General features: G+C 45.8%; 3 protein-coding genes and 1 long non-coding RNA gene across 7 annotated transcripts in view; 1 reads left to right on the top strand and 3 right to left on the bottom strand.

The window, feature by feature from the left end:
* Positions 1-35,007: 35,007 nt before the first annotated feature.
* l(3)76BDm (trafficking protein particle complex subunit 8 homolog l(3)76BDm) lies at positions 35,008-95,245 on the bottom strand. 2 transcript variants are annotated; one of them, XM_089580887.1, is made up of 27 exons: positions 94,120-95,245; positions 91,911-92,117; positions 89,089-89,178; positions 88,252-88,417; positions 85,641-85,791; positions 81,955-82,033; positions 80,548-80,651; positions 79,800-79,958; positions 78,929-79,035; positions 76,434-76,584; positions 74,776-74,879; positions 73,503-73,779; positions 72,692-72,877; positions 66,921-67,146; positions 65,523-65,656; positions 62,957-63,031; positions 60,434-60,676; positions 52,276-52,646; positions 50,643-50,787; positions 50,444-50,540; positions 48,832-48,900; positions 48,662-48,714; positions 47,880-48,041; positions 46,564-46,665; positions 40,640-40,764; positions 37,251-37,331; positions 35,008-36,888 (listed from the first exon to the last, which is right to left on the bottom strand). In XM_089580887.1, the coding sequence occupies exons 1-27, from the start codon at positions 94,274-94,276 to the stop codon at positions 36,621-36,623; spliced, it is 4,089 nt and encodes a 1,362-aa protein (XP_089437013.1). In that variant the 5' UTR covers positions 94,277-95,245; the 3' UTR covers positions 35,008-36,620. The 2 variants fall into 2 exon arrangements, with proteins under 2 accessions (XP_089437013.1, XP_089437014.1); XM_089580888.1 differs by having other exon boundaries at positions 81,955-82,030.
* A 2,813-nt stretch (positions 95,246-98,058) lies between these two features.
* LOC149351519 (uncharacterized) overlaps positions 98,059-122,615 on the bottom strand; it is a 45,520-nt gene continuing 20,963 nt past the window's right edge. Inside the window, exon 4 of the long non-coding RNA XR_016290612.1 lies at positions 98,059-98,124. This is a non-coding gene — a long non-coding RNA (uncharacterized LOC149351519). The remainder of the gene's footprint in view (positions 98,125-122,615) is intronic.
* LOC149351521 (uncharacterized) lies at positions 107,341-108,888 on the bottom strand. The gene has a single exon (XM_089580881.1). The coding sequence runs from the start codon at positions 108,646-108,648 to the stop codon at positions 107,968-107,970; it is 681 nt and encodes a 226-aa protein (XP_089437007.1). The 5' UTR covers positions 108,649-108,888; the 3' UTR covers positions 107,341-107,967.
* The window catches only part of LOC149351520 (ribonuclease P protein subunit p40-like), a 16,024-nt gene continuing 13,961 nt past the window's right edge, over positions 120,553-122,615 (top strand). The window contains exons 1-3 of one of the 3 annotated variants that reach the window (XM_089580883.1): positions 120,553-120,876; positions 121,503-121,644; position 122,615. The exon at position 122,615 is cut by the window's right edge and continues 68 nt beyond it. In XM_089580883.1, the coding sequence (XP_089437009.1) occupies positions 120,763-120,876; positions 121,503-121,644; position 122,615 (257 nt within the window). In that variant the 5' untranslated portion in view covers positions 120,553-120,762. Of the gene's footprint in view, positions 120,953-121,502; positions 121,645-122,614 lie in introns of all 3 variants that reach the window. The other 2 variants (XM_089580882.1, XM_089580884.1) reach the window with 2 other exon arrangements.

The raw sequence follows: 122,615 nt of genomic DNA, 5'->3' as shown, positions 1-122,615 counted from the left end.
CTACTGTACAAACAAACCGGAATCTCGGATGTTGACAGCCTGTTACAATGAGCGCGAATGAGGTCCGTGGAATCGAGCTGTAGCCTGTCCGAAACCGAAACCTTTGTCGCGGTCTTACATTGACCTTACGGGACATGTGACGGTGCTGCGCAAATGCACGATAAATCTAACAGAACCCAAATTTTGCACTACTTGAGCCTCCTCAAAGCAATTTTAATGCGAAACATTATATGTCCCATTAGCACAAAAGCCGGCGTCCGTCGTCGTCAATGGCACAAAATTGCTCAGTGACGCCACCATGCCCTCGCATGACGTCAGCAGTGGACCGTAAGATAGTGACGTCTACAGCAAAGAAGAAAAATAAAATCTCTTCCGAAGGTGCGGGGGAAGTGAAGCAAGGACCGTCATTGCGAGGCGAGCACGCAACCCATATATAGCCACAGAACCGCGTTACTACTCGGTGAATGAAGCTGCATGCGCTTCCTTATACGACTGTATGCTAATAAGCAGGTGTGTAATTAGAAAGGAAGGAAACTTTAATGAACCTCGCAACAGCTCACGATGAGACAACGCTTTCGCATTCAAGACACGTAAGCCGTCTTATGTAGCCTCCGTACTTTTTTTCTTTGTATATTTGCCGTGTTCATCTGGGACAATGTTAAATGGCATCGTCGCCGAAAGCAGATGTGCAAAACGAGCGCGCACCGTGTGCTAATAGTAGGCGGTAGAGGGCTGGAAAGCGAAACGGGACGGGGTTAGATTTCATCGGTCATCTATCCCGTCACCCATCGGGAGAACGAACCAGACATACGCTTCTGAACATTAGGATGGTAGCCTCAGCCCCCTCGCATTCACCGCGGTTCTTGGTGGCTTGAATAATATTTTGGCGCAGCTTTAGCGCCATTTCGTCAAAAGCCACCAGTTTGTAACAGCATATGTAGCAGGATTAATGCAATGGCGCAGGTTGGCGCAAGTTGCACAGCATTCCCACCAATGGCAATGAGTAATGCAGTGCATTACTGCGAGGAGCATATGTTAGCCAGCTGGTAACTTAAACTTGATCGGAAAATAGTGCCAAAGTACGAGGGCAACGCTCGCCATTTCCGGTCATTGAACGGCGTGCGAACCTTGCGTGGCCTAAGCATGTCTGGCGTACGCGCCAACAGCGGCCCTAGCCCCTGCAAAGGGATTGAGGAAAGCAAATAAATGAACGCATTCTGCTCCCATTATTCACCAATACAATACTGTGCCCGGCAGTAGTGCTCAAATACTTTGATCCCTCGTTGACTGACAAGCGCAAACACTGTGGCGGGGTGGCTGACACCTACCGCATGGTGTGAGCTTGCCAGCGCAACTCAGCTCTCTCTCTCCCCCCCCCAACCCCCCCCCCCCCAAAAAAAAAAAAAGTAACAGAGAGGAATGGGAGGCGGCCCTGCCAACACCCTGGCCCTGCTTGGTTGCTCTGACCTCCAGGCCCAAAAGGCCGTGGTCAAGAGGGCTAAGCTGGCGGCTTCGACCAATGGGGTCCCGGAATGAAGACTCCAACCATTGTGGGGCTCTTCAAAAGAACCTCATCTCTTTTTCTTTTTGAGTGAATAAAGGCTTTTCACCACCACCACCCGCGCTTTCCGGAACGAGTCTTCGAGCTGACTGCAGCTACACCACACCTGCTCACTTCACGGCGTGAAATACGTCGGCACGATCACGCCAGCAACTCCATAGCGTTTTCTGGCGACAAAGCACAGCACGTACGCCTCGAAGGTGTCCGCGGAGCCACTGCTGCCACTCCAAGTGGCGAACATGGCTGCGGCAGTGCGGGAGAGGGTCCGAAATCGCGTCTTCTCCAACTTCTGCGATTTGTGGACGAGGTTACTGCAGAAATGCGTGCGCCTTTCCTCTCCTCATAGTAGTATTCTCCTGGCAAGGCTATGAAGGCTTGGCACGACAGTCACAAGCGCCTGTCCTCTGAATCGGACGCTCGGGCGAGTATGTCTGACATCGACGAAAAATCGAACGGACAAGAGCGACACAATCAGAGGCTGTAAGGGTCACCAGTTGAGCGATTTGTTTTTCACTGCAAGGAATGGTGCTCAGCGCAAGAAGACGCGGACTAAGAGACGTGTATTGGTCTACTGTCCTCTTCTTATCCCGCGTCTGCTTGCGCTAAGCACCATGCTTTTAGCAATTAAAAGTGCACAGTGTGTGCTGAACCTCTTCCTACCTCGATCCGCTCGTAAACTAAACGCAAAGGTGCCTCTGCGCTCTGAGTTGTCGGTGAACTTTGAAGGGATGGTCGAAATCATTCCGGAGCCCTCCACTACGGCGCTTCTCTCTTTCTTCTCTCCTTCCCACCTTCATCCCTTCCCTCGCGGCGCGGTTGAGGTCTCCGCCTAGAAGTCAGACAGTTACGACGCGCCATTTCCTTTCTTCAAAAACCATTTTTTTTTTTAATTTAAGCGCGACCGAGCTCAAATTGCTACCATGCGTTTCCTCTTCGCATCAACTTTCACTGTTCGCAACGCTAAGCGCGACCGACAGCTCCACGCGTTTTCCAACCTTGCTCCACGAACGGATTCGCTGTCGCTTTCTACGAGCTTTTGCTTAAATTCGCATTACAGAGGTAACCGGCTTGTCGGCTTTACATAGATAGCTGCATGTACGTCGTTCTGCGAAATCGTGTCGTCGTTGTCCGCACATGCCACACTCTCTTTCATACAACCTGCACAGCCACACCATTTAAAGTCAACCCGGGCAGTAACACTGCTTACTCCAACACTCTCAACGCCACTCACATCCGCCTTATATAATATGTACAGTTTAGGGATGAATGAGTGACATGCGTGACGCACTGGTGATGCACGCGTATACCATACACCCAAGCCCCATACAAATGCAGTCACTGAACACTCAGTCAGGCATCAGCATTTTTCACCACCCCAGCACCCTTCCATCTACTTCTCGCTATGGCAGGAGTGGGCAAAGAAAAGGAACAAGATATACATATCAAAGTAAAACATACAACGATATGCACAAATGAGCATATTTATACAAATGAAATACAGTGCACAAAGAGAAATGTAAATAACCAAGAAAGTTGCAACTCCATGGCCATCAGACACGATGTGCGCCGATTATGCGTCTAGGATGGCGGATGCAAAACTTAGGGATGGAGATGAGTGAATGGACCCAGGTAATGAATTCGTCTTTGATGGAGCGGGGTGGTGGTGGTAGTAGTTTATTTAGAAATAAAAAGTGAAGCAAAAGAGTGTTGCCGGCCGCGGCAATTGCTATCTAATATCTTAAAAAGGGAAAGGGAGAGGATAGTGAGGAGAAGTATAGAGGGGAGCGACAGCAAGAAAGGACAGGGGAGAGCTTTGTACACTATTTACAAAATACAAAAGTAATCAAGTTCGCGCCGCTCGCGCGCTAATGTCCAAGCAATGTCCGAAAATAAGTGCGCGCGAGCGGCCATTGCGCACAATCACTTACAAATAAAAAATTGGAGGCTTATCAAGGTTAAGCCCAGTGGATGCGAAGCATGTTAAGCAGCTGCCTCAGTGTGGATGGGGCTAAGTAACGGAGACGTGGTTTTAGGTTAATCGTCGTACTTTATCTTTGCAGCCCGACAAACACACTCTTATGGTCCGTAAATGCATGACTCTTGGTTTGCACGTCACTTATTCTGTATTGTCTTTGAGCATTTCTACACAACACCAAGTCTAAACTGTTTACCCACTGAGTCGTGGACTTTGGCTGTAGTTCACACAAGCCGAGGGCATATCTTTCTTCGACGGCCTGCAGAAATGTCCTGTCTCTCGCCGGGTGGGGCGCCCGGCCGCGTATACCGTCCGAGGTAGCACCCACGGAGCGTTCGTGTCACGCATGCACTACCTGGCGAAGAGCAAGCGGGAAGTCAAGCCCACCTGCTCGATGAACGCACAGAGGCTCACCATTGTTCTGTCACGGGTGCGCGCACTGCCGCGCGGCCACAGGAGCGCCTCGAGACTGCAGTCCGGGATGATTCCCAGCGCCCTGTAGGCCGCGAGCATCTCGCGACGCGGCACTGCAGAAGCGGTACAGCGAAGTAGCATGTGCTCGAATGTCTCCACTGCGCCGCTGTCAGCGCACGCGTCGCTCGGCGAAGTCCGTGGCGCGCCCGTCTTTCCCCGGGCCACACGCAGCCGACGCGCACTCGGATGATCATCGCCCGCTGGAGGCGCGACAGTGAGCGCGCGCCGACGAGAGAAATGCGCTCTCCTCGCGCGATGCGAGGGTCCAGGTGTTGCTGACGGAGGTGGTCGTGGATCACCGCACGCACGTCTTCCAGGGCGAGCGGTTCGTCGCTGGGAGGAAGCTGATGTGCGGCGGTGGCGAGCTCGTCGGCTTGCTCGTTGCCGCGGATGCCGCAGTGGCCGGGCACCCACTGCACGCGAATACTGCATCTGCGCTCCGCGAGGCGCTCAATGCGCTCGCGTAACGCGCACAGCAACGGGGTGCCACGGCCGGGAGTCTGCAGGCGGCTAAGGGCGGCACGGGAATCACACAGCAGAGCACACCTGGGTGGCGGCGGAGTAAGGGTGAGCACCAGGTCCAAGCCCAGGCGAAGACCCAGTAGCTCCGCCGTGGTCGAAGAGCCCAGGTAAGCCACTCTTTGCTGGCGGTGCAGCTGCAGGGCGGGGATGGTGGCCGCTGCGGCGAGCGAGCAGTTTTCGCTCACCACGGAGCCGTCAGTGAACACAAGCAGATGGTCGCGCAGTTGCTCGTAGATGACGGCTCCGGCTAGCTGCTGCACCGCACATAGTGGTGTGCTGCGTTTTCCCGCGATGCCGACGATCTCTCGCTGTACCTCCTTCGTGAGGGGCCAGGGGGAGCAGAGGCCGTAGGGGGGCGTGGCGCTGGTCATATTCCTGCACTGCCGCGCCCATTCTTGAGCGCGGGTATTGACGAAGGCGCTGCAGGAGTTCCCCGCCGTCTGGTGCGCGGTGAAGGAGGTCGATGTGGTGCAGCGAGCGCTGCGTGGCCTGTAGCTGCAGCGGCCACGCGCCCGCCTCGGCCAGTGTCGCCTCTCATTGCGAGTTTCCGGGTAGACCGAGGCAGGTCCGCAGCGCTTTGCGATGCTGCACCTCCAGTGCCTTCCATGATGGTTTGCGCACCGTGACGAGGGGCAGCGCGTAGAGTATCGCCCCTAAGGCTGCGGCGTTGTAGAGGCGCAGCGCAGCCTGCTGAGAAATCCCCTGGCCCCAGGCGGTGAGCTTGTGCACGGCGGCTGTAGTCCTCTTCATCTGCTGGCAGGCTCTGGTCGCCGCGGGGCGAAAGGAGAGGCGCTGGTCGATTTCCAGGCCGAGGTACCGCACGGAGCTCTTCCACGGCAGCGGCGTCCCAGCCAACGTCAGCGGCGCCAGGCGGGCGCATCTGCGAGCTCCGCAGGCCATGGCTGCAGACTTCTCCGCGCAAAGCGCCAGGCCGAGGCCCCGCAACCGGTCGCCGATAGCGTCAAGGGACCCCTGGAGGCAGTCTCTCACGCGGGAAGCCTCGCCCGGAGGTCCCAGCACCATAGAGCGATGTCGTCCGCGTATATGGAGATGTACACGCGGTGCCAGTTGCCTGTGGGCAGACAGCCCAGCACCGCCGACATCGCCACATTGAACAGGAACGGGGACGCGGCACGCCTAGATCCACCGGGCGGGGCTGTGAGAGGGCCGCTCCCACGCGCACGCGAATAGAGCGCGCGTTGAGGAACCCCTGCACATAACGCAACAGACGACCGGCCACGCCCGCCTCTTCCAGCCTCGCGAGGATTACCGCACGGTGGACGTTGTCAAACGCACTCGACACGTCGAGCAGCAAGAGCAGTGCTACCTGCCGCGCCGCCACGGCGTGCTCGAGTGCGGAGACAACGTCGCGCGCGATTGAATCTGCCGCGCAGCGCATCCCGCGAAACCCTGTCTGACGCTCGTCGAACAAGTCCGCCTCCGCGGCCCGCGCATGCAGGCGTTGGAGCGCCATATGCTCCATCAGCATATTAGCACGTGCGTATTACGGTATCAAGTTTAGTTCCTTATGTCTTCTCGTTGCTGATTCTGGCTCAGAGAAGAACCGAATTCAATGCAAGAATTTTAATGATTCAATGCGACAACGTAAAAATAGCGGAGATAAGTTCAAGGAAGGAAGTGCGGAAGGGGCTGAAAAGTCGCAATCATTACTATGACATATAAAATGTACCGCTTTTTTTCTGTATTACTTCCAATTCGTTAGTCTCTAACATGGGTTCCAAACTACAGGTGTGTAATCAAGAAGAGAGATTTATATATCCGTAACTTAGTGTTTTTTGCAAAACTGGTTAACGTGCGGTGTAGGTAACCTAATTTGCTTCATTACATGTGTAATCAATGTGATTAGACCGTGACATGGTATGCGTAAAAAAAAATGACAATATACTTGAACTCAGAAACCTTATCTAAGCCAGGGTCATTGAAAGAGTAACTAAAAATGGAGGGGGGAGATTGGTTACAGAAGACATCAGGACTGTTTTATCAAAATTAATCATTCGGCAGGTTTCGTTCGCATCAACTGCAAAACCCAGCAAAAGACTCTTGGAGGCGATGATCATTAAAACCAATACTAACTTAATAAAAACGCAGTCGTCAGCATAAAGACGAATGTTAGAAGAAATGTTCTGTGGCAAACGACTTACGTATACTTAAAAAAAAAAAGCGCCACAAGAACGGAGCCGTGGGACACTCCCGACGTCACATCAATAGCAGTAGACTTAGCCGAACTGTAGGAAATGAATTGGGAGCGAAATAAGGGAAATATTGAAATCCAGTTAACTAAATGAGGATTCTTTAGTACAGCATTAAGCTTAGCAAGAAGTTCCGAATGTAATACGGTGTCAAGTGCTATTCAAAAGTCTATAAAAATGGCATCAACCTGCTTGCCAACATCAAGGTCAAGTTTGGTTTGTGGGGTTTAACGTCCCAAAGCGACTCAAGCTGAGGGAAGCCGTATAGTGGAGGGCTCCATATATTTTCAACCACGTGGGGTTTTTTAACGTGCAGTGGCATCGCACAATACACGAGCCTCTAGAATTTCGCCTCTATCGAAATGCGACCGCCGCTGCCGGGATCGAACCCACGTGTTTCGTGTCAGCAGCCGAGCGCCATAACCACTGAGCCACTGCGGCGGCATCAAGGTTAAGTGAAATGTCATGCGTGAATTTAGCCAATTGGGTTACAGTGTTAAAACCGCACCTAAACACGTGTTGTACGTTGTGCACAAAGTATTTGATTCAATAAAAAGCATGATGTGTTTATGAATGACGTGTTTCAGCATTCTGCATGACTGTGATGTCAAGAAAATTAGCCTATAACTCGACAAACACTGCTGTAAGGGATCGGTAGTGTACGCGGGGTCATCGGAACGCGGGTGGGGGCGCTCAAAGCGAAGCGTCTCCTTTCTTGGAACGCGGCCGCTCGCGAACGCGCCGGGAACTACGGGTGTCCCCCCGCCCCGCGTTACCGATTCGCGCACGTGCTGGCAAGAATGTGTATTTGTTTGTTTTTATTTTTATTTTGTGGTAGAGAGGGTGGTTTACCTGGTAGAAGCCGGAGGGCTGGCCATGCCCTTGAAGAGCCAATCATGTTAAGAGGGCAACATGATTGGAAGCTACCAAATGTGGGCCGGGCCTTTAGGGCTTTAAAACCGGGCCCCGGAGCCGGAAGCGGGGTTCTGCGCTAAGGTGAGATGCTATGCATCTTCGGCTATGCCGAGTAGGGGCCTCCTCTAGTATTAGCCAGTTCCACCTTTTTGTTGTTGTTTGTTCTTTTGCTGCTTAATATGTCTCTAGTGCGCCTAAACTTGTATATGCAATGTAAATATGTGTACATAAACCTCAGTTATTCCCTTTATCCCTGCGTGTCAACTCATCGCGAGAGTGTCTCTGACGGGGCACCCCTGGTGCGAAGGAACGCTTCAGTCTTCAAGTTAAACCAACCGTCTCTGGCGGGGCACCTCTGGTGCGAGGAACGAAGATAGAGAACCTGTGAACTTTACTGGCGCAGTCGACAGGATCCTGCGGCCATCGGAAGACTGTGCAGGAAGAAGATTGAAGGCAGGGAGAAAGGCGACGACAAGGCAACAGGTTAGCGTTCGAGAACGGACCTGCAGGGAGAGACAGCGGCAAGGACCACGGCAGTAGTCCAGCGACGCGAGACTGCGTCCGGTCAAGGAAAGCAGCGCGTCGAGAACTCGACGGTCACCGGCGGGTCGCAGCAAGTGACGACAGCGGGCACAGGACCAGCGGCGTGCGACAGCTCATCGCAGCGTCCGGTGAAAGTGGCGGTGGACTGCGACGCCAAGGAGCTGGCAATGCGGATCGACGCATCGAAACTGTGAGTTTCCTTCGTCGCATTGTTCACGTCCCTGTGCATGTGTTCGAGCCGGTAGGACAGTTGAGGGTACAGACGGCGGTATGGAGGGTTATCCATGCCGGCCCTCACTCGATGTGAGCTACCGAATGGAATTGGCGAAGGCGCGCTTAGCTTATTTTCAGGCTGAGCTTGCAAAAGTGAATGGAGGAAAGGCGCCGCTGTGCGAGGAAAGACCTCAGGATGTTAAGTGCGTCTTGGAGGTATTAGAAGCAAAGCGCCAGCAGCTAGCGCTGGAGCTCGCTGAGCTCAAGGAGTCTAGGAGAGCTAGTGAACTAGCGAGGGACAACTACTCCGAGTCCCGAGAGGAGAGGCCACCTGTGCTGGAAGGTAAAGCCTTATGCTTGTCAAGCACAGGTCAAGAAAACAGCCAGGCAGAAGTACAAAGTGAGCCAGATTTCTGCGAAGCTGGAATCGCAGTTGAAGAAAATATCGTGACGGAACGCAGCGTCGCGGTATCAGAGGCGGTGAACGCGCACTCCGACGATCCAGCTGCACAGGTTAGCTCAACCCCAAATGAGACCAGGGACGAGGACGCGAGTTCAGGAATAAAAACTCGGTCTCGGGCAAGCTGCGAAAAAGAGCAGTGGGTTCAGCAGGAAACGGTCAGTGAAGACAGACGCCAGATCGGCGAGCGAGTGAAAGGAGGAAGTCTAGCGTTGCCGCAGCGGCACACCGTGTCGGGCATAGGGCATAAAGTGTCCCGTAGCGCTATTGATGCCAGGAACCTTCCATCCGAGGCAAAGAACGAAGGTTGGCCTGATGGGCCGACGGGACCGAGCGCCGCGCAGTTGCTGAACGCACCCGACGTGTGTCCCACCAGGTCCTTCGAGGACAAGGAGATGCGTGGCGACTTGCCACAAGGCAAGTTAGGGTCAAGCAACTGCCAGGGAGCTCATGCAGCCTCAGACTATACCACGAAGCCGGCAAGCGCCGATCAAGCACGGAGCGGCAATTTCAAGGTTTGCCCGTGCAGTAAAGGTACAAATGGCTCCAAGCGAGGCAGAGTAGCTGGAGGCAGGTGCATGGCTTTCACGCTGAAAGTCGACGCGAGGAACAGTATGTTCCGTGCTAGAGGTCGGCATATCAAGTGTAGCAAGACTGACCGTACTGGTATATTTGGACGGGCCAGGGGCTATGCTCTTTACGCAGCATGCGTGTCGTACTGGCGCGCCGGAGAGACAGTGCTCTCAAGTGCGTCGCATGGTCAGAGATTTTCACCTATCGATGACCAGGACGTTTTTGATCCTGGAGGGCACCATCTTTTCAGTTCACGCCCCGTTGTGGCGCCAGCCTAATGAGTGAGTTACCGTTTAGGCGTTAATTGTGTTGACTGACAACACGTGGTGGCTCGAATGCACGCAGGGACACTCGGTGCGACTAAGGAGGCTCACGTGGACATTGGGCGAGTGCTGTGAACGCTCCAGTCGCGAGTGTCTGTGTCTATGTGTGCTCATTCGCGAGCAGGACGACGGTGTGCATGCAGGTGAACTGGGTACAGCCTATCAACTTGGACTCCGTTTTACGGAGAGAGAGAGAGAGAGAGAGAGACTCTTTAATGAAGAGCAGAGAATTTAGCCGGCGCTTAAAAATCGCTGGCATGCTACTCTGCGTAGGGAGGGGAATTTGGGAGATAAAGACAGAAGGAGAGCAGAGTGGAAGAGGTAAAAAAAACGAAGATAAAATGCGGCCATGAAATGGGTACTAAGGATGCAATGGCGAGAATTGATGTAACCTATGGAGTGATGGAGTGCATAGTCCGTCAAATGGGCTGACGAAGTTCACTGCATGAAGAATGCATGAAGGTGACGTGCAAGTGAGTTTAAAGCTTATCAAGATGTCCAATGTCTTTTAAATATGTGAATATAAAAGTCATTGCAAGTCTCTGTTGCCTAAGGCAGGCTAAGGGACCTAAAACTTTGTCCATTGTAAGGGGCACTGAGCAGAGCTTCTGCATGCAATGTTCATAGTACGCACGCTCGTTGGCATATGCAGGGCACTCAAGCAAGATATGCTCCACAGTTTCTATCGCGGCACAGTTGTCACAGTGCGGACTGTCCATTTGTCTAAAACGGTATCGTAAGCCGTTTGTATATGCAGCATTAAGACGAAGTCGATGATAAAGTGTTTCCAGATGTCGAGGAATTCTGGGTGAGTCTTGATCTAAGATGTGGGTCGATTGAGTGAAGAAATTGGTACTGATATGTCGGCAAACTCCAAAGCCGATACACTTCTTCGGAAGCAAAACTTTTGGCCACCTGGGACGCATCAGATTTCGTAAAAAAAGTTCTAATGTATCTCCGATGTTGGTGGCCCTTACGGGCCGCTTCATCTGCTTTTTCATTAGCCTGAATGCCACAGTGAGCAGGTACCCACTGAAATGTTATGCAGTGGCCTGCGGCAATAGCTAAATGATGTAGATATCCGATGTCCAGGGAAACTGGCTGGTGATTCGTTTTCTTCAGCAGGTTGGCCAGGATCTGAAGAGATGCTTTCGAATCGGTGAAGATAACCCAACGGTCGGCGGTTCGGCGCAGGATGTAAGAAACAGCTTCCTTAATGCCGTGAAGCTCAGCTGTCGTAGAGGATGTCCTCCGCTGCAGCCGGTAAGAAAGGGCATGGCCTATTGAGGGCACATAAAGGCCACATGAAGAGGTTTCTTTAGTAGTTGAACCATCGGTGAAGATATGGGTGTGCTGCCTATATTCCTCCGTTAAGTAGGCGAGAGTAGTTTGCAGAAGAGCTGCCTGTGGCATGCGGCTCTTTGCATTCACACCTGGAACAAACTTCTTCACCTTTAGAGGAGAGAGTGTCCATGGAGGAAAGGTCAGAGGTAGTAGTTTCTGTGGCTGATTAATAGTAGGGATGGGCAGGAGCTGCACTGCCTGGCCAAAGCTAGAGATGCTGTGAGTTAGGTGGACACGGTGCAGGAAGTGCTTCTTCCCTTGAAGAACATGGCGGAGATGGGTACGCATAGTTTCCTGGGCGGCAATCACCTCTAGCGGGAGACATCCTGCCTCCGCTACTGTTCCTGATGCAGAGGAACCCTTTGGGAGGCCAAGGCATATTCGCAGGCAGTTGTTCCGTGCGGCAACGAGAGACTTATTGCTTGATGTAGATAATCTTTGAAACACTGGTAGACAGTAGCGCAAGGTTCCTTCAACGTAGGCTTTTTCAAGCAGAAGCATTGATCGGCAGTTGCTACCCCACCTTGTTCCCGCCATGAACCTAAACACTTGCGATGCTGCAGTGATCCTCTCGCGGAGTTTTTTGATCTGAGGTGTCCATGACAGATTATAGTCGATTACAACACCCAGGAATCGCTGAGATTGTACATATGGTAGCGATCGACCGCCTATAGGAGCAGCGGATATCGGGTCATCGTTTTTCTTGTAAACGCCATTGCAACACTCTTTTCCGGCGAGAGACGAAGACCTCTGGAAGCCAGGTACATCGAAATGTGCAATAGCGCTCTCTGTAGACGTTGCTGGGTGATATAGCGCGAACGTGATGCGGTCCAGATGCAGATATCATCAGCATAAATTGTTATACGGACCCCTCGCGGAAGGTTTCTTCTTATGTGTATAAGGGCAATATTGAACAGGAGAGGGCTGAGCACCGCTCCCTGTGGCACGCCCCTCTCTACTGCGTGAAAGCGTGTTGGACCGTTTGGAGTGGTCATAAAAATTTGCCGTTCTTTCAAATAATGCCCAATCCATTTGTATAGCTTTCCTCCAAGGCCAAGACTGGCAAAGGCGGCGAGTATTGCATGGTGAAAGACAGAGTCAAAGGCGGCCTTGATGTCTAGGAAAACGGCTGTCGGGATGTACCCAGCATGAAGGTACTCCTCAATTGATGAGACGAGGGAGATGATATTGTCAGTCGCAGACCTGTTTTGACGGAACCCGTTCATTTCTTGGGGGAACTCATTTCGGCTTTCTAGGAACCAAGTTATGCGTTTGCAGATCATGCGCTCCATGAGCTTACCTACGCAGCTCAGTAGGGCAATGGGCCGGAATGATGCGTAGCTTGTTGGCTGCTTACAGGGTTTCAAAACAGGCACAATTTTCGACAGCTACCATTCCGTGGGGACCTCACCAGTCATCCAGGAAGAATTGTAATACTCCAGGAGTCGAAGACGGGAGGTGTGGGGTAGCTTTGCAATGGCTTCATAGGTCACTTCATCATGACCCGGAGACGTGTGGCTATTTGTCTCCGCGATAGCTGTGGATAGTTCTTCCATTGTGAAAGGCAGGTCTAACGCTGGCACTGCCGCCTTTGGGATGCCTGATTGACCATTTGCGGAGAGTGTCGAATGCCCTGACCCTGCCGACAGTAGCCTGCAGTATTCTTCTGAGACTTCTTTTATAGATTTTTGTTCGTGAAGGGAGAGTGCAGCGAAGGGGTGGAGTTGTTGAGGTGGCGTGCGCATACCTCTAACTATCCGCCAAATATTGGTTACTGGTTGGCGCACATATCCAGCGTAGAACAAAAGTCACGCCACTTTTGCCGACTGAGTTTATCCATATAGCGTCGAATGTGACGTTGTGCCCGTCGGCATGCACGTAGGTCATCGAGGCTTTTTGTGCGCAGAGCTTTCTTTTCAGCTCGCCGGCGTATAGCGCAGAGCCTTTGAAATGTGTCATCATTTGAAGGTAGGCTATCATTTTTAGTTGTAATTTGTGTACTCGCTCTCAGGCAATACGCCATTGTTGATGCTAATTCCTCATTGCGAGTTGCCGCAGTAATTCCTCTGCTTACAGCGCCCTTGTATGCGTCCCAGTCTGTAGATTTTGTAAGGAATTTCTTTGGGTTCCTCTGCGCATGGAAAGCCGATATGAGGATTGGGTAATGGTCGCTTCCGCGTGTCTCCAAATCAGTGCACCAGCCAAAGTTGTGGGCGAATGAACTTGTGACAAATGTCAAGTCGATGCTGCTGGTAGTCGTCGGGCCTCGGAGGTAGGTGATGCTGCCATCATTTAATGGCTGAACCGAATGCTTGGAGAGAAGTTTTGCAAGCTTGGCACCTCGGGCACATGTATGTGAGCTGCCCCAAATTTCATTATGAGCATTGAAGTCCCCGCAAATAATATGCGGTGAGGGCGTCCTTGCTATCAAATTATCAAGTCTCATAGCATCAAATGGCGTGCCTGGCTCAAGATATACTCCAATCAGAGTGTACTGTTGTCCGGCAATAACTGTAACAGCGCACACGTATTCATTGTCGCTGTGAGGCGGGACATCAACCGATGAGGCCGGGATATCCTTGCGAAAGCCTATCAGCAATCTGCTGACGTTATCTGGTCGTTGTGAATGATGGAAATAGTATCCGTGGAGTCGGAAAGTTTCCTCGACGCGTGATTCACAGATGACTATGAAGGGGAAGCGGTACGCTCGCACGAGCTGTCGGAAATCTGAGAGTTTAGAGCGTAGCCCGCGAGCGTTCCACTGGAAAATGGTGCATGTACGAAAGATGTTGTGGATTGTCAGCTGCGGCGAAGTTCTCGCTGTGGAAGCCATGATTACTGAAGTGTGGTATTACGCCCCTGCGGAGCGTAGGAGAGCGACACCAACGGCTCCATTGCAAGGACAGCTTCTACTTCTGGGAGTCCTCCTGACGAGGGGTTTGCACGGATAAGAGCCTTGATGGCTGCAAACAGCATCGGAATGAGTAGGCTTGTGATATCTTGTTCAGAGTTTCCGGTTTGCTGCTTGTCGCTGATCTTCCTGTCATGTTGTGGCGCCTTAGGCTCAGAGCGAGCGACGCTGTTTGTCGGGTCTTGTGCAGTGCGCTGCAGCAGCTTTGATGAAGGAGAAGAACCAACGGACTTCCCACGCTTCTTTTTTACTGCATCAGCGTAGGTCTTGTCAGGTGCTTTCCCACGCTGTGTTGACTGATTCTCGGAAAGAGCTGCCGTAGTCGTGAAAATCACGTCGGGGTTAGGTGGTGGTTCATGGCGCTTAGGGGGTTTCCCTTGTGTTTGCTCTGCCGTGCGAGCAACTGTGGCTGCTTTCTTTTTATAACACCCTCCGTAGGAAGCAGGGTGAGGGCCACCGCAGTTAGCGCATTTAGGTTGTGCTCTCGAAGTGCATTCTTTGTGCGAGTGGGGGCCAGCACACACTTTGCAGCGCACGGGGCCGTTACAATGTCTTGATATGTGGCCATGCCTCTGACATTTATAGCACTGAGTTGCTGCTCCGACGTATTCAGTTATAGGGTAACTACAGAACCCAAGCGTTACTCTTTTTGGTAGCGGCGCATCTTTTGCGAATTCCAGTATAACTGCGCGACGGCGTACCTCTTTGATCTTTCCACCATCCTCAGGAGTGTAGGCGGTGAGCCTCCTTGCTGAAAGGACACCTTGGTCACGTAGATATTCCTTCAGATCTTCGTCTGTGTAGGTGACAGGTACATCTTGTATTTTGCCATAGCTTGCCATGTAAGAGTATGGGACTCGGGCCTCTACGGCCACTCCAGCCAGCTTAGTTACCGTGAGCAGACGGTTGGCGGCGGGCAGCGTCGATACTGTAACCATCAGGCTTCCATCCTTGTGAATGCGATGGCTGAGGACTTTTTCTTGTGCCGATGCTACAACCGCCGAAGCCACAGTGTTGGGGTTGGCTTTCCATAGGCTTCCTCCTTCCTCGGTGGGCCTGAAGACTACAGGAACACCGGTAGCTCTCTTTTTCTTGTACGAGACAACTGTGAACGATGCTTGGTCTATGTCCTCTGGATGATCGGTCAGAGGCTCGTTGCTTGCTTGGTCGTCACGCAGCCTCTTGTTTGCCGGGCCCTGGTCTGTAGCCGCAACTACAGGGGCCGCTGGACCCGCCGCTGCCGCTGCTGCCATCAGTGCAGCATGGAGTTCAGCTGGTGGTGATGTTCCGTGTCGGCGTTGATACTTCGCACAGCGCCGAGGAGGCCGCTTGACGTGCTTTTGCCGGCGGCCAGGGACCCCCAGGTCGTCGCACGTCGAGAACACACGCCACAAAAAAAGTGAAAAACCTCTGAAGTGAGAAAATAAAGCCGAAAATTACGGACCGGTGTCAGACAGCCGGCCCACCGTGTGTATTTGTGCAATTTGCTTATGTTGTGTTGGTGCCCGTGTGCATTTTTTGCTTTTGGTTTTGTTGATGCCAGTGCTGGTGTAGCTGCGGGATGTCACCCACAGGTGGTTTTGTGACCCGTACCGATCCCTTCTTTGTTGTAATTCTAAAAGTGGCATTTGAGCCCTTTGTAGAATCTTGGGAAGGGCGTGTATGGGATCGGTAGTGTACGCGGGGTCATCGGAACGCGGGTGGGGGCGCTCAAAGCGAAGCGTCTCCTTTCTTGGAACGCGGCCGCTCGCGAACGCGCCGGGAACTACGGGTGTCCCCCCGCCCCGCGTTACCGATTCGCGCACGTGCTGGCAAGAATGTGTATTTGTTTGTTTTTATTTTTATTTTGTGGTAGAGAGGGTGGTTTACCTGGTAGAAGCCGGAGGGCTGGCCATGCCCTTGAAGAGCCAATCATGTTAAGAGGGCAACATGATTGGAAGCTACCAAATGTGGGCCGGGCCTTTAGGGCTTTAAAACCGGGCCCCGGAGCCGGAAGCGGGGTTCTGCGCTAAGGTGAGATGCTATGCATCTTCGGCTATGCCGAGTAGGGGCCTCCTCTAGTATTAGCCAGTTCCACCTTTTTGTTGTTGTTTGTTCTTTTGCTGCTTAATATGTCTCTAGTGCGCCTAAACTTGTATATGCAATGTAAATATGTGTACATAAACCTCAGTTATTCCCTTTATCCCTGCGTGTCAACTCATCGCGAGAGCGCCTCTGACGGGGCACCCCTGGTGCGAAGGAACGCTTCAGTCTTCAAGTTAAACCAACCGTCTCTGGCGGGGCACCTCTGGTGCGAGGAACGAAGATAGAGAACCTGTGAACTTTACTACTGCTTATCGCGGGATTTAAAAAGAGGGAGCACTTTGGCTAACTTCCACGAAGAAGGAACAGCGGCAGATGATGAGGACTTTTTGAAATGACCGTCAGATATTTCGATGACCACAAGGAATAATAAACCAGGAAACCATTGTGCATATCCGTCCAGACCGGTGCATTTTTAGCATCCAAGTTTAATATAAAGTTGAGAATATCTTCACTATTTATCTCAACATCTCCGATTGCTTGAGAATTTATATGGGTACGTGGCGCGATGAAGTTTTTATCAGTAACACACGGACTGAAAATAGTTGAAAGCATATGATAACACCGCCGGGTCGCTGATGGCACCATTACCTATTCTGAACGAAGTAGTGAAGCACCTAGAAATAAGATAGAAGACAAAAATTTTGAAATGCAGGTAAAGACAAAAAAAAACCCTTAGCCGTATGCAACTTAAGGTGAAGTTCTACCTTTGCTTTGAAAAATACAGTTATGGGATCGTTGCTCCTTTAGAACTCCTCAGCCTACGAATGTGGCGAGACAAATGAAAAATCGAGTAATCCAATGGAATCCAATGGAATCGAGTAATTCAAGGAATGTTACAATTTCTTTCCTTAGTCTTAATGAGAACAAATCTTACATGGATTGAAGAGATGCTCAAAGTAATTAACAAGGAAGTTAATGTCCTGGCTGTCTCAGGTTGCACAAAACGTATCAAAATGTTCAGCTAAAGCATCAGTAATGGAGTTGTCATCACACGAGTAATGTCAGGAAAACTAGTAAATTTATACGGTTATTTAGAAATTGGACAAGAGAGCGAATCTAAAACGCCTTTATGGTCGGAAAGCCCATCAGTAACCTCCCAAGAGAAGTTTTTTCGGCTAGATTAGCGCTTAGAAAAACTAAGTCAAGAACGGAATTCAACCTGGTTGCACCAGAAACAACCTGAGTTAGTCCAAAGGACAAAGAAATAAATGTTGATTAGTTCTTTACAAATTGCTATGTCACGTCCGATTGCATACAGTGATGGCCAGTGCATACCAGTATGCGTTGAAGTCTCCCATGCAGATGAATCTGGGTGACGCAACGTTGATATCATCCATAAAATTTGAAACAGGGACCCTGTTTCAGGAGAAGGCAGAATTCAAAAACGCAGATCCGACCAAATAAGCAGAGCCATACCGCCACCAACGCCGCAATTCCTGTCTAAGCGCAGGGCAACAGAACCGACCAGTTGGTGTGAACTCAGCCATAAATACCACTATGCAGCCATGTCTCCGCTATGCTAATCAATTGACGGGGGGGGGGGGGGATGAATAGAAATAAGACAATAAATGAGCAAACTTTTTAACGTTACTGCAAGCGTTAATATTCAAAACAACAAGGTTATAAAAACGGACAGAACGAGGTCAAGGAGTGGATGATGCGGAAGTAGAAGACCCGGGCTCAGAAGAAACAAGTTGATTAGATGCCTCTACTAATGAGTTTGAACTGTCATCCTAGTTTTAGCGAACCTAGCCAATAAAAGTATTACATCTTAATTACACAACCACTGAAGAGAAATTGATGCGTCCTAGACTTTTTCGACCGTGCGTCGCGCCCATTCCGTGCACCCACACCCCCACAACCGATGACTGTTTACTGCATCCGGCTACCCCCAGCACACGCAGCAAAAGAAATACACTAAAGCTCAAGCGCGCTAATGCGAGTGTACACCCTGTTACGACGCAACTTGAGACCCGCGTTGATCACGGTGGCGGATTCAACAGCGGAAATTTCGAAAGGTCGTTTGACCCCACGATGACCCCACCGAAAACGATGACTGGCTGGGAAGTGACCGATGAAGCTCTTCCCACACTCGGCTCGGGGTGAACGACCTTCCCTTTGGATTCCCCACAAGAAGCGACCGTCGATGGACAGACGACAGCGAAGGGATTCACCACGTCTGAGAGAAACCGGAACGAATCGGAGGAAGCCGGCGCAGATGCTACCGCGGCGCCAGCATGCCTACGCCACACCTGTGTTCGATAGACACGTGCTGCTCGCAGTAATGTTGCACCGCAGTGCGAAAAAGCCACAGACTTGCGTTTCCTCCTCGCCAAATTCCCACGTGTGGACTCTGCACCAGGTGCCTCCGTTTGCTGTGTTGTGTTGTGCCGATCTGTGCGTCGTGTTGAATTGCCACCTGGTGAAGGGGTGGAGCCTTAGGGTATTTAACCAGCGCCCTAAGGGAGAACGAACGCTCTGGGACTTGGGTAAAAGGCTCATCCAGACGCTCAACGCGATGAACTCTTAATTTTTGACTCTTTGCTCTTTTCTTCTTTATGTAAATAATTAAGTGTCTTAAAAAAAAGTGCCATTAAACCTGCTTGTTTTCGTATCCCCAACTTTCGAAGCTTCAGACCGTTTCCTCCTCCCGGACGAGCCCCAGGGAGACGCAACTGGCCACGCTACCCGAGATATGACAACTGGTGGCAGCGGTGGGATGCTGCTACACGACCCGTAATAACCCTAAGCACGAATTAGCCTATATGGGTATAAAAAGGGAGTAAGTCCCTTTAGGGGCAGGGTATACGCTGACCATATGTTCCGGACTAAGGCTTTCGATCACTAAATGTACGGAGTGCTTACTCTTGACAACGGAAGCGTATTCCTACTGCAAAGCATATTAATTTGATGCAGTCATTAATGAGAGGAGGTTTTTAAACGCGGCGCCGTAGATATAGAGGTTAGCAAATATCGAAGGTTGAAACCTCGGTTAAAATCTTCGTAACTGCTGGAACTTCGCATGTTTTGAAGAGGGAATTTGTTTCCCTTGCCAGCAGTAAGTATTCCATATTATTAGTGATGGAAATATGCCCCAGGGCTTGGGAAACACACCCTGCCCACTAGAGGAAGTTCGCTAGAAGACAGGTTACTCCCTTTTAACTTTTATAAAGGCTATTTCAGGTTCAGAGTGTAGAAGCATAAGTGACATCGGCCACCCGTACACAGAGTTAGTCAACACTCGACTGGCATCAGCGTTTCGCGGTACCACGAGAATTAACGTCGGTGAATTTTTTTTCCTGAAACGTCACCCTAAAGCCCGAACCAAGCTGCGCTTGGCCAGCGTCGCGTCAGTGTCATCGCCGGCAGGAAAGGGCGACCAAATGCATGTACGAACTGGCGTCTCCGGACTTAGCTATGAAGAGATCGTCAACATGTAAGACCCATACCACATGTACGTAGTACACTTCCAATTTGCGAGGCCTATGACGGAGGCGGTTTGTGCATGCGCACTGGAGGAAACGCGAGCAGGTGCGAGCGGGGCGCAGGGGTTTCCCTCAGGCGTAAAACAGTCGATGGACGTGCTTCCGGCACAGGACAGGTCCGCGCTGACCGCTGCTGTCACACCTGACGGAGGCGCGAGCCAGCACGAGGCCCAATGCCCCCTCCGACGCAAGTGTCTCTGGGGCGTGGGCGTTAGGTGCAAGACGGGAAGTGGACACCAAGATCGCAGCTCTTGAGCCAGTCCTCCCAGCGGGAAATACGGTCGCGGAGAAAGTAAACCATGGGCAGAGTGTGAACGTGTGACGCGTTTGAAAGTGTTTGAGGGCTGTTGAAAAAAAAGACATTACAATTTTTCCAAAACTGCCTGAAAAAGTTACGCTTACTCGCAGAAGCTTATCATTTCAAGAACACCAAATCATAACATCTCGACATGGTTTTCGCAGGTACTGGAGTACTGAATTTCCGGCAAACCGCAGATGCCCAGCAAAAGGCCTGGCCTCTTTGGACAACGCAATGAACGTGAAAAATGGTCTCTGGAGTTTTGCCGAGACAACAGTGGGGTGATTTCTCATCCAATCTTCTGGAGGTAGGGCGTCGTACATGCGGCGTCAAGCAATTTTCGCCGGAATAGGGTTTAAACGGAAATTCGCGCGCAGCCTGCAAATACGATGCCGGAGTGGCTTGCGCATTTCCACGCCTTGTACGACAGCGATGACAGCTTGTTCACGTGTGCCAACGCGACAGCCCCGACTTGTTCATACGTGTTCCTTTAATAATATATCCCTACTGAGGGCCGTTGTTGGCTATAGCAAGACAATTTCCCCCACTAGTTGGTCGCGCGTTATAAGCCTGAAACAAGACATCATTACTTGAAGCGCTGGCACAATATCATCATCAGCAGCAGCAGTAGCCTCACTTCACTCACTGGTAGGCAAAGGCCTCTCCCATGTCTCCCCAATTAACCCTGTCCTTTGCCTACTGTGGCCACCGTATCCCCGCAAAAACCTAACTTTCTGCCGCCCCCTGCTACGCTTGCCTTCTCTTGGAATCCACTCCGTTACCCTTAAGGTCCAGCGGTTATCTAGCCTTCGCATTACATGCTCTTCCCAAGCTCTTTTCTTCCTCTTGATCTCGACTAGAATGTCATTAACCCGCGTTCGTTTCCTCACCACTCTGCCCGCTTCCGGTCTCTAAACGTTACACCTATCATTTTTATTCCCATAGCTCGCTGCTTTGTCCTTTACTTAAGCAGAACACTTTTCGTTAGGCTTCACGGTTCTGCCCCACAGGTGAGTACCGGTAAGGTACAACTGTTGTATACTATTCTCTTGAAGATATTGGTGAACTGCCATTCACGATCTAAGAGAACCTGCCATATGAGCTCCATCCCATTCTAATTCTTCTAGTTATTTCCCTCTCATGATCCCGATCAGCGGTCACTACCTGCCCCAAGAATACGTATTCCCTTACCACTTCCGGCACCTCGCGACCAATTGTGAACTACTGTTCCCTTGCGAGGCTGGTGAACATTACTGTGGTTTTCTGCATGTTAATTTTTAGACCCGCCGTTCTGCTCTGCGTGTCTAACTCATTGATCATGCTTTGCAGTTCATCTTCTGAGTGACTTAGCAAGGCAATGTCATCAGCGAATCGTAAATTACTTAGGTATTATCCATAAACTCTCATCCCCAACTGTTCCCGATTCAGGCCTCGGAATACCTCTTGTAAACAGGCGGTGAGATCGTGTCTCTTGACTGACACCCTTCCTTATTGGAATTTTATTGCTTACTTTATGGAAGTCTGCAGTATACCTGTGCAGTCGTTACAGATATCTTCCAGTATTTTTCACATGACTCTTTTACACCCTGATTCCGCAATTGCTGCATGCCTGCTGAGGTTTCCACTGAGTCAAATGCTTCCACGTAATCACTGAATGTCATATGGTTATATTCTGCGCATCTCTCTATCACTTGATTGATAGTGTGAATACGGTCTATTGTCGAGCATCCTTTACGAAAGCCTGCCTGATCATTTGGTTGATTGTAGTCTGAGGGTGTCCTGATTATATTAGCGATTACTTTAGTAAATACGTTGTTTACCCTGTGTATTCTGTTTTCAATGGCCTACGGACACGTGAAAAGTGATTTCTCTTTCGTCTCTGGCCCTTCCATCTATCCCTCCGTTCCCCTTCCCACGTGTAGGGTAGCATACTGGGCGTAGCCTAGTTAACCTCCCTGCCTTTCCGTTCATCTCTCTCTCTCTTGTAGGCAAAGGGCAGTAAGCTGATCGGTCTAATTTTTCAAGTCCTTGACGTCTCCTTTTTTTATGAATTAACATAATGTTGGCGTTCTTCCAAGCATTTGGTACGCTCGAGGTCATAAGGCATTGCGTATATATATGGTGGATAGTTTTTCTAGCCCACTCTCCCCTCCGTCCTTCAACAGATTTGCTGTTACCCTCACCAGCTAATCCTCACCAGCTGTTTTCCCCCTTTACATTGTTCATAACGCTTTCTTTATTTCCTCTTTTGTTACTGACTGGATGTCCCATTGCTGTGGGCTACTGGCTCTCTCATTAAAGTTCCAATTCATCTGGTGTGGAAGACATCGTAGGCAACCTTGAGGAATCGCCGTTCAAGGGCGCTATCACAGCTGCCACTGAAAGAGCCCTTGCCAACAACCAATATAGAAAAAGAATATTATCTGTGCCGCCATACGTAAAAGCAACATGTGATAGCGTCAGCTGCTTTAGGCCAGCAGAAGCGACATCCCGTAACCATACACTATGGCACTTTATAATTGAATGTGGCGTGAAGTCGATAGGCATTAAGTGGTGCTCCATTACAACGGATTTTGAGCAGGCAAGCCCTGGATGCACACTACAGGCACTGGTGAAAGGGTGATGGCCATGCCTGGCTAGTTACAGATGAACTAAGCGGTTTCTGGCGAAAGTAGGCTTGTGCTGGACTAGCGCGGGCATCGTAAATTGTGCTCATTGTCTAGATACAGTAGGGATGGCCCAAACACCTCCTCAGTGTGCGAGCACCTTCAAAAGTACATTTAATGCAGCCTTATTGCTGAGAAGGAAGGTGCACTGTATCGAAAGTAATTACAAAAGGCACCTGATGCTACTGAGGCAGAAAGAGTAGCAGTGTATGTTATGTTAACCTGCCAGTCACGGTGCCACCTGTGTAACGTGGCAAAGATGGCATATGCGCAGACCTCTGCTACCAGCAGAAAAAAATGGCGTCCTCTTTTCTACCGGGTTCATTGTGCCAACAGTGGTGTATGAGACTGCTATAGCACTTCTACATTTCTTTGATCAGACACAAGGGAACCTTCAAAAAAAAAAAAACTTACAGGGGTTCAACGCAGCTGAACCTAATGTCGAACGATAGCTCCGGTGATATGACACAACGCTGGTTTCAATGTTTTATTATTACCATGCCCGGCCGGGAGCTTTGGCTGTGTGCGACCGGGCGTTGCATCGAACACAGCCAGCATTCCAACGCATCAAAGTGCACGGGCGTTCTGTGCAGAACCCACTTTCATGCCCTGCATGCGATGTCAGCGCACGTTGAAGATCCCCAGGTGGCCGAAATTATTCCGGAGACCTCCACTGCGGAACCTTTCTTCCTTTATTCTTTCATTCCCTCCTTTATCCCTTCCCTTACGGCGCGGTTCGGGTGTCCACCGAGATGTGAGACAGTTTCTGCGTCATTTCATTTCCTCAAAACCAATTTTCATTTTCACGCGACGCGGCGGCCGCGTTTCGATGGAGGATGATGATGAAAACTTTATTTATAACAAGGGAGTTTTGGACACGTCGGTCCTTGGGCCCCCGCACGGCCCCACTGCACTCAAACGTTCATGTCCCGGAGGCTCATGACGCTGGCAGCACGGCCGGTGGCGATGGCTTGCTTGGCCGGGTCCTCGGAGCGCAGTAGGGTCTCCCAAGCCTCCCATGAGGTAAGGTGCTCCAGGCCCCGCGGGGGAGAATCCGCCGGGCAGAGGAAAAGAATATGGTCTAGGGTGGCTTTGGGGTGGTGGCAGAGGGTACAGGAAGGGTTCGTGTGGACTGGGTGATATCGCGAGCGTATATAAGGGGAGGGCAAAGTGCGTGTTTGGAGCCGCCTCCAAAGTGTCTGATGGTAATTGTCGAGGGAAGGATGAGGTGGGGGGTAGAGCCGACGCTCGGCTTTGTAGGCCTGCGTCATTTCACTGAATGAGTGCATGCGCTCCCGCGAGAACCCCAGGTCGGAGGCCGCCGGTGCCCGGTTGAGAGAAGCTCGGACTAAAGCGTTGGCGGCCTCGTTTCCGGGATTCCCGGAGTGGGCAGGCACCCATATCAGCTCCACATGGCGGGGCGGGTGCGCGGCGAGGGAGTCCAGTATGCGAAATGCAGGGACGTGAACTCTCCCGCGAGCAAAATTTAGTATGGCAGTTTTGGAATCTGACAGTATATATCGGGCCTCCGTGCGGGTGATGGCCAGGGCAATGGCGGCCTCTTCGGCCTCCTCCGAAGTGGCAGTAGGGGTTATGTGAAGTGTGGCAATGGGTTGGAGGGAGGGGTTCGTGATGGCGACAACCGCGTCCTCGCCCGTGCATGCGGCATCCACCCAAACGGCATACGGTTCCGTGCCATAGTATTTGTGGAGTGCCCGTGCGCGAGCTCTGCGGCGGGGTTCGTGGTAGGTGGGATGCATGTTTTTGGGGGGAGGTTTAATAAATAAATCGTGGTGAATGAGGCGGGGTACCTGGAGCTGTGTGGGATCGGTAACTGGTAGGCGTATACCGAGGGTGTGTAGGATGTGTCTCCCGGTGGTGGTTCTCGCGAGACGTATGTATTGTGTCTGTCGGTGGGCCTCAATAAGCTCCCCTATCGTATTGTGCAGGCCTAGTTGAAAGAGTTTTTCGGTTGAGGTATTTTGGGGTAGGTGTAATGCTGTCTTAAATGCTGTTCGAATCATGGCATCCAGGGTGGAGATTTCCCTAGCCTGGAGTTTCAGGTAGGGGAGCGTGAAGATAAAGCGGCTGAGGACGAAGGCATGAATGAGACGACATAGGTCATGCTCCTTCATGCCCCGGTGGTGTGCAGAAACGCGGCGGATTAGGTGTGATATCGACACAGTTGTCTGCTTGAGTTTCTGTATGGTGAGTTTGTTTTTCCCGTTGTTCTGGATGTGGAGGCCAAGTACCCGGAGAGTGTTTACCTCCGGGATGGGCCGGTTTTCCAGTGTCACGGTGATGGGGGCTGTGGGACAGTTTCGTGTTGTGGGGCGGATTATGAGGAGCTCCGACTTCTCCGGTGAGCAGGAGAGTCCGATACTCCGCGCATGCGTTTGGGTGAGGATAGCCGCGGACTGTAGGGTGTTCTCTATGTCTCCATCACTGCCATGGGTGGTCCATAGCGTGATATCATCGGCATAGAGTGTATGCCGAAGGTGAGGGATGGAGGCGAAACGCAAAATGGTGTGGCTCAACTCGGCTGAGCCAGGTATACGGAGCGAAAGGCAATCGAGCCAGTGACCGATGTCGACACGGAGACGTTGGCAGAATCCGTTGCCTTTTTCCGCTTGAAATACTCTTGTTGCCTGTGCCGCTGCTTCTCCAGACGTACCTCCCGTTCTTCACTGGCTTCATCAACTAGACTTGTCGCTTTGACTTGTCTCTAGTCAACGCGGCTTCTTTGCTCTCTGTCATAGGGTTCGCTAGAAGCAGCCCGGCGCCTCCAATGCTCAATCGAACAACTCGTCCCGGTGACTGGTTCTGGCTCCATATGTCTGCGGTGTCTAGGCTAGTCTAGGCGGCGATCGCTGGCCTTTATTCAGCAAGAGCGAATCACGTGCTTGGTCACGTGACACAAATGGCGATAGCGAGCGGAGCGGCGGAATGAGCGGTAACAGCTACTACAAGTCACGGGGTATCATGTTACAGCCACACCTCCGGCGAGCCACCAGTTAGAGGTCAAATCCGGGCCTGATTTGACCTTCAGCTTTGCATGCGAGAAGTGGAGCTTTTCGGTCCAATAAAACTTCTATTGAAGGGGCACTCAAGCGCTCCCTATTACTTCTCCAGTCCTCGGCATTGCCAGCGTGCTTCAAGGCAGTTGCTTTAGGTGCAGCCAATGAATAGACGCAGACCATAGCTGCACATGCAGTGCCCTGAAAGGGGCTCTAATAAAGTTGCTGTATGCCTGTGATGTTAAGGATGCCGATTCTTGAATAACCTCCAGCAAGAATTTTTTTTTTTGTGCACTTAGTAGCAGCTGAGTTATCTGTAGTCAAAATTTGAATTTGAGCACCTTCGCGCCTTTCCTCCCCCTCTTGTCGCGTTTTGCACGCTAAAAGGTCGGCGCTCCTCCGCCGGCCCCACCTCCAGGGGCGAATCTTCCTGACCCGCCGGAGCTACGCCGCTTATTAGCCGCGGTCATGGTAGTTGCCTTGCGTCTGAGAGAATGTGGTATGCACTGACGCACAGCCGCGCCGCCATGACTGAGGTGCTCGTAGTAGACGAACTCCTTTTCTTTGCGTGTCGCATTCAGACTGCCGTTTGGAAACCGTGTGCATCGGAGATTCGGCCGGTAGTCGCTGTGCGATAGCCGCACGTAACTACGCCGTGAACGAACGCCATTTCTATTGGGCAGCTGCGCTTGTTAGCGCTGCTCAAGCCTGTCGGGGAAACAGGCGCAGCGACGAAAGTTGGTCGCAGCACTGCAGAAACATGGAGGATTATAACTGGCATATAAATGGCACATCAAAAACTAATTTAAACTAAGAATGTTAGGCACCCTTTTAAAAATTTTGGCACAGCTGCTTAAATGTTACCCTTTATTAAGTTCCTTCTAGATGTAGTTTGCTATTAATAAACATGCAATTATCACTGTAGCAATTCACTATACAAAACTCTGCTAACAATTGGCACCTTAACCTCTTCACAGTTAAATATACCAGCCTTTCATTTTCTTCGTCGATTAACGAGAACACGCTAATTATGAAGTGACTAACAATTTTCATAAATATGTCCGAAGTACTTATCTGGCGCGGGCACGGTGAACCCCTTCAAAAGCTTTTCAGCTATTTCATTCTTGCAAAGACCTGTGCTTGGAAAAAAAGCTAAACTTGTACAAAAAATCCTAATACAAACAATTAATACAGGGCACTTCAGCAAATGCTGCCAGTAATATTCAGGAAAAAAGACATAAAACGGCTTTCGGGGCCTAGTATAATACCAGTGGTGGTGAGTCAGAAAACATAACTAATAAGCTGATTGACTAAATTCACAAAGTTAACCTTTTACAGCTAGGCACCTGGTTGTAGATTTTTAGCTAGCTATTAGCAGCAACCATATCAGCTTTTAGGATTAAAAAAAAATGTATGCTTGACACTGTGGCGCAGCAAATTTTGCGACCCCGGCGCGCCAAACCAAAACGGCGTCGACATCCACCGAGCTAGCCGCTCCGCCCGGGACTGGACGTGCTCCGCGGAGTGACGTGCGCTAGTGGATGTGGTTTTGGTTTGAGGCGCTGCGATAGCTGAAATTGGTCGCACCACAGCAGTCGAATATAACAGCGTTTTCGAACTTCTAAAAGATATGGCTATACACTGGAAACTAATTAATATATTTATAAAAATTGGCCGTGGCTTAGCTAAGGTTAAGCCTGGATATCTCGAAGCGAAAAGCTGCGGCAAGGCGGAGGAGGAGCCGCGTGTGCAGTGAATACGGTGCTGTCTTGGAAAGTTGCTTTAGAGACCTGTACTGTGGCGTGCATTCCTCTCGGGTGTACACCAAGATATGAGAGACAGGCATTTCCTTTAAAACCAATTTTCATTTAATTTAATTTTCCTTAAGGCCCTTACGGCGCAGTTCGGGTATCCACCGAGATATGAGAGAGGCAGTAGTCGTTTCCTTTCCTTAAAACCAATTTTCTTCTCATTTTCATTCCCTTACGGCGCGGTTCGGGTGTCCACCGAGATACGACAGTTTCCTGCCGCACTGTCTGTTGCTTCTTGCTCTCCTCCCATGGCTAGTGTCTGCGCTTGTTCTATGGGCAAGCGCGCCCTCCTTTCAAATGCGCACTGCGCACGGCCAAGGCTGTGGCAAGTTGCGCGTCCGCGCCGAGGGTGCGCCACGGTCGAAATGATTGCAGCGATCCTTGTATCGGTGGTAAACGCGGCTGCAGTTAATCTTAATAAAAGTGAAATTTTTCGACCACTATAAATAACAAAAACATGCTTATAAACTAAATTATAACCAGCCAGAGGTATCAAAAATAAGACAAGCAGACGACGCCCGGACAGCCGTGCAAGCGAAAACGGCGACGTCGGCGACATTCGCACTGCAGCAGGGTCATTGGCGTCATGTCGAGTCATACAGTGAGCTTTTCTTGGAGTTTTTATACTAAGCATAGCACTGCAGCATATTATGTTGTCCCTAGTCCAATGCACTGTGATTTCTTCTGCACGAGTCAAAGGTTGAAAATTTTCGCTGCCTTTCTCTGCGTGTGTTTATTCATAGCCACAGACTGATGCATTTCAATATATGTCAGATGTTTTACTTCCCTGCTATTTACCTGAATCTCTTAAAAAGTCGTGTACAAACCTATATTCAGTCATGTAGCATTTGATTATGTATACTGTACCTACCTTGATGCCTTTTTTATCCTCTATATATTTTCTGTGCGCTCATGTCTTCTAGGTTTACATAGTGTCGTTTTTTAATTTTGATTTTTAGGATGCCTGTTACTGATACTGCAATGCCACTGATACCTAAAATCACTTTTTGAACATAGTTTATTGTCACTGCTGATGTTCTTTAAATAAATTGTTCATTGTACAAAATCATTTGCGCTTTTCGTTCTCGAGCGAACGCCCTAAGCAGCTGCTAAGCAGTCGCGCCGCTCGCCACCATACACCATGCATCAACAGACACATCGAAATACAAAAGCGAGTGAGCAGATTCCGTAAGTACTTAGGAAATCAAGCGTGAATGCAGCGCGGGAGCAGTTAATCCCCATTATATACAAAGCTTGGATCGAGCTAGCGGCCGCCAGCACTAGAAACGCGCGAGCAACCGGCCGCAACCAGCCGCCCATGTAGTTCTTTCCTTCCTCCATGCAGCCGCCATGCAGCTGCCAAACGCGCGCCGCCATATTGGATTGACTGCGTTTACCGCCTCTCCCAGGTACCGCCACCATCGCCTTCGAAAAAAAAAAAACGTCCCCATTGGCTATAAGACGCTTTACAGCGGCGTATCATGGGGGCTGCCATCTTTGATCACGTGATCACGCCGCCATTACTCGCCTCCTGACCGCTCGGCGCGCGCCTCGTCGCGACGGCTGCTGCGTCTGATGTTCGGTTCCGACAGGCAGTGTTTCGGCTGATGCGGTTGTAAAGGGGTGGGAAGACGACGCTGTGGTTGGTCCGAAGCTTCGAAGGACATGTGAAAACCCCAATTTGATCACTTTAGGCGTAAAAACGTGATCGGGCTTCATGTCGCGAAGAGCCGCTGAGCTCTCCGCCTGTTCGAGGCAACGGCTGGATCACCTGAATGCCGCCGAAGGCTTTGCTTAATATTTTTTATTGTTATTATCTAAAATAGCAAGGTTTAATGACCCTGCGGCTGCGCAGGTCGTTGTCGTATTGTGTACATGCATGCGGAGACTGCTCTAAAACGCTCACATGCACAACGTACTCATTTGTTTACAACTTTTTAAATGTTCAAGCCTAAATATTTTCTGTTGTTTTGCTAAACAAAGGAAGGCGACAAAAATAAGTAAACAAACAAATGTTACCCAATCATGTAAGCAGTACCATGCATCAAGCAGCCTTCACAAGTTTGCATGCAATCGTTTACAAGGATTCCGCGATATAATTGTTATAACGCGCGCATGGCAGAGCGCTCACTACACGAAGTTCACAATCATGTCAGCCTCACATAGTATAAAATTGTGGTACGCTCCATACTCGATATGCGGACATGAAAATGCTCGAGGTCTCGCTGGTTGTAAGTAATCAGCCGGAGTCACTTCTAGTGACTGTCTCGCAAGGACCGCGAGGAAGTGACAACCGCAGAGCACAGAAGCCCTAACACAAATGCTTTATTCCGATTGTGGTCCACAAAAACCGCGCTACTTGGAGCGAAGTTCAACAGTAGCACCAAGGCGGTGTGTAATACGCGATCTGACGGTAAGCGTTGTCCGCTCGCACGGCTATGCACTGCACAATATGCACTAGCGGTATAGGAGCGTAAGTCGTTTTTTTTTGTGTGTGTGACGTATCGGTGGCGGGACAGCTTGTTCATGCGGCTATGTTGCGCACTTACCCTCGCAGATTTTCCAAGATCGAGACCTTTCCTTCTATACTCGCTGTCTAGCGCTGGCGAACGTGTGTTGCGTTTACCCATTCGGAAAGGGTGGATGTCCAACGGGCGCGAACAGGGGCAGTACGTCCTTGTGCAGTTCGGTTCCGTGAAGCTCGCAAACGATCGCATCCCGCCCCTTTAACTGTTTGTCGCACTTCTAGCAACCCACAACAGAGCATGTATTTTGTCTTTTCACATTTCCACTGCTGCGTCGAGGCATACACGCCGGCGACTTAAGAGGCAAGTAATGACGCCGTGTTCCGGGCGCACCCGTGGCGCCATCTGGTCTCAAACGGAAGAACTGCGCGCTGTAAACGGTCACTCCCTTGGCACAGCTGCGGCGAAAGGTCAAACGGTGGCGAGGAGAAGCGGCGGCGCACATGCGCAGTAGCCTGCGCCGTGCGTGACGTCAGTCCGAGGGATACGGCTCACGCGAAGCGCGGTGTTGACGAGCCCAGTGAAGCTTTTCGCTTCGAAAATCAAAACGATACAATAGTTTCCCGACACCTGCCACCATTGGTACAACTATGCTGCTAAAAACAAGCAACGCTGCGGAGGCTGCGGAAGCAGTGCGTCCGCAAAACCATATTAATTCGTTCTTCTTGCAACTCCTCTGCGTTTGGACGAAAACACAGAGCAGTATAAAACGATGTGGTAGCATAGAAAATCGCGGTCGAAGCTGTGAGGCGCTCAGTGTTTGGGCCCTATGAGTGTGTACTTTTTAGACGCGGATTGAGCAGGCGCGATTCACTCTACCAACCGCGTATCGTACCACAACATGAAATTCTTACTTCGAGAAGTCTCGATGCGTCTCAGGACGAACAGAAGGGTGGAGGAGACTCCTCCCACTATCGCACAATGAGGGGCGAGGGCGCGTAGACGTAGCCGACGCGGAGTAGGTACGCCGGTAAAACGCAGGGGGCGGATTTATGTGTCACTCATGAAAGAGGCGGTCCTACTTGAACTATGAATTCTTGGATTATTTAAACCGAAAACATGGGGTTCGGCGTGGTTTTTCTAAGTGAAATTTCTCGCCTGGGGAGGGTGACCGCCCCTTGTAGAACGCCCGAAGCGTGTGCACAAGAGCGCAGTGCTGAACACAAACGCGCAGAGCATCAAAAAAGACAAAAAGGGTTAGAGTTCGGGCTAGTGGGTAGGAGTGGGTGTTCCTTCAATTTTGTGCGCTATGGATCCTCAAAAGACAAAAAAATTATTTCGAGCGACGGAAAGGCGCAGTAACTGCCACTAACGGTAATTGGTTACCAGAAAGGAGGCCAGTCTCGCTGGACACCTGAACCACGCCCTTGGGGAAGAGGGAGAATGAGGCATGGTAGTGCAGGGCTCCGGAATTTTTACCTCTGGTGTTTTTTTAACGTGCGCCGACATCGCGCCGCGCATGGCAGTCTTTTGCGAAAAGCGGCTCATAGTGAACCCGCGTGGATACCTGAACCGCGCCGCATGAGGGAATTCGGGATGGAGGGAGTGAAACAAGAACCGTACGCAGTGGAGGGCTCCGGAATAATTTTGACCCCCTGGGGTTCTTTACCGTGTGCTGACATCGCACAGCACACGGCAGTCTTTTGAAGCGAAAGCTTCACTATGGGACCTCGTACTTCGATCGCCGGGTGCCTAGTTTTGACCTTCGGCCGAGTTAGTTCAAGCCATGAAAAAGAGAAAAAGAAATTGAATCAATATCCATGACTGGGAGTCGAACCCGCGGCTGCGCGAACAGACCTCGTTTAACGGCCGCTCAGCGAGACTAGGCTATCGCCGCAGCCAACACGCCTCGTGTTAAACTGCACCACACTCGCGCTGTGCATTGGAGAGCGTCGTCTTCATCAAGTTCCATCTGCTCCGTCCCGCGGCACTGCCTGCTCATCGTTGTCTTCTACGTGGCACAAATCCGCGGCCCGGAGTGAACCCGCGTGGATACCTAAACCGCGCCGCATGAGGGAATTTGGGATGTAGGAGGGAGTGAAACAACGAAGAAACGGGAACCGCACGCAGTGGAGGGCTCCGGAATAATTTGGGGATAAGAGTTAATGGAGAATACCTAAGTAATTTACGATTTGCTGATGACATTGCCTTGCTAAGTCACTCAGGACATGAACTGCAAAGCATGATCAATGAGTTAGGCAGAGCAGAACGCTGGGCTAAAAATTAACATGCAGAAAACCAAAGTAATGTTCAACAGTCAAGAAAACAGCAGTTCACAATTGGTAGCGAGGTGCTGGAAGTAGTAAGAGAATATGTATACTTAGGGCTGGTAGTGACTGCTGATCCGGATTATGAGAGAGAAATAACTTGAAGAATAAGAATGGGGTGGAGCGCATTTGGCAGGTTTTCTCATATCATGAATGGCAATTTGCCAATAACTTACCGGCACTCACCTATGGGGCAGAAACGTGGAGGCTAACAAAGACTGTTCGCTTAAGTCAAGGGCAGCGCAGCGAGCTATGAAAAGAAAAATGATAGGTGTAATGCTAAGAGATCGGAAGCGGGCGGAGTGGGTGAGGGAACAAACGAGGGTTAACGACATCATAGTCGAAATCAAGTGACATCACGCAGTACACGGGCGTATCTGAATTTCCCCTCCATGGAAACGCGGACATCGCGGCAAGGCACGTGCCAGTACACAGAGGTAAGGTTCCAAAAACGACACAAAAGAACGGGTATAAACGCCAAAATACTGAAGCACAGCCTCAAAACGTGGCGCGAAATCGCGGAAGATGCCAAGGCCCCGAGGTGTATGCTTGGGAGACTGAAGCCGAAAGTCTTCAGCTGCAATATCACAGCAGTGCTTCTAGAGTTTTCAAAAGCACAATGTTAACACAAAAGTACGTGCAAAAGCACAGAAGCACAACAGCTAGCACTCAGTAACTCATTACCATCGGCATAATCCACGAATTAGGGGTGTGCAAATAGTACTTTTTCAAAACTGAATCAGATATGAATAGTTCAGCTTTGTTATCGAATAAGAATCGAATAGTGAATGAATTGAATCGAATACCAATCACATATCTATACAAATATCTGATTCGACTTCTGGCGTGCAAGAGGAGTCACACCTTGGCAAAATCAAGAGTGCTCACTCAGGCTCACTCACAAGAGTATGGGCAGCCTACGGCCTCACCCATAGAAACCCAGGCTCACTCGAACTCATTTAAGCTCACAAATCACTTGGGCTGACTCAGACTCACCAGTCATCTGTGGTCAACTACTGATAGCGATTCATGTCTCACTCAGACTGACGACTAATCTAGGCTCATTCAATCATTTCAACTCACGACTAATTTGGACTCACACACTCATTTCAACTCACGACTCACCTGGACTCACTCATTCATTTTCACTCACGATGAATTTCGGTTCACTCATTTCGACTCACAACTTACCTGGACTCACTCACTCATTTTGACTCACAACTCACCTGGACTCGCTCATTTCAACTCACGACTCAGCCAGGCTCAACTTGCCTCAGGACTCCTATAAGCTCAAACATTGGGCAGCTGAATCGTTTTTTCGCCCAACAGCCCAATTCACGCGCCTAAAATGGCAAAAAAAAAGTTGTTAAAAAAAATGGTGTTGTGATGTGCTCTTAACTGGAACTAGCCTGTAGCCAGGCCTGGCTTAGAGGACTAGAGGCCTGTAGCTTCTGCTCGAGGGATGTAAAAATCTATGGTTACTGCATGTGTTCGGCAACCAATTAAAAATACAGTAAAAGAAGAATAAGAACAACCACGATACAGCAAGCCACAGCTGATATCCAACATGACCAAGACCAGCAACTAATCAACTTTTCTCGCCTTTTAGTAATGTTCCAGACTGCAGCAGCCACAAAAATTACACAGCACGAAAGAATGAAACTGCTCTAAATCATCATATCGACCAAAAGCTATTCAGTATTACGAGTGTGCAGGAAACTCACGTTTATGAACGTTGCAAACTCGTGCCCAATCAGCATCACGGATTCACTTGGGATCATGGGATTGTTCAACCTCATATCATGGACTTATTTGATTTGATAGGCCCACACTCCACCATGTGAGCCCGGACTCGAGACTCAAATAGTGATCCGAGCGTGAGACCGGATTCATTCATGACTCAGATTATGATCTGAATGTGAGTCTGAACTCATTCACGGCTCAGATCATGATCTGATGTGAGCCCGAGTGGGTTGACTCATTAATGAGACTGCCGACCTATGGAGAAGTGCAAGCAGTGCAACACTCCTCTCCACTAAGGGGATGCAAAAGAGAGTCAGTATATTAGCTCCATCGTTGCCACTGAACTAGCACCCAATCTCAGTAGATGAAAGGGGCGCGGGCTATCTGTCATGGCCTCCAAGATGTGGCATGGCAGCATGATTGGCTTAACCTGGCTGAGCCCTGCTGAGTTGGCCAATCATGGTGGCCATGATTGAGCATTATGAACGCTGCCACCCGAACAGATCACATCGTAGCAGCATGCTGTGCAGTGTTGGACTGACTCTTTTGGCAACTGTCACCAAGGAATATCATGTTTTTTTTTTTTTTTCAATTATTCGAAGCTATCTGAATACTTGGAAGCATATTCGAAAAATAACAATGCTTGAAAACATATTCGAAAAGCTTAGAATAATTAAGAACATGCACTATTTGATTTGTTCAGTGAATTGAATTGGATATTCGATTTGTTATTAGAAAATTTCAATTATTCACACACTCCTAGCTAATCGCTTTTAATTTCTTAAAAACATTACTGGTGGGCTCCTCTGAAACACCCTATAACAAGCAGAGGATGTACACCAGAAATCATAGTACACTGCTGGCTCTCAATTCCTGGCAACACCAAATTCCCTTTCTCTTGTAGCTGCTAGTTATGCCTCAGCTGTGGCAAGTTATTTTGCAGTCAGGGCCTTTTAGGCTCATGCTGACAAATTTAATAGCACCAATCAACACACTGTGTAGTCAGAAATTGTACCTTACGCTTGACTATGACAATCACGCAGGCCGAAAGGACTCCAGATACAAGGATGAGTGAAAGGGCCGCCATTCAAACAGCATTTTAAACTTTATTCATGTAAAACAGTCCTCCATTAGGCATTGCCAGTAAGAATCAGGCCTTCACATTCACTCTCAAACAACATGACGAAGTGTGGACTGCAACCTGCGTTACTTGATACTGTTTATGCATACTATGTTGCACATATGCATTCATTCATTCATTGCACACCACACAAATGTATTGGCCGAGTAGTTGTTCTAGAAAACATTACATATAAAGTACTGAACTAAACAAAAAAATGACCTACAATTTTTTTTTTCTTTCAGCTCTTTTTAGGCACCTTATGAAGAGCTGTGTGCAATGCTTTTCCAGCAAGAATAAAAAAAATTGTTAGAATCATTAAATTATTACTAAGCATATCCCCAATGAGCTCTAAAATCTATGAAATGAACAATTTTCATAACTATGTATGGGTGCAGTGTACAACCAGTAAAAATTACAACTGGATGGGTGCAGTGTACAACCAGTAAAAATTACAATTAGGCTACCATTTAAAGCAGGCTCCAGGAAGCCTTGCAAGGGCACTGGACCATATACCCTACTATAAGAACTTGCGTAGTTACTTTTATGGCACTCGAAGCAGTGATTTTTCTAAGCAGAACAGTTATCATACATACACCTGCACTGCTTCAAAACACGGAGTGACGTACTTCAGGGTACTTTTATTAAAAACATATGACACCTGTAATGATTCAGACAAAAGTCACCATTTAATATTCCACTTGCTCACAGCCTAACATTTGCATGAAATTTCATGACACCTACCAAGCTCTGTATGCTATTTCAATTTCATTCCTCATCCTTGACTCTTCCATGTAGCTGCAACATCACAAGCACATCTCTCAAGTACACATCTTCTCTGAAGACACTCCAAAATCCCATAACAAAATCAGAGTTCAAAAACACACAAAGCAAGGAATAAACGCACAGAACTTTTGCATTTTACTGCCTTTAAAAAGGCATCTCCAGCATGTTCACTTGAATGTGCAATGCAACTCATGGAGCTTAGAATGCTCAACTAGTACTGGCATGACAACACAGATGCGTTTTGCATTTCAAACATACTATAGCTTGACCATGCCTGACACCTCTTTCATCGAGGCAAATACACCAAGCACCCCCTATTGAGAAGCACGGTGCCCAGAGTTTTGCAGTTTGAGAAATAAGGCTTCAACACACACATGCACCTGATGAAGCCTGGCACAACAGTGTGACTTTGGACAGCATGAAGTTTACCCTTGCTTGCTGCTGGTCATGGCATGGCCAGAGACAAACAAGTGCAATTCATTGGCTTGCTCTTCTCTCAGGGCTGAAAACCTACAGGAAGGCACTGGCCCCTGACACACGAATATAATTTCCCTGGAAGCAGTCTTGAGACAAGCTTCCACATCGTCTGGAATAATTAAGCACATGAACCTGAGCAAGACAGCAGGCACTTGATGCCATTGCATGAGCCCATTTCAATTAGATGCATCGAGGTCGTAGCGTTTCAGCACACCATGCATGCTACTCAAGCAAGAATACCTTTAGAACTTGAACCAAGGTCCACCTAGAGCTTCTGCCAGTAGAGTCGAATGGCTTGTGATGTAAAAACTAAAGCCTAGAGAGTCTGTGGCTGTTGCACCACCATAAGACTAGGACACAGCAGTTCATGTGAAAGACGTCCATCATCCGTGAGAACGCTCACTTGCAAGGCAGCCATGTTGTATGTGCCAGCTTTTGAGAAAGCGGCCGAGAGAGCTACAGCTGCTGTTGTGTGAGACTTGATTGGTAAGTGACGCCTTACAGCTGTTGTCCAGCTGAAACCACCTACATCAGCAGCCAGCAAGTCTGGAGTCGTTGAGGGGCTTGTTGGATCAGTAGGTGCCCTGCAAAAAGAATATAAAAAATTACAGAACCTGAACCTAAAAAGATGAATATTTTAGAATTTACACCAAGCCCAGTTCTAATAAAGACCATATATCATAGAGGTGAAAGGATACAATCTTCTAAGTCAGTTTCTTCATTGCATGTAGCTAATACACACAACAGGCATACTTTGAAACAAACTAATTGTGATGAACCCAAAGTATGCAAAGTGAGGCAAGTTCAAAGTTCAAGTATCCAAAAAATTAATGAGTGACTACAATTATTCAGTATGCTAGAATAATGTAATACTGGTATGATGCGACTTTCCTTCTTCACCCATGACAAAGAAATGCAATTAGCACAGAAGCAATGCATTTCGCACCTGTTGCCTGGCTCCACAGTGACGGTGACTGGCCGAAAGCTGGGGTTGTGCACCAAAAGACTCACCGGTATTACCAAGAGCCTACAGCAAAGAAAGAGCATGCCTGCTATAAAATTTGTAAATGAGAATCTCCACACATTTAGAGATACTACGCAAGTCAAACTAAGAGCCCAATTATAGCCTTAGAACAATGCCATAAAGCATAGATAAGCAACACTTTTGAAAAGAAACACTTTGTTGGCAAGACATTCATATACACCGTTAAAGCATGTCTTGGAGCTCATCCTTTCAGTTGCTACAAAACAAAGATTATCTCGCAAATGTTACATTAAGGTGAGGTGAGACTTTAGAAGTACGTAATAACAAAACATTCTGAACAATGTTACAATCAAAGCTACAGTAATGAAACTTGAAACAAATGATGCGCAGAGATAGTAGTTACAAAAAAGCCTAATATTTGCAAGAACATTTCACAATTTTTTTTTTTTTACATATTCGCCTCTTTTTTTCTCAGAAATAGGTCATAGCACAGCGCTGAAATTAACAGTATGGAAAGACAGCTATGTTAAGCAGTGGAACTACAAATGAGCCCGCTTATAATGACCACAGTTATAAAGAATGCTCGCTTGTCACGAATGAGGGAGGTGCTGCCGTCAAAATATGCATTAGGGCAATGGGACTGCATCTCAGATACAACGAACAACTGTGGCGGTGTAACTCGGTTAGAACGAATGAGGAGGCGCCGTTAACTAGGCCCTACAGTCAAAAAGCTTACGTTTCCAGCAAGCGTGGAGATAGAGGAGCATCTCCGGGTACCCATGATGCTCTCTCCCAAAAGGTACGAGGGGACTCAAAAACACAATAAAAAAAAGGCGAGACATTGCCGACAAAAATTAGAGGGGACACTTAAGCTCCGCCTTTAAGGGTACGATGTGACAGCGTTAATAGGTTAATGGCCATATATGCAGAATTGGTGATTCTTGTCTTGAATTCATAGATCCTTTGGGAGTCCTCATACCACTCCTAGCACAGTGGTGCAGCAGTTAAGTGATGCGCCACTGGCCGGCGATGGCAGGTGCTGCCACCGGTGGGCTCTGTACGGCCCAGGTTGCTCTTGCTGAGCAACCTCTCGCAACTAACCATTAATTTAACTGCCACCTCCCATGGTGGCCAGTTTGCTCAGTCTGGTGGGCATGTTGTGATGGCGCCACAAGGTCACGTGATCTAGCTGGCCCACCTGGGTTGTTCTCCAGAGATTTTTGGCTCACAATGCCGATGAAGCCGGATTTTCTGCAGCACGAGAGCCTTAACACTATCGCATTAAAACAGCTCGGTTTTAACAAATTTTACCATCTAAAATGCATGCTTTCAAAGGCAATACTTGTACCGGTGAACACAACAGGCTTTGCGTTAACATTTCACTGTGCAGAAGGAGAAGTGGGAACTGTTGCGATGCTTTGGGAGCTACGTTTTCGTACACTACAGGCTGAACACACGGCCTGGATAACGCGCGACTTTTTGCTTTCATGCGACGAGCATGCAACCAGGCTTAAGTTCCAATGACACGATTGGTAGTGCACATAATTTGCTCACTAAGTGGCATGTTGAGCTCAACCACGACATAGCGAAAAGAATACAAGCTCCAACTCGTGCTTGATAACTTAGCAATACACTACGTGTTGCCTTCTCTGGTTGTTGTGACAATGATCTTCTCGCCACCAAATACCAACAGCAAGGTCCAGCCACCGGACATGGGTGTCATTCCCGAGCTCAAGATATCCTATCATCAGTGCATCATCCAGCTCATGCTGATAGCAATTCACACACCAGATGGCGATGCTCGGGTTCAGACATCCTTGTTCGCTGCTGTGGAAATGATTAAGGCCATGTGGATGAGATTGACTGTAGAGTCCACCAGGAATTGCTTCCGTAAAGCATGCTTTATGGGCCAAAAAATGACTGAGGATACTGCTGAACATCCATGTGATTAGAAGCATGTAGATTTGTAACAACGCACTGTTGATGCACAGATGGCTAACCAAAATTTCGCCTGAGATGGCTTCGATGGTGCGGATCATGACGTGGGCACCGCGAAGTCACATACTGACGAAGCCATTGTACGCGAGGTACGAGCGCTGCCCAACTGCAGAGAATCTAATGACAATGACAAGAAGGCCAACCTGCCACTAGTTGCCATGAATGCTTTAACCACGATCAGTTATACCCTGTTCTTAAAGCACCTTAAATGTTGTCACTTAGGGCCTCGGCAAGGAACATAAAGTATGACCGGTCTTGAAGGCTTGAACAGCGCAGTGATCAGACATGCATAATGAACTTTTGTAAGAAATAAACGACAGTTTTGTTGGGCTTCGTATTTCTGGCAGTAAAATGAGAAGTCCACTCACTATGAACATTGGATACAATGGACGCAATCCACACAACCGTCAGGTTCAATATAAGTGAGCTTGACTGTATAATTAATAAGCCTACAGCAAAAACTACATTTTCTAGAAATGAGCGAACGAGTGAATTCACTCATTTAAAATGAAAAAGAATTCAAGAAAACATAGTTTTTGCTGCAGACATACAATTCTAGTTCCACTTCTGTAACATAAATGAGCCTTTCTGCACAGCTAATTTCAGCGCTGTCTTATGAACCATTTCTGAGAAAAAGGGACAAATGTGTAAAAAAAGAAAAGTCAAATATTTGCAAATTTTAGATCTTTAACGCATTAGCATTAAAGGCCTCATTCTCCAGAAAATCTGGTGTCGGCATTGTTGGCGTTGTGAGCGAAAAATCATGGGCAAGGCTCTGGCAGGTGGTCCTCAGAGAGCAACCTGGGAGGCAGGTGGGTCACCCAGGTCACGTGACCTTGCGACGTCATCACAACTTGCCCACCGGATAGTGAGCAAACTGCCCACCATGACAGGTGGCAGTTAAATTAATGATTGATCACTCAGGAAGAGCAACCTGGACCGCAAAAGGCCCACCACTGGAAGCACCTGCCATGCAGGGCAGTGGCCCATAGCTTCCCTGCACCACTGCACCAAGAGGGTATCAGGACTCCCAAGGACCTATGAATGTAAAGTAGAGAATGACCTTCTGGATATAGTATGTGAATTAACCCATTACGCTATCGCGTCATACCATTAAGGCGGAGCTTAAGTGTCCCCTCCTATTTTTTGTAACCACCACTGCTGATACATTTAATGTTGTCCCAGCAAAAACATGGTGCAAGTTTAGATTTTGCTTAAAGTAATAAATGCTTCTCAGTGAAATCCTGACACTATTGTTATGTCATGCCTAGAGTATGCTGATTGGCTGCTTTGTGTGAAAAGTAATGCTAATGTGTCAACGTTCAAGCACAGCCAACCTGAGAGCCACTTACCTGTTGGTGACAAAGTCATGCTTAACTTGAACTGGATGTACTAAAGCACAACGCACATACTGGAACGTTGGTGCCACTAGTCCAATAGTTGGATAGACTGGGATTGCAGGCTTCAGGTCAGTTGGCTGATGGAAGCAAAAAAAAAAATTTTGTCTAAGCAAGCATACAGCTTACAAGGGCATCTTTCAGTTTTCATGGTCTTGCATCAACAGTTCAAGGCAAGGCATTTTCACAACAGTATTTCTAACATATGGTGTTGCAGCAGAATAATATCAGTTTATTGAAGGGAGTCTACTGAATTTAATCAGCCATATTTTCTTTGAGGCAATTGAACTCTCCTTGCCCAAATAAATGTATAACCAGCTGTGGGGCTTAGGAACATGGCAGGACAATTAAAAACAATTATTTGGCATGGGAATCATGCTTTCTCAGGGGTGGAAGCAGGCTCCAGCTTTTTGGAGCAGGCACGGGAGCAGCAAAAGTCTTATTTTGGAGCAGCTTTGGAGCAGCAAAATTCTTATCTTGGAGCAGGTTTGGAGCAATTTTTAGGCTATTTCGGAGCACTTTTGGAGCAGACTGGCGACATTTAAATGCAACTGAGAGCAATTTTCTTTGCAACTAGTCCAAAAACTGCATAGATATTTATCACGGATCCCACAGGCCAGAATTAATTAAAAGGACAGCAATTCGTCTGAAGATATTTGCTAGGGTTCATAAAAAAAAGACACGTGGCAGCTATTACGAACAGTAGTTGCAGTACATTAGCTATTATTAACTTCAGTTCAGAAAAAAACAACATAATGGGGATAGTTTTATTTGTATTAAACAAACCCAGAGCACTTCACTCCAAAAACACCACATATGTGACTATGACGCTAGTGGTAAAGCATTAGCCGAGACAATTACGGTAAACTGTTTCAGACTGGTTTACTACTAGATGTATCAGAGAAAACAAGTGAAAAATGGATCACAGATGGCAATTGGCTTGCAGTAGATATAATGACTAGACGCAAAGTGGACTAGAACTAGCTACTGCCATATAGAATACAAAGATATTGCCGTTAAACCTTAAAAACAAAACCAGCAACAAGTGTCAGCTAGCTCACCACAGAAACAAGTGTACAAATAGGTTTGATACCAAAATTTGTGCCACTCAATCCACTTAATTGTATCATGCCAGTGAGAGCTATAAGGAAAAAAGACCTGCGCTGTTCGCCTGATTCTGTCACAGAACAATGCGCCGAGAATTCGAGCAACAGGACTTGCTTAGTAAACTTTAAAGCCTTTCAGTTCTGCAGAACTTTTTAATAGCCACAACCAAACCGTCAAAACAGTGCAGCAGAATCTCGAATATACTATGTCAGAACCAAAAACAAAATGAATCAATACACGCCAACCGATGGATTTTAAAATTAGGAAAATTGCGCAGCTAAACCAACGAGGGGGCTAACTTACCCTATTTACTGGCATAACCTGCACCCTCGCTTAATTGCGCACCCACAATTTATTACCCAAACGTATATGAAAAAAAAAAATGCACCAGCGTACACACGGGTGCACGCAAGGCAGGCTGTGGAAGAACGGCGCGAACGCGTTGCCGTGTATGGCTGTGAACGGTGCGAGCAGCGAGGCGACGCCGGCCGCACCACTGTGAAGACGTAACCACGTAACTGGCCAGGCCAAGTCAAAGCAATTTCATAAATGCTGCGTGCGAGGTGCGAGCACGACGGGTAGAAAGCCGCTGCCCATTCCCTCGCAGCTCCACGTGTAAGGAGTTCGTAATTCGTTTGTTAAATTAGCTCCGGTAAACGAAATTATGTTCGCGCGCCGTTTACCCGGCCCACTCGCGCCGGCGGTTGCTTTCCAGGACAAGGTGTCCAAAATTCTAAACAACCGAACCGCTGGCGGTTCGGTTTGCCGCTAGTCAGCCGGGCCTATCGCGAAGACGCCGTTTTAGCGCCGTTTATCTTCACTGGCTCAGCGGTTGTATCGCTGCGCGTTTATTGCTTAGAGCTGAGCACGCGGCGTCATACCATCGCGCGGTGACGGGGGTTGCGTCGACCTGTATATGGGATTTTTTTTTTTGACCAGCGAGAGGTGCGAATGGGAGTCGACGTATGCGCAACAATGTAGGACATATATGCGCATTATGACGTTCATGAAGTTTTTTAAAGGACGTGTTCGCGAAATCTCCGCATCTCTTTTTGGAGCCCTTAATTACTGAAAAAGTGCACAAAATATGCGAGTGAACCTGGTATCTCGTTTTTTGCACAATAAATACAGCTTGCTATTGAGGTAAGTTCACAATACCGGCCGCGATGAAGTTATACTACCAGATAATAGTTAAAAGTACTTATTTTTGCTCATATTTGTACAAGCCATTTGTGACAGCCGCGCCGACAAGCACAAGCTAACGAAACTGTCGATGCGAATGCGGTTGCGTCCGTTTCATAGCGAGCGCCCAGTGTTGCCCAGCCGACAATAACACTCCGCTAAATTTGGCTCTGTATACTTGCAATGGGCATAAATTGCCGTTTAGGCGCAGCTTGGCGCAGGAGATTAAATTGGCACAGCATGGCGCAATTGGCGCAGCACTTCCACCCCTGTTTCTATTTGGTAGGCAGTGCCTGCAAATTCGGTCATTACAGATTCAAAAATGATTGCTTGCTGCTTAGGCAATAATGAGCATGGCATTAATTGACATGTATAGACTTCCTTAAAACTATAGTTTGAAGAGCTAAGGCAGTATTAAAAACTATCAACAAAATTAGACTGGTGCTACCTACCACAGATACCATCAACCATATTTTCCCAGTAGCAGCACTGCTGACGGCAACACCAATGCAAGCATGATGGCAGTCTGCTTTTCAAAACATTTTTTAAAAAAAGTCAGGCTATAATATGCAAGAAGCAGTGGCTAAATGTTTCAAAATGCGGGATTTCACAGGACGACGACGTTAGGACGACGTGCTGTGGAACCGCAGCAGCGATGACGACGGCAGTGTTAGTGAGGATGGGTAGTCCAGTGACTAATACATTTTAATGCGAGAGTATTAGGGAGCTCTTGAGGCAGAAAAGCCAGCGTCGCCACAGTATAAGGCTGCCACGGCTTTGTCACGTTGCTCTTCGTGCTGGCCTTGAGCAGCTGCTCCTTCAATGCAAGTTTCATTTTTTTTTTTTGCGAATACTTTATTTTCAATGAACAGTGATGCCACTGGTAAAATCCAATTTGGAGCAATTTTTGGAGCACTGAAATTTCTAATTTGGAGCACTTTGGAGCAGAGGAAAGTCAATTTAGAAGCAGTTTGGAGCAACAATATTTCTAATCTGGAGTATTTTGGAGCAATACATGATCAATTTAAAAGCACTTTGGAGCATGCAGTTTTTAGTTTTCAAATCTCTTATGTTGGTAAACAATCCTGGAAAAGTGAGTGTGATGTAAAGATGTGCTATACCATTGTTTATCATTACTAGCACATAGTCACACCTGAGATGTCTTCAATGCTGTTTTATGCAGTATAATTGAAGAGAGTGACCTTTCCAAAATATGTCACACTTTTTAACTGAACAACACATACACTGCATAACTCGTAGGCAAAGTAGCTCATATGTCATGACGTCTGGCTCTCCAATTTTCTTTATCCCTTTTTACATCTGTTCCACACTAAAACCTCTCCAGTTTGTTTGTTGTTTGTTTGTTTGTTATTTACCTCTCCAGTTATTTAGAAATGTGAGCCAATGCTGTCACGTTTTATTTTGCACTGTTTGTTTTCCTCAGTCCAAAGCAATAAGACGTATCGCCTCCATACCCTTGTGAGCCAGGCCAGTCATGATGAGTTCCTCTGCTCACTGAAGCATCACACTAACCCTGCACGCTGTATAGCGCTTCTTTTTTTTTTTTACAAATGAAGGAGCACCAGGGTCACCATGTTGCACTACTGGAACGAATGGCGAAGTGCAAACATAGCAACTCCATGCAGTTGTGCCCATTTATAACGAGCACTGACCAAGTACGAACGAGATCGATGTGGCAGTAAAATGCGCATTACGGCTATGACACTGAGTTTCGGATAGATCGAACGTCCCCGGATGCGATGCTGGGTTGCGATGAAGACGCAAAGGTCAGAAGCCCGAATGCGAGAACTCGCCACCGGCCGTGATCTTCATCGCAAACGCACCAAATAAGCTTCAAAAATTTTCTGCGCATAGCCTGACAATGATAGGCGATACACGTGTGTGACAGAAAGCAGGAGAAAATGCTCCACATGAGCCCTGTATTGTCCTGTGTCGCACACACAAATAATAGCGATTTCTGCCGGCAAGCACAAAAAAATTTCGAGCAGCCGTGGCGGCGATCGAGAGGGCACAGCGACGAGGTTCCAACAAAATGGAAATTTTCTGCCCCGCCACAGTGCTCAGTTGCTTGCATGTGAAATCACCTTTAGGTCTGGATCTCACGGGACAGATACCGAGTGGAGAGACGCACGCTAATGCGTTAACGCTTGCTGTCGTTCCTTATTCCGTCGCCTTCCCGGCCTTAAACACAGAAATAGGTGTTCTACTTCATAGCAGCCAATAAAGGGTCTTATCGCGCATCAATTGAGCCGCGTGAGGTAGCGCGATATCATTCTGCATTGGAACCCGTACTTCAGTACCACTGGATGATGCCCAAGCTGTACGCTTCGATCATGGATGTCTTCGAATTAAGATGAAACATTACATCATAGCAGGAAAATCTTGCCACCACTTCTGAGCAACTAAATGGCTCTTACTCTAAAGCAGCCACTTCGCCGCACGCCACACTGCGTGTTAGATTTTCACGAATGGACTTTACAAGAGCACACACTTTTTTCAATGATTTAATAAGCCAATAATGAGCATTCAAAAGTCACTTCAAAAGTCACTTAGAGTCTATCTCAGCGTTTTTGTCAGTACAAACAGTTTATTAGCAGTATTCATGTAGAAGGGATAGTATTTAGAGCTGTGCTTGTTGAATGAGTTGCTATAGCCATTAAAGAAGCAACATAAGCAAACAAGACAGCCAGCAGGCAGAAAAGCAGGTGGAAGCCTACTTCTAGGATATAGGTTGACATGTTATCATTGAGTTGTCAAGCTTGGTTTAGCAAAAAGCCGAAGCATCACGTGATCTGCGCGTCGATGGCAGTGAAATAACTGCCGCTATATCATCACGGTAGCCAGAACATACTTTTTGTGACACCCATGCATGGTTTCATGTCAGTGTCCTGCATGCAGTTGATAAACACTGCTCTAAGTTGCAGGCAGGAGCATGTTATTTTTATTTCCTTTTCGGTTGCCCCAACCTATTCTTTGACTGCTCTAAGCAGGTGATGACACTGAACAAACAGTGCTTAGCTTGCAGGCAGCAAAGAGGTGGTGCTTTGTGGTCTGTAGGAGCAAGTAAGCAAGCGCAGCAATACCTCAAATCTCACAACTGCACTCCTTATACAACACCACCACCGTCTAGTCACACCCCTGGCTTTCGTACTCAGTCAATTGTCAACTTTGACTCAGTGTAACTCATAATCAACAGCCAGCTAGCTATGCCTTGCATGGCAAAAATACTGACGGTTAAAACTGTATTTCGAAAACTGAATTCAACATACTTTTATCATTTTCTTTTTTTTTTTTTTTCAGTTTAAACCAAAAAGTCCAATTCCTAAGCATACAGCATTCCTGCAATACTTATGCTGATACGCTGATTTGGCTGTTTTTGCAATATGTACCACCAAATGCTCAGAGTCGGGCAGATGCGATGACCTTGCAACACCCTTCTTTGAAACCAATTACTTTCTGAGCATTGAAAAGGAATTTTCGTTTTTTTTTTTTTTTTGTAACACAATTCTGCACATTACATCACTTTTAACTCCAACAAAAACACGAGTAAAGTGTAAAGTTCACCATACCTCGTGGCCTGGTAATGAAGAATACACTGTATAGAATTCTCGCACTGCCACATGGTGCTGACCCCTGACCACACGCACAGATCCATCCTGGTCTACTGCCGCCTGCAAGGAGATTCAATCTTACAAATCCCAGCAGCAAACAATTTACAATCCGGAGCACTTTTGTGCAATTTTACACTAGTGATCATTTGTCTCCAAAATAATAATTGTCTAATTACTGATCTTTACCAAGAGATAAGGTTATGCGAACTACTGTGCACATTCTAGCAAAAAGATGATAAACATAAACATGCCAAATTTGTTGGCTCTTCCACAAGCACAATGCAACACACAAGGAAACATGTTTAACACAACAGAGTGGAACCTATTGCCACTCACTCATGCATAAAAAATACTTTAGTTTGTACAGTTCCCATCTTACTTAATAAAGTAATTCCAGACTATTCTGTCCAAAGTAGAGGCCACTCTGAAAGCTCCCACTTTCAATTCCTCCTTAATTCTCTGGAATGGCTGCAGGTCATTACGCCTTTGCAAGGAAAAAGTGAAGGTAGTAACCACAATGGTACAGCTTGTCCTTGTGCAAAAATTACAGAAAAACAGCACTAAAATGTATTTGCCAGGATGGCATGAACACTTATGCACAAAATTAGCAGTACTCCAATTGTACAGTGGGACATAAAAGCAGAGGGGGGGCACTAAATCCACATTTGTATGCCTAACACACTACACAACACTGCCCAAGCACTAAGATAACCAAAAAAATGGAAGTTTGGTACTACCATCAAGATGACACCATTTTTATCCAGGTGAAAAAAACAATGCAGGTAGGTTCTCCCAACAGCTTCTGCTAGGATCAAGCACACCTTTTGCACTCTCTTTACACTCCTCATGACTGTCGAATTAAGCACAGATCGAATTAGCAAGAGTCAACTCAATGCCTGCCATCTATGGCCATGAGATTCACGGGCATGTATCATTCTGTTGCGCACATCTGCTTGAGCTGTTTAAAGAAAGGTATTTCAGGACTGCTCTAGAGCACTCATTTACCTGACTAATAAAAGAGCCACATTAACAATAGGGGCTACCCTGTCTCTACCCTCAGATCCAGACACCATGTTATCTGTGACAACTATCTTTACGCTAAGAAGAGTGCTTAGTCAGGCTGGTGTGATGGAAACGACTGAACAGTGCTAACATGTGTCTGTGTTGTTCTTTTCCGTCCCGTTTATTAGTGCTGTTCAGTCATTTCCAACAACCTTTAGGCTGCTCCTAATACTGAAAGCTGCCCAGTTTTTGCAGACGGGTTGAGCACCCACCTTCCAGATAACAGCAAGTGTGACTTCAAGGAGTGGCGATGCAAGGCCTGCGTCAGGTGAAGGGCCTCCACCCTGAGGGACAAGCGCATCAACTCCGGGCAACGACAGCTCCTGGCCACACCAGCTGCAGAACTCCAAGCATGGGCTCCGCCCACTTTCCACCTGCGCAAGGCAGCACACACAGAAACACAACTAATCAAAGACAAACCGACACAAGGCACTGCCGCCTCCCTTTTCCCAGTAAGCAGTGCATTATCCCCCTCTTACCAGCACCATACCATACAACCTCGTTTTATTGCTTCAGGAGACAACAGAAAATATTTTCGGACAATTCAAGTCACAAAGTGGCACGAAGTGCGCACAGATACTCAACGATGACTAAATTTTGTCCACATGCAATGTACCCAGTTACATTATCACAACAGCAGGAAGGCAAAGACAGTGGCTGGGGAATGCAAAGGCAAAGGAGATGTTACATCTTCCTGAATCATCTCTGAACTTAAAAGCTTATCACGTAAAGAAGCAGTTATCTCGGCAAGCCACATGGAAAAAAGCATGCTGTAGCTCTTGGCTGAGCATCCGAATACTACTGAGAGCAGTAACAATTTACTTCCAGCATATCAATCTATGTCTTCTGCAATTATTTTTTCTACAACATGAGGCCTAACCCTTTTGGGGTTGTAATAAACATGGGCAATACAATCAAGCTACCCATTTTCTTTGTTTGCAAATACAAGATACACTCTTGTAACACAAAGAACCACTAAACTAGTCTTACATACCTGAACTCGAGTCAAAGGAAGCTGTGAGACAACTGTTGTGTTGTCCTGGCTTACTAAAAAAAAAAAGAGAGAGAAAATAAAGTTCAAACATGGAGGTGAGTAAACAGTAAACAAAAGGACGAGGCCACAAGACCAAATTTGAAAGGAAATAAGAGAGAAGCTATACTTACATTTAGAACTAAAGGGTGTGACTCGCAAGACTAGGTTTTTTGTTTCCTGAGGTTTCAACACTGGTGATCCTGAAAGGAACATTTGAAAAGCCACTTAAAACATCAAAACTCAGCAAGAAAATGCTAATTCATGAATAAAAGGCTGAAAGTAAGAAACAAAGCACGATAAGTAATGTTACACATGTGTGGTTTGGATGAAAAGTTCTAAGCCTATGCCTAGTGCCTGTCTGAGAATGATGAAACTCCTAGGCTAGACCTCTGACATGTGCAGAACGGCAGGCATGACAACGAATGGATGGCCCCGTCTCAAGAACAAACACACTGCATAGTTCTGGTTTCGCTTTTTTTGAGCTTCGCGCCAGCCTACATCAGCCTGCATTAGCCAGCCAAACCGAGCCCAGCTGCGTGCTGTTTTGGCCATCAATTGATGCATCTCACTAGCATTTTCTATCCCTTTATTTTTTTTTGCCACTTAGGTGCCGCTAAGCGTTTCCGTCTGCGTGGTTCTTCCGTTCTTCCGGTGCGCCGAAACTGTGCAGTCAACACGTGCCATTCGCAGTTTGTGAGGTGTGCAACGCAGTAACAGTGGAGCTCCACTGCTAAAAACAGTCACTGTCGCACCACTCTCATGTCAAAAGTAAGGAACATTGGCCTGTCTTTCACCAAATAAATTCACCGTGATGCAAGGGGCTCTTGTTAGTTTTTTCAGGGTCATCCGATAACTCGAACGTCCAGATAATTCGAACATATTTTCCCGTCCCTTGCTAACAAGCTTTTATTGTATCAGGGTCACATTACATCTCATCCCGATTAACTAAACAAAGCCTCCCAGTTGGTGCAGACACACTTCACGTGCAATGTGCTCGTCACTGCTAAGACTTATTTTGGCTCACACTGACAGCTAACGACAGAGGGCAGCATACCACATACAGCTAGAACTTAACAGGGAATATTTTTGCCCCTCTGCACAAAAATTTACCGTACCTTCATCACAATTAGGTGCAAAAATAAGACAAAGGCCACAATAAAAACACGGTGCCAATTAGTGACGGAAATCATGCCAACTTGGGCTTTAGAACCAGGCATGACGTAACAAACAAATTATTTAAACTTGATTTTCGACACCTTTCTTTTTTTCCCTTGCAACAAGAAAATGGGACCATAGCATATATTTAGGGCCAGTCTGTTTTGCCAATGAAACCAAGACCAATCAAATGATGCTCTTCTGCTTCCTTAAAAGTAGCCACCGCTGTCAGTAGTAAAGTTAGAGATATAGTGAACTTGTCTACAGTTATTACCATTTTTTAGATCCAGAAAAAAACAAGAGACAAGCACCTTCCACAAAAGCTATCAACTAAAAATTAGACCCCTAACTTAAAAATGGTTACCTGTCCTTGCCTGCCTAGCATAGCGTCAGTGAGCTGGCCACTCTAAACTTCAGTGACTAACAAAAAAACACCCTTTTTTTTTTTTGTATGGTGTGTTACTCTAACAAATTCTGCTGTGGTCACAGTATTCCATGAAAACCTCTCCTTCATTTGCATGCTTTACAGGAGCAAAGAATATCAATGAACTGTTTAATCTGTGAGTAAAAATATGGCACTCAACTCACCAAACTTTGGATGTGCTGTGAGGGGAACCAAGCTCCAGACACGGCTGACACACGTCACCTGAAGCAAGCTCAAGTCGATACCATCCAGGCCCTCAGTCTGCACCACACACATGAACCAACATGGCATTCAGCAAAGAAACGCCAGGTGTGTGTCTCGCCCAACATCCCCACTGCTACCTGCCTCACAAGCAGTGCTTACCTCACAAGCATTGGACACCTGAAGCGAGAGCAGCGCCCCATCAGGAGAGCCTGCTACACCGAGGGAGACACTCTGGCGAGCAGACGCCTGTAGTGTTAACGATGGCAGGGTGGTAAAGCTGATTTGGTGCCACAGAACACGGTGCCTGCAACATACAGTCAGGTGAGAAGCACTAAGAGTGTCTAGATCATCAGTGTCAGAACACATTCATTTATTGCTACAGTAGAATCTCAACCATGCTAATCCCAGAAGGTCACGAAAAATATTCGTGTCATCCAAAACAAACAAAATTCATATGCAGAACTTACACAAATCTGTTTTCGGCTGACAAGTTTTACTTAGGGCTGCGCACCACCACTGACTCACAACGTTGACTCTGTGCTGGTCGCGCGCCGCCAATCACTGCTCACGATGCACACCATGCAACTGGCGACCACAATGTTGACAATGTACATGCAGCAAGTATTTGCTGCTCGAGGGTGCACCCACAGCTCGTGCGTTTGTGTCATCCACAGTCGGGTGGAGGGTTGTTCGTAACATCCAAATTTCTGCTCACAGCACAAAATGCACTCTGGCCAAGGTACTTTACGAATTCGTTTCACCCCAAAATTCGTACAAACCGGGATCATATCATCGCGATTCTGCTGTACCATGCTTATCTAAATTGCACAAAAAAAAAAAGCCTATTATTAGCTGAGTTAAGTTTGCTCCCAGCAGAATGAAGAAGCCTGGCATGCTAACAAAGACAAGCGAATAGTATTAAAACTACCACATTACAATGTCATCCAAAGAACTATGTGCTTTTATAGCAGCTGAGGTTAAGGCAGGCTAGGGTTTTAAAATAAAAATTTTGATTTTGGCTGCGCTCGGGTGGACGTCAATGAGTAATTACTCCCTTATTATTAGAGACATAGTAATGAAATTAGGTGCGTACACGTATTTCTTCCTCCTGTTTTCAATAATATAATTACTTCCTGAGCATCTTAGTTAGTTCCCATATTACGGGGAAATAACTAGCCTAGTTAAGTAATTTCTTACAGGTCCTTAGACACTTTTCCTCAATATTTTTTGATTATGCTTGAAATGGAGCTGTAGCCAAAGGCCTGCCATGTGGAGCTTTGCTATTTATACTGTTATTGAGGTACATCATCATTTAAACATGTTCAATCATGTCGAATACTATGCGAAGCGCCTCATAAGCCTTGCAAAGCAACTCAAAGCTTGACGCATCCGGAGCTGCTGTCACTGTGAAGCCTACTGCAGCCGTCGCTCGTTTCTGCACAGTGCATGTGTTTTGCCCTTCCCAGCCCTTCAGCCCGTTTTCCCTTTTCCTACTCCATACAGTTCTTTCAAATGGATCTTTCCTGTCTTCTCTCTATCAACAGCCGCACCTGCATAACCTTTCCACTTTCATAGCTTCTCTCTGCCTCGTCTGTGTTCGTTTTATGGCCCCGAGGTTGCCAAAAAGTTGGTTCCTCCTCACAACTCCCAAGCTTGGTGGTAGAGCCATCTTGGTGAGCAGCGAAAAAAAAATCGCGTTTTATTAGTGTCTTAGGTCCGAATATAAAGATTCTCAAAAATACTATTCCCAGAAAAAAAACTCACATAACAATAATGCAAATAAGGCACTTACGAAAGCTGCCCTTGAGGACCTTGGTAGTAGAACAGCAGGCGCAGCACATGTCGGCCAGGCTTCTCGGCACCACGCAGCCAGAAGGGCAGCTCCACTGCTTGACCACCTTCCATGCATGCACCAACAGCAGGAGCCTGCACCCAGGCTAGGGGAGGTGCTTGTGCCAGTACAGGGGGGCTTGGCCGCAGTGGTTCCTCATGGTATGCGTCATCCTCTTCCTCGGAGGCAGAGCACAGGCAGAACAGCTGTGGCTGTGCACAGGCCAGCCGCAGAGAGTGCAGTGCTGGGCAGCCCTCTGCATTGTGGAGCTTCAGCGTTGCCTTACGCACCTCTCCACAAAGTAGCTGGCTGGGCAGCTCCGAGAAGGTCACCTAGGCACAACACACCCGGGGTGTCCAATAAAGCAGCAAGACCAACACAGAACTAACACGTACAGGAACAGGATGTTTTTGATCTCAGTAGTTAACATCTCAAGCAGGGCCTGATACCCGAAAAGGTCTTGCTACATGCATGAAAATTTGTTGGCTGCGTTCTACAGATGGTCACAACCACGTAAGATAGACAGGAGAGCCAGCTCTGCTGATCAGAGAGGGCCATTAGTGTTACATTGGAAAAAGCTTGGTGGCGCGCCTGATAGATGGCGCCTAGATTTGGTCTTCGGCTTGGGTCTTTGGCCCCAGTAGAATGCCTCGCCCCCGCGTCTACAGGGTTCCGGGTGCTTCCTCTCCCTTCTCCAAATGCACGCATACGCTGTGGCATGCATCAAGTTTGCTGTTTGCTATGCGGCGCTCTGTTGAAGCATCGTGCTGGCTATGGAAGTTGTCTGCATACTGCTACATCTCAATTGTTGTGTCATCTGCATCCTCCTTGCCCCTTCTAGGGGGCACGTGGACGCACCAAACAACATGAGCGGTACGCAGATGACATGGCATAAAGAAAGAAGTGCTTGGTGCGTCGTTCATTCGGTATCCATGGATTGGCCCATTAATCTAAAAGTGCTATCTTAAAAAAAATAATACTTAAGTACACTTAACACTACTTTTATAATGGCGTATGCACGCTTCCATACGCTAAATGCAAGCACTTCGAGAAAATGATAGGCTGTAGGTTGTATCCGCATTTGTTCAGCATATGCAAACAGAGACGCAAGCCTATAGTAATGCCATCTGGTTTTCAAAACAGGAACCGTTGATGTCAACAGACCCATAATTTTCATTAGGCCTAAGAGTAGCAAAATCCCCAAACGAAACAAAAAACGAAGAAAATTTATCACTCATACATATAGGAAAGATGAGATGAAGTGAAAGCCCAATGGCACATCTATGGCTACTGAATGAACTGAAAACTGCAATAATGAAGAATTCACTTTGAAGTGAGAGTTTCTGCTTCAAAGCGCACTGCCAAGTTGGAAGCCCTCTTTCCATATGCTGGTGACCTCGGCACTTTGTTCCACGGCAATGTCGACAGATGGCATGTCGACGAGGAAGGCAGTGATAGCAGAAAGCGTGCACAAAGCGTAACAGTGGGCGAAGGGGAGTGGAGGGAGAGAGCACAGTGCAAAGCTGAATGCTTGTGGGACATGGGATGCTGGGATGGAAAACGGGCCTGGTGAATACAATGCGGTGTGCCCGAGTTTGGCACTCCTGCCCATCTTCATCCGTGGTCACAAACATGCAATGTGTGGCCTCCAAAATGCTTCCCCAAATGTTTTAAAAGGATAACACACTGCAGGAAGAGTCTGAAGGATATGAAAGGTCACAGGGGCCCCGGACCGCCCCTTGAGCACAACAAATAAACAATTCAAGGCAGACAGAGTACGTCATCTCTCGCAAAAACCGGAATAAAGGTCGAACTTTCTTTTTTTTCAAAACAAAAAACTACAGCAAACAGTCAACCCTCGTCTTTTATACCAGTCGTTGGTGGAAAAACTATGCGAGTCTTGCACCAATGGGCGGTTCAAGGTCAACAGCCGTCCACCCCCATCGCCATCGTCAGCAGCATGACATACAGCCACTTCACTTTTTTGTTGATGTTGCAAAGCTGCTTCCGTTCTGTGCTGTTTTTCCCCCCCTTTCTCTCATAATGAGCGCAAGGCAACAGTAATTCACCGTAGCTTTTAAGAAAAAGCTTAGAATATGCAGAAGCGCGTGGCAACCCGGCGGCACAGTGCGAATTTTGAGCATCACACAAAGGAATTTGATACTGGCCGAACCTGAAGCAGCGCATCACAACATGCAACAACCAGAAGAAAACCTTATTTCATGGACGGACTGCAGCATATCCCGAAATGGAAGCCAAGATTGCAGGTTTCATCCGGGAGCTGAGTGCAAGATTGCTGCCCATGACTTCAGTGTGGATCCGCATGAGACAGCACATGCCTCTGGACTCACGAGGGAACAAATTCAAAGGCTTGCCATCATGTGTGCAGTGATTTATGAAGCAAAAGGGGCTTTGTTCTATGGCAACATGCTTCCATCTTCCAGAAACTGTCCGAAGAGATGGTGTACAAGTCTTTTTCAAAAATGCAGCATCAGCAATGTGCTGGACAGAACAGAGGATGATGCTTTGTGGGACGTGGGCAGCGAGACACATCCGTCATCCAGCTCAAGTTCTGATGACTCGGATGATTCCGAGTAACTATCGTGCACTTCATGCTCTTGTGGCATACGAGCAGCACTTAAATGCAAATGAAGACAAATAGTGTCTTGTGCAGCCACTTGAGTCACATTTGTTTCAAGGTAAGGATGTCTTTCGGTACTGCCATTCAATGATGCCATTTTTTATTTTCAGAATTCGTAAGGTGGAGGGTCAACGCATATTCCGGTTTGTCCTATACAGTCAAGCCCACTTATAACAATATTCAAGTGCCATGGAAATACCATTGTTATAACCAATAATTGTTACAACAGGGTTGTGCTGAAAAAAATAAAAGATGAAAAACTTCAGAGCATGTATTGACAGGAAGGACCCAGAGGGGTTTGATTGTTCTAATGCCTGTAAAAGCTCGTTAATTTGAACTTCAGGAAACTGGAACAATGTTCACTGATGACCAAAGCACCGCCATCACTACACCACCGGTGGGAGCTTCGTGCACCTCCACGTCACAGGAATCAGGCTGGCTTTCCGGAAGTGATTCTTACGGGAAATTCAAGAAGCATGCAGAACTAAGGGTGCGGTGACAGCTGACAAGAGAAAAAAACCGCTGGCTGCATGCACGCGCAATGCAGCAGCTATCCTGACGTGATGACACCTGCCTCTTTTGCTTTTGTGGTGTTGCTGCGCCAGCTTAGCGCTTTTGTGTTGTAAGCATGGTTTTGCTGGTGTGGTTGTAGCATTTCCTTTTTTTTTTTTCTATAATGGTTGACACTCAATTACCAGATTTAATTGTTTTAACCAATAATGCGCCTTGACAGCATTGCTATAAGCAGTTTATTTTACCATAGAACACATGGCACAGCTGATGATGCCATGACTGACCATTGTTATATCCAATTATATTGTTATAACCAGCATTGTTATAAGTGGACTTGACTCTATTCAAGTTTTTTGGGTACCTCAACTAGCTTACACAATCCTACATGACACACAGTGCTTCAATTGAAAACAGACCACTGAGTAAGCTCTCCATTTCTTACAGTGGCTTTTTGAACTATTTCTGCTGTCGTAATGAAGCAACCCATGAAATGTCAGCACATGTCCTTTGCACTGTCACGGACTTCATAGGTACAGCACCACTCCAGGTGGCAAAGTCTGGGAAAGATGGAAGAGAGAATCGATCTATGGAAACCCTTTAAAAACTCTACACTGTATCTTTAGTTTTTCTGCTCCTGTTGCACATTTAGCAAAAAAATATTTCAATACGACGCTGCAAGGTGCCCAGCTGATCTCAAAGCCTTTCCGTAACTGTGAAAGAGGTGTTTCAGAGCCCCTTTTAGATCACATTATCATATACAGTAGAACACCGTTCATACGTTTTTCACCGGACCGGGAAAAAAAAACGTAACAGCCGGGAAAACGCAACAGTGAGGAAAGCACCGAAAATTAATGAAAACAGTGCAGCTTTGACTTGAAACAATTAATTTCCGCAAATTGACCCTAGGACTTTAAAAAATCGAGAATGGTGGATTGCAGTTTCTTTCGCTCGCTGGAAAGAACAACGCGTTTCTCAATAGCAAAGGCCGCATTGCTGTCAGCGTCGCTTTGCGGTGCGGCCACACCACACGCACGCAGCAGTGCTGTGCAGTTCACGCGCTCACTGCAGTCTACGCTGAAGCGACGTTGTGCACAGCGTCAAGCACTGAAATGTTCGTAGGCTGCTCCCCGCGCTGCTCCGCGTAAGCCGCCCTGGCTGCCTGTCGACTGCCTGCGTTTAGTACGTCCAGCTTTTCCTCAAGGGAAAGCCCCTTCCGCTTACTCAACGCTATCACGCCATCAAAGCACAATAAAGATGTTGTTGCGACTGAGAAGGATGAAAAGGAAATTGCACGGGCCCTGCCGACTGGCTCCAGCCGAGACACCACCACTGTCACTTGCAGATAGAGGAGAGTTAAAAGATAAAAAGAAAGAGTGAAAGAAAAGACGCGCTGATAAGCGACCGCAGCCGCGCGCCTCCTCCTCACCACCTCCCAGGGTTGCCAGGTCCTAATCTGAAAAAATAGCCACGAAAATGATAAAAGTAGCCAAAAAGTAGCCAATCTACGGCCACGGTCCCAAAAGTAGCCAGAATTGGCGCCAAGACACCACAGAAACGTCACCAGAGGCAGAAAATTTATAGTTTAAAGACAGAGGGCAACCTATGGGGCAACAGTGCTTGTAAATGACTTTGAAGCATAAAAGATATTTATGACATGACTTGAAAAGTGACCAGAACAAATCATTTTCTCTTCGGCAGAGCAAATACTTTGTTTTCTTTTGACGCAGTGATAGTTATTAATGCGTGAGCATTATAGGGGACATGTCGCAATTTCGTGATGGGTAAACAAAGTGAAGCCCTAAGTGAAGCCCTTGTGAGTCCTACGTGAAGGCGTACGTGCAACTCTAGGAGTGAAGCCCTGCCTACCAGATTACGAGTGCTCTCTCCACCGTGGCTTGAAGAAAGTTAAATTACTGGTTGGTTGAGACTGGTTGCTTGGGAAGAGCAACCTGGGCACAAGCCCCACCAATGGCAGCACCTGCCATCGCAGGGCAGTAGCGTATTGCTTAACCACTGCACAACGGCGCCAGGAGTGGTAGGACTCTCAGCGATCAGTAAATGTAGAGAATGACCAATTCTGGGCATTAACCCATTAAAGCTATCTCATCATGCCCTTAAAGGGACACTGAGGAGAAATTGAAGTTGGCTTGTATCGACAGAATACCAGCTCCTGATTACAAAAACGCCACTCATACTGACAACAAAGCTCTTGTAACGTAGAAAAGAGCAAGAACCAAAATACAGGTATCGCCGCCACAGGCCAAACTCGCAAGTACAAGCGTGATGAGGTCATAGGACAAAACAGTGTTGCTAGAACGAATGGTTCTAGCAACACCAGGAGCCGAGAAACATGAATCACTGAGGCGCAGCCAATGCATGCGCAAATCTCCTTGACGTCGCCAGATGGCGCCACGTGCCCGGCAGCTACGCGCGCTCCTGAAGCATCGGCACAAATCAGCGCCTGTTTTCCGGCAGTAGGCGGGCTCCCGGTATTCCGCTAGCGGTAACAAGGTACACGGTATGCTAAAGGTGTCTATTTGCGAGAACTTCGTTGACGACTTCGAGAACGAGATCCATCGTAACGCTGGCAAAACGCCAGTGCAAACGTAATCGAAGCGACTGTAGCGACGGCCGCAATAGCCGATAGATGCCTTCAACGTGCGGCCGGCGGTAGCTTTCTTTTCGGCTGCTGCTAGGCCGCACTGCTGGCGGCCAGAAATCACGGAGTCTGCGCTACGTCCTGCGCACGTCATGTTTCACGTCTCTTAGTCCTGTGTCGTCATAGGAGAATCCCAAGTTTGAATCAGAGCGGCGGGAAAAACTTTTCAACTTCGAATCCAAATTTCTTAGAAATAAATGCATCTTTCGCTGCCGGCCAAGTGGCAACAAAGCCATGACATGCCGAACTATCGGATTTTACTATAAAAAAAATATTAATAGTGCTCTCCTCAGTGTCCCTTTAAGACGGAGCTCAAGTCTGATTAAGTCGCCGATCTTTGTCTGAACCCTGCTTGACGTGTAAAACCGAGCCTCGAACCAAAACCGAAGTGAAAACCGAAGTGCCTGCTCAAATAATTCGCATTTGGCCTAACCCCGCTAAATTGTTCCCCAGTTATCGACAACAAGGCAGGTACAACAGGATAATCGTGTTCACAAATAGCACTTCAAAAGTAGCCAAAAAGTAGCCAAGTAGCCAAGCTCAAACTTTTGTCACCAAGAGCTCTCAAAAGTAGCCAATTTGGCGCAAAGTAGCCAAACCTGGCAACCCTGCCACCTCCCACGATAAAGATCGCGGCGTTCGGCGTGCGAGGCAAATAGCCATCTAGTGGCGGCCTCTCCAACTCGCCTGCGGCTTCTTGCAGCCAGTTCCGTAGCCAAGCCTGGCCAAGACTCGTCAAAAATCAAAATGCCGGTTGGCGCGCATTGCCCGGTTGTGTTCGGGGAGCCCGGTTGCGACGTATCATGCGGGATCATTTCCTCGGCTACGACGTAACAGCGGGGTTCCCAATACATTGGATCCTATGGAAGCTATGCCGGGACCCGAAGAAAACGACGTAACAGCCGGGAAAACGCAGCAGTGAGGAACGTAACAGCGGGGTTCTACTGTATTCACAAGTGCAAAATGGGATCTGTATGGTGGGGGGGGGGCACTGTCACAAAGCAGCAGAATGTCCACTGAAATTTACCTTGGTGGTCTCCTTCCCTAGCCTGCACTGTCAATACAGTGCAATGCACGCAAGGATGAAAGAACAAGAAAATCGCCCCATGCACTCATCACATGCAATGTATATTTCCGTAACCAGCAAAACCATTTCAATGAACCCAGTTCTAAAGCGTGGGGAAAGTGGAAAAGCGCTGGGTTGTAATATGAAAATAGAGTGGTAAAATGAGGAGGCCTACATTCACATACCAAAAAATTATAGCAGTGATTTTCCCTGTCGATGATACCTTTATCATAATCATTATATGCCTAGCTTCTAATGCTTGCTCTCAAAGTGCCATTAATAAAAAAGAATCCCTCCAAATGCATTGTTTCCTATAATACCAGCCCAAGACACCATGGGTGGATGCTGGTATATGGCAGTATAGTATGGCAGTAGAGCATGAACTCTGTTGAAAGTTACGTGCAGGTCTGCTTCACAGTGTACAAGGGACACTGCAGCACGTTAGTTAACTCATTGGCACAGCACACAGAAGGCTCCAGGCAGAAAGGCTCAATGAAACAGCCTTACTACCCGACTGTGTACAGTAGTTACAGGCGTTGTGCGGTCATCGCAGAATATGAGTGAAAGCCCCATGAAGGCCATTAAACCACGTGAAACCAAACTGGCCACAGGTAGCAGAGAGAGGAGACAGGTGTGGCCACTGTGACACGCCCCGCTCTCTCCTCGCAAGTGAGAGGAGGGAATCACCACTACTGGGAGTGCAGCCTGTTTACTAATTCCTTGAGCACACTTTTCATATGACTATGACCATTAAGTGAGGACACTTTTCTTAGATCAAGTATCTGATGAATGCACAATACAATACTCAGTGTTATTAGCCTTGGACACAGGCAATTCACCACTGCTGGTTAAGTAGAAGAATGACAACCACACATAGGCTCAGAACTTATTCAGCACCACATACTCCTTCCAGCAATCATGCCTTTTGATACAATGAAAGTGAATACTAGCACTCTCCCCTCTCCAATTCCCTGTATCAAGTCATCCATTGAGATGGCTTTGAAATGTAGCCATCCACTGGTATACTGTATAACTTCTTCCAATGGAGAGTGAAAGGTATTCATGCAGTAACACACACAGAATCCACAGAATAACAAGTGGCTTTCCCCATCCATTTCTGAACATCCTGATCCTAAACACATCATTGTACAAAGCTGGAGACTACGTTTGCCCACATCCATCCCCAAGGCAAGGTTTCCTAAGGCCCTTGTAGAGCAGGAACCACTGGAAATGGACTGACCGTGAGTCTAGGCATAGCTCCCACAACAGTGGGCTGGAGGCGCCAGTCAGGGCGGGGCCCCTTCAGAGGCAGAGCAGGGGATGGCTTGGCAGGCAAGGTTAGTGGCTGGTGGCCGTGGACAGGACTTGGAAGAGGCCCCAGAGGTGCAGCAGCTTCGCGCTGCGCTGCTGACAGCCCTAGGCAGTATGCCAGCCCACCAACCTGCAGCTGGCCCCGCTGCTGTGGGCACACCTTCAGCTGCACCTGTGCACCAACACCACATGTTCCAGTTATGATTCCATGTAACTTCACGATCACTGTAGACAACAAAAGTCACAACATAGACAGAAATGGCACCGAAATCCTCTAACAAGTCAATTTAGCCGCATCACTCCCACCCACACCTCCAAAGCTATTGAGAATGAATATGACTTGTTACATTAGTCCCGAATTACAGCATGACATCTTTGTTTTTTAGGCCAAGAGCTTGCTTGTAATAAGATTCTGCATGAAGCACAAAAGGTTATGAGTTCATGATGAAGACAGTAAATGAGAAGCTAGTGACAGACAGCGAAACCTCATCCTACCCTAGAATTGCAATATGTGCTTTGTGTTATTTTTCACTACAACCACTGCACTGTCCACTGTCCAACAAATGTATGTTCTCCACAACATACTAGGAGGGAATGCGCATCCCTAAGAAAATGATGAAGCAGCTTGTGTTACCTGATGATAGTTAGCAATAGCACCGAACACTCTGCTGCACCATGAATTTAAGATATCCACTGTGCTCATTGCAAACCATGCTATGAGCCTATTACTGCAACCTATTACAGGGTACACCCCAAATGCAGACCTTTTCACAATACATACTCATTGAAAGTGAACCCAACTTCAAGCATCCTTCAGCAGCACTTATTCACAACCCTTGAAGCACAAGACAAAATTTTAAATTTCCTTTCACTGTCTGCTTTTAATTCCAACTACAGCTTTGAAAGGCTCAGAGCACAGCTACACCATGGCACAGGCTCTGCTAAGGAACAGTTTTTCACAATCACTCCACTGCCTGCTCAATGACCTCCAAACTGATGTGCTGCTTTGTGAGAACCTCCCCTTTCAGAATGAAGCACATTGAGAAGTTAGAAGCTTAATGGGCAAAAATATGACGATTTGGTGGAACACTTTTGCGTAGAGACCAAGTCAGGCTGAAGCATGGTGTACAACTGGCACTTTTCTGGCCAAGGTACAAAGGTACTGTCCCACTGCAAAGAGCAGGACTGCTCATTGAAGGAGAAAAATGCGAAAGGAGCAAATTGCATTCAAGGATGTGGCTAATGTATGCACCTGCATCAATCTCAGTCCCCCTTTATCATAAACAACCCCACTAGGGTATCGTGACACCATAATCCAGCCCAGAACATGACAGGTTGAGTGGGAGCTCTAACACAGTTCAGCAAGCCAAATCAGCAAAGTCACACATCAAGGCAAGCACACCAGAGCTTTGTGTGGTGAAATAACATTCCACACAGTAAAAAAATCTTTCATCATTAAAGCATGTGGTCCCCAGCTTTCTTTTTCAGCATGCCACGCCAGCAGCAACTTTCTTTAGCTATTTTTTGTGCCTCTGTGAAGCTTATGGCAGATCGTGTTAATGATCCACAGCACCACTTCACAGTTTGTTTCAGTAGAAATGCCAAACTCCATAGCCACCCTTTTTGTGTTTCTCCCTACCAGGTGTTTATTCCTCCTGGCGGTTTGTGGGGTTTAACATCCCGAAGTGACACATGGGCTACGAGGGACACCGTAGTCAAAGACTTCGGATTAATTTAGGCCACCTGGGCCACATGCGCTAACATCACAGAGAACACGGGCATTTTTGCAATTCACTTCCACTGAAACGCAGTCGCATTTCGCTTCCATCAAAATGAAGTCAATGCGGGGCCACGATTTGGTCCCGCAACCTTGGGCCAAGCAGCTAGACGCCAAAGCCACTGAGCCACGGCAGTGAGTCAGTGTTCATTCCTGTTAAATTGAAATCTTTCAAGCGAGATGTCTAGTAATGTCAAGTAGGATTCATTGGTACATGACCTATGAGTCATTTCTTGTCTTTTTTTTGCCATTCTTTTTTACATTCTTTTTGCCATTTCTCCGTCTTCTCTAAGAACTGATTAATTAGTGCACCCTTAAAAATTTAGCCAATACTAATAACTACTAACAGAATGTACGAGAGCTTATGCTAAACAGTTTAAAAAATCCAGCTGAACACGTCACAGCTGGCATTGCTATCATGAGGGCAAGCAACACCAGCTACAACCTTCCACCAAATTAAAAACTGCATACCTTTTTCACATAGTATTTATGTACAATCACTAGCAGCAGCAGAAGCTAGCTAGGTCTGTCCCTCTAATTCACACACCAAATTTTATTTCACCACCAGCTAAAACAGGCCAGAAAGACTTAGCACCATGCTGTTTTGCGGAGTGCTAAGATGTTGTGACAAAGTATCATAGCTTGCGGCAAGCAGGTCTTTCATATGACACCCACCTTTTGGGTTTGTTCAGGTTCAAGAAGGACCTCACTGAGGATGTCTGTTCTTATAACTCCATCCAGGTCACAATCCTAAAATGCAACAAAAAGAAGGTAGTCAGTTTGTTCAGGGGGTTCATGGCCAGGCTATAGGTATATTCACTCTGTAATTTCCTTAATACTAAATCAGTTAATCCATCATTGCTTAATTCACCTTCTAAGTCTAACTACATTCAAATGTCCCAACAGATGCCTCTGCTTTTCTATGATGAAAAAAGCTTATAATTCGAACTAGGTACATCAAATACAATAGAACCTTATTGATATATTCCTGGTTCATATGATTTCCCAGCTCACACACTCATAAATGCGGGAAATAAAAAGGTCTCTGAGAATTAAATTATTTCCTTCTGTTTAATACGTTCCCAGATAACACAATTTCCCGACTACAACATTTAATGTTTCTACCAATTCTGGTCGTAGACAGTAAAAGCTTGGTAATTCAAGCTCGGGTAATTCTAACTTGCGGGATAATTTGAACTGACACCCTGGTCCAGGCACAACCCTGTGCATTTCAATGGGGGAAAACTCCCGATAATTCGAACATCTTGGCATGCACAACAGTTATTTCGAACTAGGAGCCCCTGGCTTACACCACTCCTCGCAAATAGAAGTGTGCCCATAGCGAGTACCAACGCGCTGAAAATTTACCCGAGACGCAAAAAAACGAAAAGTGAAAAATCAAGCCGCCCACACAAGGAGAGACATGCATTTGGGCACATCTCGCCACCCTTGGGCCCTGCCCACACCACCAAAGCTCCAGTACAAGCCATTGCAGGTTTTTGTTGTGCTGCGGTCGCTAGGCCTGTGATCACGTGGAGTTCACAACGCGGTTGTAGTTGAGGTAATTTGTAACTGGCTACTGCAGTCACGTTTTTTTTTTGGTGTGATGCCTCCTATATTCTTTCCATGCAAAGAAAACAAAATACATAGAATACTACCAAAACAGGGTCCTCCGTCACTAATCGTGCGCTTGCTATGAGTCTCGCATCAGTTAATTTAACGGAGGCTGTGTCCCAGTATAACCAACACAGCAAGTTATTCTCAAAAGAGTCCTACTCAAACCTGAATTTCATGCTGCAGAGTTCCGCGCACCTCTGATGTCCGCGCAGTGGCAAGCGTGATAAAAAACACTGCTTCGTTTCCGCAAGCGTGCATGCGTGCATTTGTGTGTGTGTGTAAAATCGGAGCGGCAGCATACCAGCAGACTTTTCCCACTCCGACACGACATGAAAAGGAGAAACGTAGTGGCGTCTTCGCAGTTGCCAAGGGCAAAGGGACAAAGCATCCAAGAACTACAACAATGCACTTACATAGGAGCGGATCAGGTCTAGGAAACGCGGCATGAAAAGCTCAAACACTGACAGTCAGCCACCGTGAAGGCTTCCCTACACAGCAAAGGTGAAAAGAGGAGAAGCATTCACAAAATAATGAAGAAATCCTGGCTACCTTTGCGATTTCCATTGACAGACCGAATGAGTTGCGAAGCTTATTCAACAATAAGGGCAATGCAAACACTGAGTGAATTCTACAAGCACTGGAAATGGTGCTCTCCAGACCTTGTGCCAGAAAATGCTAATCAACATTTTTATGAAGTGAGATCGTCAACAAATGCCTTTGCACTTCCATCAGCAGTTACATTCTTCAAAATTAGGTGGTTTGGATCATACATTTTCCCGGGTAATATGTTTCCCCCACATTTTTTTAAAAACTATCAACAAGGCTTTACTGTATATGACAATTTGCTGATAGATAAATTACAACCATTATCAATCACGCTAAATATGCTTGCAGGGAGGTTTCTGCTCACGTTGCAGAGCCTGTTATAAGGATGAAGTACTTTGGAACTCGGTGCTTCCAAGCAAGTGTTTCAAAATTGACAGGACGACTGGCACCGGTGTAAGCGTTAATTATATAACACATTATGGAAGGATAAAAAAAACAGCGTGCTTTCTTGCTGTGATTGTCTGAAGCAGGTGGTCAGCCATCTTGTTCTCATCAGATGTCATATGTGGGAAAGCCCTCTTGCAGAATTTCGCATGAGGTTAAGCCTAGCAGTGTCCGAATGTGATCGGTACATGCAATAAACAACGCAAAAGAAAACGAACAGGACCTTTTCCTGTCACTTTAAACTTGATCACTGAATAATTGCCCGGATACTGTGGCTTTGCCACGGTTGAATGTAAAAAAGTCTGCATGGGGTAAGATATGCTGGAAAATATTCGAAAATGTTCGAACACATGAAAATTCTTGAATATCAAGCATATTCGATTAATACCTAAGATTAAAATATTCGGACACCCCTACAAATTTGCTATCACGAGACGCTAGCCTATAAACGCAGCCTGATTTAGTATTCCACTTCAGTGTCCCTTTAAAATGTTTTTGTGGTAAGCTGGGATACTTAATTTGAATTTCATGTAGACGCAATCCTTCGCAGCACTTAAATGTATGTACATAACATTTGAAGACAGATCCAGTGAATGCAGCCAGCCACTGAAAAGAAGGCATGAATTATACTCACTTGCACTGTGTCACCATCATTGCTGACGACACCGCTATCATCCGAAGGTGTAAAGGTCCACAGAAGATGCATGTTGGTTAGCTGCAGGGCTATCTGCAGAGGATTATGCAGCTCCATCTCAACCGTAATTGGTTCTGAAACATATTAAGTTCAACATAACTTGCAAAGTGAACTCACAGCAGCCTTCCCCCCAGCCATCTTAAAAGCCAAGCATGAATATGTCGCAAATGCAGATGTGAAAATAGTACTTTTTTGAAACCGAATCGAATACAGATAGGCTAGCTTTGCTACCGAATTGAATATGGATAGTGTAGTAAAACTCAAATCAAATATGAATCAAACAGTGAAGGAATCGGATCAATATGAATCATTATTTGTGTGCTTATCTGTTGCTTGTGTGTATATCCATACAAAAAGAGATCCATGCGAAACAGCGAGGAGCTAGAAGCGACATTATAAAGCATGGAGTGAAAGCTGTAGCTGTCAAAAGACGCAACACTGATCTTCGCTAGGGGATACACAACATGAGGTCTGCATATTAACTCTATCACCATCCTGTCATAAGCAAAAGAAAATACCTTTCGCCACTCAAGATGACAGCAAACAAACTAGTGCCAAATTTGAATTGATCATGACTCACATCATGACTCAGACCCACATGGGTGACCTTCTCTTAGGCAGCAGGTGCACAAGGGGGTCTTTGGTCACGACATACTGCAATGCTTAAGGCAATGCCCTCTACCCCGGAGAAAGTCCCCTCACAGAGATACCACTGTTAAATGAGACCTCCCACAAGTTCCCAAGAAAAGTGCTTTCCATTAAAGGTGTCATCAGCAATTCCAAGGTGTACGCAACCTGCACAAAATTGAAATTTGCACTGTTGTGCCATTGTAATGTTTATGTGACATTAAGATGTTTCTTATGTAAACAAGGAGTTAAGAGTGTTTTATTTTACGTGAGGCATTATTACCATTACTGCAATACGTGAACCACATTGCTGAGCCCTTGCAGTGCCCAAAGTTCCTGAGCAGAGAGTCAGAGAAAAGAAGGCTGAAAAATGACAAGAACATTAGCTTTGGTTGGGTCAGGCTGGGTTTCATGGCAGTGAAATCGAATGTTCACTTCAAACTACTTCCCAGCAGGACAGGAAGACAGGCAGTCACTAAACATACTAGAAAGTAACAACATGAGCAAAACCAATTGTTAGAAATAAGAACAGCATTTAGTTCTAGCCCAATTTTTATCAGCAAGGAATGATATATAAATTTAACTCTGTTAACATTAGCATAAGAGATGAGTGAAGGCAAGAGGCGATTAAGCAATTGGTTAGGAAAACAATTCATATCTGCACACTGTAAAAGCAGCAGGGGCAAAAAGAATGTAGGTTTGTGCACATACCAAATACGACAGCCAAGGGCCGGACACTGTTGTCAGTGGCAGAGCTGAGGCAACTGAGCTGTGGTCGAAAGGTCAGAGGCAGAGCGCCCCCATGGGCTGCCCGTGCAGCCGCCTCCTCGAGCCAGGGTTCCCCTGGTGGGGACCCCTCGGCTCCCAGCACCACCCGTATGGTGCCTTCACACACACGTGGCACCGGCAACTCTACTCGATCAGCGCCAGCTTGTGTCTGCAAAGTAAGCACACTTGTGCTATTCCTGAATACATATCAAACTCAAAGGAGACTGTGAAATAGAGTAATAAATCAATAATATGACATATAAAATATGCCACAGATAAACTTAACAGAAGCATTCGCACGACATATACAGTTTGTGTCCAAAGCTCCAATAATGATGCGGCATGACACCACAGATAGAGATGGAAACATGCACAACACCACATTAGTCACAAGCCTCACACATCATGATAACATGGCCAGCACTGGGCAGCACCAGCTAGTACAGACAGCCAGCCACAAGCAAAGACCAGAAACCTGCAGTGTGACATACTTCTCTTCTATTGCTTTTCACATCCCACATTTCTCTCATCACAGTGTCTGTGCATGGCTAGTGCTGCCAGCAGGCGTCCAAGACTGTATGCCCGATGTGCAAGTGCTTCCTCCTCTCTGAAGCAGTGCAGCGATGCTGCTCCGCACGTGAAAGCTGAACACAGGAGCATCAATAGGAGGAGTGCTCATTATTGCAGCATGGCACATCATTCAATACAGTAAATGTGCTGGTGGACATGCACACTATACTTCTGCATACGATTTTAGAGAACATGTCAACTGTCAAATGTAAACAATTTGATATATCCAGGTTCGATATATCTAGGATCGACAATAAACTACTGTTGACCAGCTTCTCCATGCAGAATCTCATATACAGTTAAACCCCAATGTAACGAACCTCCATGTAGCGAATCCCTCAATATTACAAAGTTTCGCAATTTCCCAACACTGCCTTAATTGAGGAGTGTGTACATGCGAACTCCATGTAATGATGGTGTAGTGGAGGCAGACCTTCATGTAACGAACTTGCCACATCGACAATCCATTAACACTTTCCTGCCCACGCTATTGATAGTTCCAAATTCGTATTTTCCCATTTTCTAAGCGCTCCTGGACAGCTAGCACCATCTGGTGGGTAGTAGAACTATTCTTTCAGTTTCGCTAATCAATTGCCACCACGGTGTGGTATTCGAAACCCCTCCGGCATCCTCTCTGGAGTCGGGTGATGAGCACTTGTAGTTTTTCTATAATGGCAGCGGCGGCGCGTGACACTGTTCCACGAAACCTGCGCATTTCTACCAATTCTGATGCGTCTGTGCACAAGTCTTTGGATGATGGCAACAGCAGTGACACAGAATACAACTTCAGGTCCACATCCTGTCGACCTCAAGGTTTCCCCTGTTGTTGCTCCTGTAGATGCACCTCAGAGTCTCCAGCACAAGCCTCAAAGAATGAGAAATACAGAAACTGTAAAATATGGTATGAGGAAAGCAAAGTCGAGCAGAAAAAAAATTTTTCTGCAAGGCATTTGCGACCAATCTGTGTTTCACAACATCAAGGAATTGTTTTGCATGGTGGCACGATATTCATTAGGGTTAACGTTTTCTTATATATCTCCAGAAATTCTATACACAGAAGGCTGATATTTGCTGAAATACTGCAAAGATCCCTCATGTATAAAATGTATATTCTGAATTTTTTTGTTTTGTTTGTGTGAAGAAACGGTGATATTTTTATTATATCTTTTTCATCCTGGTTACAAATTTGTGTAATTGTTTTTTCCCATATTCTCTTAAAAAAACATGTTGATTGGGACTAATACCATTGGAGAGAGAGAATATCCTCTAAAATTTGATACTACACACTACTTAAACGCGTGCTCTGTTAAAGGCAAAAAAAAAAAAAAATACTATACTACCCAAAAACTACTACTTTTCTCAAGGGCAGGAAAGTGTTAATTTGTGTTGTGTTACTTGAAATTTGGCTGAATTACATGAGTTTCACGAGATAAAACCCGAACTGCCATGAGAAGAACATTTACGATCACAAGGAGCAAACATAGTCGATGCAACGCGCTGTACTCAAGCACAGGAAGCACCTTTCTACAACAATTGCAGCAGTCTCCGCAGCTTTCGCTTTTGCAGTGTTGCACCAAGTGGCATCCCAACTGTTATGCCCAAAAGCAGCACGAAACAACAGGACATAGCAAAGAATGCATGAGATGAGCAGCGTGCCTATTGCCGCCACTTGGTTGCTTGAGCAATTCAGGCGCTGACAGCAGACGCGTGGTGGGAGCGGGGACGGCGAAGAGCGCCGGCAAAGTGAGGCAAACAGTCAGTTTCCGCAGGCAATGGTAGACGAGTAGACCAAAACTTTCTTTTCCTTCTTCTTATTCTTATGAGTCACAAGCACACGGAAAGAGGCAGGTGCCTCCGACTCCCTCTCCTCCCAGCACTCTCCTTGCCCCATGCATAGCAGCATCACACTTTTGTCGTGCGACCTGCGGCGGAGACTGTGGCTGTTGTTGCCACACTCGCGTTACCAATATGATCGCAAAATATTTTTTCACGTTTATGACTCCGAGTAACAGGGGTTTATTGTGAACGCTTTCTCGGTCATATCACCAACATTTATTTTTCATCTTTGCTTCCTTTCTGCGGTCCTTTCGAGTTTTCACGTGAAAACTGGATGTAACAAAAACCTGCATGCAACAAAAAAAAAAAAGCGGTGTTCTCAATTTCATTATATCCAGGTTTCATTGTAGCAGTAAAAGTTTGACTCTTTTTGTGCCTCTAATGGCTTTTCACAGTAACAACACAAATTCTACCCTCAAGTTACAAGCAATATTATGGACATCCACAGAAATTTTTGGCTGATAAAAGCTGCTTTGGCTGCCAAACACTTATCTGTAGTCGGAGTCAGCTACAGAAGAACAGAATCTGCAACCAAGTGACCACAATTGCTACCCACTGTGGTGGCTCAGTGGTTAAGGCATTCGGCTACAGAGCCCAAGGACACTAGTTCAATCCTGGTCGCGGTTACCACGTTTCAATGAAAGCAAACCACCAAAGGCGCCAGTGTGCTATGCAACGTTAGAGCATATTAAAGATCCCCAAGTTGTTGAAATTATATACCAGAGCTCTCCACTGTGGTGCCCTCTCTCTCTTCCTTCTTTCACTCTCTCCTTCGTGACTTCTATCATGGCACAGCTCAGGTGTCTGGGTAGTGAAGCAGATACTCCACCTTCGATTTCCTTAAAACCAATACATTATCACCAACCACAATAGTCTATTGTAAATTCTTTCTAAGTGTGGTTGGCTTTAATGAAGGAAACTAAGGATGTCTTAAAAATAGAGAAAAATTCTAGAACCACAAAGTCCTAAAATGTTCCAGAACCACAAAGTCTAGTAGTTCCACCAACACACGCGTGAGTTGTCTACCATCTGCACCTTATCTTCAAAGTACTTATCCCAGGTGCATGCCAATATACTGAAAATGTCGGCGCAATGCCAAGAATTTTCAAAGTGCTAGTGACATTGCTCTCAGGTAAAAGAGGCTGCACAGGCATAGCACTGTATGCATTTATTTCTGCCCAACTATAGCGACCACTCTTTATGTATTGCATTTACACCCATAATGAACAAACTCTTAATCCAGAAGAGCTGACAACAATTTTAGGGGAGGGTTCATAATGCGGGGAAAAAAAAGTTGACAAATATGTTTGTGAGAGACGAAATTTCATACTATGCGTCCACCTGCTGGCCTGGATGTCCGCCTGTCCGTCTATCCATCACCAATAAAAGTGCGCAGGCAGTTGCGTTCGTTTGCTTCAAAAGGTGTTGGCTGTTATCACGGTGCGATCTGACGATTTTTTTACAGTCAATGGGGCCACCCATTTGCAGCGAGATAAAGCGAACCTACTGAACACTTGAATAACACCATCTGTCGGGCTACTGAACACTGGCCCTGAAAGTCAGGTGTGTGTTTTTTACGAGAGGTCAAAAAAGCTCGCAGGAAAATTACGCACGTGCAATGCAAATTTTTAGGCGTTAGCTGTGGTGTGAGCTAGGGGTTAGCTATTTTCACTCCCAATCTAGAGCTTGCAAAATCGATTGGAGGTCTGAAGATAGCCCATAGTATTTCAATGTAAAGGGTGTTTTCTGGTGTTCTGGTTTAAACTACTACCCTCCTTGCTGATGATCGAGTACTAGCTGGCGCAACTGGACGTGCAGCAGTGCACCGAGCAAGCCATCACCGCTGGCACTCCTGATGCACGGCTCCCTTGACTTCCGTGGAACAAGTACGAGCCGACTGCAGCTGCCGCAGCCGCTCGTCTCCATGTTAAATTCACCAAACAGGCGCTACAGCGAGAGCACGAAGCAGAGCTAGCATGGGACACTTAGAGCTGGGTGCCCCTTTCTGACGCCTGATGCGGGGTGGCACTGGGTGCCCGGATGAGTGTGCCTAACAGGCGTCACGGAGACATCGCTTAAAAGCAACAGCTGCGCAACAACGCAGTCACAATTAAAGAAGCAGTTGGAGGCGCCACACATAGGTCAGCTCCCCCAATTTCCAATGGCCATTTTTGCAGAAAGTCAACACAGCTGCAATGAGTGCGGCAAAAGCTTCAATGCACTCTTAGTTTTTTTTCATGTAATGGCCTTGTGTGTTCAAAAAATACATGATTCTGAAAATGCCTATTGTGCTGTTCAACCTCTCTTGTGTGCCAGAAGTACTCAAAATATTTGCTTCAAAATTATTCGAAGAAAATTACTATTCACTTCGAATTCAATTCAAGCCAAAAAAGCCCTATTCACACGTGCCTAAAATATAGCAATTAACACAGCCGCAAGGCAAAGGCCAAGGCCACATGGACATGGTATGACACGGTGCAGTACTGTGCAGCACAGTACAGTACGTTACGGTATGGTATCTGAAGTTTAACGACCCGAAGCAATAAATGGGCTATGAAGGACGCTGTAAAGAAGGGCTCCAGATTATTTTAAACCACCTGGGGTTCTTTAACATGTGCCGACATTGCACAGCACACACACGTTGCTGCATTTCGCCTACAATAAAATGTGGCCACTATCACCGGGATCAAAGCAGCAACCTTGGGATCAGCAGCTGAACACCAAAGCCACTGAGCCACTGCGGCACATTGACATTTATTTGCAGATGACGTCATAGGCACCAAGAATATTGAAATGTATGAAATCATTCTATTAATAACCTAAAAGGCTGCAAAACAGATGATTTTGGGCAGCTCTGCCTTCATCAGCAAAAATGACACTGAATATCAAACTTATGTACAAATGACAGAGTTGTAATTAGCAGTTGAAACAGTTACTACTGCACACCGCGTGTGCTTGGCAACTTGAAACTTCCAACTGAAATTTTTCCTACCAGCAGAACAGAAGTGATAATGGCATCACCAGGCATGTGATCGGAAGTTGTATGCAAAAATGCCAACTTATTTTTACAGCAACCGTGCATGTTTCTACAATCCTCATTTATCTGTTATTTTCATATTGCATCATATATATTGCAAAAAAAAAAGTGGTAGGGAAGTGGTTCTCGTGGTTCTCCTCATGAATTTATGATGATTCTTGACCGAACTGCAAAGGATATTCTGCATGACTCTTTTTGATACACACCTAGAAGAAAATTGCAGCTGGGCCAGGAACCTAGTAGAATAACAGTTTGCAGTGCTTTGGCTTACCCTGAGCACAAGAAGAAACTCCCGCAGAAATAGCAATTGCTGGGAGAGGCTTTGCGCACTTCGCTGCGCCAGTAGCCGATGAAATGCTTCCCTAGCTCGAACCAACTGCTTCAGCTGTGCAGACTGTCGTCCAATTGTGAACTGCATATGACCCTCGGCAAGGCTCCAGCCACGGCCCTGGTAAACCTAAAGCCAAAGAAAACGTAACAACATTTTACAAATTTACTTAGTAAGTGATCACAGCACCGAGACTCTCAACTTTCAAAAAGCCACAACTAATCATACTTCATTTTGCAATCTGACACAAAAGGATATTTCATCACACTATCAATACAGGACCAGCCACAATACGTTTAAAAAGGGCTCTCAATTTTTTTTAGCGGCAGTGTGCTTAAAAAAACACGCAAAGTTTAAAAAAAATGAAGTCAGCCCTTAAAACATGATTAGATAATAAAACAAATATCTGAGTGCAACTGAAAAGCAGCATCAACATTTCCTTCTATCTCTTCAGCAAGTATTCCAGGCGTGAATAAAAGCACACAGCTGAAAACATTGGCAGTCCAGACTGAGTCTGGGCACCGAGTCAGCCGTCACTATAAACATAAAGGTAAACAGCTAAGGTCAAGCGTAACGCTTTCCAAATCTGTCATCTTCCAGTCTTCTTTCGTGTCTTAATAAAAATAAGGAAACTCACGAGGAAAACACTTCAGGGTCAACTTATGAGTCAAATTTCAGCACAATTTAAATGGTCAAAAGTCTAGCTGATCTAGGCCTCCAAGACAAGCAGATCCAAAGCAGAAAGGGGCCTCACCTGGAGTGCCTGTGAATAGGCATGTAGTGCATGGCGCCGGTGTGCTGCCTTTGCAAAGCGATGCCCAGCCAGTACTAGGTGGAATGCAAACTTCCGCGGGCAGGTGGGTGTGGCACGTAGAAAGCACAGTGCTGCTTGCTCCAGCAACAGGGCACTGCGCAAGTCTGAGCCCTCACTTGTCAGCCGTATCAGCTGGCCAGCCGCCACTGATGCCTGGCCCACCTGCCACAAACACTCTGTGCTCAGCAGTGCTGCTCGTGTTGCAAGATGGGGAACTCTGAGGAAAGAGAAAGACAGGCTTCATTTGGCAAATTCATGATTTTTTTTCATACAACATTTCTGCCTCACACAGTATCGCATCAATTTATTAAATGGTGGCAAGTGTCAGATCAACGGATTTCACTCTCGAAAAGATTTTTGCACCTCCTGACATGAGCAAAGCAATTCTAAAAACACCTACTGTAAACCATCAGCCAGTCAGGCAGGATTATCGCACACATCACAGGCTGAAAAACATGGTAAGCTGTACCTTTATTTCACAACCTGGCATACAGAACACTACTTTTTTTAATGCTTCACTAACAAGACTGGCCTTCCTGCTACGAATGTAATGTGTTTGACCAGTTTCCCATTGTATTTGGTTTGTTCCACTGCAGTTTTCTTAGAGCTACAAGAAAAAGGGACCGCTATTAAAGAACAACACAGCAGGGCTCGCAAGAAGGAGGTAACACACCGTAGAAATCTTTCATCCCATTGCCGTCAGTTTAAATGCATCCCCAACTGCACCCCAATGAACAGATCAGGCTCGAAATCGTGCATCAGTAAACCTTCAATTGTCCTCAAGGCTAGTGAGGTGGAAATGATTTGACTTGTGCAGTAAAAGAAGTGGAGTTGCAGATTTCGCGACTGTAATGATAATCACCTTTTTTATTTTTTTTTATGCTGTTTTGTTTGTTTCTCCTCTTTTCTTTTTGGTGTTAAGGTCTATGTTCGGAATGCATAAAGATGTGTTGCACAGCATGCAAAAAACAGTTGTAAGTTCATACATTGTTTGAGTGTGTCGATAATTCTTGTTCTATTTTGCAGTTCAAAGTAGCACATGCAAAGGTGCTCAGCCAACTAGCCCCAGTACCAGTCTTATTATTTACAACTTCTAAACATCACTTACATTTTAGCATCCAAGAAAAAAGAAAAAACAATTTTTTTTTTTTTTTAAATGCACAGAAATGCTGAAATTTAACTCTGCTCACAATAAAACAGATTTCTAGCTCACTTGCAAGTGTTCAAATACAGGTCGATGGCAGAATCCATATAACGCACAGGGAAGGGCCTCTGAGCATTGACACCAGCCATGAACACAGCCAGGGCAGCCATTTCCTGCAGTTAAAAAAAAGCATTTTAAAATTTTAGCTAGTGAACAAATAACTCGCCTTTAACGACATAAAATACTGCCTTCACATCCTCACTCCGAGAACAACCAGAAGGAAAGAAAAAAACTGCAGGCAACGGTGACAACACTACAGGTAGTTAAAAGCTTCAAATACTCAAAGTACAGAGTTTGCACAGAAATACTCCATGTAGAATACATCCTCACCCAAAGACACAGCAAGCTTCAAGCAGCATGCTGCTTCAAGCTTGGTTTCCGTTCATGAATTTTACCTGTACCGCTAAAGATGTTCTGAGCCTCTCATCAACATCAGACCTTGACCACACACGGCAACAGTGCAGCTCTCCTATCTTTACATAGCAGGCATACATAGCAGGAAACTAAGTTAAAAACCTTTGTCAGGTGTTTTCTGACTGGATTTAAAAGTACTGCGAACTTCAGCCTGTATTCTAGAGTACAAAAATAACAAAAGGCTGGCGCTTTTAAGTGCACGAGAACCACGGCTATAATCTTTAGATGACAGGGAGAAGTTAGACAAGCTGTGGTGCCTCGGTACTGAGCGCCACAAAAAAAACTGAAGTCTACTTGGATGTAGGCAAAAATAATTTACACAGGCTGGCTTCATGTGCCAGTTAGCAACTTCTAATGCATGCAGAAATACAACATAAGAAGTGTCCGCAAAGCTGCAAATGGGCCTAGTTGGTTCATATTTAACTTCATTAGTGCACTGCTCATGGGAACGAACAATACTGGACGCAAAAACTATGCACACAGAAGGGCACAAATACTGGACGCAAAAACCATACACACACACAAGGTGCAAAATACTGGACGCAAAAACCACACATACAGACAGTGATAAGGAGGTCAGCAATGACGAGGGCAAGTGAGTGGGAGCAGGTTCATGGAAATAAGTGCCATCTGCATGCTGCCCCCAGCTGTCGTTCTCAATTGTTTTTTCGGCCGGCTTCCACTCAAGGAAAGTTGTTTTTATTTTTTTATTGTTTGGCCTTCAACTTTCGGGTGTCGGCTTAGAATCGAGGCTAGCCTAGATTCGAGTAAATATGGTAAAAATGTCGCGAAGATATCTGCTCCACAAGGTGAGTATCTAAGCAGAAGACTGCAATGGAGAAAGATACCTATGGTTCGAACGCTTCCCCGCAATGCACAGCCGCCATGGTGCATGAAACAAATTTTTTTAGTGTACTTCCCGATTGATTTCGGCAATGAAACTTCAGGACAGCATAAAGAAACAAGACATTAAAGCGGATACAACCATCCTCAAAAAAATCAATTTTTTTGCCATTTTTTAGTACCTCATACTTGCATCCCCACTCAGCCAACAAAATAACACAAGTTGTTATTCTGGCCACAGTCACTGTGTTCCCAGGACACACCAAGAACCTCTTCTATGTCCTGCTACAGGCTTGCAAACCAAAGCACACCAAAATTTACACATCTCAATGGGTTTATGTAAATACTTCACAATGCTGTACACAAGTTTTAAAACATATTGTTGCAACAACACTACTCCTAGATCTTACCTGAGCTCCTGCCAAGTGGAGCCAAGCGCTGTCCCCACTGAAGTCCCTCTTTGCACTGTGGTATGCCTGGTAGGCAAACTCATACAACTGAAAGAGAAAAGCCAAGTCTCCAAGGCGGCGCACCTGTAGTTCTGGCGCATCCTGACCATACCTGCAGTAGAGGCAAGAAGGTAAGTGACATGTTGAAATGAAGCCACAGGCTTCTTATGCCGTTAAAGGGACCAAACAAACACTGACCAAAACGAGTCATGAGATTATGGCAAAAATTAAAAGATTTTGCCTCAAACTGTAAGAATTAAGCACTGCAATATCAAAGAAACGAGGATTTATAATTTTAATTTGGTGTTGAAAATCTCATAAAAACCCATCTTGTGGCAAAAGCCACCATTATCACTCAAGTCCACCACGTGACCACATCGCGGTAAAATATCGCTCATTTGTTTTAAATGCACAGTGTTTTTTTTTTTTCTTTCAGGGTTGTTCTTCATGTTTTATATTAGTTTGCACTTTCTCCAGTCTGCCATTCGATGAAAAGCAACGCTTCATTCACATCGTTGACCACATGCTTTTAGCTTTTGTAACTAGACAGTGCCACAGTGTTTTGAATTTTCTGGATGAAGCAGCAACCACTGTCTACTAAAACTTTCGCCAACAAAGTGTAAATCACTGTGCCATAACAGCTTTGGGTATGGAAATTGATATGGACGCTACTCCATATACTAAAAATATCTTATTACTGTACGGCAGGTGAGATTCATGTTAGTTCTTGGTACAGCACTTTCGCCAACATGCAATCATCATCACACTCGCTGAACATGGTTTACAGCATCACGATACATAAAAACGAGCACATGCACTGATTTAAAAATTCTGTGTAAAAATTTCATCTAGAGTTTTCGATAAAACCACCGCAGAATACAGCACCTTAGACGGCAAGCTTTCGGATGTGCCAAAAAAAACTGGGTTCTTAAAATTCAGTGTTCCATCCCTTTAAACGTTAAAAGTATGACTGTCAGTCAGATTACATGCCCGGGGTTTGTTAACCAATTCCGAGTGCAAATGTGCTAATATTTTTCACTTCCTGCCGTGAAATCCATTTCTCTTAGTTTTTGTCATTTTCTCAAAATGTTACTCTGGACTCCTGTTGCGTTCGTGAATCCAATATCTCAACATCTACTAAAGATAGAGCAATAAATTTTTTGAGCATGAAGTCAAATATGACGCGCACGATGTTGCAAGCACATTTCACAATTTTGCTTTGAAATTTTCTAGAATGGCACTTTGTATTACTACTGTGCTGCCATGCTTTTACTACTGAAATTCAATGTGTAATAAAATGCAAAATAATCTTCCAATAAAAGAAGTGCTCGCGAAATGGTGTTCTTTATTGTTTCTAGTATCTAGCAAAACATTAAAGATAAGTTTTTGTTAAGTGGTTATTTTCCTATTGTTTTCACAAACTTTAGAGCACTGTTTGTAATTATCTTAACTAACTGGCCCACACAAAAAGTAACAGCATTTTTGGAATCTGCACAAAAACTGCATCAGCAATGTTTTGTTAATTTTGGTTGGAAAGCAAAGGAAATCTGACAAAAGAAAAAACTCACAATGAGAAAAAAAAAAATGTTTCACATCAACATACAGCATTCGAAGCTCATGCCTCTAAGAAATAGATGCTTCCCACTTTGCAGCAGGGTATACATGTTTACTTGTATGAAAGCGCACTAGAATGCTCTCCCAGGTTACCCAAGCCAACACATCATGTCAGAAGTCTACATTAAGTAAAAATTACATTTTACGAAATAATGTGTGGAACTGCGATGTAAATACAAATGAGCTCCATTTTACTTCCTATATACACCTGTCACAAAACAGGCCAATTCAGGTGTCCCTGCGACTATAATTGCTCAGACTCAGAGGGCCAAGCACTCTACCAGAGTACCTGGCTCTCCGAGACCATTTTGCAGCTACAACAAACAAAGTGCAAAAAACTTTAGACATTGCGTTATGCTTCCACTGAAAGTGATTTTTTTTTTTTTCAGTAACAAATCTCAAGGCTGTGGCAGAAAGATGGTGGCATAGTCTGAGTGAAAACATTAAAATGCAACAAAATCTCTACTGGAACATAAAAAGCTTTTTTTATCTTTCACGTGCCATTTACCTTAACAGTGTACATCATTGTTTTCAAAATAATATCAAAACAGTTCCTAATCATGAAAAGTATGGCTGCTGCAGAGTTCAGTAAACTCAGGAGTTCACTTGAAAACCTGCCACGATGTGGACATGTTCTGCTGCTGAGGACAGGGTCACAGGGTTCAGGGTTCAGGGTCACAGGGTTGGCCGGAGCAGCTTCATACTAAAGATCCCTACGAAAAATCCACTTGAATATTTTTGTCGTACGCACTCCCCGAGACTCATTTTGTTCTCAGCATGAGAACTCAAACATTTATACATTTATGTAAGGTAAAAAAAAAAAAAAAAAGCAAGGGCCTTACACAACTGAGTTGACTGAAGCGTGGGGCCCCTGAGGACTTGTCTTGCTTCCAGCAAATAACTTCTTCATGCTCATCAGAGATCTATGGATCCCTTTTTTGTTTGTCACCTTAAAAAATAAACAAAACATATCGTACTTCTCACTAGTGAGAACTTTGGCGTTGCTCTTTTGACATTGAAGTCAAAAGTGCAAACAGATTTCTCTCAAACCATCCTACGTGGGGTAAGTACAGCCACTTGCAACACCAGTGCTACACAAGTAGCACTGGAAGCTGTAGATGCATCACAGAATCAGCACATCCCCTTCTTCCACTAGAGTGCGCATGAAATCCAAGAAAACAAAACAACCAAAAAGCCCCTAACAAACACAGCAACCTGCCTGGGAAAAGAAAGCCAGACATGAGGCCAGTTATGGTCTTTTGGCATGTTTTAGACTGCTGCAATTGCTAAGTGCCAATGCATTTCTCCCATGGAATTTTTTGCAAGCCTACTTTCTAGGCCAAAGAACAGCATAGAACAGAAGCTGATGAAATCACTAGATTTGGGCATTTTTCAGTGCTACAACTTTCTTACAGACCCCTCAAACATTAAATGAATGATTAAAATGTTAGCTAATTATTTCACATTAATTGAATAGACATAATGAAAAAAAAAAGCCAGTGATTACGATGCACCAATAACAGCCAGTTGACTCTATACTTGCAACGCCTTCTGTTCACAGTTAGTTTGAACAAGCTGCACAGTTTTGAGTGCTGGTAGCTGCTGCAGAAAGCATGTTAAAATTACCACTCTTGCTAGAAAACAAGAACAGCTTGAAAGGGTGCAAAAAAGCAGCACAGTTTAATACAGCTTATGGCTGAAAGTGGTAGGCACCTGGTCATTGAGAATCCGCATTTGCTCCTCGACATAGGGAACCAGTGCTTGGCTGCAAAATTCTTGGACAAAGACACGGAGGCGAGCCTGATCACTCTGTGTTAGGCAGCCGCCCAGACGGCTTCCAGGTTTTCTCTGCCAACCCTTTTCTTCCACCAGCTGAGCATGGAAAAGAAAACACAGACCTCTGAAATTGTGAGTGCGTCTTCTAGTCTATACATTCAAAAAGCCTTGCAAGTAGCCCATAACACAAAACTAAAGCATAAGACTAACAAAAATTATTTAACTGGATGTTCATGTTACAACTCTCAAAACTGCATCCAATAACAAAAATTAAATACAAATGCCTGAGTATCCTGCTTTGCTCCAACACAATTTTTTACAGTATATTGGAACAGCCATCGGAAATTAACTATGAAGCCTCACAGTTTTTTCTGTGCAGATAGAAGCTATTTAGAAGACAGCACTTTCGAGTAGTGCCGCAGCTAGACATATCCCTTATCTGTGCTTTTGGCCCGCACTGGGATGAGTGGGTGTATGCACTGCATTTTTCAGCGCATACCAGAAGTCATAAAATAAGCAAAATGTACCCAATACAGTAGCCAAACTAGGCCTGTTCTCATTAAACTCTGTGGAGACTACTGGCTGTCTTCTTTAATGGGCGCCTTCAAATGACTCATCACTGAGCTCAAACACAATAAATCACTGCAATAAAGGCTTAAAATGATGCCACCCAGAAATGGCTCACCGGTGGTTCTAAGGTGGGTGGTGAGGAGTCGCCACTGCTCAGCAAAGGGTGATGCACACTGCCCTTTTCCTTAGCTGCCTGCTCAAGTGGCATGGCTTCTTCCCCTTCAAAAAAAACCACAGAATGGCATTGCACTCAGGTCAAGTTCAAGATATTGCTTGGACAAAGTAACAAACGGTCACACAATCATGTTAACACAAACGAATGTACATTTAGCATAATAGTTACAGTGTAAAACATCAACCGTTACTCATCTGTGAGACAGCAGTAGGCAAATGCGTACTTCCTTCATCCTCTGCAGTCAATTCACATTCCCAAACATGACCATGAATGCAACGGCAGTTTCAGGCAATGCAAGCCTTCCCACAAGGTAGCAGAATTTATTAAAATATGCCCATGGTACATTCAACACATGGCCTGCCATGTTTCTGTCAAAACTAAATTTCTTTCTTTAAACAAAAAGATTCTTAGACACTGTTACTTGGATGACACAAGCAGCAGTGCCTGCTACCTTCCTAAAGTAATGGCAAACCAATGTACAGTCGCAGTCAAAAGTAAATGGAAGGCGACTTTGTCAAAAAAATTTAATTTCTTTAAATCTAAAGCACAATGGTCCGTGTTTGTTGGTGCACAGTGCAATTCGCACAATCACAATTAATCTGCACATATGTATCCAAGGATGCATGAATTGAGCGGGCAATGATTAAATTTTTTTTGTTAATATTGCCTTCCATTTACTTTTGACGGCACCTGTACACACTGCAACACTCAGGGTCTGCAGCCATTTTGAGTGCATAATTACATCCCTCGTCAAAAGTGTACGGCCCAAGGGGTTTGCTTGTGAGGCCTGCTGCGTGCCTCGTTATGCATCCTCAGCGACCGTAACCTCTCGAATGAGGAATGGCATCGCGTCCTCAATCCTGCCAAACCTTGGACTGCTAGGGAGCCCCGCTAAACTGCTTAGAATCAAACCCCTTGGGCTGTATACTTTTGACGGGGGCTGTACATTCATCATGAAAAGCAAGAATCATCTTTTTACTATTTTTAACAGCATTTCCACCCAAAATATCAATATTACTGCACCCTGTCGCCAAGAATACCACCACAAACAACAACAAAAAAAAGGGAGCTGAGGCTAATTTAATTTTTTTCATGGTTGCTGCCTTCTGTACTTTAAAACGAAATATGTACGTCATCCTCTTTACGCAAAACACAGTGTCAACACTGAAGCGGCAGCAAATTGCACATGCCAGGACATGACTCATGATGGTCTATTATGTACACTTAGATGTAAATATCTTTGCTTAACTTACAATTTCTAAATTCCACTACTTACTTATTTTTTTGCCAATTATTCACCGGTTCAAGTAAACCATAAACAAGCAAGCATGAAAGTATTATATTTACCTTGCTGAAAAACACTTTCATCAAGAGAAGAGTTGCTTTCCCGAAGTGTGGCAGGGCCTTCCAGACTTCCAATCACCTGCTGATGATGCGACATTACAGACAGAGCAGGAAAAAAGAAAGTGCACCGTCATCAGTTAAAAAATCTATGAGAAGAACGAGGCAACAAGTTAAATTAATCAATGCAAAGCATGCTTACTTCAGGAAATGAATACTAGCAATTTTAACTAATGGTGAATAAATAAGCTAATGGACAAAAAGAAATCAGTAACTAGTATAAAATGTGTTCAAGGCAACCTCGCAAAGCAATTCAGTGACAATAGACAAACATGCAAAGTTGACATAGGTGCAAAAAGGTAAATCATTACGAGGACAAGAAAGGGACACAGGACGAGCGCTAACTTGCAATTGAAAGAAACGGAAGCAAAAATACGAGCTCAAGGAACTGAATGAACATGCCCAGCTATCCACTGATTAAGATGGGGGGGCTAGATAAAGGCAAACTGAACCTAGATAATCTGGGGCTAAACGGCGACGAAAATGGCTCGGAAAGAAACCAGAAGCACCTCTACCGCCTTAAAACAGCAAAAACAAAGAAATTACTCAGTATTTAGAAACATAGATTCCTTTCGCGACAGAACAACCGACACTTCACTCATGTACTGATCACTTCCTTACCGTAGCACAATACGGGTATTTAGTCTTAAGTGGAGAATCTAGTTAACAGCAATGAGGACGTGCAAAAAAAACTTTAGTCCAGAAAGCCTTTGTTCATCCCAGTGCAGGCAGCTGTAACAAAGCCTCTATGGTCGGAGAGGCTTTGTTGATTGCAAAGAAAAGCAAAAGCACTGGCTAGTGGGCATGACATGTTGCAAATAAGAAAGGAGAACAACGAAAATGACTGGGATGCAGAAACACACCAAGAGCACCGATGAGTGCTATGCGTGCATTATTTTTTTGTCCCCACAATTTTCACCATGCTTCTTTCACAGTTTAAGCATAATAAAGAGTTCACCAGTAGAAAACATTCGATAATAAGTTGACCAAGCACAAGCAAATTACTGTATCTACTCGCGCAAGGAACCCCCTGTTTTTCCAGAAAAGTTGACAGATTTTTTTGCAAATGTCGAAATTTAATCCTACATCCGCCCATCCATCTGTCCGTCCATCTCCATCAACAAAAGCATGTGAGCAGCCGCGTTCGTGTTGCCAGTGTTGAGCACCATTTGCTTCAAAAGGAGTTTGTATCATGGCCTGATCCGACAATTCTGTGACAGTCGACAGAGCAGGCCAATCGCGACTAGATAAAGCATGCAGGCTGAACACCAGCCCCTGCGAAGTTAAACTCACAGGACAGTTATGAGTGTGTAATGCGAATTTGTTAGCTGTGATGTGAGAGGAGTTGGAACATTTTCGCTCTCAATCTTGAGCTCGTAAAAGTGCTTGGGTGTCGGAACGGCCTGTTTCCTCCATAGCATTTCTGTGTACAGGATGTTTTATAGTGTTCTGGTTCAAACTGCTACGCTTCTTTCAGATGCTCGAGCGCTTGCTGGCTTTCGAAGCATACACTGGTGCAGCCAGGTGCGCAGCAGCGTGCCAAGCAAGCTACCGCTGCTGGTGCTTTTGTCAAGGGCACACAGCGTCTTGGTGCTCTGCCAAGTTCACCGAGTAAGCCACAAGTGCCAGCAAGCTCCCGTCAAAAAATAAACATGCCATGATGTTATCGGCGCACAGCCAAGGTCTGCGCTGCGGACAGCAAAGAACTGAGAAACATGACAAGAAAATCTAAAAGCTTAAAAAAAAAGTACAATTCTCAATGACAAAAGTGGGGGGTTGGGTTCACTGCACGAGTAGGCCCATTATGCGAGCAAATACGGAATGATAATCGTCAATAGAGAAGGTGTGAGAAAGCCTCTAATGCCAAACTTATAGTTGCACCAAAGGTAATGATAAAAAGTAGTGAAGCAGTGCTGCCACACTTAACTAACCATTCAGATTAGTATGGAGTGGCAAAAGAATTTTTGGTAAGCAGCAATGAGTGAAAAAGATACAGATGCAATACAATGTGCTGCAGAAAAATGTCTCGAAGATGAAAAGTAAAATTATGAAAAGCTTCGGTCTACATTCTACATTCTGGGCTCAAGAGAGTGTAATCATCCGGTTGTCACCACTAGACGCACATGACTGGTGCACAAAGAAGTGACACTCTGGCAGTTTTAAGGTTTGTTCTATAATGAATGCTCAGCACAGAGAGTGGGATGCTGTGTTTTAATGATGCTCGCTTACAAATACAGCTGTACTGCAATACATACGCATGCAAAGCACATGATGTTAAAGTGCACACACAGGCACGAGACGAAGACATGAAGAGAGAGACAACACAAGCTCTGACTACAAACTACAGGTTTTATTGTCTTTAAAGACGAAAGTAAAAGAAGAAGGACAAAAATGTGGAAGGAAGTGAAGAATGGAATAAAAACCACCAGTTATCATATACACCTGTGTCAGGGCCGCACTTCTTTTTTGAGGTTTTAAATGGGATCCAGCCCATACACGAAAGCGGCATTTTTCTGCTGAATTTTTATGTTAGCAGTGGACCCTTGAGTATGCATCCCCTATTTGTGTGGCAGCACATATTTTAAGACAAATCAGCACAGGCTTGTCCAACCCTTCATAGATATAATGTACTGCAGATGTAAATGATATGAAGACCTGCAGCAAAGCATTGCTGGTAATGATGAAGCCACCATGTGACAACAAATCTAGATGGATTATGAACAGAATGACCCATCATCACCATGGTCGTGCCATATAGCACAGGCAGCTGTAGCTGTCCTCCAGCTTTTCGTGGAATGTGTTGCATGAGGAAAATTACATACATGTGAAATGCAACTGCTTGGAGACTTTTTTTTTTCCAGATTATCAGCCATCAATTGGGGGGAGCCACCCTCACAAGAGTGTGGCCTTTACACGAAGAGTACATACAGTACCAGCCACTAGTCCAGCCACCAGATGACCACCAGTCAAGGCAATAAAGGCTGTAGTTGGTAGCGAGTGCGCTTGTTGTGTTTTTCTCTCATTCCTTATCAGAAATGCAAAAACAGAACGTAGTACAACTTCCACATTACTTTAGCTGGTAGGTGCAATATTTAGAGGTTTTATATATTTTCACAACATAGTGACCACTGCAGCAGGCTGGCATACAAAGAACCTGGTAGAAAACTGTTTATCAGGGCAGACTTGCGTCCCCAAAGAAAACGGAACAACCTCAAAGCAGCATACGTGCACTCAGCAGTTGTTTTAATCGAAATGGCCGTCACTACTGGCCATGCTATATTTAAAGGTGACAAGGGACTTTCTAGATAAGCGACCTAAAACACAATGAACAAACCAAAACAGTGTAGGAGCTGTTAACATGATCGTGTTCATTCCAGAACGATACGGTCACACCTTGCATAGCAAATAAAAAGCGATAAAGTTGCACGCTGGTGGTGATTAACAGACAACATTGAGAAATAAACATAATAAAGTTTTACAGCAATGTAGTAGCTACTTCTGCTGCACAAACCAAGAAAGCAGTTTGTTCAGACTGACAATAACTCACCTTGCTCAAAAATAATGTTTACTCACAGATAAATATGGCTAACTTTTCTGAGTTAAAAGTGTACCTAACATGCAAAGAACCCCACCTTGTCTGGAGCATCCAAATGCAAGAAAGGGGACCAAACATCTGGCAGGCTTGCTGCGCTTGGGTCATTTGCAGAAGCTGAGTTCATTTGTAGTAAATGGCATGAGCTGGCGCCAAAGTTTTTCTTCAATACCTGGAAGCTGGCCTCTGCCCTAGAACAGATGCCACAAAAAATAAAAATAAAACCACATACAGTAGCCCTAAAAAGTCGCAATCTACGCTTAGCGCAAAAAAAAAAAAAAACGAACCATAGACAACAAAGATCAAGAGAAACAGTAGTGGCATAACAAAACATAAAGCTACCCTGACTTGAAGCACAAGCTTTTCATACACTTCCTGCTGCTGATAATTCAGACACACATGAGCATGCTTGGCCCAGCCTATCAAATAGTACCAACAAAAACAGACAAGAGCATATCAGCTTTAAGTTACATGTTAAAGGCATGTTAGTACATTAGTTATACCTGACACCGGCTATCATCTGGATAGCGAGTGCCAGGGAGGTAAAGCATAAATGTTGTTTGTGGTTTATTTTTTTTTATCACACACTACTTCCTGCGGTCTCGTTGGGATTAAAATTTATTGGTCACTTGTCATCAGCACTCACAACATGTCATGCGTTCAAATCCCAGATAAAGCACATAAAGGGACACTGAAGACAGCTCCATCCAATTTTCATTCTTAGCAAAAAATTGATTCTATGCATTTTTCTGACTACATTGACGTTTGTCTGGCAGCAAAAGAAAGCATTCATTGCTGCGAAAATTTCAGTAATAAATTTACCCTCCAATGAATTCAATATCGAAAAGGACTCTGATCACTGTTTAGAAGTGAGTGGCAGTGTAGCCACGCTCCTGGGATGCATGCCCAAAAAACTGTGTCGACACATTACAGGTTACGTTCAAAATCGGCTGGTGTGGCAACACCTGCACTACTTCTTTTTCTAGCTTATAAAAGCTCCGTTTTCAGAGAAAACAGCGTCTTTGTGGTTATAACGCAGCAATCTATCGACACAGGCCAACTTCAGAAATCTTACACTTTTTCCCACACGCGACCGAAACTGAGCACACGAGGAGCACCGGAAGTATGGCATAAGCGAAGCGTCCGTTGGTGACATGTCGTAATGAATGCAGCGCCCAATTTGAAACACATGTGCTAACTTTCCTCGCTAGAGAACCTCGGCGCTCAGCTTAGACCGCGGCCGGCGTTATCGACTGCTTCATCGCTCGGAGTAAGGAAAATTCTGCGGACAAGGTTTCATAATTAAGTACTAGCACTTTTTATATAGCACGGGGCGTGTCTGATCCTGCACACGGCAGCCATATTAAGCCAGCCGTTACGGAGCACCTTAGTGCTAAAATTGCAATGTTTTCAGTTAGAATCTTTTCATCTACGAAGTCATTCTCATTTATGGTAGCAGTCAAGCCGATAACGCATAAAAGAAATAGACGCTTGACAGAAATAATCCAATGCATGTCAATACACCGGCACAATTTAACGTTAAACAGTAATCTGCAAACTGTCGAGAAGAGTACCTTTATCCCTTTCACAAAGCTAATGACAAAATAAAAAAGATTAAAAAAACTCTTTCCCGAGTAAACCAGACAGGCAGAGTGCCAGGTGTGCTTATCAGTGTTTCCAAAAGTGACGGCCACGTAGCAGATGATGACATTAATTTTTCTTACTCCGAGCGACGAAGCAGTCAATAACGCCGGCCGCGGTCTAAACTGAGCGCCGAGGTTCTCTAGCGAGGAAAATTAGCACATGCATTTCGAATTGGGCACTGCATTCATTACGACACGTCACCAACGGACGCTTCGCTTACACCATACTTCTGGCACTCCTCGTGTGCACAGTTTCGGTCGCGCGCGGGAAAAAGTGTCAGATTTCTTCGTGCTGCAGGGCTCTAGAAATTGAGTTTTTCTTTGTTTCAAAAACTGATATGACATCGTCTTGTTCACGGCATCAAATTCCCAATTGGGACTAAACACCCAGCTATGATAAGTAAAAAGTTAATCAGTGGGTTTTTGTTAATTACCTAGATAATTAGAGTGGTTTTGCAGCATATTGTGTCCGCCGGGGCAGAGAGTGTGATCCTACACCTATTTTTTTGCTATTTGAACCCAATATTTTTAGGAATTTTTGAAAGTGTTCGCTGAAACACCCGGTATAATCTGGTTACGGTTGGTCATGGGGAATTATTACAGAACAGAAAATATCCACAACTCGTTCAAAAAAACAAAAGGCTGCTTCTTTTCTAGAACTGCTAAAGATAAATCACAGCGAGTAAAAACAGTGACATTTTGAGTTCCCTTGAATTAGTAAATGACCGGTTCCTTTTTTTTTTTTTTTCATAAATGTTGCATAGCCAAGAAAAGCTTTACATACAGTAAGTACAGACCAAGGGCAATGATGGAAAAAGGTTACCACCTGCTTTACCCAATGCAGTTAGCGAGTCGCAGCACTTAAACAGTGTTGTACACACTACTATTATTAACCTACTGCATAAAGCAAAAAAGTATTAAAAGAAACGTTAAGGCAGTGTGCCTAATCTATGAACAGAACAAGGGTTTCAGCGTCTCTGCCAGAGTATTGTTCCTTAAAAAACTCACTTTGCTTGGCTGCCGAGTGACATGTCATGAAGGAGTAGATAATATCTGAGGCACTGTGGAAAGAACCACCGCTGGCCCCCATCAGATTGGCCTGTCTGGTGGCCCTGGGCCATTTTCTCCAGTTCCTCTTCAGGACAGGCATGCTCTGAGGACACCACAAAAATGCCTGCAGAAGCACTAGTTAACTGAAATAACAGCATGATTCACAGGAAACTAATGCTTCATTTGGTACCTATTCAGCGAAATGTAATTCACCTCTCTAAAGCAGCTTACTAAAACAGTGAATAATAACAAGAACACAAAAAATAAAGGGTTGGTTGGTTTATGGGGTTTAACGTCCCAAAGCGACTAAGGCTATGAGAGACGCCGTAGTGGAGGGCTCCGGAAATTTCGACCACCTGGGGTTCTTTAACGTGCACTGATATCGCACAGTACACGGGCCTCGAATTTCTCCTCCAAAGAAATTCAGCCGCCGCGGCCGGGATCGAACCCGCGTCTTTCGGGACAGCAGCCGAGCACCATAGCCACTGAGCATTACCCCAGCTACTTTAGAAGCTGAACTACCATTCGTTCAATATTTTTGACAAATCCCGATTTATTTTCATGGCAATTTTAGCATGTGCCTCTTCTATTTCAATAATTCACAAGTTCAATAATTACAAGCATGTTCCAAATGCTTTGGCTTTCCTATAGACATCTATAGAGATGTAGATGTAGAGAGGTCCACATCTACAAATATTAAAGCAATCTTTTTGTCATCGATGAAGAACAGAAGCCTTTTAACAATGACTTGCTTGAAGTGTATAGTTTTAGAAGTTGCCATCTGTTTAAGGATACAGGCCAGAAAATGCCGTGTAAAATCATGCTCCAGTGGTGGTAGAACCCGGAAGAATGCATCTCTGTAGGAGTAAAACCATGGTGTGGATGCTGAAACACACAAAAAACAAAACACAACTTGTAATAACTTTTGCTAGGTAAGTAACCAAGTAAAAAGACAACCACTCAACTTAATGACCTGATGACTGTCAGTGCCTCAAATGTAATCAGTGTGGTCAAGGCAACCTGGCCATCTTTAACTCCAAAAAACAAAAGGCACACGAAAATGAGCATTTCATCTAACGCTCAAAGGGACACTGAGGATATAACTCCATGTAATTTCATTCCTAGTAAAAGCTCATCTCTTGGCTCTCTGTGGCTAAGTTGAGCTCGGTTCAAATTTGTGGCATCAATATTGAAAAACTTCGTGACCACCATATGGTAGTGAATGGCGGTGAGGCTTAGCCTGAGAGATCCGAAAATAAAAAAAATTTAAATTGCAGTTTCCATGTGAAAATGGCTAGTGGCAGCAATATCTATTTTATTTTTTGCCTTTTCTAGCTTATAAAAGCATCATTCTCAGTGAAAGAAGCCTCTGGCGTTGGAACACACTATTCTATAGATACAGGCCAATTTAAATTTGTCCTCAGTGGCCCTTCAAAAATGCTCTGCCACAGGTCAACTTTTTTCTCTTATCATATGCCTCCCAGTACTCTTGCTTTCCTGAAGTTTTTTGCTATAGTTCTTGATCAGCAAACAGCAGATATACACTGTGAAGAGCAGATTTCACATCAATAATATAAAAATATGGTTGGTTTTATGGTTTTATGGGTGCTTAATGTCCCAAAGCGACTCGGGCTATGAGGGACACCGTAGTGAAGGGCTCCGGAAATTTCGACTACCTGGGGTTCTTTTGCGCTGACATTGCACAGTACACGAGCCTCTAGAATTCCGCATCGAAATTCGAATGCCGCAGCCGGGATCAAACCCGCATCTTTTGGGTCAGCAGATGAGCGCCATAACCACTGAACAACTGCGGCGGGTAATATAAAAAGATCTCTAAGAAAATTTGTCACTACAGTACAAAGTAAACACAGTAAACAAAAGTGCTTCCCAAAATGGTTGTAATACCAGTGGCACCATTACATGTCTTCCAATAGATCAAGATTATTGTGTGCAAAAAAGGCTTGAAAAATGGGAGGGGACACTTAAGCTCCGCTGTAAGGGTATGCGCGATAGTGTAATGGGCTAATTCCCATATAAGCTGAAGGTCATCCTCCACTTTACATTCATAGATCCCTGGGAGTCCCCATACCCCTCCTGGCGCAGTGGTTCAGCGGTTAAACAATGCGTCACTGCCCTGCATGGCAGGTGCTCCCAGCGGTGGGCCTTGTGTAGCCCAGGTTGCTCTTCCTGAGTGACCAATCATTCATTTAACTGGCACCTGCCATGGTGGGCAGTTTGCTCACTATCAGGTGGGCAGGTTGTGATGACACCGCAAGGTCACGCGATCTAAGTAGTCCACCTGCCCCCTAGGTAGTTCTCTGGGGACCACTTGCCAGAGCCACGCTCGTGATTTTTCGCTCACAATATCGACGCCGACAATGCCAACAACGCCAACACCAAACTGTCTGGTGAACGAGGCCTTTAACACTATCGCGTTAATAGTAAAAATGCTTATACCACATGCCTGAAAGCAAGGGATGTGGTTTTCTGTGTTCAAGTAATAAACAAATATTGTCTGCACAATTGCATACTGTGTAACAAAATTCTCTTTACATGCATTCAAAAGGTATCCTAAAAGCATTACAGAATTGGATATCTGAAATCTACACACACCATTTTTTTTTCAAATCTTAAGGATGTCTTTGAAACAACTTAGCATACCTAAAAAATATCATCGCAAAATAATTTTTCCTAAGCACTAAATATGAGCGGTGCAATGAATAAAATATTTTCCATCCCTTTTTCTCAATTCAAGCTTTCAGCATGGCCATGGAGTGATATGACACTAATTAGAACTGCCCACTTAATTTATCAGCTGTGCTTAGCAGGTGGTTCAGGTTGCACTCTACAACACAGACCACTTCCTACAATAAGCTGAATTAAGAGCTTAATAATGACGCCAGATGCGAATTCTGTTAACAAAACAACGCCTTCAAGAGAAATGTGCAACCAAAAGACTATTAAAAAATTAATTTTTTGTTACCACCAAAGTCTGTTCATTTCTGTTTTGTTTTTTTCTGCTGTGGACCATTTGTAAAGCCTCCAGGTCAGTTTCTTTGCATGGGGAGAACTCTCTCGCTGCAGCAGTGCAGCCTGTCCTTAGTGCAGGAACTGGGCGCAATGCTGACATCTGCTAGAAGCAAGAGAACTCTTCACACACATCCATCCTCCCCACAGCATCCAGAGTGGGGCAAGCACTGCACTATCAGGAAAAAAAAGTTTCCAGAGCACATGGGCCACAACTACAGTGGACAGCTCTGCTATTAGATGGCAGCTGGAGACTGCACTAATGGAAGTAAAAGTCATATTCGTGTGCTGTAATGTGTGGTAGCGAAATGCGGCAATCGCTGACCAACATGGCATCTATGTGCCAAGATTGCTATTTGTGTGTCCTCGAGTGTTTTGTCCTAGATAGTACACGCAGGGGCCCTACGTGCACTTTCTTACTTATAGAAGACACCAGCACTGTACCTAATGTTCTTTTCCAAAGGCAGGCTGCACTGCCACAATGAAGGAATTATCATGCAAAAAAGGCTGGCTTGGAGGTCTTGCAAAGGGTCCACAAGAGCTCACAGAAATAAATTAGCATTTATTGTTTTAAATCAGCTGCGACATACTTGATACAAGCAGATTGTAGCTGCCAGCCTTGATCTTGGTAAGTGAAGCAGCATTTTCTGCAAGAGGAGGCTGGACGTTGGCAACTGAGTCATTGAGCAATTTCTTGGCAGCTGCCAGCTGTGGCACAGGGCTATTCAGGTCCCGAATGTTAAGGTGCAACTTGGCAGCAGTGGTCCCTTGCAGCAGGTTTGGCGGCCGCACTGATACTGAAAGGAGAGAGATTTCAGCTGGTATAGTTAATGGTGTACAGCAAATGGATCAACTGCACTATGACAGTACTTGCAATATCAAAAATGCAAACACCTCAGTCAAACTTCCCGCTGTGCAAAGCAAGCTCGACACTGATGAGGAAGAATCTACATTTTGTACACAAATTCATACTATTTGTGAGAAAGGATGTTAAGTCACAATTTGGCCAATAAAAACTTACGCTAAAATTAAGACTTATGCTCTTCACAATTTAATTTCCTGCTAACACTCCATAAATGCTGTCATGTACACACTGTTTACACTCGTCTAAAGCCCAAACACAGTGACAATGCAAAGTTTTAAAAAATTTTTAAAGTAATGCATATCCTCAGCAGTGCATTAATTTCAGAAGCACTTAAATACATATTGACAATCACTGAAAGAGAGAAAAAGACTTCAAAAGGGCCCGTGACAAACCCTCATAAGCCTGTTAAAATCCTATCTTTTCATGTCATCAGCATGCCAGCCTATTGCTTCGGAACACCACTGAAATAAATGCATCATTGGCCAGCATGCTTGCCCAAGGTGAAAGGACAGCACCTTCATTTTCACATTATACGCACATTCTGAAGAAGAGTGAAAGATGTAGCATTGTGCAGTGTGTTCAGCCAAGCAACAGACACGCACCACAAATTCTGTAGCAGCAGTAGTGTACGCACTGAATTGCATGAGCCCATGGTAGCTTGCCACATGCTTGCAATACTGAGAAGACAAAGCTTCAATAACAAAGGAAAGTGCAGGGCTCTTCAATGTAAAAAAACTGGAGACAGGCTGGCCAAGGAGCATGCCTCTGGCCTGCCTGCCACTCTCTGCACTTGGAGAAAGGGTGTGACAAGAAAAGAGAAAGCAAAGATACAAGGTGAGGATATAATTCAATGAAGTGTACAAGTGGAGACCATAAGAAACAGTGCGGTGACATCACCTGCATACAAATACATGGACATGGTGTGCACAAGTATGAGCACGAAACATGCAAGCTCTAAAGATGCATTAAATTTAGTGCCAAGGCAAGCTTCACACAAAAACTCAAAAGACCACTTTGGCTGCATGATCATCACATACGCTTGTGAAAGCAAATTAACATTGTAAATGCTACTTTATACAAAAGCATATGTGAAGCCCAGTTGAAGCTGATGATTTTAATATTTCGCTGACCAAAAAGTAGTCTTTCTTGGCTAAAGCTACAACAATACATGAGGTGCGTATGCACACCAGAAGCAGGGTATCAAACAGAAGGCAGCCCTTTTGAAGCGACAGGAAGATATGACCACTGCTACAGCAATGAATCTCAAGCGCCACATCTTTGCTAAACATTATGTCACACTGAAGAACTCTCGTTGGAAAGCAAGTTGAGTCTTTGTACTGTCACTAGTAGTAGTCACATTTACTGCAACTTCTAAAGCGTCTGCAGCAATCCTGAAACACTTATTGTACTGACACTTTATCCTACAAGCCCACATCTACAGGAATAACAGATTTCCCTGAAATGACAGACGAGCACATGTATAAATACCAGACATAAAAACAAAGGTGCAGATCACGATTATGAAAAAGCGAAACAGAACTATACCACCGGCCCCGAAAGCCATACAATACGACAAGGTCAGTTACGACGCAGTGGACAGTTCCGATGCCGCCGACCTTACGTTCAGCGCCCCAAAAATTCGCCGCACCACCCTGCTAAACCACAACCGCGTGAATTTACCACGGCTTGCAGGCAGCATTAACATAGTCGGTTACGCGGCACAGCTATACAACCAAGGGACAAGACGGGAGAAATAAACTGTGAAGCTAAAACTCTGTGATCACCAATAATCATAACGGCTTTTGCAAACTATATGCACTGTGTATGGGAAAGTAGCACGAAACACAAGGCAGGCGTAATTCAGTTTTCCTCAAATTCATTAGCTTCAAAACACACGTAGGTGCGGTACACATTCAGAGAAGCTGCAAACCTACCTTCCACCTGCTGGCAGAAAGGCTGCAAGAGTTCTGCGAAAGAGAGGTTGTTTCTCCTGCACACATCCTCGGCGTCAGAACTGCACTGCACTGTTACCGTGGGAGCGAAAACGCTTTGGATAAAATCCTCCGCAGTCCGCTTGCTGGCGTTCATCATAGTGATACACCGCTACTCCCCCAACTGCGGCCCCTCAAGATCATGTAGAATGCCGTTTCATTACGGAGTTGGTCGGTGTGCGGTATTCATTCACATGCTGCTGTTAAAATAGAACGGCCGCTAACTGTTTCGTTTGCTAAACCTTTCAGCTGATTCCGTACTGCTTTAAGGCAGCGAAGCAGCAACCGCCACCACAACACAGGCAGTCATTCTCATGCGCCGGAAGTTGTCCTGCCCCTTGATCGAAAGCCAAGTCCGCCAAGTGCCAAGTAGCCGCAAACCGCCACCTGTGCCACCACTCATCCGTAGCGGATGATCGAGCGATCCCTTCAAAAGCGGAAACAAGTTTGCTTTGCTTTTTCACTAACCATAAAAATAAGATTAAACTGTAGGCTCTCAGACGAACATGTTATAGCTCAGTACTGCGGTACAGCAAACCGGACGCCTGCCTATTTGGACATGACGACCTATGTTGGTTCGATATGCCGCAACTGCGTTCGCGGTTTGATTCGCTGTACACGGATTTCAAATAATGTTAAGCACAGTTTACGCACAGAGTCAAACCACGTACGAGTCGATGAAACCATGTATTTGTGCGTTCGTTTTGTTACCTAAGTAATTTCCGTCATGGCTATCGTTCTACTTCAGAGCTGTTTTGAACAAACCCTGAAAGAAAACTATTGCGAAAACAACAGGGAGGGCAACGAAACCGAACCTTGTATCAAGTACCTGCCTGTTCACTCAGCTAATATATTGGCTAGTTCACGCGCAGTTTTCGCACTGTAGTGACACTTTGGTTTAATACTACGTCGGGGTGCGCCTCTTATTAGAGCATATAGTTTCAGTTTCAGGCAACGCCTGGGCAGCTGGCGTAGGCATGGGCACGACCTCCTCTATTCGTGGGCATGGGTATCAGTACAAAGCTTTTCAGGCAGGCCAACAAGTCATACAGCGTGCCGCCATTTTGCCGGCCGCACACGCCAGAGAGAACGGCTTCCCCCTAGGGAGAAGAGGAAACCTTGAGCAAGTGGCCGCCAGTGAGAGAACGGCAGCGCCAGTCATTGATGCATGTTTTAACGCGATAGCGTTAAGGGGGCCTGTGTCGCAGAAAAGCCGGTGTCGTCGTCGGCGTCGGCGGCGTTGGCCGTGAGCGAAAAATCCCAGAAGTATTAATAAATAAGTCTTTCAGGTCGTAGCTTGGATTAGTCTACAAGGTTTTGACTGATCTAATGTATTGACTACCGGGACGTCGTATACAAAACTTGTCATGCAGGCTTTCGTCGGTACGGAAATGCGGCCACCGCGTTCGTCAGGTGCCCCCATGGGCGTCCGGAAGGGGGGGCAAGGGGGGGGGGGGGGGGCGGTTGAACCCCCCCCCCCTTCCCCCTGAAATTACGGATATTATTTATGCCCTAGTAGAAAACAACTACAAACCTACCGCCTCCCCCATCCCCGGACATCGGGTGCCCGCCTCCCTGGAAAAAGTTCTGCGGATGCCCTTGAGTGCCCCTGCAAGTTTCTAAGCTTAATGGGGAGGGGGATGAAAGCACACAGCCGAACAAACCTGACACACTGCTGCTTCTACAAGTTGCTTTCACACACTCGTGCTCCTGTGCCATGATGTAAAGCACGCGTGAGTGCCCCGGCCATGTTTTAATTTCTACTTCAACTGCTCATCTGCATCCTTGCAACCGAAGGCTAGCACTGTACACTCGCATGTGATGCCTCACAACCTGTACATCTCTTACTCTGGGGTTAAGGTTAAAAAAAAAGCAACAAATGACATGACGGTCACCACGTGTCAACGCGATATTCAGCGACATCTGTTAATGCGATATTTTGTGGTTGAGAATATGAGCGCAACCTCTTACCTGTGTAATTCTATGGCGCTCTTTTCAGTATTCCACACACAGTCATTTACGCACCAGCGTACACAGCTCGTTCGGTCGAAAAGCCGTCGGCGTCGTAGTTGTAGCTGCCGGCACCGCACGTCGGAAAAAAGTCTATCATGCCTTGAAAGAACGTCTTGCTGAGCAAGTTGGTAACTGTTCATCTTTGGTTACAGGCGCGAAAAAAGATAGAAAGACGGGACGAAGCGCCATACCATTGTAATACTATTTAGCATTTCGAGCAGCATAAACGTACTAGTTAAGTTAGAGAGCTTGCGGCAGGAATTCGAACCAGCGACCTGTGATCGGGCTGCGGGTGTCCACCGAGATCTGTGAGACAGTTACTGTAACTTCCTTTCCTCAAATCCAATTTTCCTTTCCTTCATTACGCCACCACTTTCTCTCTCTCTCCTTTCACTCCCACCTACCTCCCTTTCCTTACAGCGGGGTTTGGGTGTCCACCGAGATGTGAGACAATTATTTCCTCTCCTCAAAAATGCGTTGCATTCAAAGCTGTTTCCAACGGGCAAGGCGTCGCGCTGAAGAGGCAATGGCGTTCCATGGGCACCCTGGCAGCACTGCAACACGCTGTCGCGTTCCACTCTTGAAGCGAAGCTTAAGCGTCCTCCAATTTTTTCTTGTCAAATATAAACATTTGCATAGAAGTGAAAGGATAGAAAAGGCACAGTGACTGTAGGGTAGACACCAGCTGCACCACGAGGAAAAGAGCGAAAGGAAGAAGAGAGAGAGCCACCATATTGGAGGCCTTCGGCGTCGCTCAGCACGTAGAAACACAGGAGTCTTGCATTTCGCCTCCATCGGCATATGCAGCTGCAACGGATGGGATTCGATCCTAGGACCTCATGCTCAGGGGACAACTGTGCTCTTTGCTGTGGCGCAGAGCCATACGTTCAAGCCTTCACTTAATAAAGTGCATTAACTGCACCTATTTGCTGGAAAAGTTACCTTTTGTAAGCATAGGTATATTGTAATTATGGATTTCCATGATGGCATACATTAACCCCTTGAGTGCCAATTTGGCTTAGAATTGCCGTGAAAAAAATACACTATTGTTTCATTGCTTCAAACTAGATGAGACCACCATCCGTGTGGTAGCGTTCAAAGCATGGCACGTACAACATGCGGTATTTGTTCAGAAGCTTGATCCTGCTTCACTGGCCAGATTTTTCGGAGATGAGGTTGAGGGTGTCCTTCTAAGTTCTCATTGGTCGCGTTGTCAACAAAGTGCAATTCTCATAATGAGTTGAAACCGGTTTCTCGGCATTATCTTTGCTATTATCTACTTTTTAGCTTTTTGTTTCTGTTTTCGTGTGCTAAATATTCTAACCTATCATTTACTCCTCTTATTGCAATTTTTAGCGTTTGTATAAACCAAGATAGAATGCATATCTACTGCCTCATCAGTTCAAATTGCTTATGACCGTGCCTACTTCAAGTTTGTTGCTTTCAATGTGTAATGTGTCCCTTTCCTGCAACGGCCTCAAATGTGAGGCTAGCGGTATGTTCAAATAAATAAAATAAATAAATAAATAAATATACAGGAGTCTCAATCAGCTGGTTTCTTGACCAGTACATCCTTTCATCTGGTTTCTGTACAATGCCTTGCAGGAACAAGAGGCTAAGAGAATCACGCAATTCTTCTCGCGTAACTGGACACCATTTTAGGAAGCAAGAGTGCTTGCCCAGCTTACTCGAATTCAACAGCTGAGAGGCGTATCGCGTTTTGTCTCCACAACACTAACATCAAGCAGTTCATCACCAAAGTAAGTCTCAAAGAGCGCGAGTGGTTGGGGAGGAGAACCTACTGTGAGCTTCAGTCCTGGACAACCCTTGAATTGAAACGATGGAGGTCAAACGGGGATATTGTTCAGGTCTATCCGGCACCATTCGCAGGAGCTGGCCATAGTGTCGTCGCTGCTGTCTTCCGCTTCAGACTTGCTGTCGGTAAGAACATCATCACTATCTTCTTCACTTGAAGAATAAAACACGACATCCTCACCACTTGCGCTATCATCCAACATAGAATGATCTCCCACACCAGGACCCCGCACAGATGATGCCATGTTTTTCAGAAAGCGCGGGGAAACACGACGCAGGTCTTCCGCCATCTAGTGTGCCAAATCACATTCAAGAAATGCACAAATGACGGGACCTGTGCTGCCACCTATGTTTTATTCAGTACTGCACCATCTGATGAGCTGGGGTCGCCAAAAGCCATTTGAAACATTGTAGAACACCCATGACGACCTCAACTCGTCATAAGCAAAGAAGTGCCGACTGCTCGTGATGGGCTGAGGTCGTCAAAGCCCTTAAGGGGTTAAAGCTAGGAGACTGCAGCTTTTCAGTCCATCATTAGGCAATGAAAACAAAAAAGCCACAGGAATGTTCTGTTCCCTTTCAGTGCTGCATTTTTCAGTACTTTGTGCTGCTATGCAAATTTCCCTTTTGCCATTACGACAAAACGTTGAATGAAAAGTGCATTGAATGAAAAAGCATTACATTGTGGCCTTTAACCCCCTAGCGAACTTGGACAAGCCAGGCTCGTCAAAAGCCGACTGTCATATCCGGATCATCACTTGTGTGTTTTCTGACATTCTGTGTCCAGTATGAGGCAAGTAAGGCTCGTCCAAAGCATTTTTTTTGGTTTTCCAACAGATGGCAGCACGAGTACTATAAATTGCCATCTTCGTACCATTTTCGAAAAAAATGTGTCCTAGTAGCACAAAGCAGCACAAACAGTTTAATGTACTACAGAGACATATAGGAGATAAAATGAATGGCCTGCGGCATACCAACATGTTGTGCAGCTGCTGGCATTGATTTAGGTCAAACGTACTGCACCACTAGGCGGCGACTTGTTAAGGAATAATAAAATCTGCCACTGAGGCTGCTTCCAGATGAAATCTGCAACTGTTTTGCACTTTCAGAGATATTAAGTTGTGGTGTTAGTCCAGATATTATTCAAATTATATTGCATAATTGGATAGTCACATTCAAGTTTAATGTGCTCGTGTTCACTAGCAAGAAGACATAATATGGTCATTATAGATGCTGCTAAACCATGTTTCGTGCCTTCAAATTGCACATTCTTGAATTCTTGACTTCAGTATTTGCTTTGCTGGTTAGCTACCAGTAAGGCTATCAGATTGAAATCAAACACAAACAAGGCCTCTTAACCAATATTTTGCCTTCATACATTGTTTATTCATGAGCTAGCCAAAAATTAATTTCATGCTGCAAACCTGGGGACTAATTAATAGAAATTAATGTTCACATTTGAATCTGGCCCAGTAGTACATTGTTTGCCTAACATTGTATTACAAACACCATGCAGGACTTCATTATGTATTTTGTTGTGGCAGTTACATCTTGTCAAAAATATTTTGAGATTATGGTGAATTGTAGCTACTTACCTCAATGAGACCCTAATAATTATATTCACAGTTTCGTTGCTATTTACATTCACTTAAAAAAAGTCGCAGACGCTCAAAATGATTCTGGCAGTAGAGTATACGCTAGCATTAGCGTTCCCCCTGGTGGTGGCGAGTACTGTGATCCAGTCCATCAATCCTCACGCTGTACCCCCTCTCTGATTGCCCGCAATCACAATGTGCCATGCCATATTGCCTTGGCCCTCTCCCCAGCCCTCGTCTCTGTTCTGTGATCACAGTTTTCCTCTCGCCACCTGTTGCCTCCTACCAGCTCGCCCTCTCCCTCCCAAGTGAGATTTTCCTCTCTCCCTTTTCGTCCTCTCCACCGAGGTTTCACATATTAAAGCTGGGCACTTTTTAAACAATGGGTGTTTTAACACTAGTGCATTAAAAAAATGCTGAATTTGCAGTAGACCCGAGTGTATGTGAATACTTGGTTTCGGTTAGCCCCTTTGATGATCTATACCAGCAATGAGCGACTTTTCTATTTTTATTTTATACTACATTTTTGATGACAAGCATGATGAGAGTTTGATACTCTTTGTGACCAAGATGTAGTAAATACTCAATCTCAAAACGCTGCGGATGACTACACTAAAAACAGTGAAATCTTCAAAGGACACAACTAGCTATGCAGTTTGTAGTGCTTTATCTTTTGCAGCTGGCAAGTGTCCTTGGATAGTGCTTCCAGTAAGTGCTTAATAATTTTTATGCACAAGTGTTGAAAACAGTGTTTGACTGCATGAAAGTAGCTTTGAAGGGTGTGGTCTTTGAATGAAGTGAGCTACAAGGCTGAAGTGTACAGCTGACACCACTGTATCCACACTACACTTGCTTTATTTAGGCTTGATGGGTTTCATTTTTGGGCATTCAGTTGTATGCATACTTAGTTTGATGGCAATATTTAATTATGTGCCTCAGAATGACGCATAAGTACATGGGCACATAATAGGCCTTCTTTTGAGCCTGACAACCTATGAAAGGCGCCAAAGCAGCTGCTAGCCAAGAACTTTGTGATATGATAGGTATGCATCACATGCAACTCTTGTCAAAGGCAAGTGATGACAGCCTTGAAACTAAATTATAGTCTTGCCATATTTACTTGCATAACGAACACCTTTTTTTTTCCAAAAAATTTATGAAAATTTGAGCGGTGCATTTGTCACATCGGGTAACGTCTTAACAAAAATTTATATTTTGACTAACAAAACAAGGGCTACATTCATTACGCAAGTAAATATTGCAGGTGCTTTGCACTTTCTTCTGGTTATTTAAAATTTTTGAAATCCAGCCACTGTATGTCAAGCAACTGAACATAATCACACGCTCATTTTTCAACACAGAACTGTTTAATTTTTAAGTTTCACTTGGACGAGTGACACTATGTGCACTCAAATAAAGCTGTCCTTTTTCTTCATGATGCCTTTTTATCAGCATACTTGAGTTTGTTGTACAGAAATCCCTGTGAGCAGAGAGCAACAAGAATTTATCAAAAAGGACTACATGTCGTTTAGTGGGAGTATGGGAGAAGGGGCAGGGTTACGAAGTGAGAACAGAACAGAACAGCGCAAGGACTCGACAGATAGAGCAGACTCAAACAAGTGCTGAAGACAAAATGTGTCTGTTCTGTCTGTCTCACCCCTGTGTTGTTCTATTCTCACTTTGTCTCTATGTACAAAGCTTCATAGTGTGCTATGTGTCTCTTTGGGCAGTGGTCTGTGGGCATATCCAGTTCCGAGAGAAAGCCAACCTCGCAGAGAGGTTCTTGTCATGCTTTGTCTTAGGCTCCTCGCATTCCCACGCAAGGTGATAAAGATTCGGGGTCACAGCTTTCCACACATGTAACAATGCAGCGCCAGTGGTGACTGCAGATTGGTTGGGTTGTTGTGTTGCTGTCACCACTTCTATAGCATGACTATGTCATCTATTAAGGGCATTGCTGGCACTGGCCTTGTTGAATAGGACCTATGCTTCCTAGCACAGCCCTCTGGGGAGAGAGTCATCAACTCGAGCGAGCTGAAAAATATGTTTGTGTAGCAGAAGGCCCAGGGATTAATCCATGGATCACATACATCTTTGTGTGCACATGTTCATTGTGCCAGTTTAGGTCATGGAAGTCTGGTATCTGATGCAAACACTTTGTCCTGTTGAGTGCATTTGTTATCACTATCATATGCGCAGTATTAATGCAACAGCGTGAAGGAGCTTGTGTCGCAGAAATTCTGGTGTAAGCGTCAGTCCCGTTGACTGAGAGCGAAAAATCCCCAAAGGAGCAACCTAGAAAGCAGGTGGGCTTCCTAGGTCACGTGACCTTGTGGCATCATCACAGCCTGCCCACCCTGGCAGGCGGCAGTTAATTAATGACTGGCTGCTCGGGAAGAGCAACCTGGGTTACACAAGGCCCACCAGTGGCAGCATCTGCCATCGCAAGGCAGTGTCGCATCGATTAATCGCTGGGTAAGAGGACTCCCAGGATCTATGAAAGTAAAGTAGAGAATGACCAATTATGCATATATGGGAATTAACCCATTACACTATCGCATCATAACCTTAAGGCAGAGATTAAGTGTCCGCTCCAATTTTTTTGCTACCTGAAGTCCCTGTTGTTGATAACAAAGAATGCTAGTCGCAGTTCTAGGAACCTGATAGAATGATTGCTAGGGAGTTCATGAGTGAAATTAAGAGTGCATGAAGAAGCTTTAAAAGCAGTGAAAACATCGTCGACTGCAGAGTGTCATTAGGTAAAAGCTCTAAAAGTACTAAAAACTCGTAGTACTCTTAATTTCACTCATGAACTCCCTAGCAATCATTCTATCAGGTTCCTAGAACTGCAACTAACGTTATTTGACAATGGCCATTTATGCTGGATGTTTTTGCCTAGAAGCAAGAAAGCTCTGTTGCGTTTCGGGTCTGCACACTCGAAGATTGTAAAGAGAGAAATTGTGATGAATTGCTTCCGCAATGCACCTGAAAAAAGCTGTCAACATGCTATCAAAAGCAGCCTTGACAATCAATTCACACATATGGAGGACGTGGGGTTCCCTAAACCCCTTTTGAAGGCAATGGCTGAACCGCTGCTTCAGAAGCTTAAGAAAGAACGCACGAAGCGGGCTGACGTTGAGGCATCTGAACGCAAGAAATTCGAGGTCATGCCGTACGTGCATAAAGTGAGCCATAGCATCAAAAAAGTTGCGGCCAAGCAGGGAGTGAGTGTGGCGTTTTCTGCTCCTTGCAAGCCTTCGGGATTGTGCTAGCGCATTTCTCGAGGCAGGGAAAGGAACCACATTTTCACAACGCAGCATGAGAACCGTTTCACAGTGTGTGTCGCACAGGTCGTGTACAAGTTCCCCCTCACATGCAAGAGAGTATACATAGGCCAAACTGGTCGGTGTATTAATGACCGGCTGCGAGAGCACCACTCCTCCCTGGGGTCCGATGACGGTGCAAACTTGCCTCGCCATTGCAATGAATATGGGTGTTATCCATTGTTCAGCAATGTCAACGATTCTTGGTAGAGCCAAGGGAAAACAAGAGAGAGAAATCTTGGAAGCGTACCATATCAGTTTGGCAGGCCATGATTGCATTAGCACAACATCGGTGCACTTACTCGAGAAAGAATTCGCTTTTTTAGTTCGGTCACGGTAGATGTGATATCTTGCATGTCCTTTGTGCTGTGTTTTGTGTGTGCTGCTGTTGAGCATGCTCTGCTGGCCTTGCTGGGGCTATGTCTTTTCTAATAAATTTCAGTTGATAGTCCAGTCATTGTGGCGTGAACACTCCTTCTCTTGTCCCTTGTCTTCTGTGACTGGTTTTTTCAATTTACAATGCACCAACTGGCCTGCATTTAAACCATTTTGTTTATGAGAACCTCAGCTCCCAGGTCTTGTAAGGAGTTGGTTCCGCGCAGTAATTGAGTAGTTTAGAAAAAGTTATACATAATATGTAGGGGCGATCGAATATCAAATTTTTCGAATACGAATCGAATACGAATACCTGGTTCCGAATATCGAATCGAATATCGAATAATCAAGGACAGATGCATTTAACCTCTACAAAACATTAATTGAGCACCGAAGAACATAACAGTTCAACTATCAGCGATGAAATGAACACAAAAGGTGTGTGTGGCTGCACAAAAAGTATCAAAGTCTCGAACATTATTCTTACAAGAGTGGTAATATCAGAGAAGATGGCTAATACACAGGATTGATTAAGGCTAGCTTGCCATAAGACAAAAGCGCGTTGCTGGGATGAACATAAATGGTTGTCGTGACAGAAAACCGGCCGCTCCACATGGTCAGGCAGGAGTAGTTCCTTTCTAGCTGGAACGACTTCTCCAGCCGCAGAAAATGGCCTCTCACTTAGCAATGAACTGGCAGGTATTGCGAGGTATTTCATGCACAACTCTGACTATACCAGCTTCGCAGGTATAGCCACAAAGAAGCTCACCAGCGCAGTCAGCTACTGCATGGCCCAACGTTACGCATTGCTCTGGGCGCCGCCATGTTGTTATGTCTCTGTCGAGAGGACTTGCGGTCCGAAATGAACGCCGGTGCTTGCAATAGAATATTCGGCTAGATACGAATATTCGCGTCGGGTCGAATATTCGAAACAACACGAATACTTGGATATCGAATCGAATACGAATACTAAAAATACAATATTCGAATTATATTCGAAAATTTCGAATATTCGCACACCCCTAATAATATGTTTATGCGCTAGGTGCATGCAGAGATGTGCTTAGAGATGTGAAATTGCAAATGTACATTGATATGTGTGTTTATGTGCATTTCGGTGCATGTATTTGGCACTTTATGAATCCTCAGCATGAGGTTCCCAAATTATAAGCTTAGGAATGCATGCTACATGAGAATTGTGGCACTGATGCTTGCACAGTCGCACTGCCATGTGTAAATATCAAGGGAGCTGAGAGAGAGTCTTAGTTAAGCCATTGATCAATTGATAAATGATTCAATTGCAGATGCTTTGCAAATGGTTAATTGGTCAATGCCACATCAGCCAAAACAAGCCACTTTCATTCCAGCTCCCCAAACCTCTTACATGCACTTAAAATTTCCTGTGCACAATGTCAGGATATTTCTGTATTCATGCTCTGAATGCCATAGCAGGATGTCGACTGCACTTAATATTCGCTCAAAGAACGGTTGGAAAATATGCTGATGAAAAATGCAAGACTGTAGTAATAGAAAAGAAAAAGCAAGAATATGGACACTTTTTAAATGCATTCGTTGTCAGCATTTGCATTTCACTACGTCTCTTACTGGCTCCCTATAGATCATGAGAACTACTCCTGAACAACGAGCTGAACTAGCTCCGAAACGTTGGGACTTTTTAAAATGAACAAGTTTTGGTAGGAGAACATGACTCAGAATTTACTATAAGAGCAAAGAACTGTGGAGTTGCAGGCCAACAATTGCAATCAATTAGTGGCCTGCATGTCAGAGATGGTTAACCCTCTTTCTGCTTTGAATTGTTGGCAGTAGCACCGTAAGTCTGTGCTTGACTGTGACACTGATAGAAAAAAAAACTAAAAGTTATGTGTCCTCTTGTTCTTCTTCTTGCATAAGAAGTCTAGGTTTCCTTGCACCAATATTTAGCAAGCAGAAGTGTACATTGCAGTTCATTATTTTTTAGATATGCAAGCAGATCAATGCAACAAGTTAACTGATTAATTAATTATTTGGCAACTGAAATTTCAGCTGAGGTCAAGAAACAATCACCAAGAATAGGCCTACAACACAGTGTAGAGGAAGAGGGTGCATTCAGTCTCAAGGTCTAATATTGTATATTCGTAATAAATTTACCATTCACGTTGCTGCACAAAGTCAACAGATGCAGCATCTAGATGAGCCGAATGGCAAATTTTTAATCTAGTCTCCCACCGAAGCGGGCACTGTTTCGAAAAAAAAAGGGCACAGTAGTTATGTTTATATTTTTTGCTTACTTTCAATACAAGGAACAAATGCAAGGCATGGTTGCCTAGATATGCTAGTTTATGCCTTCACTTAACAACGGAGGCTGCCTCGATATCCATTCTGCCATGTCATAACACATTCAAAAACGCCCAACTAGAACTTCTAGAAGTGCAACTGGAACCAACTCTGTTTTGAAAATTCCAATTCGTCTCTTTAGACTGGGTGTCATTGCAGCTTGGCTCATTACGATGATACAGCATGTGGCTGCTTCACTCCTCAGATTTCTGTATGCCAACAGGGCAGCTCTAGGTATCAATGTGGTAAACTGGCACCATGCACAAGCACATGGACCTGGAACAGCGATATTTCTTGCCGCTTACCAGCACATGCACCTCATGTGCATGTCTCAGTACAGTAAATTTTCATTACAATGAAGTTATTTTATTCAACTCATTATGTTTAAAAAAGTTTTCCATGCCCCTGATCAAAGCTGATACATTTCAGACATGCTTGTGCAGAATGCAGTACATACAGACTCCACCTGGTACAAAGGGCAAGCTGGTGAAATTCCATTGGCCTGCTTGAAGAAGCACAGGTGGTCACCATTTACTATTCTCCTTTCTGCTTGGGAAAAGCCAGATGCATAGCCAGGGCTTCACTCCTATGCTACCCCAAATAATATGATATACATACTATTACATGGTAACAAATGAGGACAGAACAAACAGCAGGAAGTCATGGAACATATGGATGCCTCTGACTCTTGGGTGCCAGTATAATTTCATCTTAAGTTGACCATGAGGCATAAATGCTGGTAGCACTACCTCTGGATACCACCGTTCAGTTGTCAGTAATGAGCATTCTGTTCACTGCCGTTTAGCACATGATCGGAACTGTTGTAGAACCAAGCAGTGGGCTCCTGTAGTAATCTGGCACTCTCGGGGGAGCACGAGAGCATTCGGGAATGACAGAAGCCTCAGTAGAGATGAGTTGCAAAACCTACAGGTCGGCTTCCCTGTGCAACAGAAATTCCTGTACAATGGCAGCAGAACAGTGCTATCTTCTAGGCCCACTCAGATCGGCACATGGTCCCAGCATGCACCTGCCTTACGCGAGAAGAGGGGTGCTCCTTTTCCAGTGTCCTTGAGGAGGGGATTAAGTGCAACATTGACACTAAGTCGAGCGGCAGGTGTCTGCAGATGGCACACCCATACCCACTCAACCTAGGTGAAGCCAGCGTTGCTCCTATTGCCCCAAAATAAGACCACGCCGCCATTGTCTATTGTACAGGAATATCTGTCATACTGGAAAGCTTATTTGTAGGTTTTGCAACTTGTTCACAGTGCAAAGTAGCAAGCATACTGGTCATGTGTAAAAAGGCTTAGAAACTTTGATCAGCCTGATCAACTTTGAGATGTTGGAACTCTTTATGGCATGACTCATTATTTGGCACTTCTGCATGTAGAACCCTACTTGCAGGACTTGCTGTGGCTGATCAATGGTTACGACTTTGCTGCTGACCACAAGTTCATGAGCCCAGATTCATGACTACTGAGCTACACTTTTGTTGAGGCAAGCTGCAAAAATATTCATGTACTGAGACCTTGGTGCATGTTAAGGTCTCTACTACAACATGTCTCATAGCTCAAATGCAGCTTTTTAATGAAAATAGTCACTTTTGAACATTTGTTGCACTCATCTGCATGTAACAGCAACAGTATGCCAATGACGTATCCCTGTGGAAACTCTACATCTCTGCTTTCATTTCAACTCATCACAACAGCAAGTGTGCAGTTGCATTTATTTTTGTTCCTTTTGTCAAAAGTAAAAATTGTACACCAACATGCCAGAACACTCAAACTGAAGGAGCAAGAACTGCCTTGTCTGCATAGTCCGCTTCCAGCCTAAAAATTCAGGACAAGATGCAACCAGCAGCACTGCACACACACTTCATGAGCACAACACAGAGGCAGCATTGCCCATTCATAGACAATGCCAAAACAACAAATAGTGCCAGTACAACAAATAGTGCCAAGTGAACCGCCATCGCACAGCACATGAGCGTTTTTTTTTTTTTTTCCTTTATTTAAACACGGCAGCCGATGCAGCTTGGCTACCGGACTTACTTAAATGAGATTGTCAAGTTCAAGCTGCCAGCCTGATGAATGCTTTTAAGAACGTGCTCCCAATCAGCGGCTTGCGTACTCTTGGTGCTTAAAACGCTTCACATAAAATATTCTGGAACACTTGTGCAGTTATTATAAGGATGCTGCTGAAATCCATGAAGCTAATGCAACGAGCCATTTTAAACTGCCTCAAATTAAACGCACCTCTGAACGAACACAAAACATGCAGCCAACCTGGCCAAAGAAAACTGGAAGCCCAATCGGCCTGCTAGGGCACTCGTTCAGTCACATGGAAAAATGGAAGTGTCGGAATGCGATGCTTTTCATTTCTTCAGCAATCTTGGGAGAGATGTGCCAGAGCCCAGGAAGAGGATCGGCCAACTCTTGCTTTGCCCGCACAGCCGAGGATCCTGCCTTTGGAGTGGCTTGCTTTGCAGGCCTCGACGGTGACAGCAGCTCCGGAGCCTCTGTTTTCTCCGTTGCAGCGGGCTTACTGGCCGCCGGCGGTGAAACACTGGCGTTTGTTGTCTTAGCAGTGGGCAGTGGCGGCGTTTTCGGAGCAGCCGGCGAATCGCTGGTGTAGCTACGTCCACTGCGGAGCGACCGCGGAGTGTCACCGCTGGTACGCGTCTCACTCTGTGGCTCGGGGCGCTCCACTTTGACCTTTTTGGCTGCAGGCTGCAGGGGCTGTTCGCCGGGCGTTCTTCCACTGCGTCGAGATGGACCAGGAGGGGACGCGTCCGCGTCGGGCGGACAAGGCGCCAAGTTACCGGGCGATCCCCCAGACACCATAAGAGCAGCGTCGATACGCGACTTCATGTTACTCAGGCTGATCTTTGGCGTGTCCAGCACACTGCCATCTGGCTCTGGTGGTTTCACGAGCCCGTTGACGGCTTCCTTAATGAGAGTGACGCCCTTAGCGTTGAACATGCCTTGCTGCGCTGCGTCCGACTCGGATGAGCCCATGCCGATAGTACTACCGTCGGTTCACAGGCTTCAAGCTTCAAGACACTGGTTGCAGCAGGAAACAGCACCCACAGACGCTCAGACAACAGCCTGAATGCTGACCAACTTTTCGAAGTTGTTAACTGCTGCGTTTACGACTCTCGAGTTCGTGCGCATGCAAACATACGCACAGCTCGTCTCTTGAACGGTCAGCGAACGCTACGAAGTACGCAACCACCAACACGATTGTGATGAAACGAGCAGTGCATGACGTCACGGCGCTTCTCCAACAGGGGAAAAAAATGGCGGGCGTTTTGCTTGCCCGTTGGCATGGAGGAAGCCCGTTGGCATGCACGTTTGCTTGTCTCCTTGTCGAGCGGCGTTGCCGCATTGCTTGTGTTTGTTCTTACTGCGCAGCGTGATGTGTTTAGAAAGTCCTCTGATTTTTTATACCGGGTTTATTTAATACTTAGAAAGCCTCTTGCAGTCGCAGCATGAAAAAATCAACCTGAAGAGGTGCAGCTACTTCATGCGTTTGTAAATGAGGCACTTAAAGCTATTGCACCCCAGAAGTGCATGTTAATGCACAATATTCATACAAGTGACAAGCAGCATGATGGACACTAAAATAATTCGTTTTAACCGACCCTGCGAGCGAGGTGCTATCACTCGTCTGTATACATGTCGGCGGAAAGCATCGTGATTATGCAGTCTCTCAAGTGTCGATATGACCTTCTAAGCTGCCGGCAGGAAGGTAGGAAAACCTCATACATGGTAAGGCTAAAACAGCGCGCCCACACAAGGATAAGGGAAGATGAGACAGTTGAGTCGACAGCGCTGACTTACAGCTGTAAATTTTATACAGAGCGCCACCGTTCAAGTACAAAACCTGGATAACAACAGGAGTAGAAACAGGGCAAAACATGTTGCTTATTCGCAGAATCTTGGACGACACGAGATAATATGTTCTGCGTCGTTGCCTGCGTACATGCACTGATATAAAAACTAGGTGTTTTCTCCGTGCAGTGCGCTCGACCACACTGCACTTGGTGTGGTCTGGACGGTCGTGATAGATTTCTTATGTGTCTAACCCTCCATCGCTACGGCAGAAAAACCATTTGTTAACCGCAACGAGAGCAGCGCGCACGAAGACACGCGGCGAAGGAGGAGATGGCGAATGCTCTTCTGCTAGCAGTAAAACTTCTCAAACTTCATGCGTTCAGCGGAGAAAGCAGCTTAGGTAGTGTTTCGGTCGTAGATGTCGAGGACGACAAATATACAAAAATGGAGTTTTAAAGGCACCACAGGGCAGTGCATATGGTAGGCTTATAGGCTTTTTCGGGAATGCAGAACAGTAAGAATGCCCATTGTTGCACACGTTCAGAGTGCATCATCATCAGCAGCAGCCTTATTACGCCCACTGCAGGGCAAAGGCCTCTCCCATCTCTCTACAATTAACGTTGTCCTTTGCCGGCTGTGGCCACCGTATCCCCACAAACTTCTTAATCTCATCCGCCCACCTAACTTTCTGCCACCCCTTGCTACGCTTGCCTTCTCTTGGAATCCACCCCATTACCCTTAAGGACCAGCAGTTATCTTGCCTTCGCATTACATGCCCTGCCCAAGCCAATTTTTTCCTCTTGATTTCGACTAAGATATCATTAACCCACGTTTGTTCCCTCACTGCCTCTGCCCGCCTCCGGTCTTTTAACATTGCACCGATCATTTTCCACTTCCACAGCTCGCTGCATTGTCCTAACTTAAGCTGACCCCTTTTCGTCATACTCCGCGTTTCTGCCCCATAGGTGAGTACTGGTAAGATACAGCTGTTGTATACTTTTCTCTTGAGGGATGTTGGTAAACTGCCATTCGTGATCTGAGAGAACTTGCCATACACGCTTCACCCCATTCTTATTCTTCTATTTATTTCCCTCTCATGATCTGGATCAGCGGTCACTACCTGCCCTATAGGTAAACATATTCCCTTACCACTTCCAGCACCTCGCTGCAAATTGCAAACTGCTGTTCCCGTGCTAGACTTTTGAACATTACTTTAGTTTTTTGCATGTTAATTTTTAGGCTCACAGTTCTGCTCTGCCTGTCTAACTCATTGATCATTCTTTGCAGTTCATCTCCTGAATGACTTGGCAAGACAATGGCACAAGCGAATCGCAGATTACTTAGGTATTCTCCATTAACTCTTATCCCCAACTGTTCATAATCCAGGCCTTGGAACACCTGCCGTAAACAGGCGGTGAACAGTATTGGCGAGATCGTGTCTCCCTGCCTGACACCCTTCCTTATTGGATTTTTATTGCTGGCTTTATGGAGGACTATGGTAGCTGTGCAGTCGTTATAGATATCTTCCAGTATTTTCACATAAGGCTCTTCTACACCCTGATTCTGTAGTGTCTGTGTGACTGCTAAGGTTTCCACTGAGTCAAATGCTTTCTCATAATCAATGAAGGCTATATGTAGGGGGTTGGTTATATTCTGTGAATTTCTCTATCACCTAATTGATAGTATGAATATGGTCAATTGTCAAGTATCCTTGACGAAAGCCTGCCTGATCATTTGGTTGACTGAACTATATGGTAATTGTCCTCACTCTATTAGCGATTATCTTAGTAAATACCTTGTAGGCAATGGACAGTAAGCTGTTCGGTCTGTAATTTTTCAAGCCCTTGACAACTCCTTTCTTATGAATTAAGATAATATTAGCGTTCTTCCAAGCTTCTGATACGCTTGAGGTCATAAGGCGTTGCGTATATAGGGTAGCTAGTTTTTCTAGCACAATCTACCCTCCGTCCTTCAGTAGATCTGCTGTTACCTGACCAGCTGCTTTCCTCCTTTACATTGCTCCAAGGCTTTCTTTACTTCCTCTTTCGGTAATGGTGGGATGTCCCATTGCTGTATGGTACTGTCTCTCTCACACGGTGTACGAATATTTTAGGCGTTGACACTGACTGCCCGCTGCGGCGAAGAACGCACACAGATCATGTTCGTTCTCTGGTACATGTGTCAACTGCAGCGGCGCGGGGCTGCTGCGGAGTAGTGGCCATTCACTTGCGAAACGGTGGACGCGGCTGAGCAGTTTGCACGGCTTTCAGCACTGTTTTAGGCTGTGTTTGTCGGTGTTTTGTGCTAGTGCATCATAAGATATGGACATTAGGTTCTCGGCTTCCACGCTGTGGTAGGCACCGTACACGAATAAAGCTTGCTAGAACCACTTTTTGTGTCGCTGTTTGGGACCAGCCACTGTGATCGTTGTGCAAACATGCGTGGTGGCGCGGGCCGACGCTGTGGATGGTCATCATGGCCTATGTACATAGTGGCTGTGATGTATTGGTTGTTGCTGTGGCACACCTGAGGGGTGCAACCAGGTCCAGAAGCTGACTAGACGCGATTATGCCTCGTACACAACTGCAATCGGGCTACCAGAGTTGTCCGGACCAAGTGTCACTTTCTAAAGCTGTATTGGAGCCTGCTCGCCTAGAACTTTGGCGCCAGGCAATCCCCAGGGCAGATAGGATATTGCAACCGAGCGACCATGTCTGAGCGAAGTACGTTCCCGAGCATATGGTATAAAATCGTACTATGCCGAGTTCAATGGCAAGGCACTTTTAAATGCACCCAAGAAACAGGTGCTGTTGGCGAATGCTGTGCCCACCATTTTCCCCGATGTCCCAACAGGCAAGTTCAAGAAAGCCTCCTAGAAAACGACAGTCTGTAGCCATGTGTGCCAAGCAGGCAAGCAAGCGGTCCGCACCCGCCGCTGCCGCACTGCCCTCGGTGATGGCCTGTGAAAAACAAAAAGACGCCGATCCATCATGGAGTCTTCAAAAGAAACTGCGAACAGGTGGCTGGAGTACATCATGTGTGTCAGCTGATCAAGGAACATGCCCTTCTTCCACCATGAAACTTGGAAGTGCCTCCTCACTTAAGTGCAAGCTCCGTCTTCATCGGCATTTGTGGTGCTAAGGTTTGTTGTGTGCACTGGTCCAGGTACTTAATATTCTAGGTGTTCAGCGTTCCCTTTACATGCCATGGCAGTGGAGCACTGAATTTCGGTTGGTGATCTCGTGGCTAGTTTCCACCTACTGTACATTTTGGTGCTACAAAACATGGTAAGACATGCCGGTAACATTTATAACAAATATGCAGCTGCATAATTTGCTGGAGCCTAGAACGCTCCGTGGAGAATTTTGTGGCCCAACATTATTGAGGTATACAAGTTGCTTTACCATACCAACTGCAATTATTCTCAACTGACATCCGCCAATTCCAATTTAGAGTCGCATATTTTACCTCTGCACGTGCATGCCAGTCTTTCCTTGAGGGAGACAACAGCTCAGCATCGTTGGTGTGGACGTAAAAGATGAGCTTGGCAGGAGGAATGCTGGGCGAATTTTCACTAACCATTTTTGTGTCGCGTAGCTAAAAGTGCACTGCACTAGCTATTAAAATGCCCCAAATGCACACTTGGTTTCCTTTCGGTCCCTGTGCTCATTCGTATAGTGGTGGAGGTGTTCCGCAATTCACTTCATGAACATGCATTGCTAAATTAGAGAATGGTCTGAGATACAATGAAGCGGGGGGTGGAACACTATTATAAACAAGCAAGTTAACTCGCACATCTGTTTAGTATGCCGGAAAATGCCTAACTTTGAATGAATTCCAGGAAACATCAATGTCCCAGAGTCGGATATCTAAGGAGCACCTGTATTTCTTCCTGATATAATAGTTTGATGGAAATATCATGCAGCTTGTCAAGACTATATGTGGTTACCATCTGAAAAAAAAAAAATGAATAAATTCAACATCAAAGCTCCACCTGAAATGCTTCCCGACAGAAGGTGCAGTGACAGGGTTACATCTTGTGTCATATCTTAAGCACTGTGCCAAGACTAGATCCATTACCTTGTTTTAGAGGTAGTTTAGTACGAGTTTGTGGAGAAAACAGACTGCTGAAAAATAACAAAATAGTAGTAGTAAAATGGTCCATTAAAACAATACAAAAAGAATGGAAAAGGTGTTGCTGGCTGTGGCAATTGCTATTACCTTAAGCACCCGAGCTGTGGCCAGCGAAACTAAAGGGGACAGGAAGAGATTAGCGAGAAGTACAGAGAGTAGAAATAGCAAGAAAGAATAAGAGAGAGTTATGTACATTATTTACAAAACACAAAAAGTAAACAAGTTTGCGCTGCTTGCGCATGAGCGTCCATGCGCTATACAAGATTTAATTGCGCGTGAGCGACCGCTACCCATATTTACAAAGCATAAAAATGTACTGCGTATACAATGCTGCGCACACATAGTGTCCTGTTGCTGATGAATTGCACATGTGGCACACTTGTACAAGTGGCTGGGGTGGGGCGCCAGGCTGCATATCATTCGAAGTCTCACATGCGGAGCATTGAGTCACTGCATGACAAAAAGCATTGCTTTACAACTCTTTTGGTGCATAATAGCATGAAGCTACAGTGAATATCAGAGTACCCTCATGAAGAGCATTAAGTAAGGTTTACAGGATGAAGAAAAAAGAAACGAGCCTCTGCACAAGCAAAGTTTGTAGCAAATTGAAGAATGCATAATATCATGGTCGTTTGCAGGGTTGAGAATCTTGCTTTAATGAGGTTATTCACGGCCTAATCCAAACACATATCCCCTCTCCTTGCTTCAATCACCACTGTAAATAACAGAGCCAGGATGTTAATCTGGGCCTTTGCATGTGCAGCACTAACATTTCATCTGCAAGTTTCTAAATCCATATTAATTACTGTTGCAAGTCAAACAAGGCTTTGCATCTGTGTGGGAGGAAAATTCTGGAGAGTTATATTCGAAAGTGTATTTGTAAATAATAAAAGGCTAGAAACGCCTGAACAATTTGGTCACCTTTTTATTGATTAGCATATGAAAGGAGGAGGAGGCATTCTTTTGATCACTGAAGGTGTTAGCCTGGTAATCTACCTGATAGACTGCTAAGCAATAAGCACATTACTAAGCGCTACCTGTTGAACCGAAGTGAAAACGCGCTGTGAATGATATGACCGATGGCTTGCTCACATGCTGATAAAACATTAGACTTTCACAGCCGTGGAAGTTTTGTGGAAGGCTGGTAATAAAGATATCTGTGCCTTTAATTTTAGTTACACTGCTCATCTGTACAAAAGCACTCTGCCAGATATGGATTATCATATTATTTCTAAAAACAGATAGCCTGAGACACTGAGGACAACTCCATCCAAATAATGTTCACAGTAAAAATTGATTCTCTGGTTCCTTCTGGGCATGTTGACATTTATCGACAGTTAAAGATTCATTGATGGCTGAGAAAATTGAATTCTAAAAATTGACAGGACGATCTTGAATCCTGACGCCATAAAGCTGCCAGATGGATTTGCTCTCGATGATTATTTTGATCCTTTTACCCATGATGAAAGCTTTTACTCCAAGCCAAGGTTTAACATGTGCGGCAGCATTTTTCTGAAGTGTGAAGGTGAGCTGGTTGGTGGTGCTTCTGGAGGGCAGCTGGCGCTCCCACTGCATTTGTTTAATTCGATTGCACAGTTGCTTTTTTGTTCCACTGCTGTGTGCCTTTGTGGAGGATGGGGATATAGTGGTGGGTGGAGCTTCTGGAGAGTGGAGGTTTCATTTGTCACGGCTTCACACAAACGATGCTGGCGTTTTTGCCAGCTGCCACTGGTACTGCTGTCACAGTAAAATATTCCCACCACTTGAATAAAACTTGTGACGGCCATACCAGAAAATACTGGTTGCTGCCGTTTGGAAGTGAATGGCGGTGTAGCATAGCCTCCGAGATCTGCTCCCAAAAATCACTCTTGACGCATGCATTTTCCCTTGCGAAATTAGCGTGTGATAGCAATGCCCGTATTTCGTTTTGGAGTCTTTTTTAGCTTATAGAGGCTCTGTTTTCAATAAGAGTGGTCTCTTCACGATTAGAATGCAGTACCCTATTAATACAGGCCAACTTCAATTTATCATCAGCGTCTCTTTAACATTCACCATAGTGAATTCACAATATGTCGCAGTGTACTCATTCTCACTTGGGACATGGGTATAGATTTTGGTGTTGGTATGTCCTCATCAGGGAGTGTGCTCCAATAAAAATGCATGGCACCACTGTAAGGAAGCCGTGTGAAGCAAAAGAGGGTGTACATGTACAGTTGCTCACCCATCTTCAGTGACTCATTATTTCAAATCTTGTGGAAGCTGTTGCCAGAAAAATATGGCAGGATTTCAGTAACACGTTCTGCTGGGCGAGTTGGTTCATCTTGGTAAAGTAAACGCTTTTAGCGCAAAATGACTAAGAAAGGACGGGGACGGGGAGCGCTCCTTTGTGTCTGTGTTCTGTCCCCGTCCTTTCTTAGTCATTTTGCGCTAAAAGCTTTTACTTTACCATGGCAGGATTTGCAGCATAAAAAATTTCTTACGTCTACTGCGCCTTTGAGGACTTGCTATGCCATTACGAGATACTTGAAACATGTTTTAAGTGAATGGCTCATTGGTTTCTGGCTTCTCGTGAATTTGTGGCAATATGCGTGTGTGGCACTCTGTCGCTCTGTTTAGGAAAATATGTTGAAACGCATTGTGTTAGAGAATTCCAACATCTCTCTTTATATTAAGTGAGTACCACAGGCTGTTAAAGGCCAGATAGCTGAGGAGATGGGTCGCCAGAATAGGGGACAACTACTGCCTGAGGAACAGCAATGATGGCAACTCAGAATTCATGTGTTCTTTGCAAGAGGATCAGTAATTGAATGTGGGAAAAGTGAGGGTGTGGAGGACAGTGACAAAAAGCCAATGATAAGTTGAGTTTATTCTTTGTAATGGTAGAAAAAAACATGTGGACAAGGACAGATTCCTTCCAGAATTCCACAATGATGCAAACGACTGCACTGCAGTGGCCAAAATGGATTTATATGGCTGTGAATCAAATTTGCACATCTGGTTAAGGAAGAACAGCTGCTTGTAAGACTTTTATTATTGTAAAGCTCTCAGACCTGGTCTTCTTTGTAAGGCCCAGTAAAAAAAAGTATAAACTCCTGCCAAAGGCACTCCATGCCAGCGGGCATGGCAACAGCATGACTGGCGGCATGGCATGTTCTATGCTGTTAACGAGATCCATGCTGCAGCATCTCCTCTTGGGGAGAAGCCTTCAACGCGCAGCTTCTTTCTAGTGGCAATAAGCACCGACTGGCTCAGCCAGCTGAGCATATGCACTGCCGTCAGTTCCTGGCAATTACTCCATCATCAATGGAGTGCCAATTCCAGTCATTCCAACACTGGCCCAGGACTGACCGGGAGTGATGTCACAATATCATGTGACCAGACTGATTAGTACAAAACTCCTGCAGCAGCCATTCCACAGCAGTGGGCATGGCAGCAGCAAGACTGACACCATGTGAAGTAACCCATTCTGCTCCATGATTTAGGTCAGTAAATATTTACCTGCTGATGACGACAGATTTTTATTGCTACTGCCTAGCTCATTATGCTTGAAATAACTTGCAGAACATGCAAGTATTATTCCTGTTGATCTGCTGGTTTGTGGAGACACAAAAGCTAATTCTGGCGGGGGAAGCTGCGATCTTGCCACCCCTCCCCATCCTTAAATCCTTCCCTAGCCTTATTATTACACTTTTTGTAATGGCATTGACTCTTCGTCTTCGAGGAAAGCTGGAACTCAACACAAATGTACTGTGGAGTGCCACAACACATCCAAAATATACACGTCAGTGGCACAAAAAGCAAAGGCGCAAAGTGCGGATCCCATGGCAGTCTGCAGAGTCATTTAAATTTTACTTTTGTAATCATTCTTTTAAGATAGCAGAACTGGTAATCGTAGTTGTAACTCGCAATTTACACAAAGCCTGCAGACTTGGCCTTCCTGGTTGAAATAGAAACACTCGCTGAAGTGGTGGATGTCCTGTTTTTCAATCATGCGTGCGAATGCAGTGCATATTTTTAATAGGCAGGTTCATAAATGAATGTGATTGTAACAAGCGGCATTAGGCCACTGGACAGCAGCTTGTGTTTCAGCTGTAGGTTATAGTGCGAGATCATGTAAGTGCCACAGCAATTGCTGGCGCAGTGCTTGCTCGTGCAAGACAGTGTGATGATCGTTAAGTAAGCCAGCTAGCGATTCGCTGCTTAATTTTCTCTTAAAATCTCGCACTTACCTACTTGCGAGAATGTCATTGGACAACATCAATATCCATGCAAGGTGCCAACTTCTCGTGAAGCCTATGTTTGACTTTCGAATATCAAATGGAATAATCCTTATCTTCCAAAGGAGGAATAAATTTCAAAGTTAAGAATTGAAAGTGTCACTTCCACTTCTGGCGTACTGTACACGATAGAAATAAAGAGCATGTGCTAGCTAGGTGCACTCACGCCTTTCCTGATACAAAATGTGTTCGGGCGGGACCGTGCGCAAGAGCAGTGGATGCCGCTGCGTGCGCTTTTTGGCACTGTTCGCGCTTCTGTGCTCACAAGCTATGTGTCGTAAACATAATTTTCTACTCATGACTCGTCATGCAAATTAAACCGCACGCCTGACGAACGTAAAGCGCGCGAGGAGCCGAGGCGACAGTCTATGTAAAAAACCAGTGTCTCACTTTTAACGAAACTGGGTTCTGGAAATTCACTTCCTAAGTGACGTAACTGATAATTTCTCGTCACTTGCACCAACGAGCAGGCGACATCACCTATTGTTATCTGAAATTCCCACCTTAGAGGACACGCCATTGCCGCAACAAAGATCCTTGGTATAAAAAAAAAAATAGCATAAAGGAGGCTATTGTCACGTAGTGGTGACTGCAGTCTGGCGAACAGGAAAACAGCGAGAATGTCTTCGAAACAAAACTCTTTATTTGGGCTGACTTGAGCCCTCAAAGAACTGAATCACTCGGCGGCGGCGTAGCAACAAGTGTGCTCGGCGGTCGTTGAACAGAATGCCTGCCGCTCTCGGCCGTGCTGTTAAAGCTACTAGAACATTCTAAAACAACGTAGAGTCGGCTCCGCCTGGATGCGATCAATCAAGATAAATCTAGGAGCGTCTTGCATCACAAACCAAGTGATAAAGCGGCGTGCCGGCAGCTTTGAAGAATGAACAAACAAACACTACAATCATTTGCGGTATTCAGCGGCATTACTCCCCTCTCAAAGAGACATCGACCCGATGTTTTAGTGCATAGTGCGGCCACAAACAACTAAAACGGATTGTGTAAAAATAAACACCAAGGGTGTAAACACAACGTGCTTTAGCGCGCATGATAGGGCTTTAGATGGACGGCGTGGACAACTTCTGGTCGTACACGGCGTCGCTGGGATGCAGTCATTTCGTTAGGGACGACTTCATAGTCCAATTCACCCAGCCGACGAAGAACCTTGTACGGGCCGAAATAGCAGCGCAAAAGTTTTTCACCCAATCCGCAGCGGTAAATGGGCGTCCAAACCCAGACTCGGTCTCCTGGCTTGTATTCCGCGTTGCGTCTTCGTAGGTTGTAGCGTCTGGCGTTGGTCCACTGCTGGTCTTTGAAGGTGGTAATAGGCGACGCAACTCTTCCTGTACAATTTCGAGGATGACATCCCGCAGGTTGCCTCCGAATGCTGCGCCATCCGAGAAGGTTGTTGAGGTCACAGCTGTCGAGGGAAATGGCGGGCTCGTGCTTCCAAAGTTTTCTCAATGGTGGCTGCTTCGCTGGTGAATTCAGCAACGGTCTTGGGTGGATTGCGGGTCAAACCAACGAAAAGTGTCCCTTCAGCACCACGTATCAGAAGCTCCACCTTCTTATCTTCTGTCATGTCAGGATCGACTCATCGAAAAAGGCGCTTCATGACTTCTACGTATGCGGTCACTGAATTGTTTGGGTGTTGGATGCGTGACTGAAGAAGCAGCGGAGCTCTTTCTTTCCTGATGATGCTCGTGAAGGCCTCCGGGAACTCCCGCTTGAATAATTCCCACGTCGCTAGAGAAGCTTCGTGGTTTTCGAACCAAATTCTCGCTGGTCCTTCCAAGGCGAAGAAAACATGACTCACTTTGGTCGTCCCAACTGTTGAACACGGCGACATGCTCAAATTGTTCCAGCCATTCTTCAGGATCCTCGCCCGGTGAAGCGTTGAACGTGGGCGGCAGTCGGGGTTGGTGTAAAGTAATGGAGGCTTGTGTCGTAGCCATGGCTGACGTCGAAATTGAGGAGTCCTCCTTCGCTCGCGTGCAGTCCGGTAGCAATCCGAATTCTGGTGGACGCCTCTGGAGACGACGGCTGCTTTGCCCTTCGCCTTCGGTTGGGACGGCTTCTGCGGTTTTCTCGTGATCTTCTTCGAGACGGCTCCCAGGGGGTGAGGGCGACAGGGACATCCGTTAGCACCTCCACCAGCAGATGTCACGTCGTGGTGACTGCAGTCCGGCGAACAGGAAAACAGCGTGAATGTCTTCGAAACGAAACTGTTTGAACTGAATGCCCGCCGCTCTCGGCCGTGCTCTTTTTAAAGCTGATAGCGAACTTTCGAGATAAAGGTTGGAAAGTTATTAGAACACTCTGGAACAACGTAGAGTCGGCTCCGCCTGGATGCGATCAATTGAGATAAATCTAGGAGCGTCTTGCATCACAAAACGATAAAACGGCGTGCCGGCAGCTTTGAAGAATGAACAAACACTACAGTCATTCGCGGTACTATGCTGCGATGCTCTTGCATAACTGTGGTACACCGTGAACTGTACTGTCATGGTGCTATGGCTTGTTCCTCGGCCTACCCGCTTAGCAAACCAATTCTGAACATTGTAGCGCTGGTAGACTAGGGACCATGGAGTTCTTTCCTTCCTCCATGCGAGGGACGAAGGACAAGACACACAGGGCCACGAGGGCGCTTACCAAACCAAACCGCGCATATCCAAGCCAAGGCGAAAGAAAGCCAGCCAACCGGCCGATTGTGGTTGTGCAGCAGACGCCAGACGCTGCTGGACGTTTTGGTGTCTTGAAACAGTTTGACTTCTCTGCAAATATCATTGAGTCGCTCCGGAGAGGCCATATGTCGATATATGCGTAATTTACTTGAAGATACTGTGAACAGTTGATGTGTACTTTCCCGGCGGAGTGTATTTGAAGCATGTGGCCAGACTTTCCATGCCTTCACTGGGACATCGACATCTGCTTGTCGCACATTGAAGACTCTCGAGAGCGGTGGAAAGAGGCCATTAGCAGATGCAACTTCATTCATGCAGTATGGATCTAATTGAGCGGTCATAAAAATAAATGAACTGCACGCTTGAACGTAACGCTGCCTCCTATCCTATTCGGTGCGACTTCGTCAACGCTTGAGCTTTTCAGCATGTGCGCAGTACCGTGAACCGGCACGTTTTAAACAGTGTTCCGGGTGCTTTTCGTTTTTTGCGACTATGTAATGCAAGCTGAAAAGAAATCGGGCATTTGAGGCCTGTAAAGATAAACAGAATTGACAGGCGCCACGCTTTTCTTTGTACATTGAACAAAGAGAAAAAGAGGGCTTTAACTGCTTTTACCCGTACAGACAACGTGTTTATATACGGATGCAAAAAGTGTGGCAAGTGGGTCTCTTTGTCGTCACGTGCGACGCATTTCCTGCTTGTATGCGTTCAATTCACTAGTATAACAAAGTAGTCTAGTTGACAGATCGTCGATTTTACTGCTGTAGTATAAGCATTTACCTCTTAAGTTGCATGCTGCCTCAGGACAGGAGTGAATATGTTGATACAAAGCTCACTTGGGCAACATAGGATGTGCTAGCATCTTTACGGTGTTGTTTCCGCTAGTAGTTAGCATAGACTGTGTTGCACCAATTTAACTGTGAGTCATGTTATCATTGTTTAGGTGCAGCTGGTTCTCCCAGGAGTGTCATGGGTTCCCGAGAAGATACACGCTTTAATGGCTGCCCAGGAATACCAAGTTGTGCGTAATGTTCCTGCAAAAGACCTTGTGGCCTGGGACTTAGTAGAAGCTTTTGTAAGACAAGGTATGTTAATAGAGGTTTTCAGTAAAAACCATGAGCATGAAATATAAAACTAGTTCCAAGCACTCCACAGTTTTTGCGCACGTTATGTCGTGGCTAGTACTCAACTGCAATATCTCTAAAATGAGGGAGGAAATTCAAAAGTAAAATGGCTCTTTAGATAGTATATGGCTTACACATGACACCATGGGCATCGTGATAAAGTACCATACCATAGCATTCTTATTGCAGATCTGAGCAGGTGGTAACATGTGGATTAGAAAAATGTGGTTTATGGTTTATGGGGTTTAACATCCCAAAGCGACTCAGGCTATGAGGGATGCCGTAGGGAAGGGCTCCGGAAATTTTGACCACCTGGGGTTCTTTAACGTACACTGACATTGCACAGTACGCGGGCCTCTAGCATTTCGCCTCCATCGAAATACAACTACCACGGTCGGGATCGAACCCGCGTATTTCAGGTCAGCATCCGAACGCCATAACCACTGAGCCACTGCGGCGGCTCCGGATTAGAAAAATGGAGAGGTTTTCACTGCGTTTCTGGTCTCCATTGGGGTGGTCACTATGACGTGTGTGAAAATCACCTGTAGAGCTGTATGGCCTGCTCTCATGCACCATTCTGCATCTCCTACCAAAATGTGTTGCATATTCATAAAACTTGGCAATTTCAACTTGGCAATTTCCAGCCCATTTACTGATTTGGCATGCCAATATGTGCCAGCTTTGGCCCTGGAAAGATATAAGGGAGAAAGAAAATAATGAGTTTTGCAGTTTCAATCACATATTAGCTCACCTATTATAAAAAGGCAGCTTGCATTTAATGGCATTATGATGGAGTGTGTTGTTAACAGCTAGAAATGCAATGAATTTTTGGCAGACTGGTGAGGGACTTGTATACCAAAAGCATCTGTGAGCTGCTGAACATAGCAGCATCTTCTATCTTGTTTCTTTAGTTTCAATGCATTCCATACAGG

This window comes from Amblyomma mixtum, chromosome 3, assembly GCF_055824585.1.
Source record: "Amblyomma mixtum isolate Tamu chromosome 3, ASM5582458v1, whole genome shotgun sequence".
Lineage (NCBI taxonomy): Eukaryota > Metazoa > Arthropoda > Arachnida > Ixodida > Ixodidae > Amblyomma > Amblyomma mixtum.
The sequence above is the reverse complement of the archived record's forward strand: the minus strand, read 5'-3'. Positions and strand labels throughout refer to the sequence as shown.

Bases quoted from the DNA above. Each gene is read 5' to 3' on its own strand.
- LOC149351521 (XM_089580881.1), bottom strand. From the start codon at position 108,648: ATGGGCTCATCCGAGTCGGACGCAGCGCAGCAAGGCATGTTCAACGCT.